At 51.2% G+C, this 140509-nt stretch overlaps 4 protein-coding genes across 6 annotated transcripts; 2 read left to right on the forward strand and 2 right to left on the reverse strand.

Moving 5' to 3' along the window:
- The first annotated feature begins 8186 nt into the window (after positions 1–8186).
- On the forward strand, positions 8187–24522 carry PPP1R9B (protein phosphatase 1 regulatory subunit 9B). Its single transcript, XM_088828982.1, has 10 exons — positions 8187–10154; positions 13925–14057; positions 15268–15388; positions 17240–17344; positions 18352–18487; positions 19067–19219; positions 19329–19382; positions 22076–22305; positions 22639–22735; positions 22911–24522. The coding sequence occupies exons 1-10, from the start codon at positions 8784–8786 to the stop codon at positions 22962–22964; spliced, it is 2454 nt and encodes an 817-aa protein (XP_088685108.1). The 5' UTR covers positions 8187–8783; the 3' UTR covers positions 22965–24522.
- A 135-nt stretch (positions 24523–24657) lies between these two features.
- Positions 24658–43934, forward strand: SAMD14 (sterile alpha motif domain containing 14). Of its 2 annotated transcripts, none has more exons than XM_088828984.1 (10): positions 24658–25530; positions 31833–31887; positions 39000–39166; positions 39580–39868; positions 40687–40774; positions 40856–40930; positions 41036–41195; positions 42568–42687; positions 42775–42930; positions 43779–43934. In XM_088828984.1, exons 1-10 carry the CDS (start codon positions 25468–25470, stop codon positions 43932–43934), a joined length of 1329 nt encoding a protein of 442 aa, XP_088685110.1. In that variant the 5' UTR covers positions 24658–25467. The 2 variants fall into 2 exon arrangements, with proteins under 2 accessions (XP_088685110.1, XP_088685109.1); XM_088828983.1 differs by lacking the exon at positions 24658–25530 and adding an exon at positions 27442–28203.
- Positions 43935–45625: 1691 nt separating this feature from the next.
- On the reverse strand, positions 45626–61495 carry PDK2 (pyruvate dehydrogenase kinase 2). Of its 2 annotated transcripts, none has more exons than XM_055407589.2 (11): positions 61192–61495; positions 59223–59364; positions 51991–52062; positions 51474–51658; positions 50911–51000; positions 50632–50709; positions 48514–48590; positions 48325–48423; positions 48049–48156; positions 47266–47379; positions 45626–46709 (listed from the first exon to the last, which is right to left on the reverse strand). In XM_055407589.2, exons 1-11 carry the CDS (start codon positions 61307–61309, stop codon positions 46569–46571), a joined length of 1224 nt encoding a protein of 407 aa, XP_055263564.1. In that variant the 5' UTR covers positions 61310–61495; the 3' UTR covers positions 45626–46568. The 2 variants fall into 2 exon arrangements, with proteins under 2 accessions (XP_055263564.1, XP_055263565.1); XM_055407590.2 differs by having other exon boundaries at positions 59223–59321; positions 61192–61322.
- Positions 61496–66064: 4569 nt separating this feature from the next.
- Positions 66065–93540, reverse strand: ITGA3 (integrin subunit alpha 3). The gene is made up of 26 exons (XM_055407591.2): positions 92940–93540; positions 85529–85656; positions 85130–85206; positions 83172–83421; positions 81559–81645; positions 80983–81190; positions 80328–80524; positions 78349–78437; positions 78080–78216; positions 77830–77916; positions 76874–76941; positions 76664–76800; positions 75940–76089; positions 75756–75853; positions 75326–75473; positions 75000–75068; positions 74350–74429; positions 74167–74244; positions 73582–73684; positions 73292–73474; positions 73023–73145; positions 72253–72366; positions 71239–71337; positions 68669–68794; positions 68193–68333; positions 66065–67443 (listed from the first exon to the last, which is right to left on the reverse strand). Exons 1-25 carry the CDS (start codon positions 93143–93145, stop codon positions 68223–68225), a joined length of 3153 nt encoding a protein of 1050 aa, XP_055263566.2. The 5' UTR covers positions 93146–93540; the 3' UTR covers positions 66065–67443; positions 68193–68222.
- Between the last annotated feature and the right edge of the window lie 46969 nt (positions 93541–140509).

Below are 140509 nucleotides of genomic sequence, written 5' to 3' on the forward strand. Positions count from 1 at the left end.
CCCAGAAAAAAAACTTAGAAAAGATATTAAAAGATATTTATGAAGAAAAACTAGGCTATAAAACCATAAAAACTACCAGCTAGAAAAGGAATAAATTGAGTGATGGAGAGATATATAAGTTTAGGGATGAGAAACCTCAATGTCACAAAGACAGTTCTCTCCATAAAGATCTGCTGATTCAATCCAAGCCCACTAAATATTGCAACAGGGTTTTTCAGAGAGCTAGGCAAACTGATTCTAAAATTCATATGGGAGAGAAGAGGACCAAGAAGAGATTAGATAATTCTGAAATGAAGACTTATTTGAAAGCAATAGTAATTAACACAATGTGGTATTGTTGCTGGGCTAGACAAAGAGATCAATAGAATAGAGTGCCCAGAAACAGATCCAAGCATATGTGGGAATGTGATTTATGATGGCAGTGGCCTTGCAACTTAGTGAGTGAGAATACACATTTCAATAAAAAGTGTTGTAACAACTGACTTTTCATCAATAAATATTAATTTCAGATGGATTAAAGATCTGAAAGTGAAAGACAAAACTTTTAAAATAATTAGCAGAAAATGTAGGAAATCTCAGGGAGGAAAAGTTTTCTTAGATGAGAGACATAATTTATAAAAGATCAATTTCACTATAGCACCAAAAAAAAAAAAGCTTTCTTCTATGAAAATGACAATATAAACAAAAGACAAGCAAGAGCCTAGATGATAATATTTGTGGTACATACAGCAGATAAAAGGTTAGTGTCTGGGTGGTGATCTCCTACACATCAATAAAGCAAACACAGAACTTTTGAGTGCCACACCAAATGACATTCTTTTCCTTATTCCTAGCTAATAGACTCCTGATTCAAAAGTCAAGGGTCTAGGCTTTGGATGAGGCTGGACTTTCCCCATCCCCAACAGGTGAACAGTGATTGGTCTAAGTAGAGCAAGTTCCTCTGGTCAGTGATTGGTTTAGATATGGACATGTATACAGTTCTGTCCACTGAGACCAGAAGGCAGATCTCCTGTGGGACTCTGGGAAAAAAGACACTGAGAAGAGAGCATCATTTCTTTTGCTTCTGGACATTGTCATCTGTATGAGACACCTAGAGAAAAGGCAGCAATCTTGGACCATAAGGGGGCCAGTCAAGGAAGCAAACCAACATGATAAATATCATATGGAAAGATGGAAAGAACCTCTTCTTTGATGTCACAGTTGAATCTCTGAATGAACCAAACCTAGGACTCCTTGTTATGTGAGATAATATAACTCCCTTTTTTGCTTGAACCACTTCTAACTGGACTTTCTATATCTATATCAATAGTTGTGCTGGGTAGCAAAGGATGTGGATGTAAGCAATTTGCCTGGAAGAAGCCCAGATGGTCAATGAGCATGATAAGATGCTCTGCCTCAGAGGCAAGGAATGCAAATTCAAATGAGATACTACTTCACACCCATCAGATTAGCAAAAATAGAAAGTCTACCAAGAGCAGATGTTGGCAAGGATGTGGTCAGATAGTACATCTTATACAAATGCTGGTGGCAAGAGCATAAACTGGCTACAGAACAGTTCAGCAGGACTAGTCTAGGTGACAGCGTGCCTGCAACCTTGGCTTCCTGCTCCGAGGTGTACACTCCAGAGATGGGTTCAGATGAGCACAAGGATGTTCATCACAGCCCTGTTTATAACAGAAGAACATAGAAACAACTCAAAAGCCCATCAGTAGAGGAACTGATAAATAAGTTGTTCATATGATGAAATAGTAAACAAAAGTTAAAATCAATGAACCAAAGTCACATATATCAATGTGGCTTCATTGTGAAAAGCACCTCAAGTGAAAAAAAGACACAAATTATACATACAGCATGATGGTCTTATATACATTTTAATAATACAGAAAGCATTATTATATGCTGCTTTATGAATACTTAAATGTATAGAGAAAATATGAAATTATGGGCTAGACTTAAAAGGGAAGGAAATTCTGACATATGTTACAACGTGGGTGAATCTTGGGGACATTATGCTATTTGAAATAACCCAGTCACAAAAGGACAAATACCATATGATTCCATCTATAATGTAGATTATATATGATGTACCTAGAGTAGTCAATTCAGAGACAGGAAGCAGAATGGTGGTTGTCAGGGACTTTGGGGTGGGGGCCTGGGGAATTACTGATTAGTGGATAGAGTTTCAGTTGGGAAGAGGAAAATGTTCTGGAGATGGATAATGGTGATGGTTGCATAACAATGCGAGTGTACGCAATGCCAGTGAACGGTACACTTAAAATGGTTAAAATAGTGATCTTTATGTTATGTATATCTGATAATTAAAATGGTAATTAAAAATTTCTGGACCAAAAGGATGCATTCCAAATTTTTGAGAGTGGGTAGGGCTGGCAGTGGGACTGGGAAGCCAGAGAAAGAGGTTTCTCATGTTCTGTTCTTTTATTTGAAAGAACCTGCAGCAAAAATGACACAATAACAGCGGGATTTTTTGTTTTGTTTCCTTTTGGCCACTTCCTGCGACGAGGGATCTTATTTTCCCAACCAGTAGCCCCTACTTTGGGAGTACAGTGTGTGAACCACTGGACCACCAGGGAAGTCTCTGCTGGTACTTATAAATTTTGCTTGTGGACTTCCTGGGGGTTTCCCAAGTGGCACTAGTGGTAAAGAACCCGCCTGCCAATGCAAGAGACAAGACAGATACGGGTTCGATCCCTGGGTCAGGAAGATCCCATGGAGAAGGAAATGGCCACCCATTTCAGTATTCTTGCCTGGAGAATCCCATGGACAGAGGAGCCTGGCGGGCTACAGTCCATGGGACCGCAAAGTCGGACACAACTGAAGTGACTCAGCAGCAGCAGCAGTTGGTGGATCAGTGGATAAGAATCTGCCTGCCGATGCAGGGGACATGGGTTTGATTCCTGGTCCAGGAAGATTCCACATGCCTCAGAGCAACTAAGCCTGAGTGTCACAACTACTGAACCTGCTCTCTAGAGCCCAGGAGCCGCATCTGCCAGGCCCACGTGCTGCAGCGACTGAGGCCCCTGCGCCTAGAGCCTGTCCTCCACAACAAGAGAAGCCACCCCCATGAGAAGCCCGTGGATCGCAATGAAGAGTAACCCTCTCGCCCCTCAACGCCCACACCACTCACCCCAACTAGAGAAAATCCACACAAAAAAGGAACGAAGACCTGCCTCAGCCAAAAAAAATTTTTTTAAATTCTGTTTGTTATGTGATTCTTTTTCTTTGTTGGCCCCTAGCAGGGATCGAATCCAGGCCAGCAGCAGTTGAAAGCACCACATCTTAACCACTGGACTGCCAAGAAATTCCCTGAATTTCTCTTATTTTTAAAGAAACTTTTCAAAATAAAAGTAAAAAAGTAGGTGTGTAAATTCTTTTCTCTCTCAGAACGGAGAGTTCTCTAAAGTAGAACTGCCCTGAAGTGGCAAGATTTGCCACCCCAGTCCTCACTGTCAAGGCCACCCGAAGTGCAAGGGGTTTAGCATGGAGCCTTAGAGCTGAGCTGCTTTTGCAGAGGGTACCTGGGCTAGGCACATGCAGCCCGCTGAGCCTGGTGGAGCCAGTTGGCAGGGAAGCTGGCAGGGCCAGTATCTGCTCTCCCCTGACCCTGGGCAGGTGAGGCAAAGGCTGACGGGAAGATGCCTTTTGAGAGCCAATCTCTTTTCCAGGCACCCACTGCAGATCCAGACAGCACATGAAAAATAGAAACCAACATCAAAACACGGGAATGTGTAATAATAGCACTTGGAGCAGGCAGGGAAAAAGAAAGAGTTCTTCGAATCTGCTGATGACAAAATAACATTGCTCAATCTTTCCTTTTTTTTTTTCCTTTGACTTCCTTGCATATCTCTTGAGTTCCCATAGCTATGGCTGTCTGCTTTACAAAATACATATTTACAAGCCCTCTAAGCCTGGCTAAATATAGCCTTTCTTTTAAAGCAACTGATGATTTGGAGAAATCTTTCCTCTGTCCCATCCTTTCCCTGCCCCCAACACACACACACACACACACACACACACAGTATCTGATGATTTGGAGAAATCTTTCCTCTGTCCCATCCTTTCCCTGCCCCCAACACACACACACACACACACACACACACACACAATCTGAACTTTCCAAGTGACACTGAAACAAAGCCTGGAGGGTGAATGACAGAAAGAGGGGCCTGAGCTGAGGGACCCAGGTAAGGCAGGCTCCCGGCTATGGGAGGACCTCAAAGAATCCCTCTCTCTGCAGGGGCACTGGGGGCCTTGAGACACTAAGAGGCAGGAATGAAAAACCCTTTGGGAGGGAGAGAAGCAAAGTCACCTTCACTCCAGGGATGATCCCAAAAGATTTGGAGACAAGGTGTGCTTGTATTTCAGAATCTCATATAATAGACCTTAAAGGGAAACCAGAGGCCCCATAGTCCAGTGGAGACACAGTTAGAAATGCAAATATTGATGCCTCATTTCAGCCACACTTCCCCACACATGTACACACATACCCTTACATGTTTGGATAGCCATGTAATCAATAACAGCCAACACACCAAGTTCAGACATTCAAATTTGAACAATTTGATGAAACTGAGGCTTAGGGAGTAAAAACAACTAGCCCAACCAACGTCACTCAGCAAGTGGGTGGAAAAGTGTTAGTCAGTCAGTTGTGTTCAATTCTCTGCGACCCCATGGACTATAGCCCACCAGGCTCCCCTGTCCATGGAATTCTCCAGGCAGGAATACTTGAATAGATAGCCATTCCCTTCTCCAGGGGATCTTCCTGACCCAGGGATCAACTCAAGTTTCCTGCACTGCAGGCAGATTTTAAACGGGTGGAGCTCGGGCTCAGTTCAGACCTTATAAACCTCTGTCTCTTTCCTCCAAAACTGGAAAGTCACTTCCCACTTCATGTCTCAGCCTTCTTCATTCCCCCTGGGAAGAGGTCAGCCAAGAGCCACTAAAGCCCCTTCAACACTGACATCCTGGATTTGAGCTCTCCTGTATGTAAAATGTACTCACAGGCAAACCTTTCCAGCATCCTCAAATTAGCCCAAATCTCTGGCAGAGGAGGACAAAAGCAGAGTGGTTGGAACAGGGGCCACTGGCTCACCACAAAATGACCAAAGAGCAGGGTCTAGGCCAGCCTTAGCTCAGGTGACCCTAGCCACGGAAATACCACTTTCCTAGGCTGAATCTCAAGACCTCAGGGCTGGAAAGGGAAGGCAACCTTGGCTTGCCCACCCCAGGAGTCCAGGGCACAAAGAGCTCCAGATTTATTTATCTCAAATCAGTTATCTCTCTGCCTTCCTCACCTGTTTTTGCAGTTAACACCTGGTGTTTAAAACGCAAGCCTCAAGGAACAGTCTCAGAAGGCCCTGGTAGGTGGGAAAATAAGGAGGGGCTTTATCTGGAGGAAGGTTGGGTGCAAATTATCTCCTCCTAAAGAAGCCTCCAAGCTTTTTAGCAACAGCTGGAAAAGGCACACACCCTATCTTCTGTATTCCATCCACTTTCACTTCAGTTTACCCTTACTGAGCACAGAAAAGCGAAATGATTTGTCAGAGGCCACACAGCTAGTAAGTAGTGGATCCAGGATTTGAACTCTGGCAACCTGGCTCCTGGGCCAGCTTTGGGAACCATTCATTCTACTCTATTTCACAACAGAGCTAAGGAAGGGTTAGAAGACCATCAGGCAATGGCACAAAAGATAAAGGAGAGGGAAAGAATGGTTAAATTACTCTGGGAGCTGAGTGAGGATCTCAGCCTGAGGAATGAAAATGAGGTTCAAACCCTTCAGTTTGGGCGTAACCTTTCCCCAAAGTAACCGTCGTCCTCACCCTCCCCTTTCTGCAGGTGTGATTACTGCCTCAGGCTGGCAGGAATGGGTGGAGAAGATAACACCCCAATCCCCACCCTCTCACAGGCTAGCCTGCCTGGCGCCTGACCCCAGGGAAGGACAAGCTAAAGCACTCCTCGCTTCTTAAAAGCTTCTCTGGGAATCCTGGCTGGGGGGGTCACTAAGCTAACTGGGAGCCCAGGAAATAATGATCCCCTCTCCTTAGCCTCAGTCATCTGAGCTCTGGGCTGGCTCCAATCCTCCTGCATCCCAAAGTACTTAAAGGGGTTTTACTCTTGGAAGTCTCAGGACAAGGGAGACCCAAGCACCCCAACAATTAGAGTTCAACCCAAGCTGCTGCTGGAGATGTTGTTGGGGGATGGGGCTGGGGGTGGGGTGTCCGCTGGGCCTGACAGTCGGTTCTTAGCCCCTCCTCCCATCCTTAGAAGCTGGCTTCCCCACCTGGCCAGAAGCGTGGGCACAGACCCCTTGGGCTGGGATCAGTTAGAATGACTCATCAAAGGGTGTGGGAGATTCTGGGCAGAATACCCTGGGGCCTGAACCCTCCCTCAATCCACACAAGAGCTTTTGAGGACACTGCCCAAACCCCCGACTAGTGAGACTTCTGTCTCACCCAACTTCCATAATGAGGTTGGGGGTGGGGCCTGTAGGTGGGGAGGGTCAAGTCCCAGACTTGAGCTTGGAAACCCAAGTCACTGAAGCTCCTGCTCAGAGCCCAAATCTTCCCTCTCCCTTAGCCTCAGGATTGCCAGCCTCAAGATCAGTCCTGTGGCTCCTGGCCCCTCCCTGTCCCAATATTCAGGGTTCCCAGGAGGCTTCCCACACCCCATCCCCCATGAGCTTTAGCACGTGCTACCCAGTTTATATCCCACAAAACCCACATACATCCCGACAGTGGAGGGATGAGAGAATTCCTTTGAACAGCCCTTCTAGGCAAGGGGGGCGGGTAGTGGGAGCTCCGAAAGAAGAGGAAGAGGATGGAAGGGAAGAGGGAGGGGGAGGAGGCAGAGGCTGCAGGAAGGCCGGAGATGCAGGAAGCAGCTGGGAGTGGGGGGAGGCTTTGTGCCTGAGGTGTTCTCTGGGTCCTAGGGTCCACAATGTTCATTATTTTCTGGGATCTGTGGAGAGAGGCTGCGCATCTGGATCTGTCATGGCCAAGGGGGTGGAACTTCACTCTCGGGCCCTGAGCAAGGGTACAGGGCAATCCCAGGCCCCTTGTTATGTATGGGGGGTTGAGGGGAGTATCAAAACAGCTGCCAGGACAGCGGACATAGATGTCACTGCCACCCTTCCCCCACCCTCCCTACGTTCACACTTGCACACAGTGGCCAGATCCTTTAGATGAGAGATAAAAGCTAGAGCTCTCACTGGTGAAACTCGGGCCCCAGGCCTCCAGAAATCCTCCTCCAAAACTCCTTCTTCCTGTTTGAGAGGCAGGAGTGCTCTAGTAAGGCCCTGAAGACAGGGATTCCAGCCCTTATTTCCAACCTGGGCACAGTGCAGGCAGTTGATAGCATACCCTCTTCAGAATTCCAGAGGGCAAAAGCCAGCTTCAGGCGGCCACCTGGGTGATGAGGACCATTCCTTTCTCCCCCTTTCTCCTCCACCATGAGACCAGCAACATTGGGCCACAAAATTTCACACCTTAAAAAGTACAAAGGTTCCCTATTGGTAAAATGCAGATTCCAAGGCCAGCCTCTGAGATTCTGCTTCACAAAGTCTGGGAGGATCCAGAAATCTGAATTTTAAAAAAGTTCAAACTAGGCAGCTCCAAGAATCTTGAAGAAAGTGATCGTTTGTCCCTCCCTCATTATTCCCCCTCCACACCCAGAGTAGAAGAGGGCCACACTGAGACCACTGAGTGGTTGGATTGCCTTCCCCCAATATTTAGTGGAGGGCTTCCCTGGTAGCTCAGACGGAAAAGAATCTCCCTGCAATGCAGGAGCCCGGGGTTCAATCCCTGGGTCAGGAAGATTCCCTGGAGGAGGAAATGGCAAACCACTCCAGTATCCTTGCCTGGAGAATTCCATGGACAGAGGAGCCTGGTGGGCTACAGTCCATGCGGTCGCAGAGTCAGACACGACTGAGCGACTAACACACTTACTTAATATTTAATGGGGGGTGAGGTTATATATGTTGTGAAAAGCTACAGTCAGAGGTTGGGATGGAAGAGGTGAAGAACAGGCCAACCTCCGGGGTCAGTGGAAGGCTATGGCGAGGGCCGGTAGGGGAGGAGTATACATTGGGGTGGAGGGGAAGGGGAGGGCTCACAGGCTCCGGTCCCGGAAATCCGATCCCTTTAGGACCCAGAGATGCCAGTCCCCCAGCGGCGGCGGCGAGAAGGGCAGCCGCTTGGTCTCCGGCAGCCGCGGCTCGGGCAGAGCCAGAGAAAGACCGAGGCTCGGGGCGCGGGGGGGAGGGAGGGAGGGAGGGTGGCGCGGCGGCGGAGCGGCCCGGGCCGGCCGAGCAGCTATGGGCGCCCGGGTGCCGGGCCCCTGGAGAGCCAAGGCCCCCGGCCGGGGTGGGGGGTGCCGGGGCTACCAGCCCCGCTGACACCGCCTCGGACGATGTGAGCGGGCGCCTCCGCTGCTGCAGGGCAGGCGGTCCCACCGGCTCCGAGCGCCGCTTTTCTAATTTGGGTGGGGGCGACCATACCAGGCCGCTCGGGCTTTGGTAGAAGGGCGGGCTGTCTTTGGCAGCTTGATTGGGGGAGGCGATCCACACAGGGCGCTCGGAGATTTTTCTTTTTTCCTTTTTTTAAAGCGAGGTTAACTGTTTTGGGCAGCTTGGTTTTGGGGGGAGGCTTTATAAAGGCCTTTCGGGGTTCCTTTTCTCTGGGGGAGGGGGTGGTGGTCCCGACTTGGCCCGCCGCCTGTTGGAAGGGGGGAGCGGGAAGCGTTGGGATGCGAACCCAGCTCCCCCCACTATGATGAAGACGGAGCCACGGGGGCCTGGGGGTCCCCTCCGGAGCGCCTCCCCGCACCGCAGCGCCTACGAGGCGGGCATCCAGGCTCTGAAACCGCCCGACGCACCCGGGCCCGACGAGGCACCCAAGGCAGCCCACCACAAGAAATATGGCTCCAACGTCCATCGCATCAAAAGTATGTTCCTGCAGATGGGCACGACGGCAGGCGCGCCGGGCGATGCGGGCGGCGGCGCGGGCCCCACCGAGGCCCTGCGGGCGCCCGAGCGCGGCGTGCGCTTGTCGCTGCCGCGGGCCAGCAGCCTGAACGAGAACGTGGACCATAGCGCCCTGTTGAAGCTGGGCACCAGCGTATCGGAGCGCGTGAGCCGCTTCGACTCCAAGCCCGCGCCCTCCGCGCAGCCCGCGCCGCCGCCGCACCCGCCGTCCCGGCTGCAGGAGACGCGGAAGCTGTTCGAACGGAGCGTCCCCGCGGCCGCGGGCGGCGACAAGGAGGCCGCGGCGCGGCGGCTGCTGAGGCAGGAGCGCGCCGGCCTGCAGGACCGGAAGCTGGACGTCGTGGTGCGCTTCAACGGCAGCACCGAGGCGCTGGACAAGCTGGACGCCGACGCCGTGTCGCCGACGGTCAGCCAGCTAAGCGCTGTCTTTGAGAAGGCCGACTCGAGGACCGGCCTCCACCGCGGGCCCGGGCTGCCCAGGGCCGCGGCCGCCGGGATTCCCCAGGTCAACTCGAAGCTGGTCAGTAAGCGGTCCCGGGTGTTTCAGCCGCCCCCGCCGCCGCCCGCCCCGTCGGGGGATGCCCCAGCCGAAAAGGAGCGCGGCCCCGGAGGGCAGCAGCCCCCGCAGCACCGAGTGGCCCCCGCCCGGCCGCCCCCCAAGCCCCGGGAGGTGCGCAAGATTAAGCCGGTGGAGGTGGAGGAGAGCGGGGAGTCGGAGGCCGAGGCAGCGCCCACAGAGGTGATCCAGGCGGAGGTGACAGTCCACGCGGCCCTGGAGAATGGCAGCGCCTTGGCAACCACCGCTAGCCCGGCGCCTGAGGAGCAGAAGGCTCAGGCGGCTCCCGAGGAGGAGGCGGCGACCGTGGCGGTGCCTGAGAAGGGGGTGGGCAATGGCCGGGCCCCGGACGTGGCCCCCGAGGACGTAGACGAGTCCAAAAAGGAGGACTTCTCGGAGGCGGACTTGGTGGACGTGAGCGCCTACAGTGGTCTGGGGGAGGACTCTGGGGGCAGTGCCCTGGAGGAGGACGACGAAGAAGAGGAGGAGGGGGAGCCCCCCTACGAACCCGAGTCGGGGTGCGTGGAGATCCCAGGGCTCTCGGAAGAAGAGGACCCGGCCCCGAGCCGAAAGATCCATTTCAGCACAGCGCCCATCCAAGTAAGTGAACCCCCTCCCCGCCCCCGCGCCGCCCCTGCCCAGTGTGCGCAGGCGCCCCCGCCTCGCCAGCCAGCCGGGTTTGGCAGGCTGAGTCAGCCCTGTCACCCAGCCCCCTTCCCAGAAGTTACCTCCCTGAGGGGGGCGTGGGGGACTTCCAGCTGTTTGTCAGAGGGGGAGGATATTTAGGCCTGAGATGAGGTGGCCTGCCCTGACCTGCCCTCGGGTTCCTCTGCCTGCTGCCCCACCCTGCCCTGCGCCGGTCCTGGGACACCTGCTTTCCCTTCCTTTTCCAGACCTCCTCCCTCCGGAGACTGCCAGAGGCGTGGGTTAAGTGGTGGGAAGGGGTGTGTGTGTGTGTGTCTGTGTGTACCTGTGACCTCAGGAGAGCATCTCCACTTTGGTCCTTATTCCGCTCTGGATTGGAGGGGCATGAGAAGCTTAGAAACACCCCTGCTTTCCTCCTGCACCAGAGCTGCACACGGGGGTGGAGGAGCCAGAAACTTCCCAAAACGAAGGTGCAGCCCTTCTTTCAAACTGGCTGTAGCCCTCACCCCCAACTTTGCAGAAGTGAAAGAGGGAAGCAGGTCTCTGAGGTTGAGCTGAGCTGGGGCCATGTGACTGGGGGCCCTGTTCCCTGGGGTCTTTGCTGGGCCAGCTCCCGAGGTGGGGGTACATGGTTACATAGGCACTTTCTGTGGTTTTTGAGGAGGCTAGGCCTTCAGCAGGGTATGGAGAAGGGGGTGGGGCTGGGAAACTCCCAGGTGCCTGGCAGCAGCCTCCTGCTCTAGCTCTTGGTTTTGGCAGGCACCAAGCTCTCTTGCCTCATTCGCTGGGTACCTTGAAAGGACAGGAGATCCTCCCTTTTGGGGGGCACACACACTATTGGTGATTGGTTTGTGGGTTATGCCAGTGCCCTCAGATCCTCAGGAGAATGCTGGGAGAGATCCCTGGGAGAATGAAGAACCCCAGCCCCCAGTTTCCTGAGGCTTCCCTGGTGGCTCAGATGGTAAAGAATCTGCCTGCAGTGCACTACCCTCTATTCTTGGCTGGCACATTCAGCTTAAAGACTTTTTCTCACCACCCCAAGCTCAGCTGTGCCCAAGTCCAAGTCTGCTTCATGGGGGTGTCAAGGCCAAGGAAAGTTCAGCCTTTACCCCTCCCCAGTCAAACCCCCCTCTGTTTGATTGAAATTTCCATAACTACTCCTGGACACTGAAGCTGCCCATTTCCTCCCACCTGCCCCAGCATCTTAACCTCTGACACTCTTTCACCTCCCACCCCAGGGGGCCTGGGAAGTGCAACTCCCCACTCAGGCCAGCCCCTTCCCCCAGGCTGTGACCTCACTAGCCTTTTTGCCTCTCCTCTCCTTTTCTGAAGTGCTGGGATCCTGGAGGCAGAGAACTGAAGAGTATGGGCTGTTTCTTGGGACACAGAGGATGCAAGTGGGGACCACTGAGGGGGTCAGGACACCCCCACGGCCCCGCCAAGCAGTTCTCTGAGCCGCCTGATCCCCTCAGAGGTCGAGTTTGGTCTTTTAGTCCTGAGCCTCTGACTGTCTATATTTGACACCTTACCCTGATTTTTGGGTAAAAAATAGCACATGATTTGGAGCAGTGCTCCCTGACTCCCTGGTGACAGTTGCTTGCCTGTGGTGTGTGCTGCTGCGTTTATGTGCCTGACTTTTGACCTTGCTGGGGATGTCTTCCTCCCCACCCAGGTTTTCCCTCTCTCTGCCCCCACCCCTGCATTGATACTAAGTCCAGGGTCTTGTGCCCCTCAGATGACCAAGTTGTTGGCCATAATATAGAGGCTTCTGCTGAGGACAGAAACCTCAATTCTAGATAGTTATCTGGAGAGGGGGACTGGATCCAGGGCCCTCGGATAGGCTGGACACATGGAGGTGGGCAGTGTGAATGGTGGTCTGAGGCCTCTGACCCTCTGGCCTGGGTTTCCTGCAGGGGGCAGGATTTAATAATCTGAGAAAAGAGGGGAGGACAAAGCCCAGGACAGGCTATGAGGGTGTTTTGGAGGTCACAGTGTGTGTCTGTGTGTGTGTAATTGCATGTGCTTACTCGTGGTGGGGAGGAGTTTGGTGGACCGCGACTACCACCCTCTCTGCTGGGACAGAGGTGAGGGTCAGGGGACTCGGATGCAGAAGTGGGCCACAGCCAGTTTGCCAGATCTAGGCGCATGGCAGCCCCATCCTGGGGCTTGGGACCTATGTGCAATGGGGACAAAGTCCCAGTGACCTACCCACCAGTCTCATCCCACCCTGCTATGGGCTAGGTCCCATGACCTTGGACAGTGGGCCTAGCATCTTGCAAGGTATGTGGAGTAGGTGGCCATTTCTCCCAGGAGCTTGGGGCTGCTGGCCAGATGTCAAGAGGGCAGTCTGACTGCTGCACTATCGACAAAGAACTCTAAGGGTCTGCACTTTTTCTCTGATGCTGTAAAGTTGAGGGCAGTGAGTTAAGTGACCATGTAGGCCCCTCCCAGCTAGAAGCCCCCTTGTGGGAGCCATGGTACTTGGAGGGGTGACACTAAATCAAGGCTGGGACACAAGAGCTGCTGGCTTGGGTGCCCGTAGCGCCTGCTTCTGGAGGAGAGGGACCCTGGCAGGGGCCTCGGGGGAGACAGTGTCCCACTCCAGCTGCTCAGGCCTCAGGCCCAGCCATCTGATAGAGCTGCTGCTACCCTTCATCGCCCCCGCTTGGCTCCAAGTGGTGCCAACCTGTCGCTGCAGGCAGTGAAGCAGGAACACGTCATGGTGCCCCAAATGGTGCTCATTAACCTCCCACCAGGAGCACCCCACCTGGACCCAGACTTGGGCACTCCTGCAGAGCCCTTGTCCTATCTTCTCGGTTCTTTGGAGGAGGGTCAGGCTGGGGATTCCCCTTTCTGCTGAGCCAGCAGAGGTCAGAGGATAATAAGGCCAGGTTCACTGTGGACAGTGTCGGAGGCTGCCACTTACCTGCTCTCCTTGCTTTCTGCAGGGTATTGGGCCCAGGACCTCTGCCCGGGCTTCCTAGTGCCCTGGGGATAAGGGGGGTACCTCAGAGAGCTGAGGTTCAGAAGGGAGATTGAGGTCTGGCCAGGTGGGCAGGGCCATAGGGGCCCCTCAAGAGGAGGGCCTGCCCCTTCTCCATGGGGGTACCGGTGGCCCTTCTGCCATTCTCCTCCACTCTGGCCGCTTCAAGTCCAGGCTATCTGGGTCCTGGGTGCCCCGCTTCCCCCTTCTGCCCCTCTCTCCTCCCCTCCCCCGCCCTGTGTCTCACACCCGCTCCCCCTCCCCATCTGGCCTCCTCCAGCGTCTCCTCCACGCCTCATCCCTCCTCCTCTTCCCCTGTTCTACTCAGCGTGTTCCTTCCTCTCTCCTGCCGTCTGTGTCCACCCTCGTCTTTGTCTGGGATGGGGACTGTCTGTTGGTCTCTCTCTGACCTGGGAACCTGGGTTCATGAGTATGACAATTTCTCCAGCATTGACCTTCCTTTCCTCCTCTAAACTGGCCGTGCTTGTGTGGTCAGGGCTGCAGGAGTCATGGCGTGGATGTGGCAAGGCTGGGTCCCTTTCTGTCTCGCCCCCTAACTCGGAACTAGAAGGGCCCCACTCTGAGCTGTGATCAGCGCGGGCTGGGGAAGGCCTCACCTCAACCTGTCTGGGGGTGGGGGGGCCTCTGGCAGGAGGGGAGCGCAGTGGCTGGCGCAGCCTGCCCTCACTGGGTTAGCCCTTGCCCTCCTATTGGCGCCTCTGACAAGCAGCCTCTCCCCCAGGTGTTCAGCACCTATTCCAACGAGGACTACGATCGTCGCAACGAGGACGTGGATCCCATGGCAGCCTCTGCTGAGTATGAGCTGGAGAAGCGGGTGGAGAGGTTGGAGCTGTTCCCTGTGGAGCTGGAGAAGGGTGAGCTGGGCCACCTGGGCCTCTGCCTTGTGCCAACTTCCGCCCTGGGTGGACCCTCAGGGCTTCCACTGAGATGTTCTGCTTCCTCTAACTGGGCCTCAGTCAGCACCCTACAGACTCAGCCCCCCTCCCACTACCACCCTGTCCCGCGGCGCTCTGTGCTTCTGCAGCCGTCAGGCCCCGCAGGAGCACTGTGCGCTGGGTCCTGGGCTCTGTGGGCCACGCCACGATGGGAGAGCGATGGAGCGGGAGAGGGCAGGCATGGCTGGAATGGTCACGCCTAAGTGCGTCCTTTGCACAGTGAGGGTGCCGGGAAGAGAAGGAGTGGCCACTATAAAAGCATTTAGCAGGAGACCTGACCAGACCTGGGGGATCCCCAGGGAAAGAGACGCTTGAGTTGAACTCTGAAGAGGAGATGAGGGGAGTCTGCGGAAAAGAGGAGAGAGACCTGGTAGATTCGGAGGGTGGGGGAGAAGGCTGTGCATGCAGCCTTACAAGGTGTGAGAAAGATGTTCTAGAGAGACTGTTCCAAGCTGTGCTGTGGGGAAAAGGGTTGTACGTGGTTGGAGAGGGGCCCCTGTAGTGTGGACACAGTGATGGCCGTGTGGGAAGCGGGGTGGACTTGAGGGATTCTTGGAAGGTGGGATTGACAGGATTCGGGGGTTACTTGGCTTCCATAGAGGCTGCAGGGGGAGGGAGGAATCCAGGTGACTCCCAGGCCCCATGAAGGGGGGCAGGCTGGAAAAGCCTATTTGTGGGGGAAGATCTCGTTCAGATGTCAGAGGCCTGTGAGACCGACAGGGGCAGCTGTGGAGAGAGGAGTGGGTCTTGCGGGAGAGAAAAGCAGGTGGTCCTGAGTCACTGAGGCTGTGAGCAGGGATGAGGCTGTTGAGGGAGGGGGAGGATCAGCCCCCTCGCGGCTCTCCCACCGGCCCCCGTGGCCACCACACTCCTCATCAGCACACCCTGCTGCCCATCAGTTCTTTGGACGGGGCAGAGGGCAGACAGTGACCCTAGAGCATCCTAGTTGGCTTGGCAAAGAGGGAGTGGCAGAACCAGATGTGGGACACCCCCTCAGCATGGAGACTGCATCTTGAGGTGAGGCCATGCCCCACTGTGAGGGTTGGGGATGGGTCTCTCACTCTGGCCCCTGCAAAGCCTCAACCCATCCTGTCCCCCTACTGGCTTCTCATCACCCTCTGCTTCACAGACTCCGAGGGCCTGGGCATCAGCATCATTGGCATGGGGGCCGGGGCGGACATGGGCCTTGAGAAGCTGGGCATCTTCGTCAAGACCGTGACTGAGGGCGGTGCGGCCCATCGGGACGGCAGGTACCGCCTCCCCTCCTTTATCAGCCATCATCTGTGGGGTGGGTGGCTGAGTGGGGCACACGGGGCTCAGACACTCGTGGAGACCACTGTGCCTGTTGCTGGTCCACTCTCCAAGGGAGCAGTGAACAGCACACACAGGGCCCCTGGCTTCATGGCACTTGCATGCTGCGTAGGTGTTGTGTTTCGGGCCATGGTGAGGAGAGCGTGGGTGCGGAGGCTCTGTGCCTAGTAGAGTACACATTGAGCTGTCTTTTTCATTTAGGAAATATCGAGCCTGTGACACTGTTGGCTGGTGCCAGGCCCTGGGGGTCAGTGATGAGGGCCTTGCCCTTAAGAAGCATGTAGTGTAGTAAGGCAGATGGACATTCAAGAGGGCACGCAGAAAATGGGAAAATGGACAAAAGTACAGGGTGGCACTGAAGCCTAAGTCAGGAGGGCTTGACCTCTTTGGGTTTCAGGGAAGTCTTCCTGGAGGAAGTGACACTGGAGTTGAGACCTAAAGCATGAGCAGGAGTGGGGTGTGCAAAGTGTCCCAGGCAGGGCACTGAGAGCAGGCAGGTATGGCTGGAGCTAGAGACCACAGGGGATTCAGGTGTCTTAGGAGGTTAGAAGAGCCCGTCGCGGCAGGCTGGGGAGGAGGCTGCTCCTTGCCTATGTGCTTATGTTTGGCCCCTGAGGCTGGAAGGTGTGAGTTCTGTGGGTCAGAGGGCTCAGGAAAGAGCCCCTGGAGTTCTGGGCAGCCCAGTAAGCCCTCTGGGGCCTCCCCACTGTGTGTAAATTGCAGAGGGAGAGTGGGAATGGCTGTAGGGCACCCCCAGGTTGTAAGTTAAAGGTTGATATCAGGGTGCCTTCAGCTCCCTCTAAGCCCAGACCCCTGCATGTGACAGAGGTGACTGTTTGTTCCTGTGAGGACTGGGGTCATGCTACTAGAGGTGGAGTTGCCTCATTCAGGAAGCTTCTGTCTGCTGCAGCCCAGGTGGCATGGCAGGCAGGGGTGGGAGTGAGCAGAAAAAGGAAGGTGACCACCCCTGCTCTTTTACTTACTCCTTCATTTGAACTTCCCAGAGCCTTTCCCATGGTTGCCTGTTGGCCAGTTGGGGAGTGTGTGTGCATGCGAGGGTGTCCCCATGTGGGATGGGTGGTGGGGGCGAACTGTTTACAGTAGACCATTTCCTCCATTTCTGTGTGGGAGCCCTGCGAGGAGGCCTGGCACTCTGAGGGGAGGTGGGAGTGGAGGATGGAGTGTCCCTCCCATGCTTTCGTCCCCCTTGCGGTCAGGCTGGGCCTCGCCCATCTTTCCTTGTGTGGGGAGCAGGGCTTCCAGCGCCACAGCTGGAGCGTACTGGGGACTTCACGAGTGGTGGGGGGACTAACCCTGTGGGACAGTAGCGAACACAGATCTCGGGCATTTGGAAGAAATCTATGGGCTCCGGTCTGTGCAGGATGGGTGTGTAAGAGAGCTGGCTGCATGTCACGTGTGTGCTAGAGGCCCTAGCTGGTGTGCATGGCCATGATGAACTCTGTGGATGTCACGCTGGTCTGTCGAATGGTAGAGGAAGGGACTAGTGTGTGATTGTCTTGGGAAGTGTGCTTGCCACCTTTCCTGGTTCCGGATGCCTGGTTCCGGATGCCCGTGTCGGCTGTGCTTGCCTGGGTCTCACTGCCCACGGGCCTGGCTGATACCTGATCCTCCGGCCTCATGCATCTTATGCAGGTAGACAAAGTACCAGGTTCCTGTGGGGACTGAGCCTTGAGTTTCTGATGGGAAGGGGGCCATGTCTACCCCAGCTCCAGAGTTCCCCTTGGGATCCGCTAACCAATGTCACCTGCCTCCCCCTCGCCCGTCCCCAGGATCCAGGTGAACGATCTCCTGGTGGAGGTGGATGGAACGAGTCTGGTGGGAGTGACCCAGAGCTTTGCAGCCTCCGTGCTCCGGAATACCAAGGGCCGCGTGCGGTGAGGCCCAGGAGGGTGGGGGCGGTGGGGAGTGGGAGCAGATAGGAGGCTCAGCCCTCATCTGGCCGCTTTGCCCACCTGCCCACACCCAGTTAAGATCCTCTGTGGCCCAACTTACAAAGACGGTTCCACTGTGGAAAGGAATTGCTGTGTGCTTATCCCTTTCCCCGCCTCCCTTCACCTCTCCAGCCCCTGACCACTGCTGGCCACCAGCACTCAGGCTTCAGGCCTGTTGTCCACCGTGCCTCCAGACTGGCCTCTTGGTCATCGTCTGTCCCCCGTCTGTCCTGACTCACTCACTTAAGGATGCCTTCCAGATTGGGGTTTATCCCTCCCTCCCTCTAGCCTGGTATAGTCTGTGAGGACTCCCCTCCTTGGGTCTGCCAACTGAAGAGGTGGGATTAGAGGCTCCCTATGTCCATCTCTGGCATAACGTTCAGGGACCACTCCCTGCCCCCTCCAAAAGGGGCACTGCCCCCAGGAGAGGGTGGTAGAGAGAAACAGGATGTGGGTGGCCATGGAGAGGAGGGGCTGGTGCCTGGAAGTTCCACGATTTCCTTTCCATCCTAATCTCCAGTTGCCATCATCCCGCCCCTTCCTGAAGCTCAAGGACTTGGAGAGTATATAAGACACCCCTCCACAGCTCCAGGCTCAGCTTTGCCAGTCCCCTGCCTCATTTTTTCCCATGTGGTGAGAGAAGAGCTCCTACACTGGCTCCTCCTGACCTCATGTCCCCTACAGCCTAGCCTGAAGTTTGGTTGACGTCTTCCCCATCCGCCAAACTGGCCAGGAGGGCTGATGAGTCTCTGCTACTCCTGGGAAAGAAACCCAATAAGGGCCCTCTGTTCCCCCATTCATTATTAACACTCTGCAGTCTCTGGACTCAGCCCTCTCATTTCACCTCCCCTGGGAGGACTTGGGTATTGAGAGGGGAGTACCAATGGGGAGGATGGTGGCATTTCCAGCTAAGGACAGAGAAAAAGGAGACAATGCTGGTGCCCCTGCAGGTTTATGATTGGCCGGGAGCGGCCCGGTGAGCAGAGTGAGGTGGCCCAGCTAATTCAGCAGACCCTGGAACAGGAGCGATGGCAGCGGGAGATGATGGAGCAGAGATACGCCCAGTACGGCGAGGATGACGAGGAGGTAGGGACTCCGCTTGGCTGGGAGCGTCATCGTCCCCTGGTGGCCTGATGGAGCATTACAGCTGTCCCCTGCCTCTGCCACTTTCCCAGACCTCGTAAAGAACCCCAGAGCACCACTCCTATCCTGGGGGAGCCCCTAATCTGAGAGGAAATGCAGATCCTTCCCTTAAAGAATCTCTAGTCTGATGGAGGAGTCACACCTTCTGTCTTCAGAGAGCCTTCCTGGTCCTACAAAGAAAACATAGTTCCCTCTAAGAGCTGCCACTCTGAGGGGAGCTAGTCTGAGGAAGGAGACACCTCTAGACCTCAGGGGACCTGATGCGTGAGGAGGGGAAAGTAAAGGCTGTTTCTTCAGGGGTCTTAGTCTTTTTGGGGATAACTCCTGCCTTCAGGAGGTTCTCCGGAAGTTGCAAACCACGCCCCTGGTGTGGGCCCCTGGCTGATGGAGGAGATCATGAACCACACCCCTGGGTCCCTCCCAGTCTGCCATGGACCAGCTCCTGCTGGTCTCAGCCCTAGTCTTCAGGGCTGAGGGAGGCTGGCGTGGGCAGGGGACACAGCCGCCCGTTGCCCTTCACAGACGGGAGAGTATGCCACCGATGAGGATGAGGAGCTGAGCCCCACGTTCCCAGGGGGCGAGATGGCCATCGAGGTGTTCGAGCTGGCAGAGAATGAGGACGCCCTGTCCCCTGTGGACATGGAGCCCGAGAAGCTGGTGCACAAGTTCAAGGAGGTGCGCAGCGGGGTCCCTGGGCCGGTGGAGGGCGAGGGCAGGCTAGTACTCAGTGCTGCAGCACTGCCTGCCCCACCAGAGCTGAGGGTCTGTGCCCTTGCCCCCACAGCTCCAGATTAAGCACGCTGTGACTGAGGCAGAGATCCAGCAGCTGAAGAGAAAGGTGAGCGTGGCGGGAAGTGGGAGAGGCTGAGGGCGTGGGCTGGGGGGACAGTCTTCCACCCTCACAGCTGCACATGGTGACCCTTATCCACCACCCACAGGCGCATGGAAAACAAGCTGCTCTGAAGTGAGGGAGGGCAGTGTTGAGAGCTCAAGCTCTAGACCGTCTCTCCACCACTCACTTGCTGCTCCAGGCCTCATTCTCCATAAAATGGTTTGATAATAGTGCCAGGACCATAGGACCATTGTGAGGATAAAATAGAGTAATACATGTAAGGTCTTTAGTACAGTCCTGACACATAATAGTTGCTTAATAAAAAGTTGGGCTATTAGCTGTCAGCCCTCTAATAGCTGAACGTGGATGTCTTCACGTTCACGCAGTCCCACACATGTCCTCTACATACAAGCCTAGCATTTAGCCTAGCCTAAATGCAAACCCCAGAGATCCAAACACCAGCCCAGATCTCAGGTACACGGTACCCACAGACCCAGACACCTAGAGACACCCACTCTGCTTAGACATAACATGAGGACAGTGGACCCATGCTTCACAAGCAAGACTTGTGTCCGTCTGCTTACGTGTCTGTCTACTGTGAGATATAGGACGTTTCATGGAACATGCACATTCTCACAGAGATGTCACATACAGACACCCGCACAAGCATCCTGGGTGCCAGCACCTTTACAGGCATAGATACACAGACTTCTGAAACACAGTCTGTCCTGGGCCCCTACTGGGCCTGGATATTAGCAGTCCCAATGCCCATGGGGCTTCCAGTGTGGCAGGGAGAGGCAGAGGCGCACAGGGGTCTTGCAGACATTGTGTGCCCAGGTACACACAGGTGCATTCCCATATGTGGGCTTAGACCAACGCCTGGAGACAGGAGAGTGCGAAGCTGAGCCCCAGAGGGAAGTCAGGGTTTAGGTGACTGAGGCAGAGGAAGGGCATTCCTGGTAGGGAGACAAACGTGAGCTTGGAGGCTGGCTTTGGAAAGAGACCTGCGGGATATGGCAGCCGTTTCCGGGGTGGGGAGTGGAAGGTAGAACTGGATTGCCAGGATGGGCTGTAGCAGTATCCTGACTCCCCACTGAGGACTCCGGCCTGGATCCTGTGGCCATATGAGAAGGAAGGTCACTATCCCCAAAGTGGGGGGCATGAGGGTGAGCAGGACTTGGAGACTGGTGAACCAGCTAAAGGCCCAAGTGGTGCCCTGGCAGGTATGGGCAGGGCTACCCAGGGCACAGGCAGATGGGATGTATAGGAAGGACGGATTTGAGTTGCATTTCCCAGGTGGAGGTGACCGTTCATGTTCTTAGAGTAGGTGCAGAGCATGAAGGGGAGGAACAAGTCAAAGGTCTTTTAATTTATAAACACCTTTGGGCTTCCCTGGTGGCTTAGATGGTAAAAGAATCTGCCTGCAGTGTGGGAGACCTGGGTTCAATCCCTGGGTTGGGAAGATCCCCTGGAGAAGGGAATGGCTACCACTCTAGTATTCTTGCCTGAGGCTACAGGCAGGCGTAACCTGGCAGGCTACAGTCCATGGGGTCGCAGAGAGTCAGACACGACTGAGCAGCTTTCACTTTCTTTCTAAGTGTGTGGCACCATCAATTCATGTGATGGGCAAAAGCAGACTTGATCCTTGCCCTGTGTGGCTTAGAGTTTGCACACCAACATTTGTACATAGAAGCTGACACAGGCTTTATAGGAGAGGACAGAGTCGCTGAACTAGAGCTGGTGGAACCTGATGAAGCTGGAATGTGGGCGGGGGGCTGTGCTGTCAGAGAGAATCGCAGAAGACTTCTGAGGAAGCGATATACTGAGCTCAGCTGAAGGCTGAGCTAGTGGGAATAGAGGCAGTGGGAGGGTAGATGGGAACATTCCAGGCACAGGGAATAGTGAGACGAAGCCCTGCAGCAAGAGGGAATGTAGCAGGTCCAGGGATGTGCAGGAAGGCCTGTGTGGCTGGGACGCAGAGGGCAAGGGGTGTTTGTAGCCAGCAAGGTTGGAGAGTCAGTCAGGGGCTTGAAGCTCAGCACTGGGGTGGCAGTGAGATGATGGCACCTTTGGAGAGAGGTGGGCTAGTCAGAAAAGGAGGAATAAGTTTGTGTGGGTGGGGCCAAGTTTGGGGCATGGTGCCTCTGAGGAGCCCGAAGTAAAGTTGGGCTGGAGATTTGGGGCTCAGTGCACAGAGGTGGTGAAGAAAGTGAGTACAGAGGGAACAGAGGCCCTGTGACTGGGCTGTGGAGCTAGGAGCTCTGCACTGGGGTGGCAGGGGCACTGGGCGAGCAGCCAGGACATTTAGGAAGCCCCAGAAGCCAGGGCTACAGAGAGGAACAGAGGGCAATGGTGCCCTGTTCTCACCCATATACCATCACACTGTGTAGCCTCTGTGAGCTTGGAAAGGCAGGAATCAGTCCCACTTTACAGATGGGAGGAGTACAGCTTAAGACAGAAGTGGCCTTACTCCAAGTCACGGAGACAGTGATGAACCCGGGCGGCCTACCTGCTGGGAGTGTAGCACGTGTTAGGGCTCCTGGCTGGGACAGATGGGGTCCTCCCTCCCTCCCTCTCCGGTTTCGGTTCTCAGACCCAGCCAAGGAGAGGCAGCTGTTGGGGGGCAGTGGGCTCCATATCTGCAGGAATCATCCAGAGACTGTCATCCCCACCAACCCAGGGCTGTTCCTTCCTCTCAGCTGCAGAGCCTGGAGCAGGAGAAGGGGCGGTGGCGGGTGGAGAAGGCCCAGCTGGAGCAGAGCGTGGAGGAGAACAAGGAACGCATGGAAAAACTGGAGGGCTACTGGGGTGAGGCCCAGAGCCTGTGCCAGGCTGTGGACGAGCACCTGCGGGAGACCCAGGCCCAGTACCAGGCCTTGGAGCGCAAATACAGCAAGGCCAAGCGCCTCATCAAAGACTACCAGCAGAAGTACGTGTGGGGGCTGGGAGCCCTGGACCTCAGGAGAATGGAGAGGCCTGTGGTGGCCTTCCCTCCCCACCCTAGCCAAGTAGGGGGGCCAGGAGCACAGAAGTTGGAGGGTCCTATTGTGGGGGGGGTGCCTGGGTTCATAATGACTGGGTGCCAGAGCCAACAAGCCAGGCCCCAGAGGCTTTGGGAAGGCTGGGGATCTCCAGACCTGAGAACAAGGAGTGAGCAAGAGCTGCCCAGGTGAAGCCAAGGACGGGGCTGAAGACCCTGAGACTCTGAATGGAAGCCAGACCACACACCCTTATCCACTGTCTGTCTCCCGCTGATCCCCAGGGAGATTGAGTTTCTGAAAAAGGAGACAGCACAGCGCCGGGTTCTGGAGGAGTCAGAGCTGGCAAGGAAGGAGGAGATGGACAAGCTCCTGGACAAGGTAGGCCCGGGATGTCCCAGGGACAGGAGGGAGCAGCAGGTCAGTCACCCTGTGGATCCTGGAGGGAGAGGAGTCGTGGCTGGGAGCTCAAGGTCGTGTCCACAGCACGGGGGACAGGTGGGGCAGGGCCCAAGTCCAGTGCTCAGTCCTGACGCCATCTCCCCCTTTTTTTCAGATCTCAGAACTGGAAGGAAACCTGCAAACACTGAGGAATTCCAATTCTACTTAACAGGAATCATTCCTTAACCGGACAATAATTAATCCCCTCCCACTGTCCTCCCTCCCCTGTCCTCAATACTTGACCCCGCCCCCTATCAGCCTGGGGACAGGTGCCCCGACTCCCCTACGCCTCCACCCCACCTCACCCAGCTTCAGGGACCAGAGGGCCCACATCATATAGGCCCCTTAAGGTGGCCCAGGCAGACAGGTGGCTGGAAGGATGGCCTCCTTGCCCATGGGGCTGAGGCACAGAGGCCGTGGAATGCCAAGGGCTGGCCTGGGTGGTGGATGGACACAAGGGCCTGCAGACCAAACTGCCAGACTTTACAACCTCCAGCCTTTGTCTTTGGACTGGAACGGGGCTGGGGGCTCTCCCAGCATCTCACCACCTGGAGGCTGCCTCCTGATCATGGAGCTCCTAGGTGGTCCCTGGGCCTCTTGACTTGAGATTCTACCGTCTTGGCCCTTCCCTCCTCCCCTATCATTGTGCTGTTCTGTTGCATTCTTATCCTCCTGCTGGGAAGGGTTGTCTCCACACCTCCTCCCATCCTTGTCCACCCTCCCAGGAGGGATAGAGTCCACTCAGAGCCTGGAGGCTGGGCCTGACCCTGCACTGATTTCTCATGTATCCTTCATGAAAAGGGGAGAGTACAGGACATGTGGTGTCCAGCTCCCCTTTCTCCTGGGGCAGCAGCCCTCAATTTCTCCTTGTGCCTCCCTTCCCCCAGGTGCCAAATAGCCATAACCTCCTCCTGGAACCGTTCTGCGGCCTCTTTGGGGTCCAGGTGTCCTGGCCAAGCCTGGCAATGCAAGGGAGGTCAGTTAAGAGGGCCTGGTTTTAGGCAAGGGGAACATTTCTTACTGGAGAGCCAAGTCCCGTCCTGCCCTGTGCAGGGCCACACCTGGAAGCCTTGTACTAACATCACAGAGATTCAGCTTCACCCTACCCACACCTACAGTTTTCCAGTGTTTTGACTGGAGGGCAAAATTTTACTACTTTTCTTCTTTTTGGAGACCAGGGCTGCGCTGCTGGCAGCCTGCTTTCTAAGTGAAATTGACTCTGTTTCCCCACTTTAACCCCAAATCGGGGCTTGGACCAAGGGAGGTGAGACCCCTACCCCAGGTCCCCTCCCCTTTCAGAAACCATCTCATTTTTGCCTCTTCCTCATGCCCCTGCCTCAGCCTGGGTTTTTGTTCTTTTTTAAAAAAACAACCCCTGTACCATCCGTTTTGGCTTCCCCTCGTCCCCTGTAAATAGGCCATGCCATCGATCAGTATTTCTCAGCAATCTCTTCCTGCCCCCCAAGATGTGCGCCTACCCCCTGAAAGAGCTGGCTGTCTCAGTGCCTGGGCCCGTGCAATTCACCTCCTCGGCCTCAGCAGACGGAGGGGGCGGGGCCAGGGGCGGGGCTGTTGGGGGGCTTCCGGTTTCTCCAGCCGAGGGCCACCTTAGCTCCGCCTTTTGCAGGACTGCGTCTCTGTATATAATATATATATGTATGTATTGTTCCCGGTTTTGTACGGATCATGCCCTCTGTCAGGTCACCCCCATAAAAGCAGTCCCCAGAGCTTTGCCGCCTGTTTTACTTGATTCGCGGGAGGGGGTGAGGGATGCCAGCCTGAGGTGGTCTGCCAGTGCTACCTCTGACCCTGAGGAGCTTTATGAAAACCCTTGTTCTTGCAAACTCCATTTGCTACCCCGACTCCCAGACCTTCTGGGCAGGGCTAGGATTTCTAGGGCGTTCCTTAGGCTCATCACTTTCAGCTCTTTCTTATAAGGCCTCCAGTGGAATTCAGAGGATGGGTTAGTTACTATAATGGAGATACCCAGCCCCTACTCTCCCACTAGGCACCCTGTAGAAGGTACAGGAAAGATTAAAGGTGGAGGTGGTAGCTGGGAATGGAAAATGATATGTCAGCAGTTTTGTGCCCAGGGTCCTAGAGAATCCTTCTGCGGGTGGCCAGAGAGAACTTAAAGTAGTCCTAGCCGTCTATCCTGCCAGCAGCTCTGATTGCTAACTCACCAGTTCTAATACCAGTGGGTCCGGGAGTCCAGATGCCAGGGTTCCGAAGACAAGTCCCAAAGAGAGATGAGAGCTGGGGGACCACCCCCAACACCAGCCTTTCCTTGCTTTGGGAAGCTGTGTGCCATATGTGAAAAAACCACAAGGCACTTGTGTTGAGTGACCTGGCCCCCAAAAAGATTCTCACAGACCTCTCTGCCCTGCAGAATGGAAGTCCCAAAGTTAGGACCCTTCAGGATCACCTCGGTGGGCCCCTGATAGACCTGAGATGAGTGACCTCAACCAGAACTCCCGGCTGTAGTCCGTTCCAGTGTTGGCCACTCCCTCTGGATGACTCTGTCACACAAGTCCCCATGTCAAGCCAAATTCTGGCTTCTGATAGCCTCCCTTCAAAAGTCCTAGTTCTACACCTCAGGGCCATAGAGAACCAGTCCAGTTTTGCCACTGGAGAATCACCTGGCAACCTGGAGATGGTGGTCATGCATCTTCATGAGAGCCACCTTCTCTTACAAGTGGATCTTCCTTGGAACACTTCAGGGGAGACAATTTCGGGTGGCTGAATTCCAGGATCAGAAACCACCAAACCACAAGGTCACTGGTCATATCTCCCGACTTACAGGTGACTTAGGCCCTGCTCAGGCAACCCACCCAAGTTCCCAGAAGTGAAGTGGCTGGACCTCCCTGGGTGTTGAGGCAGACATGGGAGTTGTGAGGAAGGCTTCTGTTGATCTGATCAGAGTTGAGCATCCAGGGCGGGGTCCCATGCCTGTCTGTCCTGTGTATTAGGTGAGGGGCTTGCACACTGTACATTCCAAAAGGTGGAACCCTTTCAGAAAGTAGTGCCCCCAAATCTAAGTATAGTGTGTGGCTGGGGATGGTGGATATACCTTTGCAAGGTTTTTCAGACCTGAGATATGACTCACCTGTGAGACATGTCAAGTGGCTATGGGCAAGGCTATGTGAGGTATTACCCTAGTCCAGCCCTGCCCCCTTCCCAGTTCCTAAGAGCTTGAACAGGTTTGCCACAGCCCAACACTTGCCACAGAGGAGGGAAATCAGATGAGGGGGATTTCATCTGGGGGTCCTGTGGCCTATAGGAACAGGGGGTCTTATGGCCTATAGGCACCCTCCCACAGAACCTGCACCAGCCCTGACTACATACCCATCATCTCCCCATTCCCTATGGGGGCGATATAATCAACCCCCCACTCCAGCCTACCACCCAGACCTCACCAAATGGCTGGGAATCATGTTCTCTTTAAAGACCCCAGACAGCCCCAGTAGGACCTCCCCAGATCTCCACAATCTAGCCAGCAACCCACAGCTGCCAGCAGATTCTTAAGACACTCAGAGATACCCAAACTCCCATAGATCTCCTTGGATCTTACCCCTAAAATTTATCATCCTCACCTATAGTCCCAAGACCATCTGGGCCCAACATGCCACCTCCCACAGCTCCTCAGAGACCTGGGACTGCAGCGATTCTGGCAGACCATCGGGCAACTCTACCCCTCCAGACTGAGGAACAGAGGTGTGCAACCTCTCCCCTGAGCTCTGGACCCACTTGTCCGACCTTACCACCTGCTCTTTAACAAACAAAGGGGGCAATAGAAACACCCACCTCATGGGTTTATCATGAGGGTGATGTTGATAATCTGAGAAAAGTGCTCAGTACAGTGCCTAGAGCATGCATGTGTGTGTGTACACACACACACCCGGCCAAGCAGTCTCAGTACAGTAGCTAGTTGATTTTTGTCTCCCCTGGCTGGCCTACCACCACCTCCAGCTCACCAGGTCCAAGTCTGATCTCATCCACTCCCATCCCCCTCTATGTCCAGGGCCTCAAGCCAAGACCTGCGATCATCTAGACCCACCTTCTCCCTCAGTGGCCAGCCAGTCCCCAAACCCTGTCAGTTTCTTCAGTTCTATATCCTTAATAGTTCTCATCGTGATCTTTGATCTTCGTGCCCACCACCATCAACTCAACAGCTTCATGAGGTGTGCCACAGCCTTCAGGCTGCCTTGTGTTCTTCCTAAAATGAAGATCGGAGCCCCTTGCTCCTCTTACTTTTCCCACTATGGCTGGTAGGATAAGGTGCAGTCTCCCCACCCCATGCATCCTTCGTCTTCCTCCCCTTTCCTCCCTGCCCACCCCCAGCCACTGGCGCTTCTGCCCTAGCCTGGCCTGCAGAAGTAGCCAACGCGTCACCTCCTCAGCAGTCCTTCTTCCACACACAGCCCCTGCGCCACCTCCTCAGCCACCCACAGACAAGGAGGGGCTCCCTGGGTGGGCTCGCCCCACCCTGAAGTGTCCTCTGTGAACCCAGGCTCACGGCCCGCTCTCCTGAGGGCCTCTCTGCTCGTCTGTCCCCCTGACAGTGCTGTGAGCCACGATGGCCAGGGCCAGGTCGATTCTGCTCCTCACGGTCCCCTCCCGCTTCAGCGCGCCTAGTTGCTCTGTGGTCGGCCGTTGAATGGATCAGGAGCCCTCACAGGCCTGGCAAGGAGTCAGAAGCCCCGGGCGTCCTGGGATGGGCCGCCTCTCTGGCCGCTCACACCCGCCCGACTCCCCCTGGCCGCGGAGTATCGGCAATTAGAACCCCGTCACCGGGGCCGCCTCCTGGCCCCTGCTCGCGCTGCCTCCGCCCCTCCCTTCCACTCTCCCTCCCTCCACCCGTTCTTTGTCTCCCGCCTCGCCGCCACGCGCCCCCCGCGTTGCCTCTTCCCTGGGGACCCCCGCGGATCCCCGCAGAAGCGACGCTACGAGTATCTGCCTGCCGGGCGGGGGACCCCCGCGTCCAGCCGGGCCCTGCAGGGCGGGAGGCGATTCCTCTCCTTCTCTCTCTCCCTCCCCCACCTCCACTCTCTCTCTCTCTCAGACACACACACACACACACACACACACACACACACACGCACGCACACACGTACGGAGCATCCTCCCCGTCAGGTCTCCTGGTCCTGCCCCGCCCGCCTCGCCTCCTGCTTCCTGCAAACCTCTCTCCGAAATACCCACGCCGCCACGTTTCCTCCGGTTCCAGGACCCCCTTCGCTGACCGCTACCCCTATTCCTGGGATGGAGCGGATGGAGCCAGCCCGGAGCCCCCCGCGGCCGGGGTGACGGTCCCCCACCCCCCTGCCTCTCTCCACCTGGTCCCCGCCCCAAGCACCATGGGCCTGAGGGGTTTCCGAGGCGGCAGATGCTGAAGATGACAGATGCTAGAGGTAAGGGATTGGGACCCCAAGATCCTTAACGTGGACGAGGACGCGGGGTCACTCGGGCTCGTGGTGGGAACCCTAGTGGGGTTGGATGGGGCCAAGAGACAAGGACCTTTCTTCCCTCATCCCTAGGGGGGCTGCGGCGAGGTAGGGTGCTGGGCTGCCAGGGGAGCGGGTGGAGATAGGATCTGTGTCCCTAATCCTCTCCCTCAGCCCGCTGCCTGGAGAAATTAATTTAAAAAAACAAACTGGTGTTGGGGGAGGGGTGAAGCTTAACTCCTTCTTGCCTGGTGAGGAGTTGGACTGATGGATTGAACAGAAGTAGCCACTTGGCTCTGATTGGGGCATAAGGTCCCTGGGATGCAGAAGATGCCCTGTTCTCCATCACACCCCATCTCCAGTGGTGCTTGTGAGGGGACAGATGGACTCTTGCCAGATGCCCCCAGCCTGGGCCTTGTGGGAGGGGGTCACCACTTTCTCTAGCTCTACACTGCCACCTGAGCCCTAGCCTCCTCTCCCAAACACCCCTCTTCAGGCTTTTCCAGTTGCACTTCTCTCTTGGGTTCCTTCTCCTCTTCCAGAGCCCCTTTCCTCCTCCCTGCTCCACTGGGGGTTGCCCCTCCCCTGGCAGCTTTCTGCACCCCTCCCCAGGGCCTCACTCAGGGCTGCTGGAGCCCGTCTCTCCTGCTTCCCCTACCCCTGCCGCCGCCGCCGCTGCTGCTCCCTGGCTCATTTCTTTCTTGCTCTTTCTTCCTCCTCCCTGCAGCTCTGTGGGCGAACACTCCACCAACCTGTCCGTCTCTGTCCTACACTCCATTCCCTCTTCAGGACTTGTGGACACTTTATTTCTCCTTCTCCTTCCTCTGGGTCCCAGGGAAGTCAGAGTTCACCTGCCTCCCTTTCTCCTAGGGAAGGGATAAATGCTACTGGTGTTCTTCCTCTGGGAACTGGGAAGTTTGGGAAGGAAGGAGTGGCCTGCAAGAGTTAGAGCCCACAGTGTGTCCAGAGAACAAGTTCATCTCCACTTTGTAGTGCTTACCTGGTTTGAATGTAAGTGAGTATGGTGTGTGTGTGTAGGAGTATAGACTTGCAGGAGTGTAAATGGGGGGTTCTCTAATTTTGCAAGGTTCAGTTTTGAAAGGTGGTGTAGGAGGGGCCTGGAGACATCCTTATGTCATGCTTCCCAGAGTTCCCCATGGGACAGAACAAGGAAGGTCTCCCATACACACCTCAGGGATTTATTTGTTAAAGAAAGCAGTTTGTGCTGAATCAGAATGTATTGGGTGCTGGTGTGAGTTGGAAGCCCCAGCTCACCCCAGAGGGTATCTAAAAGAGTGTGGCGTCCACAATAGGGTCTCATTCCTAGACTGGGATCTTGAATAAAGAGCACTTGGGCTTTGCATTGGCTTCCTAGGTGACAGTAGTGGTAAAGAACCTACCTGCCAATGCAGGAGACATAAGAGACATGGGTTTGACCCCTGGGTCGGGCAGATCCCCTGGAGGAGGGCATGGCAACCCACTCCAGTATTCTTGCCTGGAGAATCCCATGGAGAGGAGCCTGGCAGGCTACAGTCCTTAGGGTTGCAAAGAGTCAGCTATGACTGAAGTGACTGAGCACACACACGCAGGCTTTCCACTCTCAAGTTGTCTAAAAGAAGCAGCAGCACTGCTGCCCTCAGGAAGCCTCCATTCTGATGGGAGAGGCAGTTTTTCTCTTCAGAGAGTCCCCGCTGATGGGAATACTGGCCCCTCTCCTCAGGAGCTCCTGTCTGATGTGGGGGAGATGTGACCTAGTTAGGGAATCAATGAAGTATGAAAAATTACTCATTTCCTAGTGGCAGGGAAGGGTGGATTTAGAAATTATATAAACGAATGAGGGGAGTAATGGCTCTCTAGGACAGCTTTCTGGTGGAGGTGGCAGCTGGGTCCTGGTCAGATGAGATTTTGCGACTGAATGAGGGAGTCTGGTTCCTTCTTTGGTGCAGCCTCCTTTCCCATCTGCCTTGAGGACAGGAAGAGGAGGTCTAGAACTTCTTTGTTACTAGCACCCAGAATTCAAAAATGGAAGAGAGTTCTTGGAGACTCCATATCCCTGGCCCCTTCTTACACCTCACTTCCTGCTGGTAGCCCCAGTGTCCGCGGAGCCTGGGGTGGACACCATTTTGACGTACCCAGTTTTAGTGAGTATGGGTCAGTTCCCCTACTCTGCCCATCCTGTGCCTTCTCCCAGCAGTGTTCCTTCCTTATAAGTAGGCTTCAAGGCTGCAGATCACCACCCAGGATAGAGCTGAGGGGATCAAGGTTGCGTTCGGCCTCTTACCTCTTGCATCTCAGTTTTCCCATCTGTAAAGTGGGGATACTAAGAATCCCAAGCCTGGCCAGCACGCAGTGAGATGATATCTATGTGATAACAGAAGAGGAGAGTTGGAAAAGAACTCAGCAGGCATGTGTTCTAGCTTTCCTAAATGTGTCAAATGTATGCTCCAATCCAGGGCTCTGCCCTTCTCATGGGGACTTGAGAGTTAGAAATAATTGGAGATCATGTCCCAGCCATGTAGTGTGCTCCTGACCCTGAGCTTCTTCCTTCTCCCCTCATCTGCTATCCATACCTGCCTCTCCAACACCCAGGCCTTGGTTTAGGGAATCCTACATCTGCTAGGAAGCCTGCCCAAACTGTTTCAACTACATGTATCCTGCTTCCCCACCTGCCCTTCCTTTCCTACATCCTATAAACAAAACAAAACCCCTATCCACCCAACTTCTTGCCAGAACATGCATGATGCATCATAGCGATTTGGCCATCCACTGTTCTGCTGTGGGTACTCTTTATACCCTTCTGCGTCTGTGAGTCTGTCGAGAACTGTGAGAACTGTGAGTTTGGTAAGAACAGAGGCCCTGCTGATGATGCCAGCTTCCTGAACAGCTCATGTTCAGGAAGACAGGTGGTGACTGCACCAGTGATGACAGTGCAGGGAGACAGGACTGGGTGATGGGTGGGACGATGGCTGAGTGGATGGTATAAACTGATGGATGTAGAAATGGGTAGACGGTTGAATAGGGTGGATGGTGGATGACCGGCGGAATGAATGGGTGAATAGGCAAGTGGATGCACAGATAAGTAGGGAGGGAGGTAGATGAGCAGATGGAAGAACCTGGGTTCTGGTTCTGATTTTGCCACAACTTATTATGTGATCTTAGGTCAATCATTCTTCCATCTGTTTCTTTATTTGTAAAAGGAGAGGATTGGATTTAATAGTCTTCAAGATTTCTCCCAGATTTGATGTCGGACAGTTTATGATAATTAAATGTTTTAAGAAAATGCTAATGATGGAAAGGCCCAGGATGGTGAAGGGGAGATGTTCGGTGACCTGTGTGGAGGCAAATCAGCTCAGACTGGGGCCACGGGAGAGCCTGTTGTCTGCACCTTGGACTTGCTCTGTCTCCTGCCCAAGCCCAGAATCTGGGGTATGGTTCAGATGGTTTCTCTTCAAGGGGCTGGAGGAAGAGTTGTAAAGGAAGGTGAGGGACTAGAAGGCCAGGAACAGGTAGCCATTGGCAGCTCCCTTACCTCCACCAACCGTGGTCTATTTCCTTCTTATCCATGGTTCTTTTTCCTCTCTCTCTTATCCTCCCAGCTCTCTCGAGTCATGGCTTCTTCAAAACTCCGAGAACCTGTGGATGAGGTTTTTGGTAAGTACTGTTTGACTCTATCTCTAGCCAAGGCTAAGAGGTTTTGAGGGAGGGGCAGTCCTGGGGACTTCAGCGTATGTGTATTTTGGCCTTAAAGTCTGAGTCTTTGTCACCACTATCTGAGTAGATATCCAGTTACAACAACAATAATGGTAATAAGGGTCCCCGTTTATTAAGTGCTTGTCTCATGCCAGGGACTAGGCTAGCGCCGCCATTTCACATGCCCGCTATCCCATTTGTTATTCAATCACTACCTCCTGTCCGACACTTTGTAACCCCATGAACTGCAGTACACCAGGCTTTCCTGTCCTTTACTATCTCCCTGAGTTTGTTCAGATTCATGTTCATTAAGTTGGTGATACAATCTAACCATCTCATCCTCTGCCACCTGCTTCTCATTTTGCCTTACATCTTTCCCAGCATCAGGGTCTTTTCCAATGAGTCAGCTCGTCACATCAGGTGTCCAAAGTATTGTAGCTTCAGCTTCAGCATCAGCCCTTCAAATAAATATTCAGGGTTGATTTCCTTTAGGATTGACTAGTTTGATCTCCTTGCAGTCCAAGGGACTCTCAAAAGTCTTCTCCAATATCACAATTCAAAAGCATCAGTTCTTTGGCACTCAGCCTTCTTTATGGTCCAGCTCTCACATCTGTACATGACTACTGGATAAGCCATAGCTTTGGCTATGCAGATCTTTGTAGGCAAAGTGGTATCTCTGCTTTTTAATATGCTGTCTAGTTTTGTCAAAGCTTTCCTTCCAAGAAGCAAGTATCTTTTAATTTCATGGCTGCAGTCATTGTCTGCAATGATTTTGGAGCCCAAGAAAATAAAATCTGTCACTGTTTCCACTTTTTCTCCTTTTATTTGCCATGAAGTGATAGGACCAGGTGCCATGATCTTAGTTTTTTCAATGTTGAGTTTCAAGCCAGCTTTTTCACTCTCTTCTTTCACCCTCACCGAGAGACTCTTTAGTTCCTCTTGACTTTCTGCCATCAGAGTGGTAACATCTGCATATCTGAGGTTGTTGATATATTTCTCCGCAATCTTGACTCCAGCTTGTGATTCATCCAGCCTGGATTTCACATGATGTACTCTGCACAGAAGTTAAACAAGCAGGGTGATAATATACAGTTTTGTCGTACTCCTTTCCTAATTTTGAACCAGTTGGTTGTTTCATGTCTGGTTCTAACTGTTGTTTCTTGACCCACATACAGGTTTCTCAGGAGGCAGGTGAGGTGGTCTGATATTCCCATCTCTTTAAGAATTTTTCACAGTTTGTTGTGATCCACACAAAGGCTTTAGTCTAGTCAGTGAAGCCAAAGTAGATGTTTTTCTGGAATTCCCTTGCTTTCTTCATGATCCAAAGAAAGTTGGTAATTTGACCTCTGGTTCCTCTGCCTTTTCTAAACCCAGCTTGTACATCTGAAAGTTCTTAGTTCATGTAGTACTGAAGGATTTTTAGTATAACCTTGCTAGCATGTGAATTGAGCACAATTTTACTGTAGTTTGAACATTCTTTGGCATTGTGCTTCTTTGGGCTTAGAATGAAAACACCTTTTCCAGACCTGTGACCACTGCTGAGTTTTCCAAATTTGCTGACATATTGAGTGCAGCACTTTAATAGCATCATCTGTAGGATTTTAAACAGCTCAGCTGGCATTCCATCACTTCCACTAGCTTTGTTCATAGTAATGCTTCCTAAGGCCCATTTAACTTCACACTCCAGGATGTCTGGCTCTATGTGAATGACCACACCATTGTGGTTATCTAGGTCATTAAGACCTTTTTTTGTGTAGTTCTTCAGTGTGTTCTTGCCACCTCTTCTTAATCTCTTCTGCTTCTGTTAGGTCCATACCATTTCTGGACCATGTTTTGTCAGAACTCTTCATGATTACCTGTCCATCTTGGGTAGCCCTGCATGGCATGGCTCATAGCATCACTGAGTTACACAAGCCCGTTTGTCATGATAAGGCTGTGATCCATGAAGGGGGTGTATCACTTTAACCCCACAATAATCCTAAGAAGTATACCCATAGAGCAGACATTGAGCCTAGGACACAGAGCGCTGCAGTGACTGGCTTTAAAGATCACATGGCAGTTTAGTGGCAGAGCTGGGACAAGAACTCCAGACTGCCCAACTCCCTGCTGGCAGTCACTGTGCTGTATACCAGGATCCCCCAGCACAGGCAACACAGGTTACCTCTGAGTCCCATAAATAGGGACCTCATCTACATGATGTGCAGGAAAATAAAAAATGCATAACGCACTTAGCATCTACACTCCCAAGGCACCCAGGATCGACCCCCTCTGTTCTGAGATGCGTGGACTCCCCCACACACACCCTATGATTTGCCTCCTGCAGTCTTTTTATTGTGTGGATTAGAGATAGACCACTGGGGGGACTGAGTTCCCAGCATGCACCAGGGTGGACAGGCCGTTTCCCAGGTGGATTCAGTGGAGGAGTCAGTGAGCAAAAGAAGGTGGAGGAACGTGGTGGGAGAGGTGGAAGCAGAAAGCTCTATCATGTATGCATCCATCAGGGCTCTCAAGCCGGGAAAGGCTTCTAGGTGTGGAATGCCATAGGGCCTCCAGCGTCTCCTCCCCCGCCTCTCCTCATCTCTACCTTTCTTGGCTTTCCTTCTCCTCCATCCCTGCTCAACTGACTCTCCCCTGCGGATGCCTGGCAATGCCTGGAACTGCTGCCTCCCGGCTTCTGAGGAACTGCTTCCCGCCCCAGCCTCCCTGGGGCCTGTGCGTGAAAGCTTTGCCTTGGGGACTCCCCTAGCCTCAAACAGTCTCTGGGCCTCAGACTCTGAATCTGTCCATCCTCACCCAGGTCCAGCCTGACTCACGACCCGTCACAGGTGAACTCCCCCTTCCTTAGGATTTTCAGCCACCAACCCCAGCCCAACCCTTCCTGTTTTCCTTCTCCCCAACCTGCTGAGGTAGCTGCCAGCCTGGCCAGCTTCCTGAAGAGAAAGGTGATGAAATATTTACGACTTCCTACAGCCCAGGGCTGGCTAACTCCCAGGGGGAGAGGGAGAGGGAGAGAGAGATGGAAGGAGGGATGGAAGGAGGTGAGAGGGGCCTGGTAGATCAAGGCACCAGGAGAGAAGCTGGCCCCATCTTGCCTCGGAAATCCTCAAGCCCCTTAGGAGTGCCTTTGCTCCCTAGACCCTCCACAGTAAGATGACCATGATTTGACGTGGCCCAGATTCAGGTACAGAGGGCCGTTCTACTTGGCCCAGGGCAGCTGGACACTAGCTAACGCTGGACTGGTTGAGGATGCTCATCAGCTGCCTACCAGCCATCCTGCCTACTGTCTTTCGCTCCCTCTGCACTCTGGGCCAAACTTTGCTCTCTGAGGAGAGTAAGTGCCTGTAAACTAAGGGATTGAATTCACAAGTCTCTCCATCTCTGCCTCAGAGGAGGTAGGGAGGGCTTGGTAATTACTCGCTGAGCCTTTGGAGCCAGGCTGCCTATAACCCTGGCTTGCTCTTCACCAGCCCTATCAGTTCAGTTCAGTTACTCAGTCATGTCCAACTTTTTGTGACCCCATGGACTGCAGCATGCCAGGCTTCCCTGACCTTCACCAACTCCCGGAGCCTGCTCAAACTCATGTCCATCGAGTCAGTGATGCCATCTAGCCATCTCATCCTCTGTCGTCCCCTTTTCCTCCTTCCTTCAATCTTTCCCTGCATCAGGATCTTTTCAAATGAGTCAGTTCTTCGCATCAGGTGGCCAAAGTATTGGAGCTTCAGCTTCAGCATCAGTCCTTCCAACGAATATTCAGGATTGATTTCCTTTAGGATAGACTGGTTAGATCTCCTTGTATTCCAAGGGACTCTCAAGAGTCTTCTGCAATACCACAGTTCAAAAGCATCAATTCCTCGGCACTCAGCTTTCTTTATGGTCCAACTCTAACATCCATACATGACTACTGGAAAAATCATAGCTTTGACTAGATGGACCTTTGTCAGCAAAGTAATGTCTCTCCTTTTTAATAAGCTGTCTAGATTTGTCATAGCTTTTCCAGCCCTATACCCTCAGGCAGATTAAGGCTGCCCTGAGAATTCCTGGAGTCTCCTTGGGTTGTGGCGAGGTTTAAATGAGCTAGTAGTTATAAAACAGTTAGGACACTTGCGCGCGCGCACACACACACACACACACACTGTCGCACACACAATGTTCTATGCCTGTTAGTGTAATGAACAAAATAGAGAAACATCTGCCTTCATGTAGCTGACATTTTAATGACATTTAGACAATAAACTAAATAACAATAACATATATGGTATGCCAGAGAATGATAAATGATATAGGAAAAAATTTAGCTGTAGGTTTTGGGGATATTCTAAATTGAGTGGTCTCAGCGGGAGAAAGCATTTAAGCAGAGACCTGAAGGAGCTGAAAGAAGGAACTGTGCAGAAATCTATGGCAAGAGCCCTGCAGGAAAGGGAAGGGGAAGTGCAAAGATCCCTGAGGTGCAGGATAGCTTATACAAGGAAGAGCCAGGGTGGCTGGAGCAGAGGGACGGAGAGGGAGAACGTTTCTGAACAGCCTGAGTCTAAAGGCCATGCTGAGAACTCAGCTTCTTCCTGTGTGAGATGGAAGTCAGTGGAGGTTCTGAGTGGAGGGAGGAAGGAGTAACACGAGCTGACACGTTGTATCAGGATCCCTCTGGCTGCTGGGTTGGAAATAGACTGTACATGGGAAAGGAAGGCATAGGGAAGACTAGCTGGGAGGATCTGTAATAATGGAGTCAAGAGGTGATGGTGACCTACACCAGGGATGCTGTGTGTTCTCCTACTCCTTTCCTCTCCCCTCCTTTCTCCCCACATGTAGGCATGTATGTAAGTGTGTGTATACGAAGACACATATACACAATATTTTATTGTGGAAAATCAAAAGTAGAGACGAGCACAAAGTCCCCCATCATACACTTATGTACTCATCACTCAGCCTCAAGTATCATCAACTCATGGACAGTCTTGTTTCATCTACATCCCCTTCTTCCTCTCTTCCCTCCTGATTTCCTGGATTATTTTCAACCTAATCCAAAACATCATGTCATTTCACCATAAATATCTCGGCATGTTATATATATTTCCAAAGTAGAGCTAACAGGAATTGTGGTTGGATCAGTTTGTAGGGTAGGAGGGAGAGGGAGGAATCAAGGGTGACTCCACGGTTTGACCTTAGCAGCTGGAAGAATGGAGCTGTCATTCATCGAGATGGGTAGACTGGCAGCTTGTGGGGTGAGGATGTCAGGAGTCCAGCTGTAACATGTACATTGAAGATGTCCATTGGACATCCAAGTGGAGGTGTCAAGTAGGGAGCTGGACCCATGAATTACCAACTGGGTCTAGGTCTGAGAGGACTTCCCTTGTGACTCAGCCGGTAAAGAATTAGCCTGCAGTGTGGGAGACATGGGTTCAATCCCTGGGTTGGGAAGATCCCCTGGAGAAGGGAAGGGCTACCCACTCCAGTATTCTGGCATAGAGAATTCCATGGACTGTATAGTCCAGGGGGTCGCAGAGAGTCGGACTCGACTGAGTGACTTTCACTCACTTCACCAAGTCTGAGAAGGCGCCTGGGTAGACAGTGGGGTCTTTCACAGAGCCAGGGACAGAGTCTGAGGCAAGATGGTGCATTCGTTCAATGGACTGAGTTTGAGGTGCCTGGGTGCTTTAGATGTGGCAGGTGCTCAGACTTGGAATTCAGGGGAGGAATCAGAGCTGGAAATAGATCCAGGTGGTAGTTCAGCCACTGGGGTGATTTAAGGGGTGTCTGCAGACAAGAGAAAGAGGAGCAGGCAAAGCAGGGCAGGCATGAGTGATGGGATGGGGTCCCTGAGATCACAGAGGGTGGAGTGGTGAAGAAAGGTCTTAAGCCATGATGGTCTGGGAAGAACGCTTTCTGCCTGGAGAAACTCAGGGACACTGCAGAGAAAAGTCTGTATTCTAGGGTGGAACAAATGGAAAGTGACACTCGGAGCTGGGGGGTTTATGCGTAATCTGTTGGGTTTGCCTTCTCTTCCACCATGTCCTCATCCAGGACCTAGCCCTGGGCCATGTACCCCAGGACAGGAGAGAGAGGCTTCAGGGGTCTGTGGGCTTTCCTCTTTGCCACTGGCTTAGAGGGGTCCCTCTAGTTAACTGCGAGTCATCTAGCTGCTCTGCAGTACTGTCTGTGAGTTTGGTCCTGATCATGGCACAGAAAGCCGGCATCCCCAGCAGGGTCAGTCTCGGGAGCAGGACTGTGTGAGCGTGCTCAGTCGCTCGGTCATGTCCAACTCTTTGCGATCCCATGGACTGTAGCCCACCAGGCTCTTCTGTCCACGGAATTTTCCAGGCAAGAATACTGGAGTGGGTTGCCAGTCCTTCCCCCAGAGGATCTTCCCAACCCAGGGACTGAAACTGTCTTTTGTGTCTCCTACATTGGTAGGTGAATACTTTATCACTGCACCACCTGGAGCCAGAGCTAGACTAGCCAGGCTCAAATCCCAGACTGTTGCTAGCTGCGGGCCTCAGGCATGAGACTTGACCTCTCTGATCCTCAGTTTGCTTAGCTGTGAAATGGGAATAAAAGCTATCCCTAGCCTGGGGGTTGTTCTGAGTAGACAAGGTGATGAATGTACATTCTGACACGTAGTTGGCGCTTCTTCAGTGATGGCCATTACAGCTGTGCTCTCTCCAGCCTCATCGTCCAGTCCCTCCCTCCACAAACCTGCCCTCTCATTGCTCTGGAGATGTCCTGCCCCTAGCTTCCCTTCCTCTCAGCATAGCATATTCCAGTTTTGCCAGCCTCCTCTCTTGTAAACTCCCAGACAGACCTAAAGACCCAGCTTTGGTGTTTCCTCCTCCAAACAGGACAGTCCTGTCCTCTGTGCCTGGGAGAGGGTCTATCACACACTGTATGTACAAGCTGACATCTCCAGCTCCCTAGGAGACTGTGAGAGACTCGGTTTTCCATCTCATTGGACTACCAGTGCCCAATACTCAGAGACATTGTTGAATGCCCTGGTGTGCCTGCAGGTGGCCACTTGAGGTGGGCCTCTGGGCGTGTTGTCCTTATGTATCTCGTCTCTGTCCCTCTTCCCTGGTTTGCAGACCTGGACTTGGCAGTGCCAGAAACCGTCAGACTGGACAGCAGTTTACACAAGGCCCGGGCCCAACTACTGGCCAAGGGCCGGAGACACCGGCCCTCTCGCTCCAGGCTTCGGGACAGTGCCAGCTCTGCAGAGGATGGTGAAGGCTCCGATGGGCCTGGAGGCAAGGTTGGGGCAATCCCCTCAATCACCATACCCTACCCACCCTTCTTGCCCCTTCTTGCCCCTGGATAATCCCTCCAAACCACTCTTCCAGGGAAACCACACCCCTAGACTTCTCATATAACAAGGCTGACAAATATTAGCTGCAGCTCAATTCTGGCTCATTTCATCCTTTCAAGGAAGGTATTACCCCATTTTCCAGACGAGGAAACTGAAGCTCTAAGAGGTTCACTAACAAAGTCACACAGTTAGTAAGTGAAGGAGGCCCGATGCAGCCCCTGCCTCTGTGACCAGAAGATCCATCTCTCACTGCTCGCTGCCCAGCCACCCCTCGGCCCAAGGCACGAGGAAGCCCTTCCTCCAGGCCGGGCCGGGAAGAGGGGAAGAGGGTAGGCGGTGAGCAGCTGCCCCTCCTCCAGGGAACCGACAGCTGCGGGAGCCCCCTGCACCGGCTGCGCTCGCCTCTGCACTCGGGCCCGGGGTCCCCAGCGGGGGGCTCCTTCTGCCTGGAGCCCCCGGGATTGCGGCGCAGCCTGGACGAGGACGAGCCGCCGCCCTCACCGCTCGCACGCTACCGGCCCCTGCACAACGCCGCCTCGCACGAGGGTCTGGCGGCCGCCTCCTGCTCGCCGCCCCGCTCCGCTGCCTCCTCCGACAGCTCGCCCAGCTTCGTGCGCCGCCACCCTCGCGCCGAGCCGCACAGCGAAGGTGAGCAGCGGCCGGCGCGGCGCCCCCTGCCGGCAAGCACGCCTTCGGGCGCCGAAGCACTTGACCGGACCTCGGGTTTGGCACCGGGTGGCTCAGGGGAGATGGGGAAAAAAGACCACGGTTCATTCATTTATTTCCAGAGAGTCTTAATGTGTACCAGACACTGGCTGGGCACTGGGACACACAAAAGAGCAAGCAGATGCTGTCCTCGTCCTCGCGAGGCTTATAGGTTCTAGGGGAAGCAGTCAAATAATTCCTTATAGTTTGAGGGGAAGCAATCCCTTAATTAAATGTATAGGTAGGTACAAGGTGTATTGAGTGCTATTCAAGAAAGGGCGGGAGGACATTTATCAGGTTGAAAACATCCTGGGAGCAGTTTGGAGCCTCCTGCAAGGCTTCTTGAGGAAGTGACATGTGAGCCAAGATTAGAAGGTTGGTTACAATTTGGTCAAGATAAAATTAACAGTAAAGAGTAGTGATCCCTACTTTTCCAGAGTGGTTTATGGTTTGTATAAGGCTTTCATAAACATCTTATTCAGTTCAGTTCAGTCGCTCAGTCATGTCCCACTCTGCAATCCCATGGACTGCAGCATGCCAGGCTGTTAGGTCTCATGAAATAAGCAGTGTTATTAGTCCCATATTTGAGATGCAGGAAGCTCAGAGAGGTAGTGACTTGTCCTAGGTAACACAGCTAGTGAAGGGCATCAGAGTAAGGTTGCCTGATTCTAAGTCCAGAGAATTTCTATCAGCTTATTGGAAGTTGGAAGAGGCAGACAAGCCACCACATAGGCTATTTCCTTCCTTTTCTTCCTCGAAAGATGACAGCCGGGATGCCAGCCCACCTGAGCCTGCCAGCCCTACCATTGGCCTGGATAAGAAGACTCGCCGAAAGTTCCTGGACCTGGGGTGAGTGACCAGAAACAAAGGCTTGGGAACTGGGTAGCACAGTGGGCAGCACTGTTCCACTCCCCATTGCCCTCCCCACAGGGTCACCTTACGCCGAGCATCCACTAGCAAGAGCCGGAAGGAGAAGGGCAGCAACCGTCTGTCCATGGGCAGCAGGTGAGAGGTACCCACAGCCCCTCAGGCACAGCTTCTGCCCGTAACTCCCTGGGGTTCCAGTCCTCTCCTCAGTGCCCACACCCATGCAGCGTGCTCTCTCTGCAGGGAGTCGGTGGAGGGGTCCGGCAGGTCAGGGGGCTCCCCGTTCCTGCCCTTTTCCTGGTTCACAGACAGTGGCAAGGGCTCTGCATCTTCTGGCAGCACCACCTCCCCGTCCTGCTCCCCTAAACGCGAGGGTTTCAGCCCTAAGAAGTCAGCTTCTCAGGTGAGTCCATGGCCTTCTGGCCTCCATATGGGCCCCCAGACTCAGGTGACATGAGGACATATTTCACCCTGGCTTGGGCATTCCTGGAGTCCGTTTGTCCATCCAAGGAGCCATTCGATGATCATTCACTCATCCAGTCTCTCGAGTTCAGGCATTCACTTGTTCACTTGTTTGTATGCTGAGTGGTTCCTTTGTTGATTCATTTATTCATTGCTGTCTCCATTCAACACACGTAACTGAGCACTATGATCCCTGGTTCACACCCAGTCTGAGGGCTCCTCTCTTCCTGCTAACTCTTCTGCCCGGCTCAGTTCTGACTCCACATCCTGTATTAGGAGCTGGACTACGTGTGGTACAGTGAGGCTGGGGGAACAGAGATGAACAGATGCAACCTCGCTAGTGCTTGGAAAGTTCACAACCCTGTGGATGAAGTGAGCCCGAGGAACAGAAGCAACGAGCACCTATTTATGTTCACTAGGATTCTGCGGCCTCCAAAGCTCCAAAAGCATTTTTGTTTGCCCTCACAAGGGTTCAGTGAAGTAGGGAGGGCAGGCACACTCATCCCTATCGTGAAGTGAAGTGAAAGTCACTCAGTCGTGTCTGACTCATGCAACCACATGGACTGTACAGTTCATGGAATTCTCCAGGCCAGAATACTGGAGTGGGTAGCCATTCCCTTCTCCAGGGGATCTTCCCAACCCAGGGATTGAACCCAGGTCTCCCGCATGGCAGGCAGATTCTTTACCAGCTGAGCCACCAGGGAAGCTCATATTGTACAGATGGGCAAATGCAGGCTCAGACTGAAGGGAATTGCCTACAGACAACTGGATTTAGATGCCAGGCTCTAATGACCCCCGGCCCTGTGCTTGTTCTATGATTCTGTTCCTGTGTGCAGCCAGGTCCGAGAAGATCAGAAAACTGTAAATCCAGGGGAGAGAGGGTCCCTCTCCCACACCCTCCCTCCATCCCTCCCTTTCTTCGATTGTGCTGGGCCCTGGGGAACAGACACAGCCCAGGCCCTCGTAGAGCTCAGAGTCCAGTGAAGACACATCTAACCAGGCTTTTATAAGCCAGGGTGCTGGAGGCCATGCTGGAGAGGCTCGAGGCAGGAACACCTGACCCAGCCCGGGGGAATCCCAGTCGGCTGTCAAGGAAGCGACACCAGTCTGACCTCCATTCCTGCTCACTGCTCAGTTCTAGCCCTGCAGCCTTGCTCTGTGTGCCTGCCCAGCTCCTGGTTCACATCCAAGGGCCCTGAGGAACTCCTGGTGCCTGGCCCTGGACTTCAGCTCCATCTGAATGGGGATGGTGGGTTGCTGCTTTGGGCTAGAGGTGAGCTCTCTCCTCAGCGGTATGCCCCCTTTCCATCCAGGAATCCACCCTGAGTGATGATTCCACACCCCCCAGCAGCAGCCCCAAGATCCCCAGTGGTCCCCGGCAGGCGGCCAAGTGTTCCTACCCCTACCATACTCTGTCCCAGTCTTCCGATGAGGTAAGCCGGCCCTGACCTCCGACACAGCCAGGTGTGTGGGCCACAGGGCACACCTTGTCCCCTCACTCTCCTTGGTCTCCACCCCAGTTCCTGGATGAGCCTCTTCCCACTGTCTACCACTGGACCAGTCAGCAGGTGGGCCAGTGGCTGCAGAGCCTCCACCTGGAGCAGTATGCTGCTGAGTTTGCCGCGCGGCAGGTAGACGGACCACAGTTACTGCAGCTGGATGGAAGCAAACTGAAGGTGGGTTGGGGTGGGGGAGCTACCACCCAGCTGGATCCCTGAGGCAGCCTTCAAGGATTGGGATCCCCTCATCCTGACCTTTCCACTCCCTTAAGACCACTGCCCTGACCCCTGACCTCTAGCAAGATCCTTGACCTTTGCTCTCCAGCATGGATTCCCTCCCAGTCTTGACTCCAGCCCAATACCTCAGTCTGACCTTTGAGCTCCAGCCAAAGTCTTCAGGTTGACCTCTGACCTTGAGGACTAGCCTATCATCTGACTCTTGACTCTAATGAGCCTCCCCTGGTCATCTCATCTGAACTTTGGAGTCTTCATCTCTAAAAGTCTTGGAGGCTGGTGGGTTGTGGGAGGAAACTAGGGGGAGGCAGGGAGGGTGTCAGAGGTGGTGCTCTGAACTCTGTTCTGGGGGTTTCTGGCCTGTTGCATCTACTTAGTTGCTTGGGGAAGCAGTGGTGAGGAGAGTCCCCCAGAAGTCTTTGGAACAGGGAGGGGCCTCAGCTACTGACAGGCTGTGTGACCTCGGACAAACTTGCTTCCCATCTCTGGCCTCATGGACTCAGGCAGGGTTATTCCAAGGCTGAAATCCTGAGCTGAGGGATGGGAGCCAAGGATCAGGGTGGGGAAGGGGCAAAGGGCCTGGAACCCTGCACCATTTACCCTCATCTCTCCCACTCACTCCAAGTTTTTTGCCCTGAGGGTCCTGACCCATCAGCAAGCCTGGGAGGTGGAGGCTGAGGGCTGGCAGAGCTCCAGCGAGAATACACCTGGGGCACAGATAACCCCAGGCTTGGGTTGGCCAGGTGTGGGGCTCTGGGGCTCTTCACTTCACCCTTGGATCCCTCCCCCAGAGTCTGGGGCTCAGCAACTCGCATGATCGGGCGCTGGTGAAGCGGAAGTTGAAGGAGCTGGCGTCGGCTGCTGAGAAGGAGCGCAAGGCCCAGGAGAAGGCTGCACGGCAGCGGGAGAAGCTCCGGCGCAGGGAGCAGGAGGCCAAGAAGAGCTAGGGAGATGGGTGGGCAGGCACTGGCACCTGGCGCGGGAAGCTGCTGGGCTCTGCGGGTACAGGCCGCCTTAGGAGGCGGGGCCTGGGCACCAGGCTTGGGTTGGCCTGGCTCCATGCTCTCAGGAGGAACAGCCCTCTCACCTTGTCATCTGTCTGGACCCAGATCCCTCAGAAAGAGAGACCCAGGGGAGAGGACCCAGTAATAAATCCCCTTGCAAGGACTTTTTGGCACAAAGTTCCTGGGGGAAGTGGCAGATTATGGGCAGAGAGGCCAGGGCTGAAGCAAATCAGGGAGCCCAGAGGTGCCTGAGTGATTCTGACCCTGTTCCCTCAGGCCATGGGGGTCCTGGGGCTGCCAGTGAACTAGGAGGCCTGTGTACCTTCCAGAGGCCCTGGGCTCAGAGAGATGGGCTGAGCCTCTCTGAAGCAGCAGGTGGATAGAGTAGTTCCTTTCCAGCTCTCCCAGGTGACTGTGTTGGGAGAGCTCTGCAGGAGGTTGGTGGGCCTGCAGCACGTTGCACTCCGAGCAGACTCCCAGTCTGCAGTCCTCAACAGGAGAGCAGAGGAGCAGCACGATTATCCTTTGTCGTCTTTGCAAGGGCTTTAGGAGAAGGCAGGCAGGGGTCTCAGCGGTAAGATGATGCCCCTGCGGGTCTGCCCCTCCTGAGACCCACACAAAGGCTGGGTTTTGACCGACTCTCCAAGTTGGGCCCATTTCTGCTGCTCCTGCAGAGGCTACCTGGACCCTCCCTGAAGATGGCAAACTCGGGAACTGGTGGGGACAAATGACACCCCCATCAATGCCTGGATGGCCCTTAACTGGTGAATCCTCACCCCAGCCAGGCAGAGAGGCAAAAATCTGGGAGGCCCCCTGAAAGCTGCTAAATTGAAAAGGTTCATCAGCCCTCCCCAACCTGTCCTGGTTCTTATCAGGGCCTCCATGGGCTCCAGAACTGGCAGACAGGAGGGGTGGGGCCTGCTCCCTGGGTAGGGGTGGAAGCCATCCCAGCAGCCCAGGGAAGGTCTCTGTCCTTCTAGGGTGAGTGTGTCCAGGCATGGTGCTGGCCAGCAGCTAGCCCAGCCTTTGCAGCACTGGCCAGAGTTAGCAGTAAGGTCAGAGGCCTTAGACTAGAAACCTCCCTTCACCTCCTCCCACCAGCCTGGAGCAGCAGACAGGCCCCCATACACACCCACTCCTCTCGCTCCAGCCCAAGGGCTGTGGCTGTGACCCCTGTTCTCTGGGTCTCAGTTCTTTTTTCCTTTCTGCTGTCTGTGCTGGGAGAGGGGCTTCAGAGGGGGGACTGGACGCGGGGCACTAATACCACCTGGGCCCCAGAGGGGCTGGTGGGGAGGACGGAAAGCTCCCAAGTCCTTGAAGCCATCAGGAGCTGTCTGCGTGCCCACCTGCATGTGAAGGGGGAGATTCTTTCAATAAAAACTTATGATGTGCCAGTGACCTTCCTGTCAGTTGCCCCAGCTGGGGGCTGGGCTGGGCTCCGCGCGTGGCAGGGCCGCAGGGCTGTCGCTGGGTGTGGCACTGTCGGGTGTCCGGAACGGCCGGCTGTGGCCGCTGCTGTACTTGGCACACGCTGCGTCTTGTCCTGAGCAAGTCACGCGCTGGTCACAGGGACTGCAGTCTGCATATGTTTGTACAAGAGGCTCTCCCTCGCCCAGGAAAGCAGATGGGCCGCGTCTCATTCCATCCCCTCTTTACTGTAGGTGCCACTGTCACCATCACAGCCACTGGGGGGCGCACACAACTTTAACCCCCTGTGCGCTGAGGGGAAGGGTAGGGGCATTCGGGGCTATAAAACTAGCTGTATCCACACAACATTCTAGGGAGAAAGCCACCCCAAGCACACGCATGTCCAGGCACAGTGGGGGTTGGGGTCTGGAGCTCAGGGCGGACCGTGGGTGGTGGGTAGGTGTATGCACGTGAGGACATGCAGGGGAAGGGCTTGGGAGGTGGCAGAAACATTGCTGGGGTTACCTACAGGGAGGAGAGGTTGGGTGGCTGACCTCTGTGTCCTCCCAGATTATTCGGCTTTAGGGGTGAGCCCCAGGTGAGAAACCCCTCCCTCCTACCTTTGACCTTAGAGAGGAGGAAGAGACTATAGGACCAGATCCCCAATCAGGGGTCCCCTCCCACTACCCCAGATGTGGCAGGCACCTGGCCCCTTCCCAACACTGACACCAGACCAGCGCCAGGGTAACAGCATGGGCCAGGACAGTAAGGCAAGCAGGGACGTCCACTTGGAAGGCCAGGGCTGTGGTGGGCAGTGAGGGGGACCTAGGGCCCCTGGCAGAGAAGTGGCAGCTCTGGGCTCAGAGAGGAAGACTGCCATGGAAACGGATCTCTGGAACACCCCATCAGGATGGAGATATCCTCCAATCCTCAGGCGCTGCCCACAGAGACTGGACCCAGGGAGACCACCAAGGGGTCTCCATGGAGACAGAGATTGGCACTTAGGGGCCACCACAGACTGGTCACTGCAGTGATTTCCAAAGAGACAGAAGCTGGTCAACAGGGAGAGCCACCTGCACCTGGGGGGGCGGGGAATGGGGAGGGTCACCACGGTGGCTGGACCCAGAGACAGCAGTCCATTCTCCTGGGTGTAGATGAGTGGGGTAGCTCCTAGCTGACACGGTACGTGGATGTGTTCTTGGGCTCCGTGCTGGGCACACACCAATCGCCGGCCTCCTGGATGGTCTGGTAGTGGCGCCAGGCTGACTTGTTGTAGACAGGCAGGCGCTCCACTGAGTCCGTGGACAGGGCCTGAGGGGCATCAGGGTCAGCCTCTCCTGCTGTCCTGCACCTTGCCCACTCCCTGGCAGACCACCCTTGCCCAACGGTGGGCTCCGGTGGCCACTAGCTGTGGCCCACACGTCAGCCCAGCCAGGTGCCACACTGGCTGAGATGGCTGAACCAGAAAGACCCATGACAGCGCCTGTCCCTTCTGTGGCTTGCTCCTGCCCGTTTAAAAAGGCTGCTCACTTAAAGGTCAGGGAGGGAGAGGGAGGAGGCAGGCTGTGTGACCTTGAACAAGGTCACCAGCTTCAGGCCTCAGGTGCCCCCTGAGCTGAATGAGTTCTCCATGCTTCCTCACAAGTCAAGGGTTCCCAGAAAAGGGTCTTACTCATGCACCACAGACTCCCTGAAACTGCCTGCCAACTTAGGAGTGCCTGGTGGCTGGGGAACTATAGCTCTGCTCTGATCCTCAGTCTGAAATCAGGAAAAGATTGGAGGGATGGAAAGAAACCTAAGAACAGGCCCGACGTGTCGGCAACCCACCCTCGCCCCTTGGGCGGGCTTTGCAGGCAGGGGCGCTCACCTTGAGATAGATGACAGCGTCGGTCCCAAAGCCCTCCATGGAGAAGAGCTGCAGGTCTCCCTGGAAGTACTTGGCATAGAGGCGGGAAATGGGGAGCCCATACCCGAAGCCAGCCTGCAAGAAGGTGAGAAGGGAGCGCACTGAGACACTGGGCCTGGGCTCCCTGGAGCTGCAGAGACCTATATGCTGAGTGAGGATGGCTAAGCTGGGGTCGTACAGGGGGCTCCCAGCACCAGGGTAAGGAGGGGACAGGAGAGAGGGACAGCTCGGAGACAAGATGGGGGCTGTGGGGAGAGGGAAATCAGTCCAGTGGAGGGAGGAAGGCTGCAGGGCATGTTGGGGGTGGGGAGCAGCAAGCAGGGCGGGAGAGGAGGCTGGCCCTGGCAGTCAGGGGTCTGCGCAGGTCACTGGGCACCTCTGTGTCTCTATTTCCCACACTTAGCCCCGCCTGTTCCACTGGGAATGGACACGGACGTGCTGGTGAGCTGAATAATGCCAAGACAGAGGTAGTTACTTGTGGAGAGAGAGGGAGGACAGGGAGACCTGAGGAGAGGGGACAGACACCCACACATAGGTAGGGAGGTGCAGGCTGGGGAGAGGGAGGAGGAACAAGGAGGGCCAGACTCAGAAGAGGTGACTGGGATCACACACAGCCTACAGAATGCAGGGACCGCGGGAGGCAGGGAAGCGAGTGATGGGCACGAGAGACAATCTGATAAGAAGAGACAAGACTGACAGGCATTCTTCAGGAGGTCGGGGGCAACTGGAGTGAAGCCAGCTCACCAGTGGGGTTCCCCCGGTGCCGGGCTGGGGCATGGGGGCTGTAGAGTACATGTAACTGAAGAGTCGCTCAATCTTCCTCAAGGGAACACCGCCACCTCGGTCACTCATCTGGGGGAGACAGGACATGTCAGCGTCTCTAGACCTGTTTCCTCCACACCCCATCCCTGATCTTCTCAGGTCCTCCTCACCCCCAGCGTCTTCCCTAAGCCCATCTCCTGGCAGGAGGGAGGTCTCCATACCACTGCTCTCGGGCCCTCAAAGTCAAGGGTCACATACTTTGATGGAAAGATCTTCCTCGCCCAAGGCCACCATGACCTTGATAGGTGGAAGAGTGACGCTGGATTCATGGCTTTCCACAGTGGCCCGCATGGCATTCTGCAGTGGAAAAGGTAACAAGAATCAGTGACAGCAGCCTAGACCTAACCACCCCCCACCCTCACAAAGCACATCCCCCAGTCTCCTCACCTTGAAGAGTTCAAAAAGCATGTGGTAGAGGTGGGAGGGGACATAAACCATGTGAATTGGCTGTCTGGAGTTGGATGCTGTCAGGGAAGTCCAGACCAAAGATCAGGAGACTGTCAAGAGGTTACCATGCAGCATTCATGCACCAGCATCTAACACCCAGCACTCAACCACCATCCATTGTCCATCCATCTGCTCATTTGTTTGTCCATCTATTCACTCATTCAGGGTCCGTTCATCCATTGACCTCTCCATGTAATATCCACCCACCATACACTGTCCGTCCATCCATCCATCCAGTATCCACCCATTCATCGATCATATCCATTCAGCATCCATTCATTCCTCTGTCTACCCATCCAACCATCCAACTGTCTTTCAGTCTGTTCATCTGTTCAAACGTCTATCTTTTCCATCTATCCGTTCATTCAGAGTACAGATCCATCTTCCATTCATCCACTGTTTATCTATCCATCTATCCATCATTTATCCACTCAGACAGTATCTATCTATCTATGCTATACCTAGCCTACTAGCATTCCCCTTGATACCAGAATCCCTGGAGAGCTTTTTCACCCAGGGGAGAGGGGAGGGGGCTACTTAGTGATCCTGACACCAACATCCTATTCCTAAGAATCACTCTAACCTGGAGAGTTTCTTGGTTTTAGGGACTGAGTATCTTCCTGGTGCCTGGCACAGAGCTCCATATGAAGCAGGAGCTCAATAAATGTGCAATGGATCAATGAATGAGGGAATCTGAGGCCCTGTGCTGGGCAAGTGGAGACAAAAAGTTGAATAAAATTCAGCCCTACCCTCAGAAATTCATGTCTAGACAGAGAAATGCACAACTCACTTTTACGTCAGGTGTTGTACCCAGAGCTGTGTGCAAGGCTCTGGGCTTGACCCTGGGGATCCGAAAGTAAAGTGGCCTGTTTCTACCCTTTGGTTTCTGCCCCCAAGTAGTGCAATTTAGAGGTTCAGTTGGGTCAGGCAGGGCCTAACTCCTCTCTGGGAGGTCTGGGGAGGCTTTTCAGAGGAGTTGGACTTGAACGGGCTGGACCAGGATATGGGCAGTGCTACTTCCAGGCATACAGGCATGAACGCCTCAGGTTTCTGGTGCGCAGGCCAGAGTGGCTGAGGAGCAGGGGAGTGGTGGGGAGGGGAGAGGTAACTTCCAGGTCTCTGGTCCTCCTCACCCCTCCACCTCCAAGGTGTTTATCCAGTTCACCCCCTTCTTTTCCTCTCTGCTGCCTTCCCCTCCCCTCGCCTAAACCTGCAGTGACCCCCTAACTGGTCTTCCTGGGTCCTCTCCTGCCTCCTCCAGCCTCTAAATTAATCTTTAGAATGTTACTCAGATACTGTCATCACTGTGCCTCAAACCTCCAGTGGTTTCTCAGAATTCCAGCTCCCGTCTGTAGCCCACAGGCCCTGCATGCCCAGCCTCTCTCTCCCGCCCCTCACCCCTTCAATCTCCTAACCCCACCACACTGGTCCTCCTGGTTCTCAGCTACTCCATCCAAAGCAGGACCCTTGTAGCCATCCTTTCTTCTTTTAGTAGTAAGACACCTGCCTCCCTCAAAGTTTTAACTAGCATGTAACTGCCCAGCTAGAGGCTAAACTCTCGGCCTCCTCTGCAGCTGGGAGACTTAGGGAAGTGCTGGGATCAACTCCCAGGCCCTGCCTTCCACATCCTCTTTCCCAAAACTTCGCCAGGTTTTGACCATTCTAGCCCCAGGGGCTAGCGAGAGGAAAACCTCTCTCTCAAATTAAGCGTTTTTGGATTCCGGGAAGACAGCCAGACTGATCTAATACACTGCTGCTACCCATGACTGTCAGGTTATCCACATTTTGTTTCCTTCCTGTCACACATCATGACCTGAAATTAGCTTGTTTACTATTCACTCACTGGTTAAATGCCCCGTTCCCCAACTGCCCCAACAGCAAGAATGTGAGCTCCATGGGAACAGGGACCTTGCCTGTTGTGTTTACTGCTTAATAAATATTAACTAGATAAATTAACAATATAATAATAGCTCTGCTTCTCCCTCGTTTCCCGACTCCTACATCACTTCCCTCCCCCATGTCCCCAGCCCTTAGACACACACAGCCTCATTTGCTCACCGTTGATCTCCTGGATCTCCAGGTCAGGAGAGGCCATGTAATACTTGTCACACAGGAGCTTGGCCATGTCATAGGCATCTGAAAGCAGCAGGGGTCATCAGGAAATGGGGTGGCCTCCCCCAGCAGGCAATTCTCTTGGGATCAACAGTGGGTGTCTCCAACATTAAGCCCATGGGGATGTGGCCCCCACCCACTGGGGAATGGGTCACCCTCTGGCCAGGTAAACTTGGGGGTTCACTGGGGCTCCTCTGTGGGCCAGGCACGGTGAGGACAACTCACCCTTCACCACCTCAGAGACATTGCAGTTGGGGTCGATGCTGCCGATGTGTTTGGGGTGGGCAGGGTTGGTTCTGCCATCAAAGAGCAGGGCTACGGGCAGAAACGGGGGGCTCAGTTGGCAGGGCCATGTGCCTCAGCGTTCCCTCCCTCCTTCCCGGGCTCTCCAGGACTCCACCCCTATTTCTAACCCTTCTGACCCTAACACCCTCTCCCCACCCTCCTACCCTCTCTCCTCTGACCAGACCCTGCAGCCTCGAATCAGGCCAGTTTTGGACCTTTGCAGGCCTGAAACATTCTTCTTCTCAGAAGTCTTGCTCCCACACATCCTACATTATATTTAATTCTTCTCTTTTGCTATATGTTAAAATAATTTTTACCATCTTGTGTATTTAGTGATTGGCTATGATTTCGCAACACTCACAGTTAATTCTCCTAGAATAAGAAATGCTAGAAAACCACCTGATTCCAAGTGTAACGAGATTGTTATGGATCCCACAGACAGAAGCGACATGGTTTTGCTTTCTGTGACCCTCTGAGCACTGAACGGCCCTGCGCCCGCTCACTGTGCTGATTGATGAGCATGCGGATGGAGATGCGGCTGAGGTAGAAGCGGTCCAGGAAGTACTGGATGTTCTGGTTGGAGACGGGGTCATCACCATAGGTGTCCTTGTACTCCAGCACGCCCTGAGCCATTGTGGGCACCACGTCATTGTGGCGGTTCCGGATGGTGACCAGGGCGTCGGTGAACCTGCGGGGGGGCGGCTGGATGTTGGCTCTGGGACACCCTCAGACTGTCCCTGCTCTGCCCTTCTCTGCACAGTGCCTTCACCCACTCGACTCTTCCCAGCCCCCTCCTCCAGAAGGCTGCCCCAGACCTCCCACTGCCCGCCTGGCAGTCTGGGAGCTCCACAGGGTGGGTCCTGGGTAACCCCCACCAGACACACCAGGACTGAGGGCTGTCTCCCCGCTCACCCTGGATATCCCCAAGGATAGGGGCATTTCCGTCATCCTACAGGCATTTCTGCCCCCGGGGCTGCGGCTCACACCTGCCCTCCCGCCCCTAGCCAGGGCCTCACTCACTGGCTCAAGGTCCGATGGTCCTCAGGGTCCTTGTCCAGGAACTCCATGATGTCCAGGAGACTCTGGACATACCTGTGCAGGAGGGGTGGGGGCATCACCTTAGCTCAGGGGCAGGCCCCTGCCCACCCGACTCTGCTGACCCAACATTTGCTCTGTGCCTCCAGTGGGCAGCGCACAGTGGGCAGCATGCAGTGGGCTGCATGGGTTGACAAGCTGAATCACAAATTTCCTTACTCTGCTCCACCTGTATGTGACTCTCCCCGACAACACAGGAAACTTACTGTGCAAGAAAACCTCTAATTTGTTGGTTCTCAGAGGGCCTTTGCTTTGCTATTCTAGAATAGCGGTCTTCAAAGGGGCTTGGTGGCTACCCTACTCACAGGGCTCCTGGTGAGAAGACTGAGGCCCAGACTGGGGAGGGGGCCTTGCCCAAAACCAGCAGTGACAGCAAGGCACTCAGCCTCCCCAGCCGTCAGGGAAACAGACCTAGTGTCTGCCTGCAGGGTCTCTGCTGTATCCCATGGGCCAGCCCAGCGCTCTCACAGAGCAGGGGTTCAAGGACACAACCTCACACGCTGACTCTGGACACCAGGAGCTGTCATTCTAGTCCCAATTCCTAGGGAACTAGATTTTAAATGGTGGGTGGGAAAAACAAGGTGGGGAGGAGTTGGTGGGGACTGGGCATGCCCAGCTCTGACACGAGGTGGGATTGGAGCCCACGGAGAGCCTGAAGGGGCCCAGATGCCTAGATGCTGCCAAACTGGAGCCACTGCTTTTCTACCAACACCTCAGTCTGCAGCAGCTCACTCTCTTGGGGAAGGCAGAGGTCTGAGCCTCTCTCTGGCAGAAACACTTTGGCTGGCAGGAAAGAGGGGCCACTGAGAGTCTGACCAGGGAGGGCCGTGCGGGCCTAACAGTCCCACTAGAAGAGGTCCCACCATAGTCCAAAGTCCCACGTAGGCAGGGCTTTGACCTTAACAGTAAGAACAGCAGGAATCAGCCCTATTTCACAGTCTCCTCAATTGAGGCCTGAGGCAGCTCCACAGCTGGAAGGTGAAATAGTGAAGAAAGGCCTCCAGCGCTCCTGCCACTACACAGTGTTGGCTGCTCAAAAAGGCTCAGCCCCTTGGTCCTGTGGTTCTCTCTGCCTGGAATGCCCTGCTCCCTTCACCTACTGCCACTCTCCCCTCTTGCTTAACCCAGTAGAGAAGACAGTGAAAGAGCTAGCTTTGAAGCTGGCTCTGCCAAGTCCCAGGCTGGGCTTTTCCACTTTGAGCTGTGTGGCTCTGGGAAGTCATGGAACCTCTCTGGGCCTGAGTTTCCTTATCAGAGAAAGGGAGGGTTTTATACCTACCGCTATCACTGCTTTTTGGTGAGAATGCAATGTGGTAATTAACACAGTGCCTAGCAAATAGCGAGCACTCTAAATGCTTGCTCTTGTTATGAACAGTGGTTCAGACACTGTCAACAGCTGAGTGCACCCTCTCAGTCCCCAGGTGGAACGTGACACACTCCTCCCGGTTACACTGGGCACAGGCTCTGAATCATACCATGTTTGAATCTGTCATGCTCTGGACAGCCGCAGATAACAGATGGGGCTTTCCCAGCCCTGCTGCTGCCTGCCCTCTCCACACAGGGCCCAGGAGAGCGCCTGGAAGGAGGTGGCAGAGTCACTTGTAGCAGAGGTGATCAGCTCTCCCTGGAACTCCCTCACTATCCTCAGAGCCCCAGCAGACAGAGCGGCTCTCCTACGGCCTCACCTCAGAATTCCTGGAGAATAACAATAGCCGATGCTTACCCAGTGACCATTAGTGACCTGTGCTCAGAGTCTATGCAGGGGCTTTCATCTCCCAGGAGCCTTCATGAGCATGTGCTATTTCCCCCTTTTGCAGATAAGGAAATCAGCTCAGAGAGGGCAGATAGTATGTTTCAGGTCACACAGTAAGCATTCACATTGGGATTGAAACCCAGGTCTGTCTGACGCCAAGTCTACACCACATGACCAAGTGCCCACTGTCTATACTGGTTCTAACAGTGAAGCTGCTGATGTCCATGTTTGAGGGCGGCTAGTATCTACTGGTGCTGGGTTTGTGCTAGGGCTCTGCTCTGTGCTCCCCTAGTTTAACCTCCACAATGACCCTGTGGGGGGTGCTACTGCTGGACCCATTTTACAGATGAGGAAGTCAACATGCAGAGCTGGAATGCTCTCTCACAGGCCTGTGTTATTCCAGATCCCTGGATTACTCCAGTATTACTCCAGATACCCAAGAGAAAGCTTCATGCTCATGTGATTCTTAGAGGGAGAGGGGATTTGAGAGGAGGACCTGCAAATATGCAATGGTGGGAACAGAGAGAGACAGGAGAGACCAGAGACCAGCTGGGGGTAGGTGCCTTGGAACCCCTTCCCAAGACCCAGGGGGCAAACAGAGAGGGAGGAGGTTGGAACTACGGGGCTCTGACCAGCCAGGCCAGGACTGGGGGTTGGTGACAGGCTGAGCGCTCTCGCTGCTGGCCCCATCCCCTGTGGCTGCCTAATGAACCACCAAGGGGGGTGACATGAAGTAAAACATAGGGCACCAGGATGGACTGGCAGTGGGAGTGCCAGCTGGCAGGGCTCTGGGGAGAGCTGCAGCCTCATTCAGGCCTCAGTCTCCTGGACTGTGAAGCAGGGATTAGAATCTCTGCCCGCCTTCCTCTGGGGGACATTCCATCAAGGGAGTGGTCCTGGGTGTACTCCCTGAAGGAAGAGAAGAGGATAACGAGAATTCTCCCAGGGAAACTGTGACTGGACCTGAAACCCCTCAAGAGTCTGGCAGACCAGACCTCACCCATGGTCCTGAAAAGGGAAAGATGCTAGTTCCAGGGTTGCCCACCCTGAAGGGTCAGAGAAAGAGCTGGGCTTAGACATGGATAGTCTGGATATGTGATGCAACGATAGATGTGTCACCTGCCCTGGGCCTGGGAGGACAGGCAGTGGGGCCAAGGTGAAGCACTGGGGAAGGCCTGGCCTGCCGCCCACAGCAGTAAGCAAGGCCCCACAGCAGTAAGCAAGGCCACCCAGGACTTCCTGGGTGATATCTGGAGTGTCCTCCTCCACCCCCCACCAAGTCACGTGGAGACCCCAAACCCTGCCTTCTGGGGCTTTCCAGCCAACCCAGAGCCCTGGATTTGGCAGGTGGGAGGGGTGGAATTTGGTGAGAGGAGGGAGCACGTGTATGCCTGTGTGAGTGTGTGTGGGTGAGCCTGGGTGTAGGGATGCCGGAATGAACACCTGCAGCGGGGAAGGAGGCACACACAGGCTTGTGTGGGCAGAGGAGTGGGGAGCCTGTGTGACTCTGGACGCCTGTGGATGTGTGTCCACAGCCGCTGGGGCCCAGGGTGTGAACAGGACAAAGGCCCTGTGCGGAGGGGAGAGGTGGAGACGTGTTGGTATCTGGAAGCTGCCTGTGCAGGGGCGCTGGGCACGGCCCTGAGCCAGGCCGACCTGGGTCCCATTTCTGACGGTGCTGCTCGCCAGTCCCAGTGTGTGAAGTGGGCTTCGCAGCAGCAGGAGCAGATTAGAGGAGGCAATGCTGGTGGCCGGTCTCCACTCTGATTACATAAGTGATGGCTGAGGGATTCAATGGCAGGTTTTGGCTACAGCCCCGGGCCTGGCGCAGAGCAGGCCTTGGGTGCCCGGAACCAGTGAGGCGGTCATTGTTTTCAAGGGCAAAGACTACTGGGATTGGTGTCCACACACCTTGCTGAGGCAAGGGAGGTTCATGAGAAGGTGCCGTGGCACCCACTCTTACCCCCTTCCCGTATTACATCCCTGCAAAGGCACTATTAGCCACAGGAGCGACTCACTGTCATTTGATTCTACTCTGCAACTTTCGCTCAACCCTGCATTTTCCAGATACATCCCCAACTCCACACCCTTTGTCAGCCTGTCACTCTCCCCAGCGAGATGTCAAGGTTACCCCTCTGGGCCCCCGCAACACTGGACATCAAACAATCTCTGTAAAGAAAATCTACTTTCCCACTGACTTGCTTTGCTTAGACATCTCTGACTCCTCCAGAACACGGCTCTCTCCCTTTCCTTTGCGGGCACAGCTCCCAGATCACGCAGCCTGGGTTGGAACCCCAGCTCTACCACTTACTACCTGATGAGCTCAGACTAGTTTCTTAATCTCTCTGAACTTCAGTTTCCTCATCTACAAAACAGGGGTGATAAAAAGGCCTACTTCACAAGGTTGCTGTGAAGGGTAAATGAGTAAGGACAGCTCCTGATGGCCAGCAGGCCTTCCAGGTGTGTCTGCCTCTGTCATTGTTGTCCACCACCATGACTATACTCTTAAGGGAACCTCTGCCACAACACATCATCTTTGACCAGAAGGTGTTGCTGCCAGAAGATCACAGACATCGCTTGTGAATAGAGTTCCCTGTGCTTCCACATCCAGCAGTGGCATCTCACCCATTTTACGGATGAGGAAGCCGAGACTCAGAGTGGCCATGTGGTCGGCCAAACGTTAAGTGTCCAGCAGGCACACAAGCCAAGCCTCAAAGTCAGACATGCCTGTGCCACACCCAGGGCTTTCCTTCAACTTCCAGTCACCTCCAAAGCAGGATCTCATGACCCCAAGTCAGGCCAGTTGAAATAATACATCAGGTTTGCTTAGCAATAGGAATTCTCCACTTGCCCACAGTGATTCCTGCCTAGAACCTCTCCCCAGCTGAGTAGAAACTCCATTAGCTGTTGTCACATGTTAAATACTGCCACATGTTAAATATTGCCACCACTATTACCGCTAGCATGTGCATAGGTCTTGTCCATTTCCAAAGGAAAGGTTTTACTGCTCACTCATCAGTCTCTGAGGCTAGTAGCCCTCTTGCCAAGTTCTCTGGTAGGTTGTCCCCTTCATCTTGTGAAACTGCCTACCTCCACCACCTTCATCATCCAAGCTGGCAAGGGGGTTCCCATGGAGAGGGAGGTCTATCTCAGGAAGTCCTTCCTTCCCTCAGACCACAATCTCTCTTGCTGCAACTGATGCCCATTCTCTGGAAACAGTCTCAGCAAGCTGTCTCTTCAGTGTGTCAGCACACTCTAGCAATACCTTGGTCTGCCCTCCTCTCAATGAATCATCCACTGGGAAGCATTCCCTCTTGTCTCACTTCACTCTCTCCTGCTGGTCATTACTTCCTAGCTTTGAGAGAAGAATTAAGTCAGGCCAAGCCCCGACATATGTAACTGATTTTCAAGAAGGGACTCTGGGACTTCCCTGATGGTCCAGTGGTTAAGAATCTGCTGTGCAATGCAAAGGACATGGGACTGATCCCTGGTCAGGGAACTAAGATCCCACATGCCACAGAGCAACTCAGCCTGTGTGCTACAACTACTGAGCCCTTGCACCGCAAGTAGAGAATCCCTGTGCCATAGTGAAAGATCCCCCATGACACAAGGAAGATCCCACGTGCCACAGCTCAGGCCCAACACAGCACATAATATTTTTTAAAAAAGAAGGGGCTCTATGGGCCTTGGGGGCATCATGGGCAATCAGCACCTCCCTGCCCTCCCTCCCCACACCTCCTGACTCTTCAAGGAAACAAGTGTCCAAGGAGGGGCCCGAGAAGTCCTGTCCTGGAGTTAAGGACCAGCTGGAAAGGCAGCCAGGTCACTCAGCTGGACAGAGCTGGAGGAGGACTGGAGAGAACAGATGGCACCTTCTGTCTCCTCCCCATGCTTTCCACGCTGCCCCATGGCAGGAAATGCCAGTTGGCTCAGAGATCCTGGACCTCTAAGGGATAGGCCCCAGTGAGGGGTGACCTCATTGTGCCACAGGGAAGTCAGGCTCTGCCCTCTGTCCCCCCACCCACCTTCATCACTTGCAGTAACAGTGCTCTGTCCATAAAGTGAGTGCTCGGATGCCCTAGCCAGGCTCTCTCCTGCCTCCACACCTTTGCATGAGCAGTTCCTTTGGTATGAATGCTTTTCCCTCCTTTCTAGGTCAAAGTTCACTTAGATAAGGCCCAGTGACACCTCCTCTCTGCCTCCATTTCAACTTCCCCACAATGTTCTGATTCAACTGAAATTCGCTGTGCACAGACCATGTGCCTGCTCTTTACTTACTTTATTCTCATTCATGCACAGCAAAAAGCTGGAAGGGCACCAATAAAGGGCACTTACAAAACCTGAATGTTTGGTTAAAGGGTGGAGGAAAGTGGTTGACATTTTCTTTTATCTACTTTTCTGTGTTCTCCAAATGTCAAAGTGGGCATGTCATACTTCTGCAATGAGGGGAAGAAACCAATGTTATTTTAAAATAATATTATTTTGCTTTTAATTTAAGCAAAACAAACTCTTCAGTAGCTTACTGCTCCTGCCACTATGGAGCTCTTAAGTTCGCCCTTTTTATTCTCCCTATGAGATCATGGGCTCCTGAGGAGCAGCTGCTGCTGCTGATTCCCTAACCTAACACAGCACTGAGCTCCAAGTAGGTGTGGATGCCCCGAATTGAAAAGGAGACCAGAGTAGTACCAGACCTGCCACAGCCAGAATAACAAGCAAAAGATTTCTGCACACATGCCACTGAAGATTAACCAGGATTAGCTACTCACACACCCAGTTACAGAGCAAATTTTTGTTTATTCTTCATGTGATGTGATTGGCCTCTGGTTAATGTCATTCAGTTTATAATTCTTATCCCTGGACAAAGTTTTTGAGTAAACTTTACTGAGAATTTCTCTCTGCTACTGCTGCTCTGTGCAATAAACTTTTGGTCTTTGCCCGTCTAAAGCTCTTTGGGGTTGGTACTGTGCCATCCTTGTGTCTATTTGAGTGTTTTGCAACATCTAAAACACGCTGATGTATTTGGATTATACAATTTGAAGATTCACTTCTTCCTGTTTCCCACAAAGTTGCCCCAGCTAGATGTTATCCAACAGGTGCTAGATGTTCAGGGTCAGGGCTGTGGCAAATGCTGACATGAGCCTGATTTGGGTTTTGGTGTGAAAATGATGATTCCCTTTTCCAGAGAATGGAGGGTGGTGGGTACAGCGCTGTCTCAGAGACATGGAGGCTGGAAGCTTGATTTGAGTCCCTGCTATGGCCTAGGATTCCCACTCAACTGTGAGAACTCCCCTACCCCTCAAAGTCCCTGTGCCTTTCCTCTTTCCCCACTTTCTGCAAGGCTGCTGGGAGCATTGGGAATCTGACAACTGAGTGGGGGGCATGGGGATCTAGCCAAGGGTCTCACCAGCTCTGTACCAGCTGCACCGAGGGTGTGCTCAGCACCCGGTCAGGAAGCAGGTTGATCTCCTTCATGATGTTGGCCAGGCGCACAGGCAGCTCCTGCCTGAGGAAAGTGAACGAGGTTTTCTCACAGGCATTGCTAGACCCTGGTGGGAGAGGGAAAGGTGAGCCTAAGAGTTACAAAGCACTGGAGCCAGAAGACCTCTTAGTGGTGGGGAAGGGGGTCAGGTCACTAAATACTTCATTTCCTGAAGGTTTAGAAGAGACAAGACGACAAGGAGGCACAGGGCAAGGGGCCCCTGCTGACCCACGCAGTGACCGCCACACTACCCAGCCTAACCCTTAGGGAGGTTGTGTTTTTTCCCCACCTCCAGCTGAATCCTGCTTGCCTTCAACCACAGAGGATAGAGCCACCCTGGGCCCACTGGGTGCTGACTCCAGCCCAAGTTATCTCACTTCTTCTCTTTCTTTCCCTCCTAGTAGACACTCACTTTGGGGGGCTTGATCCAGGTGGGCAGAGTAGCCTGGGAAACCCATCCTACCTTGAGATGAGCTCCCCTGGCTGAGGGAAGCTATGCTCAGACCACTGCAGCCATAGGGTCCCGGCATCATCTTGGCTCAGGTGGTCTTTATGTCCACAGTAGACTTGCCCCTACATTCATGCCCACCCACCTGAGAGGTTACAGGGTCAGGGAACTAGGGCCCAAATACTTAGATTCTTGGTCTGGCCTGAAGATGAAGAGCGGGTAGAGGACTGAATGAGGTCATGGCCCAGAGTCAGGAGACCTGGGTCCTAAGTCCAGGTTCTGCTTTTAACTCTGCTTTTAACCCAGGGCATGTCACTATCCCTCTGAAGATCTGTTTTACCCACTGAACTCCAAGTGGACCACTCTACCGTGAGTCCCTCCCTGCTAGGACAGTTCTGTTAACTGGGGTCCAGTCTGGACTAGACAACTGCTGGAGGCTGGGGGTGGGCTCAGGAAGCTTTCCAAAACGGCGGGAGCTCAAATATGGAGGGAAGCAGGTGAACAAGCATCAGGCAACAGATGCCCTGTGTCCTGGCTGCCACCTCCCCGCCCCCTCCCATCAGTGACGCAGCTGTAACCTGAGCCAGGCAGTGTCTCCTCAACTCTTGAGAGACCTGGGCAACCCCTTCTAATCCCGAGCTGGCACCATAGAAATTCCGTATGAACAGACACTGTCCACACAATGCCTGTTTCAGTCACCGTGATGGCACAGCCTTGCCACTCCCAGATCACTGGTGGTAGGTGACCCTGGCCCAGGAACCCAGGGGCAGCCAAGGATGGGTACAAGCTGTCTGACTCCATTTCATGGTGCCCTGGACCCCTACCCAGCTGGGGACAGACGGCCAGGCCACAGTAGATTTGTTCTTCAAGTGTCCTTGTCTTCCAGGACAGCTGGGGGCCAGCTCTTTCGGTGTACCAGTCAGGGCCTCTCTTCTGTTGACTCATTTGAAAGAATCCCTCCCACTAACAGACCCCCAGGGCAGGTCTCCTTCCCGATGGCTGCGCCTCGCAATGCCCCCTAGTCACTCCCACAACACCCCCCATTTCCTCCCTGACCTTTAGTCTTATTGGAGTCGCCAGGACAATCCCCAGTAACCCTTCAGTGCCTGGATACACCCTCCTGCTCCAATGGCACTGCCTCACTGCCCCTTCCTCTCCAAGACGCCTCACAAAACCCAAGAAGACACCGTGGACCCCCTCCTTCTCAGTGCCCCCACTTCCCCCTAACAGCCCAGTCTCTTCAGCCGGGGTGCCCTTAACCCTTACAAGCCCAACCGGCCCCTGCCTCCCCGTTAACTCTTTCCTGTCTGGACTCCTGCAAGCAAACCTTCCCTGTCACTAGGCCTCCCTTACCCTCCGAGTTAACCCTTCATGACCACGACTCCTCCACCCCCACTCCCGCCCCTGGCAGACCCCCGCGGCCAGCCGCCTCCCGCTCTCTCCTACCGAAGTCCAGAAACTGCTTCATGGACAGCGGGGATGGGGAGAACTTGCTGAAGTGCTCGATGTATTTGGGTGCCCCTGCCAGGGACGCATTCTTCAGCAGCGCGCGGACCCAGCGCATGGCGGTGGCGACCCCTTCTCGGGCTCGGGCTCTGGACCCTACGCGGGCAGCGCTGGCGCTCGGCTCAGCCCAGCCCGGCCCGGCGCCGCGGCGGCCGCCTCCTCCCAACCTCGACCCCGACCGAGTCCCGGCCAATTGGCTGGTTGCGTTGCCCCGACGTCGCTAATGGCGTCTCACAAACAAGTCCAGGAGAGCCAATCGCCTCCCGCCCCGGCACGTGGCTACGCCGTGGGCCCGCCCCCTTCACCCAGCGTCCGCCCCGAGCGGCCCGCTGTTTTCCAGAGGCGGCGCCGGGAGCCCGCCTCCCCGGCGTCCCCGCGCGCGTCCCTCCTCCCTGCCCAGCCCGGATTAACCCTCCCCTCCCCAAAGGCCCGTTATCCCCTTCCCCTTACACTCCGTTTCCCGGTTCCCTCCCCGAATCGCCTTCGCTTGCCAGCCCCGAGGTTGTCCGGTAGCTTTCCACGCGTCCTCTTCCGCCCACCAGGGCCCGATTCACCGGTCCTGATTTCCACTCACCTGCTCTCCCTCAGGGCGTCTGGTGGGTTCCCAGTCTGGACGACAGTGACTCGGACTGTGGATGGATCGGGATGCGAGCCCCTGCTAAGCCCTCACATGGACGGGTAACACACCGACTTCCACAAAGATCAGAGCAGCTCAGGACAAGGCAGCATTTTGCTTTTCCAGTTAAAAAACATCGAGTCAAACCCCTCACTAACGCCTAGCGGCGGCTACAATGAACTTTAAAAACCACCTTTATTTCATTATTCTCTACTCATTTGACCTGAGAAGGCAACCTTTTTCGCACTTGGCTTTCTTAGATAAAGGTCCTGGAAGGTGATCTGTGCTGGAGGCCAAAAGCCGGCACTTCACAGCAACCGGGATTTCTCGTGGGAACATAGCTCGTCCTCTTGTGGTCCAACGCCGGATATGTCCTGTTCCCGCATCCCACTCACTTGCCCCTATGAGGTGTTTTTCGCTTCAGTCCTTGGCCCACACTCACCAAGTGCCAAATTGTTGCTAGGCTTATATGCTGGGAACGGGGAAACACAGACAGGACTGGGACATGGTCTTTTGCCTTGATTATTTCATTGCTCAGTTTGAGAGAGCTGCATGAGCAAATAATTAAATAGTTACAACAGACTGCAGTTATAACCAATGCAGAACTATGTGCAAGGCTTCACAATGGAGGGGACTCTCTTAGCTGAATGAATAATATCCCTTATGCCAGGCACTCTTTGCATGCCTCATCTCATTGAATTCTCCAGATAGCTCTACCGTGCACTGTTACCACCATTTTACAGTTGAGGAAACAGGTTCAGGTACCATTTTCCACTGCAAATCTGAAGGCGTTACTTCCCTTGCTCACAACCTTGGCTTTCACTTCATACTGAGGCCTTTCCAGTTCTCACATGATCTGCTTTGGTTTAACTCTCTAGCGTCATCTCTTCCACACTCCCCTGCTCAAGTCCCACCCATACTTATCTAGTGCCTTGAACCAGACTTCAGTCTCCCCACTGTTCAAATGCTGTCTCCTACCCATGGATCATTCTTTTCACTTTCACCTACCCATTCTTTTGCACTCACCAAAATCGTCAATGACCTAATTGCTAGCTGAATGGAGTGCAGGTAACAAAATGCACAAATCCCCAAATTTTCCACTATATGTTCAACTTGGGATGGTGGGGCGTTCTCAGGGACTCAGACTGACAGAAACTTTATCTCAACACAGGCTTCCACAGCATCAGAGCCGGGAGAAGCAGAACTGGGAGAGTCTCACCCAGCAATTAACTGTCTCAGCCCAGAATTGATCCCCTTCCCTCCGGCTGACAACTCATTGGCCTGGCTGGGTTATGGGCTTCCTCCAGTGGTTCCTCAGGCCTTCTGATTTAGCACTATTTTAGCTCCTAACACACCGCATGGTAATCATCTGCTGACTCATCTGTCTCTAGGCTTTAAGCTCTGTGAGGGCAGGCCTGTGTTGGCCTTATTCACTGCTCTGTCTCCAGCACCAGATACAGCACATTGAAGGGAAAAGAAGGTGAAACAAGAAGTTGGAGTCACTGGGAAGACATGCCACAGAGATATCAAAGACCACCAAAATCCATCCAGCTAGCAATTAGATCATTGATGATATTGGTGAATGCTGTCTTCAAGTTGCCCAGAAGAGAATATTAAATCCCATATGTAAAAAAGTTGAGCCCTGTGGCTGGCACACAGTAAATAATAAATAGCAACTATTACTACTACTGTCAAAACTAAAGTAACAAGGAAAAGGCCGTAACCTCTGAGGCTACCTGTAAAAGATAGAGATTTCCCATGATCTTCCCCTTAGAGCTGGACTTCCTAATGGGGACTCTGCTGCTGCTGCTGCTGCTAAGTCACCTCAGTCGTGTCTGACTCTGTGTGACCCCATAGACGGCAGCCCACCAGGCTCCCCCGTCCCTGGGATTCTCCAGGCAAGAACACTGGAGTGGGTTGCCATTTCCTTCTCCAATGTGTGAAAGTGAAAAGGGAAAGTGAAGTCGCTCAGTCATGTCTGACTCGTAGCGACCCCATGGACTGCAGCCTACCAGGCTCCTCCGTCCATGGGATTTTCTAGGCAAGAGTACTGGAGTGGCTTGCCATTTCCTTCTCCGATGGGGGCTCTGAGCTTGGATCAAATTCCTCCTGCAGAAATTGCTGCAGAGTGGTAAAGGGAGTGATGTGGAGTGCTGTATCAATCAAGCTAGGTTAGGTGATGGGAAGTAACAAAACCCGCAAATCCCCAAATTTTCCACTGTATGTACAACTTGGGTTGGTGGGGTGTTCTCAGGGACTCAGACTGACAGAAGCTTTATTTCAACACAGGCATCCACAGCATCAGAGCCAGGAGAAGAACTGAGAGAGTCTCACCCAGCAATTAACAGTCTCAGCCCACAACTGATCCCCTTTCCTCTGGCTAACAACTCACTGGTCAGAATGGCATCATCCAACCAGGAGGACCTAGGAAGTGCAATCCAGCCCTGTGCCCAGGAGAGGGAGAATCATCTGATTTTTTTTTTTTTTAAACTAAGAGCCAAGATACTTCTTTTAAAGTGTTTGGAGGTACTGCAGCTCCAAGGAACTCAATAAACTTGGCATAATACAGGGTTCTTTTCTATAAAGTGGGCATTGATGGATCTCTGCCAGTATGTTTCTTTCCTGAAAGTGTAGCTGAAACAGTTCTGAAAATGTCTACTTACTTTCGCAAGTGTGTGTGAGACAGATGGTATGTTTTCATCCAAACAAGTGCTCACAGGAGATGGGGGCTGGGCCTGTGCACTGGTCAGAACGATATATAGATCCCACTTCATTCTTCAGTGGTGGCAAAGGATTGGAGCAAGCTGGACTGAACTCTGATCAACTTGAGCTGGGCTTTGACTACCTACATGTGTGTTTTTTCTGACCTAGTGAATAACCCAGATTTGGAGAACTGAGGTCTCTGGTTACTGGTCCTGGAAGTTCTGGGTAGGGGCTGGGGTTTTCTTGGAGGAACTAGACATTTCACTGTCAATCAGTGACAAATTCCAGCACAGAAAGTGAGGCAGTGGGCTCTCATAGAGAGGGTAGAGAGCAGTTGCCACAGGGGGGCCGTCTGAGGCAGCTGAAGCTGAATTGAAGATCTGCCTCTAGGCTTTTCTGAGTAGTAATTTCCAGTTTGTCAAAAGGGCTTCCCTGGTGACTCAGACGGTAAAGAGTCTGCCTGCAATGCAGAAGACCCAGGTTCAATCCCTGGGTCGGGAAGATCTCCTGGAGAAGGAAATGGCAACCCATTCCCGTATTCTTGCCTGGGAAATCCCATGGACAGAGGAGCCTGGGAGGCTACAGTCCAAGGGGTCGCAAAGAGTTGGACATGACTAAGCAACTAATACTTCTTGTCAAAGGTCCTTGGGAACAATTAACAGAAGGACTTGTGACACGATTTAGGACAGAGAAGTCACAGGGTAAGCAGCCTTGCTCCATCTCCCAGGTCTGTGAGGCTTGGTTTTGGCACTAGCACAGGCTGGGGCACGCATGTCCACGCACCATTCAGGGCGCACAAGCACAGTCCACAGCCTTAGCACAGAGGCGGCGGCAGAGAGCTTGACCCAGCTCCGCGTCTGTGAGCTCAGGTCAGAAGTGTGTCTGGAAGAGCTGCTGCAGGCTAGGGCTCCCGGTTCTCCCTCCCAGAGCCAGGGAATGTATACTTGGACTTTTCAGTTTTTCCACCCTTGGGTCACTGGTTCACCATCTGATCTACTCATCATGGTATCTAGGGCTGGTTGTGGGGAAACTGAGGCAGTAACCAGGTTCTTCTCTGAAGGTAGCCACCAGATGAGGGCTCTCAGCTCTCCACCTGGGCACACAGCCTCACTCTATCATTACCCAGGACGACCTGCTTCTACAGCAGAGTAGCTTCCTGCCTCTTCCAGACCCTGCACACCACCACCTCTACTCCTACTCCTTCCCCAGGCTGGCACAGTATCCACCAAGAAGCTGTTTTGGATTCCATACAGTCTACTCAGGGCTTTTCCTCATCTGAGGTTTTGAATCTCAGTTATGGGACGGTGACCATTCCTTAAGTCTGGGGCACCCGTGAGAACAGGAGCTGTTATCTCTGCCATAGAGCTTCACCCTCCCAACCTCTCAGAGCCCTGCACCTGGCTCTGTCCACATGTGGATCAGCTAGGTATCATGATCCATCAGACTGAATGGTGTTGGTAAGACGTGGGGGTAGATGGAGGCAGATGCAGTGTGTACAAACAGGGGGCTGTTTACTGGTTGCCGTGAGAAGCCTATATACAAAGAAGGCACAAGGAGGGGGAGGGAGCTCCCCTGCTACAGTACCACGAAAGGGGGGAGGGGCTGAGGAGGGGACCTGCCAACAGGCTGGGGTCAGGAGAGGTTTTCTGGAAATAGCTCAACTTCTAGAATGGGCCACAGGTGAAAAGGCAAAGCTAAACTGGCTCCAAAAGCCAAGGAGAGCCAAGAGCTCCACTTCTAGGTCTCCAACCCATGGTCAGTGAGGGCAGAGTAGGGTCTGGCCGATGGGGCATGATGGGGCTTCCTCCCTGTTCTACATTCAAGTGTCGCTCCCTCTGTGATCACGTGGAGATCCCTCCAGGCCTTCAAGGTCAAGATGGTAATGCGGGTGAGAAGTGGTATCTGCTCTGTATCTGTCCATCATCTCCTTGGCCCAGGACCGGTCCCCACTCTATTGAGGATTCCATCATTCTCCCAGAGCGGTCCCAGCACAGCATATCCTGGCTGCCGAGCAGCATGTCCACCTCTGTTTCCTCAGGCTGCATTTCCTACTAGTGCGCGGAATGGCCATGGCTGAGTTCAGAGGTTTTCTCAGCAATTCATGAAAGAAAGCCACCCTAGGGACCTTCTTTCTAGTTCATTCTGCTCTTTGTCTGAGCATGCCAGGTTCTATGAACATCTCCTTGAATGACCTCAGGCAGGCTCCCTACTCTCTACCATGGGTGCTGAGAGCTGCACTGGGGGTCTGGTGGTCTGCTCCTTGTCAGTAGTTTTCATCTTGAGGTCAGGGTCAATCCAGTGCCTATGGCTCATGATGGGTCCAGTGTGACTAGAGGAAGGGTCACCACATTGGGGGCCTCTTCCTCCTGGCTCTGGCAGAAGGCCTTTGGCTTGGTTTTGGCACTGGTAGAGGCTGGGACACGCATGGCCGTGCACCATTCGGGGTGCACAAGCACAGTCTACAAGCAGTGGGACCCCCACGTGCTCATATGTGTCCAGGGCACAGGGCTGCAGTGCTCAGCAATGCATGGGCCACAGCCCCCGCCTTCCTTCAGGGAGAAGGCCATGGCCACACAGCACGTGCATGCACTTGAAAGGTGTGTGTGCCCGAACCTGCTGGTGCCAGCCAAAGGCAGCGGCCCCTGTGGTCTGTAGGGGTGTTACTTATGATAAATAGAAGGGGACACTGGGGGAGCACGGTGCGATCGGGGAGGATGTCAGTAGTATGGGCCCCGAGTCTGCCAGCTGGTCACCCAGTGCTTCTTGGTGGGCAGGGTGCTCCCCGGAGGTGGGTAGCGCTCCTCCTCCCGGATCCTCACCGCGTGGTACTTGGGCATGATCCGGTAATAGCGGGTCCGCTTAAAGAAGTCACACTGGAGGAGGGGGAGAGGAGGGAGGCGCTCAGAAGCCAGCGTTTACACCAGCGGGAAGATGTGCCCAGTCCCCTCCTTCCTCACCAGGAGGTCCTCAAAGCCAGGACCCCTTCCCAAACACAGTGCCATCTCCCTGCCCTGAGACGAAGAGGACAAGGTTCCCCACCCCAGACCCCAGAGGAAGGAGGAGCTGAGCAAGGCAGAGAGGAGAGGGGGAGGCAGGTGGAGTCAGAGGGGCAGTCGCCTAGACTGCAGATGGAATGGCTAGGAGGGGTAGTGATCCACAGTGACCACAAGGTCGGGAGGGGTCAGTTTGTCAGACCAAGAGGGTCCCAAGAGGAAAAGTGCTGGTTCCCAGGAAGAAGGGCTCTACTAGTCCCCTCCTTCTCTGGAGGTGGGCATGGGGGTATGGAATCACTCTGAAGTCTGTCTTGTGGCCTACAAACATGGGGCCTAGCCTTGACCCTTGCCAATCCCCAGAAAGCATAAGGGGCACAGGGAGGGTTTATGGCTCCCTCTTGAGGTCCCAAGTCCTTGAAGGACTCAGTGGGGAGGCTGGTGAGAGCAGACACCCCGGGCTCTCCCAGGATGTGAAAGGGAGACCGACACAGTGACCTACTCTTTGGGGGTGGTGCTGGGGACAGAGTGACGTGCAGAGAAGGCCCATAAAGGAAGAGGAGCAGATAGGAGAGAGTCAGAGGCCCCAGCCAGGTGGGGGCTTGGGGGAGGGGGCCCGGAGGCCGCGTTACCCAGCTGGGCCGGGGTGGGGGCTGCCCCCCTCAGTAGTCTTCTGTCAGCCTCTCTGTCTCTGACGGCTGGCTCTTCATCTCCGCCTTCTGCCTCTTAGCTTCATACAGGGCGCGAGTGCGGGCTCGCTTGAAGAAGCCGCACTGCGGAGGGGAGGAGGTGGGGAGGGGCCATCAGGGGGCGCTGGGGGTCCTTGCCAGCAGCGCTCATGAGCTGGGGCTTAGGGCTGGGGAGCCTGGATGCCTGGTTCCCAGCCCCAGCTTGGTGATGTGGCAGGAGCTGGAGCTCCTGGTTCCCCTTTCCGGCTTGCAAGTCCCCCCATGAACCCAGGACTGGGAGCTGGAGAGAAAGTGGGGAGGACTTGGGTGATGGGTGGGGTGAGATGGAAGTGAAGAATGAGATGAAGGGAGAGTTGGTGAGGGTCTGCTGGCAGGGGGTCCCAGAGCGGGAGTCCCAGTGGCGGGCGGGGTGTTCTAACCTTCCACAGCAAGAGGATGATCAGCCCCAGCAGCAGCAGCCCGGCACTCACAGCCACAAGCACCAGCCACAGCTCGATCTCAGCCGGCAGCTCCTCCACCAGGTCAGAGTCAATGTCCACGGAAAACTGGAAGGGGTGAGAAGGGTCTCAGCCATGTGTCCACCCCCTTAGGCCCTCCTGAGCTCATCCTTCCTGTTTCAGCTGGACCCAGAACCCTGTTGTTTGATTTACTGCCTGTAGGGGGCACACAGGGACTGGAAAAGCCCCTGCCAGCCCATTGACAGGAGCAGATTCCTCCGTCCTCCCCTTTCTCCTAGAGGCAGAAACCAAGATCTCAGATCTGGGAGGCAGCCTGGAGTCTGGTTTGTGACCCACACATCTGGGCTTGGGTACCAGCTCCATCCTTCACAAGCTGTGGGACCTTGGACAAGTAATTTCACCTCTCTGAATCTCCATTTCATGCTCTCTGATAAGAGGATTGTAATGCCTACCTCATAGTATAGCAGAGTGGCCAAAAGTATGGGTTCTGGAGCCAGACTATCTCCGTTCAAGTCCTAACTATGTTGTTCACTAGCTGTGTGACCTTGGGCAAGTCACTTAACCTTTCTGTTGTTCATCTGTGAAATAGGGAATATGCTAATAATATCTGTATCATAGGTTGCTGGGAGGATTAAATGTGTTTAATATGAGTAAACCGCTTTGAGAAATACCTGGTACACAGCAACACTTCCACAAATATTTACAAAAGAATAGAATGCATAGCATACAGTAGCATTTTTCCTTCCCCTACAATGAAGATATATATATATATAATATTATTACATTATATTACAAGTTTTATAATATAGTTATTAAACATATTTTGTATATATATATACAAACATATATTTTAAAGTTACTTTGTGTGTGTTTAATATTTACTTATTTGGCTGTGCTGGGTCTTAATTGCTGCATGTGGGATCTCGTTCCCTGACCAAGGATCAAATCCGGGCCCCCTGCATTGGGAGTGCAGAGGCCTAGCCACTGGACCACCAGGGAAGCCCCTACATATATATTTATATATAGAAAAATATTTTCTGACTGTACATGATTATTTCTTAAAAAGTTACTTTTATTATTTCATATTTTAAAATGTATACATTAAACATATATATTTTTTCTTTCACATAAATGGGATCTGTGTGTACTATACACACTCTTCTGAGACCTTTTTCATCGTCCTTCGATGTCAGTTAATAAAGATCAACCTAATTTCTTCTGACGACTGCACGTCATTGTAGGAAATGTGCCAAAATTTATTGAACCAATCTCATACTGAAAGACATTTAGATTGTTTCCAATTTTCTGCCATTATAAACAATGCTTTAAAATATCCCCATATATTTGTTTGCAAATTTGTCCTATTAGCTCCTTGATATATTATCATGTGCAAGATCAAAGGAAACGTACAATTAAAAATTTAATAGATATTGACAAATTCATCTTTAAAAAGAATCCATCAATTTATATTCCAATCAATAGCATTTCCTTCTACCTTATCAGAACAAGACAGTATTCTTCTTTTTAATATTTTCTCATATGATATGAAAAAAATCTTACTGCTGTTATATTCACCGTAAGCACAGTGCCTATGTATGCTACCCTTTCTCTTTACATATTAAAATATGTCTATCAATATTTTGTCATATATGCTATAAACTTTTAAAAAAGCAGTAAGTATTTTTCCCTCTTAGTTTCTTTACCATCTCTTTTGCTGTATACAGATTTAAAATTTCAGAGTTGAATTTTTCAAAATTTTTTTGTGATTTCTGGATTTAATAAAATAACTCCCTCTCCCCATAATTAAAGATTATTATTAAATTATTTCCTGAATTTATTCTGGTATATTAGATTTTATTTCCTACATTTAAATATTTAATCTAACTCAAATGTGTTTTTGTTTATGGTGTGAGGCAAGGGTTTGTCTTTACTTTCCAAATATGTTCTCCCAATACTACTTAATCATCTATATTTTTCTCCTGATTAAAATGCTACCTGTATAATAAAAGTAAATTCCTATTCTGTTCCATTGATCTTTCTGGCCATTCCTCTGCTACCTTAGTTTATTTTAGGAAATGAATGATAATGTATTTAACCAACCCATCATTCACCTCCTATACATATCCCTTCTAACCTTTTCATAACAGATTATTAGCAATTTTGTGGTATTTATTTTTCCATATATATCTTAGAATCTTAGAATAGTTTTGGGAACTATTTTTTTAGGTTTTCACAGAAATGCAACATCTTTACATGCAGATCAAATGAGCTCAAGTAGAGGTTCTCAACCCTGGCTGCACAGTAGAATCTTTGGCGTACTTTTAAACATACCAGTACTGGGATCCCACTTCCACAGACTCAGATTTCATCACTTAGGGGTATAGTCCAGACACTAGAAGTCCTCCAGGGGATTCCAATGTGCTGCCAAGACTGAGCCCAAATAGCTAAAGTATGTGGAAGTGCTCTGAAAAGATGCCCCGCACTCCCATGCCCTGGCCAGGTTCTGCTGTCTCCTTAACACGCTCACTCACCCGCACTGTCTTATTCTCCATGTTGATGGTGGGGACGCTGGTTCGGAGGAACAGGGTGGCCCAGCTGGCTACCCTGACTCGGTCAAAGTCTCTGTAATCCTGGAGGGGGGAAACGATGAGTCAAAAGAAGCAGCTGAAGTCCCTCTGAGCCTCCTTCCTGACCAGCCCCCGGGACACTCTCCCTCCACAGAGCATCTTCAAGCAGCACTCCAAAGGACCTGGCTCCAGGCCTCTCCTCTACACACGAATGCACATCATTCATCTGTGTCAGGTCCTACGCTGGATGCTGGGGACAGCAGGGACAGTGACCGTCACAGTCTAGGTCTGGCCTGCGGGCTAAGTCTGCCCCAAGAGCTGCTTTTGCAAATAAAGTATTTCTGGCACACAGACACGTCCATTCACCAGTGTATTGTCTGGAGTAGCTTTATGTTACAATGCAGAATTGAGTACCTACAATAGAAAGCGCGTGACCCACAGAGCTGAAAAGAGATGTTTAATCTAGTCATTCACAGAAAAAGTTTGGTCTAGGTCGGCTGGCCCTGCAACCCAGAGCAGTGTGTGCTAAGTGGCATGTGTGGCTTCTGAGAAAGTTCTGTGAGTGTCTAGACGGGAGAGGTCATTGTTAGCTAAAAAATCAGAAGAGATCTTGCTGGTGGTCTCTGAAGGAGACTGTGAAGGCTGAACCGGAGTTTACATGCAGAGGTAACAGATGGGAGCTGGCATCCAGGGGAAAGGAGCAGCATGGGCTAACGCAGAGAGGTGAGAAAATAATGGATACGCAACAGAATAAAGGACACGGGAGATGTTACTTTATGGAGACAAAATGATGTCATGTCTACACATGGATGCACAGACTAACTCTGACGGGGCACACAGTAACAGGTGCATAAACCAGCATGCATCCAGCCCCATGCAGTCACCGACAACACTCAGGTACACACGTGTAGTCTGGCCTCACCCTCTCCCTGATGCTCTCCCAGCCCGGGGTGGGTGGCAGTTGAGACCGGCACTGACCTCGATGAAGGTGCTGTTCCACACTCGTGCCTGGATGGTCACGTTGGTGATGACGGGGGCATCAGGAATGGGGCACTCCAGCCACACGCAGTGGGTGTGGTCACTGCCACAGCTCTGAGATGGGCAGGGAACACAGACCCAGGCAGTTTGGGTCTCTAGATTCTCCAGACTTCGCCCCAGGCTGTGTCCCAACTATGGCTGAAACTGAAGGGGCCTGTCCTCATCCCTTCACTCAAGCACATTCCCCGCCAACCCTGCATTTACATGTTTAAGGCACATTCTTTGGACCACGCATATATAGATGCCAGCGACATGGAGAACAGGAAATCTGGTCCCTGTTCATGAACATGGGGCCCAATCCTGAACACCACCTTCCCACACTGGGCCTTTGTTCCGGCTAGCTTCCTCCCCTGGGAGGCTACTCGCCCCTCTCCACCCAGCTAGCCTTCAACTTGCTGCACAGGCCTGCTCTCCCCTCCCTTCCGACAGAGGGCACCCTGCACCCTGTCTTCATCTTGTGTCTCCCCATCCCTGGTTCTAATGTCCAAAGCTTTGAACAGCTGTATCACCCCCAGCAGGTTGGGGTTCCTGGGAATAGAATCACTGTCTGTGCTTTTGGTTCACCGTATTGGCTGCTCCCCAGCACAAAGCAAGGGCCACGTCACCACATCAGACTGGGGTCTCCTGGAGAGTAGCACTATCTCTCTTGCTTCGTATGTCTCGAGGTGCCCACTCACCCTATGATGGCCAACCCTGCCCTGGCCACTCACCAACTGGATCTCAGACTTAGCCTTTTTGGCAGCAGCCAGAGTGACAGGCGGGGGGCCTTGGCCTCCTCCTGGGTCCAGTTGTCGCCGCCTGCGCTGTGGAGATGGCGGCCTGTCCCCAGGAACCTGAAGAGGGTAGAAGCAATTTACTGGCGGAAGGAGCAGAGGTGAGAAGAGGAGGAAAGAGCAGGGAGAGGAAAATGTTGGCCTTTCTGCCCTGCAGCTAGCAAAGGAAATGGGCCACAACTGAATGCTCCCTCTAGTGTCCTTACAGAGTGAGTGAGGTTGAGAGGGTTGATAAGGTCTCCAGGTGGCCAGCAGTGCCAGGATCCATTGCCACGGACAGTGATCTCCGTGGGATACAGCAGCCACTTGCCATTGCTGACTTCATAGGGCCACTCCAGCCCCAGGACCAGGGTCCCCAGGGCTGCCAGCCCTTCACCCATTGGGCCCACCTGTGAGGACAAGGGATGTCACGGCTACTTTCTCCTGGGAAACCACCTCTGTCTCACCAACCCCCAATCCTCACACCCTCTGACCCTGGACCCAGAGGTCCCTTTACCTGGAATTCGTACTTGAGAGGGCTTCCCACATCCTCCACAGTTTTCATGCCAGACTCACCCATCACTGTCCCCCCAAAGAAGCTTTGTAGCCGGTGATTCACCCTGGGGGTGAGAAAGATGCTGGAGTGATAGGGGACAGTAGGGGCCCTTGCAGGGGGTGGGTACCAAGGTTAACTACAGCTCCTCTGACATCAAGCAGACCTGAGACAAACCCCAGCTCTAGCATTTCCTGGCTGCACAGTCTCGAGCAAATAATGTATCCTCTCTAGCCTGTTTCTTCAACTGTGAAGTAAGGTTAATCTCTTAAGTGGGGTCACTGTATCATGGAGCCATTGTGAAAACACAATGAGATGATGTATATAGAATCATTAGCACAATGGGCTCTCATGCAATGGGAGGGCCACACCAACACCTTCGCCCCAAAGTTGCTGATTTCTCCACTGCTAGCTGCTCTGCAAGGAGAACAATAATAGTAACAATAATGACAGTGATGTTGAGGATACCAGGCCCAGAGAGATGTGTCAGAGGAGCTTGAGGGACACCTTAGGGAAGGGAGGCCCAGGCTCCTTCAGGGCAGTACCCACATGCTGAGTGAGGCCTGGAGTGTGTAGTCCACCAGCAGAGGCAGGGTCATGGGCCGTAGGTCATCCTGGTGACTTGACCTGAGGAAGGAATGCAGGGGGTAAGGGAGGATTATGTCAGCTGAGGCTAGGGGGCACCCAGGACACCCGAATCCCCACATAGACTGGCTTCCCGAGGTCACTCACGTGGAGAGCTGCAGCTGCGCCTGGAGTTCCCTTGTGTGTAGTGTCACTCCGGTGACCTCGAAAGCAATAAGTAGCTCCATCTGCCATAAGGGCAAGAGAGGTAGAGCGGACTGTTTGAGGCCAGGCAGGGGTGATGCCATGGGGAAGAGAGGGGCTGAGTGCTGTGCTAAGGAGTTGGCTCTCTGGTCTCCACTTCCCACCTGTCTCTACTCTTCTACCTTCCTCGCCTCATCTGCCTCCCTCTTCCCATTCTTTTCTGTTAGTAATAGCTCATGTAACTCAATACATGACCTTGAGCAATCACTCAAGCTTTCGAAGCCTATATTTCCTTTCTGCAAATCAGCACCAACTTCCTCAGAAGGTTGTGAGAAATATATAAAAGAATTGGGCTCAGGGTCTGGTACATAGCAGGTGCTCAGCAGAATCAGTTTCCTCGCCTCCACCTGCTCTAGCTTTGTGCATAGCTCCCTAGTGGCTCCATCTTTCTGTCTCTGGGTCTCTAACCACCCCCTACTGCATCCCTTCTCCCCAGCTCTAGCTCTTTGATTCAAGGAAGCCTGGGAAGCAGGCAGGCAGAGGGAGGATAAGGAATTCACCAGAGGAGGAACCTTGGACCCCACATCCCTGGGAGAGTACAGTTGGGCACTCACCCTCTGGTTCCGTTTAAAGGGGTTCCCCAGCTCACAAACGATGGTCTCATTGGCTTGGCAGGCTCCAGGCTGAAGAAAGAAGACAAATCAGATCTAGGTGGTCAGACTAAGGCTTGTCCCATCCCTCTCCTGTGGCAGAGGGCCTGAAGCCCTCGAGGCTTGAGAACTGGGTTCCCCTAGCAACAGAGATGCTGGAGGCACCTGAGGAAGCCCAGCCCAGAGGACTAGGGTGGGGGGACACGTGGCAAATGACAACACATGTACATGAAATGTAGGAAGGGTGCACTGGGCCATGGTTGGGCTCTGCGGAGGCAGAGGGCACTCACGGGGCGCACTGAGGACAGCAGCAGGGAGGGAGGCACTTCCAGGGTGAGGAGCGCCTCGTGGGCATCCTCCCCAGCCCGCTTCCGGCTTGGGGTGTTGGTCACGTTGATGCTCAGGAGCAGTTTTCGGAGGTCTCTCCTGTACTGGAGCCTGAGAGGGGAGGAGCAGTCCCAGATTGAGTCCAAAGCCCCGCCCCAATCTGTTAGGCTCCACCCCTCAGAAGAAAGCCACTTCTCTGGCCAGCGAAGGCCAATCCTATAGTTCTTGGCTAATTAAGGTCCCTCCCCTCCGACTTGCCTCTCTGTGAGACCCCTCCCCTTAGGTCTCAACAGTTCTCTCCACTCTTTCCGACCAATAGGGCCCCGCCCCTCAATTCCTGATAGCCAATGAAGTCCGGCCCACCTTGGCCAACCAGCCCCGCCCAGAGCGCACCTGCTCAGCCGCTGCCCCAGCTCAGACACGAAGGCCGCACGCATCTGTAAATTGCTGTCGCACCTGTTGTCCTGCCCGCATTCCTTCTGGAACTGTACCTGGGGATGGTGGGAGGTGTGAAGGGCCCACCATCCAAAGCTCTCCAGGCCCTTGCCCTTCCGGCCCCGGCCCTGGCCCCACCCACCTCCGTGTGGTTCTCCAGCGCCTGTGCTTGGTTGAGGACCGGGTAGGCGTCCAGGGACCCAAGCCCCAGTTGGGGGCGATCAGGCAACCGCAAAGGTAAAGAGTAGTTCATGGAGATGGTGATGGGTCTGAGTTTGTCGCGGATGTTGTCCTGGGAAAGGAAGGTGAACTGAACCCAGGCCTGCGCTGCCCTCCAAACCAAGCTGTATCCTCATATAAACCTAAACCCCTAGGGAGGAGCTGCGCCCCTCTCCCTCAACCCTAAAAAACCCCTGTAAGGCTGAATCCCCTCTGGTCTGCTCACCAAACTGACCCGCTTCCGTAAGATTTGGCTCCTCCTTTCCAGAGATTCCTCTGGAGGAAGATTGAGACTCCCATTTTTCCTGGGGTCCCCAGGCTGAGTTTTCCCTTTTCACTCTGACGTCCCAGAGACAGCCTGAGCTTGTCCTTGCTTCTGGATGCCTTTTCCCCAGAGACGAGCTAAGAATCTCACATACTTCTCTTTGGCCCCCATCCCTGCTCCAAAGGTCTCTGTTCTCTACAGTGGGCTGGATGCTGTGCTCTGTAACCTCCACTTACGTATGACCTTCCAGGCCAATCCATCACCTCTGTTTCTGGAGAGAACTCATTCCCTCACCCTTGACCTTGAGAACTCTCCTGGGTCCATGGAGTTACCTCCTCCTGGGACCATGGAGTCCATGTACTGCCTCTCACCCCTCCCTCACCATCAGGAGCAGCTCCAGCGTCTGGCAGCGCATCTCAGGCATGGAGAAGAAGCCATGGAAGACAGCTGACTGGCTGCGTGCAAAGTGGAGTCGGGGTGGGCGGCGGTCCCGGTCAGCCTCCAGCGTGTAGGCCAGGGCTGTGGGTGCACAGGGTGGTCAGCAAGTGACCAGGTGAGCGTGCCCCACCTCGCCCTACAGCCCAGCACTCACTGATGTTCCGCCTGTAGTTGGGGTTCCCTGCACTCTGGTTGTAAGCAAAGCACAGCTCCACCTGCACACTGTTGAGGGTGGGGGACATACAGGAGGGTCAGGTCACAGTGGAACCCAGATACGCAGGTCCCAGCTCTCACCCCTTTACTGGGCAAGAGGAAACAGGGTCTTTGGGGGACAGGCAGGGACAAAACTGAGGAGTCCACAGAGCTGGGCTGGGGTGTCCCTGGTCTCTTCAAGCCATAGAAAATAGGGTTAGAGGGCACCAATGGGGAAACTGAGGTTCTGAGACTTAAGGAGTTGCCTGAAGCCAGGTGTTGGCCCAGCCTAGTCTTGGGCAGGATCCCCAGTCCAGATCTCTTTCCCCACCACCTGCTACTTCCCTACTCCATTTCCCTCAGCTTTCTGATACATTATCCTCATTCACTAATAGACCTTGGGGTCATCACCGTCATGATTTTAACTATCTTAGCAACTACGCTTTTTGAGCACTTAGGATTTACAAAGCACCATGCTAAGGGCTTTTTGTACATTATCTCATTTGACTATCACAATGACCCTGTAAATTGTTTATTTTTTTAAATTAAAAAAACTTTTTACTGGAGTATAGTTGCTTTACAGTGTTGTGTTAGTTTCTGTGAATTGCTTATTAATATTACCACTCACTAGAGTCCATCCCTACCATTGCAGTGGGCAAAACTGGAATCTGAACCAAGCAGACCAGAGCTCCAACCACCATGCCCTACTTGCCCTCCCCCCGCCCCAGCTCACCCATTAGCAAGGAATTTTGTTATTTAATGAGGTTGAGTGGGGAGGGAAGTGCTTTCCCAAGAATCACCCCTTTAATGGTGGGGTATCAGGAGTTGCCAGGGAAGGGTTTTGAAAGCCAGGGTCCCTCCTGGGCTTCCCAAACATGAGGAGGAATGAATGGGCAGACTGGGGCCAGAGGGTCTCACCAGGAGGTGGCCGTGCAGAACGCAGGGTCCAGTATGGATGGCCTGGCTACCAAGGTCTTGTGGAGGATGTTGATGACAGGCCGGGCCCTGCATAGAAAAAACAGACATCAGTGCCTCAGGCCTGTCTCAGGCCAGGCCAAGGTCAGGGCTCAGGCTTTTATGGACCTGATTCTGCAGGTGGACAGAGCTGGGGCTCCATGCTGACAGGGATGGAAGAGAGAGGCCCCCATCCACCGTTGCCCTGGCTCACCTCAGCAGCACAATGCGGTCTGACAGGCTCCCCACCAGCAGGTCTGGGTAGAAGTTCTCATCCACGTCCATCTTCCCACTCAGGGAGTAGCCAAAGGTGGCCAAGCCAGGCAGTCCCAGCTGCTCTCCGTGGATTACCTGGGGGCAGGGGGAGGCGGTGGGGACAGGCTCTGGGGAAGGTTCCAGAGAGTGGGGCCCATGGGGAATAGGCAGGAGTACGTGAGGAAAAGGAAGAAGATGCCTCTGTCCCTGGCCTCTCTCCCTCTGTACCTGCTGGGGCTGTCTGAGGAGCCCCCTGGAGCTGCCATGGTAGATGTATACTTTGCCCAAGCCCTCGAATGGGGCTCCCACAGCAATGTCTGGGAAAGAGAGAAAGTTCAGGGTCACCCCAGGTACTATGGGCCCCACAGTTTTCCAGTCCTATGCTCCGGGCCACAGAGCCCAGCATGGCATGACCTCCCTGTCAAGCAGTGCTCAGAGCATCAGGGAACAGAGTTCTGTGACTTAGGATTAAAACTGGGACTATTAGGCACCCAATTGCCTACTTTTATATATGGGAAATTAGGCCCAGGAGAAGGTAGTGACTTACCAAAGTCACACAGCAAGTTGATGTCTCAGGCAGGTCTAGACCCCAGATTCCTGACCAATGGCTATTTGTTTTCTCTTATTACTGTGCCTTCCTTCTCCCCTGTCAACCACCCCTCCAGACACCTGGTTCTTCTCATGACATTTACCAGCAAGGTCACAAAAGCAGGTGTTCCCCATTTGTGACTGCCAGATAGTTCTCAAACACTCATCTCATCCAGTCCTTACGAGAGTGCTGGCAGTAGGTAATACTGTCCCCACTTCACAGATGAGGAAATAGGCTCGGAAAACTCAAAGTCGGACAGCTGATGAGAAGAGAAGAGGTTATTTGAGCCTATGTCTGTCTAACAGTGGGGGCTGGGATTTTCATCACAACACTATAACTTTTCTTGTTAAATTCTAACCATTATTTCCACAAAATAACTCCAAAATGTTTTGTCTTCTTAAACTTTCTAGTTTGCTGCTTTTGATCTGATATGGCCTAGGTAATTAGAAAGTTAAGCTTGTAGGAAAAGTAGGCAAAGGAAGAATAAGTAAGTCTTGAGTGACAGCTGGGCAACTCTTCGATCAGGAAGTACTTGGGCTTCATTAACTGAACTTTCTAGCACCTATTTTGGCTCTTGAGAGGTTCCTCTGCCTTCCTTTTGGTTTTCAGATATATTCTGGGAAATTGAGGTTGTCAGAGAAATGACTTCCAGATAAGCCAGGTATTCCCATGGCAACCAGGTTAAACCCCTTGATTTATCCCTCTCCTTGACATGCAAGGTCTGATTGGTCTCCAAGTCCTGCAGAATAGTAATCGGCATCCCCTATATCCAGAACTTCTACCGTGTCCCTGTGCTTAACATCCACACCTGGTATACTATATATATATATATTTTAATATTTCTTTATTTGGCTGCATCGGGTCTTAGTTGTAGAATGCAGGTTCTCTAGTTGTGACATGCGGGCTTAGTTGCCCCTCAGCATGATCTTAGTTCTCCAACCAGGGACTGAATCCATGTTCCCTGCATTGCAAGATGGATTCTTAACCACTGAACCACCAGGGAAGTTCCACACCTGATATAGTAATACTATATTCTGTTTTAAATGTTTAATTGGAGGATAATTGAGTTTTAATATTGTATTGGTTTCTACCATACATCAACATGAATCAGCCATAGGTAACACTATATTCTTGATCTTAATATCCCGAGACTTGCTCCCCACCTCCATCCACCCCACATCTCCTTCCAGAATCATCTTGCAGGGTACCAAGCTATCATGTCACACCTCTGCCCTCAAATCTTTTTGGACACCCCTCTGCCATAACGCAAGCATAAAGCCCTAGTTTTGCTGCCTGGTTTTCAGTGTGTCCACCCCTACTCTCCAGCCACATCTCCGATATGAACACCTCATACCCACTATACATCAGCCAAATGTACCACACTCACATTTTGCCCCTTCTGTTCCCGCCATTGTGTACACTCAGCCTGGCCTTTGATGCCCAGTGGTATGTCCATTGTTCCAGGAGATCTACTGAGCTCACCCCTGGGGGCTCCCTCTGCACTGCTGTGAGTTCCCCAGACCTGGGCCTGAGTCTGTCTCCTTTTTGGGCCCTACCAAGCCTGGTATGCAGCTGGCTCTCAGTCAGTGGGTGCTGGGGCGGGAGTGCTGGCTCATACCCTGGAATCCGTCTTGGTTGATGTCACCAATGCTTGCCACAGAGAAGCCAAAGGCGGAGCGACTGGGGCCGTGAAGAAGGAGGGAGGGATGGTCAGGGAAGGAGGTGCCTGCCTGGTTCATGAAGATATAAATCGCACCCCCTACTTCCTCTTTCCGCTCAAAGTAATAGGGGGCACCCACCAGGAGGTCCTGCCACCTGCAAAGGAAAGAAGGAGGGGGAAATGGAACACGCAGCATAACTGTTATTTAGCAGACACAACTGTGCCAGGCAGGGCACACAACTCTACAAGTGATGCCTCTGGCCATAGGTTGTGGGAAGGACATGGAAGTATCAATGTGACTGATCTAATAGAAAACACAGGTTGTGGAGAAGCCATGTACACACAGATCACACCCAAACAGCTCATATCCACTTGGGCCATACGAATGACAGGCACAGCCAGTGAGATGCAGGCATCATGAAATTGACATGCAAACGTCCCGAATCCCATGAAGTCTGATCGCAAATCAACATGCAAAACTGATTTGTAAATCCCTGCAAACAACATGCAAAAAAATGCACAGTTGCAAACCTCTATTTCTCTGCCCTCACTCGTGCAAGCCCACCCCTTCATCATTCTCCCTGGCCCCAGAGAAATGTCCCTGGATTCTCACCCATCATTGTTCAGGTCTGCCAGGGCAATGGCACTGCCAAAATAGGCTCCCACCTGCGTGCCCTCCAGCACCTGCCTCCTCCGCAAGTCTCCACCTGCTTCCTGGCTCAGCAAAAAGACAGCGCCCACATGTTGGTGCCGCGGGGCACCTGTCACAATGGTGATGTTTGTGGGGTGCAGGATGGCACTGCCCACCTGCATCGTGTAGCCTGGGATGGGAGGAAGGTGGTCAATTGAGACTCCAGTAAGCTTGGTCCCTTGTACTCTGGTCATCTCCCAGTATCCCCCATTACCTTCTATTTCTCTATTCTAAGTTGGGCAAGAAAGTGGACCTTGGATGCCCAGCCCCAAGTCCTGACTGTACCCTGACCATGAACTCCATGAGGGTCGTGACTTTGCCTCTGGGTGGAGTATACAGCTGGTGCTCAGTAAGTGTGTGCTAGCTGAACTGAATGGTACTGGTCTCAGTGCAGCCTGGCCTCTCTACTCCAGAGACACTGAAGGGGAGAGGACCAGTGTGCCAGGGACTGAGCCCCCTTTCTCCTCCCCACAAAAGGGCCACTACAACTGGACTCACCAATATAGAGGTTTCCTTGGTCCTCTGGGTCCTTGTAACTATATTCAGACAAATCCCAGTCCTTCCGCTGAATCATGTAGCTGTTTCCTTCACAAAGATTTGAGGAGGGGCGTATAAGTCACCACTCCTTTTCTCCACTATGTCCAGCCCCCCCTCCAGATAAGGATAATAATAACCCCTTTTATCTGTGAGAACTTTTCCATTTGAAAATCACTTACACTGTAACAATTCTGAGCTAGAATGATGACCCCATTTTGTAGATGAGAAGGGTGAGGCTCAGGGATGGAGAGCTAGGGATGGAGGCTCAGGGATGTCCAGTCATGTCTGGAATCCAGTCATCTGGGTACCAGCATACTATCAATAGATGATATTTCCCCCACCCTGGACAACGAAGCCAGACTCACACCATTATCTCCTCCTAATCCTGTCCCCAGACTCGGGCTACCTACTTTCCCCTGTCCCCCAGGCTGCTGCTGGAGAGTACCTTGGCCCTGCCAAGGAGTGGGAGGTAAGACTAGCAGAGTGAGCAGAGGCCTCAGCCTCAGGTGAGCCCAAAGCTATGACTATGCCCTGGGCAACCTGTTGGTCAAGAGGACAAAATAAATAAATCACTGGGATGTAACATACCACGTAAGAAATATAGTCAATAATAATGTAATCACTTTGAAGGGTGACAGATGGTTTCTTGGCTTATAGGGGTGATCATTTTACAATGTACTTAAATGCCGATCGCTATGTTATACACCTGAAACTAACATAATATTGTACATCAACTATACTGCAATTAAAGAAAAAGAACAAGATTCCGGGCTCCCTCTGCTTGTTGATTCTGCAGTAGTAGGTGAGGCAAGGGAAAAGAGGTCGCTGTTGCTATAGCCTGTGGTGGAGAGAGGCAGGTGGAGGGTGTGTGAGCCTTCAGACGCCTGAAAGGCAGTATGTGGTGTGGCAGAATCAAGCATGAGTTTTGATACAAAAACATACTCTGTAGTCCTCTCAAAAGATTGCCTTGTATGTACTGACATGAAAACACGTCCACAATTTATTGATACATGAAGAGGAAGCAGCAGAACAATACATTTAAAGTGATTTTCTGTGTGGGTATGTGTGTTTCTTAACTTACCTATATATTCTAAAACAGGTCTGGAAGGACCCCCAAGACACTTAGCAGTATACACTGGGAAATGGGACAAGGGAGACGTGGGAGAAGAAGGGCGCCCTTCCTGTTTATTTTACTGAAACATTTAGTAGTTGTACGAGGAATGGGTTTTATTTTTTAATAAACTTTTAAATGGTGAACCTGGGATCAGATGGACCTACATTTCAATATACATTTCAGGACTTATTACTGGCCTTGGGCAACTTATTTTACTTCTCCAAGGCTCAGTTTTCTGTCAAATGGGTATAATAATACTTTCATTTTAAGATTAATTAAGATAATAGGTGTACCTCTAGTACCTAGAAAGCGCTTTAAAATAGCAGAGGTCGAGGTGGTTGCTGATGTTGGCAAAGGCATGCTCTCCTCTGCCCTCTTGTGTGGAAGCTCTGGCAGACTGCCTCAGGGCCTAACAGGGGTGGTGGTCTCTGCTCCTCTTCCCCTCCCCCATGGCCCCCACCTTTCCAGTTGTAGGCACCAGGAGCGCCAAAGTACACGGTGTTTTGGGTGAAGCCGCCGCTGGTGCCCAGCTGGCACATGCCCGTCTCCAGGTAGTCAGTGTTGCTGTTGCACATCTCGTTGTGGTAGGTCTGCCAGTCGTCCCTGGCATCCAGCTCCAAGTCGTTGCCCCTCACATAGCACTTGCCCACCATGCGCCGCTGGTCCTCCGACCCCGACCACAGCACCTGGGTGTAGCGGTGGGCACAGACCTGGGGACCACCCCCCCAACACACACAGCTAAGCCCGCAGCAGGGACTCAGGAACGGAGTCTCCATGACCCCGTGCACCCCTCCCTGCCTTTGCAGGAGAGGAGTGGAAAGAGGTCTCCCGGCTGTTCTCTCTTCCCACAGAGATGCCTGGACCCGCATTGCCTTTCCAGAATTCCGAAACCTGCTCTGAGGGTTAGAAACACTTTTTGGAAGACCAGAAGGTACTGGATTTGAGAGTGGCTTAGAGATCTCGGCAAAATAAAAAGGGAAAAGGATGAGGGATGTGGGGCTCAGGTTCTTGGGTCTAAAAGGAACTAGACACAGAGCAGGTTAGGAAGTTGCTTCTCTGTTGTCCCTTCAGATCCTGTCCTCTTAATAAACGGATCAAAATTAGAATAACAACCACCACCACAGCAGCAGCAGCTAATACTTACTGAGTGCTTACTTACTTAGTAACTATAAGCCAGACACAAGTCTGAGCTTTTTGCATATTAATTATCTTAAGCCTCCTACCAGCTCTATAGGCTAGGGATAATTACTTCCTCATTTTAGATAAGGACACTGAGGCACAGAGAAATAAGCAACCTCGCATCTAGAGGCAGGGGATAGTCCATCCAAGGCTGTCGGTTTCCAGGGTCAAGCTCTTGAGTACCAGACTGTGCTGCCTCTCTCGAAGCTTCTCCCGGCATATGAAAGGTGCTCCGTCAAAGTTTATTGGGCAAATCAGTAAGAACAGGTTATTTGTAAAACAGCCAGGGGCCAGAGGAAACCCAGAACCGGACCTAGTTCTTGCTGCCGAGTCACTGGGAAGTTTCTAGTGTTGGCATGCAGGACATGCTCACTAAAAACGAACTGAATGAATGGATGGGCAAGTAGAAGTGTGGAAGGACCCAAGATCTGCACTGACTCAGGTGGAGCTCTGGACCCACCATCCTTATAAGAGACTAGAAATGGTGTTTCAGTGAGCTGGTCAAACCCAGAGCTTACGACAGTGTTCAAAGGTGACAGAAATCACAACAGTGATGCCGATGGGGGTGACAAGTGGCTGAAAAGGAGTGCACTGTCCGAAGTGATGTAAGGATGCTATTTCTTTAATGGGTGTTGATTACTTGGGTTTACAATTTGCCAAAACTCAACTGAAACTTAAAATCTGTATATTCACTGTATGTAAACGTTACATGAATTTAAAAATGAAAAATAAATTGTCTATCTGGGACTCAAAATTTGAGATCCCAGGGGCCAGCACTGATGAATGCAGGCTGGAGGTGACAAGTGACAGCAGGGAGTGGCCCCCAACCCAAGCCGGATGAGCTGAGGCAGAAGGGCTGTGCTTCTTCCGTCAGCTGGCCTCCCCGGAAGGAGTGCGTCCAGGCCACATTGCCCGAGGCTCTCTCTGCCCTTTCCATCTCATAGTCCCCTCAACTCGTTCCCACAAAGGGTGAGCACCGCCCCCACCCCGGGGTGGGGGGAATGGGTGATTCAGAAAGGATCCAGGCTGGCCCTTGGGAGAGCGCCAGACACCCTCCCCATCTGCCTGCCACAAGTGCAGGATGAAGGGATGCACATGCCCATGGAGACATACAGCTGCAGAAATGGACATTTGCAAGCTCATGCACCAAGGTCCCTTCTCCTGCTCTCTGCTTCCCTCCGAAGCTACTGGGAGATGAAAGGAGACAGGAGAGGGATCCGACAGTGAGCCCAGACTTACCAGGACTCTGCCCGCAGGGCCCTGGCTGGCCACAGTCACACCGAGCCACATGTCCTCGATGATGTGGTTAGGGTTACCTGGGGGCATGAGAAGGCTCGTGAGCCAGGGCACCTCATCCCATCCTCTAGGCATCCACAGCCTCCAGAGGGCAGGAGTTGGTCCCTCCCAGATCTCCCACTCCAGCGGGGCCACTCTCCCTCCCTGCCTTCCCCAGCCCATCACAGTCTGACCTCCACAAACCCCATCTGGTCCCACTCTCCCCTAGGGCTCCCTCTTCCCAGCTGGACAAAGCACTTGAAACTGCGCAGCTGAGCCTTCTGTCTCTCCTAGTCATTCTCTCTGTGCTACCTCCTCCACCAGGCTCCCGACGCAGCACCAGTTCCTAGGCCCTCTTCTCACTTTTCTCCTTGATGTCCATCCGCTCACAGTCATTCTTGTGGGCAGTGAGTGGGCACAGGTACACAGCACCAGTCCGGTTGGTATAGCCATCAGGCACAGCGAGGTCCCGGGGGGCCCCAGCCAGGAGCCTGGGGGCAAGAAGGTAGTAGACTCAGGCTCATACTTGCCAAAGCCTGCTTCAAACAACTCACTGCTTGATGTGTATGTACTGAGCATCTGCTCTGTGCCAGGCTCTGAGGGAAGGAGATGAATGGCTCCATGCCCCTCCCTCAAGGAGTGCCCAGGGTGGGGAAGGCAGGCAAGCAGACAGATACCTGTGGTCAGTGCCTCATGAGAGGAAAGCAGGGAGCAAACCAGCCCCGACTCTGCATGGGGGGCAATCAGGGAGGCCCATAGAAGAGTGCCTTGGCCTGAGTCTGAGGATGCTGCCCAGGGCTCATCAGGTGAAGAAGGGGAGGAGGGGCGTTGCAGGCTGAGGTCTGGCATGTGCAAGAGCCAGAAATCGTGAGCAAGAGGGTGACTCAGAGATCTGCAAGGGCCTCGGTACAGCTGGAGGCCAGAAACATGGGGAGGAGCAAGTCGGCAGGGTGAGAAGGGAAGCCGTGGAGGGATTTTAAGCAAGGCAGAAACATAGTAAGATCTGGGTTTTGGAAGGACTGTTTTGGTATCTGACTGACATAAGCAGATCTGGTTTGGGGAAAGAACACTTGGCTTCTGAGATGAAGGTAGATGGGAAAAGAAGGCGGCGGCGTTGTCCTGGCACAAGATTCAAACTTCCAGAGATCCAAGAAAGGATGTGTCAGGTGATGGGGAGGGGTGCAGAGTTGGAGGCCTGGGTCCTACCTCTTTTAAGCCATTGGAGGACTTAGATCTTGGGGTGGTCTGAAGAATGTGGGCAGGAAAGGACAACTGACCCCAAACCACAACTGCGTGAGCTGAATCAGCAGGGTCCTTAAGTGACCCTGGAGTGTCTTCTCACTCCCTTTTTACATGTTGAGACAGATTTACGAGGTGTGGGGGTGATGGCAGGAGAGCTGGGTACCTGACACTTTGGGCAGAATGGTGAGCACGAGAGTGGGGATGGATGAGGACTCTCAGTCACCTGGAGCCCACCTTTAGGGACACCACCTGCAAGTCCCTACAAGGGTTCTTAGGGCTCTAGCAGCCCATCCCCTACCAGACAGGTGATTAGAGGAGAGGAAGGCCAGTGATCAGCCTTGACATATTCTCTCAAAAGGTAGTTCTTGGACCACTAGAATAAAAAAATCCCTGCAATATTTGTTCAACAGGCAAATTCCTCAGCTCATCACAGACAGCCTGAGTTGAATCTGAGGGTGGAGCCCTGGAATCTGCGTATTTAACATACACCACAAACAGTCACATTGTGGTTTGAGAACCCAGCTCTACCACCCCTTGCTCTCCCAGCATCATCTGTCAGCAGCCTTTGGACATTCTGCCAAGACCACCTCCTCAATCCTGCTGAACCCCGCCTCCTTGGTGGCAGACATCTCCCAGGTACTCTTCCATCTGCCCCGGCAATGCTGGTTCCTGAGGCTCCCAGCTCAGAACTGGGACGCCAGGCCTCCTGTCAGAGCCTGGATATGCAAAACAACAGCCCTGCCCACAGCTCCTGCCTGGGACCTGAGAGTGAGGGTGGCGGGGATTGGGCAGGGCCAGGCCTGGGCATGCTGGGGCCTGGGTGCCTCCGCACACCTGGGTGTCAGGAATGCGCTGCCTGGGGGTGCCGTGAAGGGACTGCTGCCTGCACCTCACACCTCAGCTCAGACCTCACCTTGGAGAACAGTTCCTGAGGGCAGGGGTGCAGCTTCTCTAAGCAGAGCAGGGCGGGCAACTCCAACAGAAGGGCTGGCAGGGGACCAGTGTGGCAGCCAGGCCCTGTTAGTCATCCTCAGTCTGGGCTGAGGCAGGTATCTAGTGAGCCCATGGCCTCACCACCTGTAGACTTCTGCCCCCAGTGTGTCTGACAGGTGAGAGCAGGGAGCCACTGCCCGTGGAACAGGACTATTTCAGCCTTGGAGCTGAGGGGTCTGGTTCTAGGTGTGTTCTGCCTCAATGAATGATTTCTTTTCCTTATCTGAGCTGTGAGTGCCTTATCTGTAAAATGGGACAGTAGCTGCCCCACCACCCTTCAGGATTGTTGGGGGAACAGTGGGTTCATTCTTTAGAAGGGCCTTCTGATTATGAAGCCGAGACCCATGTGAGCACTGTGGTTCTGCTTTCTTGTGGCACCAGGATGGCTCCAGCACACCCCCAGGCCTTGCTCTGGGGACCCGGGAATTTCTGCCCTACCAGATGAGGGGATCTAAAGCAGAGCGCACTGAGCAGAAAACTGCTCAGAAACTGCAGAAACACTGAGTTGAAGTGTTTGGATGGGGCAGAGGGTGACGTGGAAGTAACACTTCTGGGGCCGAAGGATACCAGGCTATCAGTCAGGTCAGTGGGCTACTGGCAGCTAGTCATTTGAGGGTGGGAGCACAGATTTGGCTGGAGGTAGCAGCTGGGGGTTGGCTACAACGACTCTGAAGGGGTGGGTCCAGGCCTCAGTGGGCGAGGGGTCCCTGGAGAACCCAGATTGCATTCCAGGGCGAGCAGTGCAAGGGAAGTGTTGCTGTGCCTGCTGCTTTCCAGGTCCAAGTTTAAGTGCTGGAATGGCTGAGGAGCAGGTGGCCACACCCTCCCAGCTGCCTCATCTTGGAGTGGCCTGAGGGACCCCCTCCTCTTAGCTTCCTGTGGTACAGAGAAGGCAGAGCTGGGTATGAAGAGCAATCAGATTGACATAAAACCCCTTACTACCTGTACCCTTTCCACTCTCACCCTGCACCAGCCTGTGCCCACTGAGGGGCAATGGGGCAAGACCCTAACCCCAGCCCTGCATCCCAGGCCCCTCCCTCCCCAGAGATTCCACAAGGTGCTCCCCCCACCTCCCTGGAGTATTTTTAGCTCCTACTTGGCCCACTTAGAGGCCCTTTAAGGCCCTCTGGCTCCCAGCCCAGGATCCAATAGATCCACAGCCAGAGGACTGGGAATAGAAGGGGGAAGGAGGGTGTGCAGAGGGCTGGGTCCAGATTCCTCCAGCCACAGTCAGGTGTGGGAAAATCCAGAGGGTGGGAAAGATCTTTTCGTTGCTGTTGTAAATGAATGTAAGTTACTAAGCAAATGAGCACACTGCTCCTGCTGTTGGATCTGGTCCAGATCAGATCAGCTCAGAAGCTGAGCCCTCCCAGACCACCACTGAGGTCACCCTCCTGGCAGCAGTCAGAAGCGGGATGCGAGGCAGGACACTGTTCAGCTCTTGCAGCAAGGGGGAAAGGAGACTGGACGGCCTCTCTCCTAGAGTCAGGCTGGGCTGGGTGGGAGCTGGTGCCCCTGCAGGTGGTAGGGAGATTAATAAAATGACCTCTCAAGGGCTTTCAAACAGCTGCCTCTTCACCCTACTTTTTGGCTTCATCCAGACAGCCCCTCCCAGCTTTTGTAGAGGCCCCTGAGCTCCAAGTCCAGAGAAGCCCTTTCTCACTCCTGCCACTACCCCCAACCCCATCACTCTTCCTGGGGCAGATCAAAGCTAACGCAACAGCCAAGTAGAAAGCAACAGAATCAGAGGAGGCTGGGGAACAGGGCCCAGGGGTGTCAGGGCACCAGTCAGTTCACCCCAGAGAAGTCTCCCTGGGGCATACTGGGGCGGGATGACGTTCAGAGAAACAGCCCATAAGATTCAACTTCCCAGACTTTATCACCTCAGGCAGGCAATGGGGTGGCCCCAGCGGAAAGACTTCAGTTAACACTGAGGGGCCAGCGAGTCTAACACGCAGGCCATGGGCCCCCATGCCTTACTCCTTTGGCCAGAAAGCCAGTTAGGGAGGGTCCCACTCCAGCTCTGAGTGCTTGGGTGGGGTGAGGGGCGGTGGGGTAGGGGGCAGCTCTCTAATGCCTGAATCCCAGCTCTGTGCCAACCCTCTGCCTGAATTAGCCATGTCCCCAGAGGCCACTCCTGTGTTAGCTGAAACTACAGCCTCTTCGTCCTCCCCAACTGCCTCCAGTCACCTTTTCCCTCTGGTGACTCAGCCTAGAATCCCAGCGCCAAGCTGGGGAAATGAGAGAATGAGAGAGGACAGGAGAAAGAGGCCTTGCTCAAGCCTCCAATAATAAAGAACAAGACTGTTTTTCTCATTTCTTCTCCCTTTCTCTTCCTCCTTAGTATTTTTTTCCCCACATCTGATCCCTTAGGGCATTTTTCATGTCATCTAACCTCAATCCCTCTTGCTGTTAGTTCTGACCAAGCCCTTTTCACTTCATTTCCTACAATATCGGGCTGTCCCTACCTCCCATCCAGTTTTAAACGCCTTGGCCTGGCCTGGCCATTGGAGAAAGCCAGAGAGAAAGGACACTACGGATCCAGGCCTTCTGCTTGCAGCCACAGCTGCTCTGCCCATTTCCTCTGGCACAAGCCTTGCAGGCTGCCAGGTGCCTGCCCTACCCAGGGAAGCATGTTTTAGGAGACAAGTAAGCCTGGTTACCGTCTACTTCAGGTACGACCTCATCCTCCAGAAGCTGTGGCCACCCCCGCCCCAGGCTTTCCAAACACCCTCATTTCCAGGCAAAGGCCCCAGAGGTATCTCCCATATTCTACAAGGTCAGGTCAGACCAGGACACCTGGATTCCCAGGAGGGAATGACAGAACAGGTACCGGGGGAATGCAGGGGAGGTCTGTGACCTTCTCCCAGAAGAATAGTCCCTCTGCTTCCCCAGGGGTCCTCACATATCTTACTAAGAAGCCCAAAGCACCCTGGTCCTCTCCCCTTCCCTGCCCTGCTCCTGATTACCAGGAAACTGGAGATTCCAGAGACTGGGAAATTGGGGCCAGGGTTAGAGCAAGCCTCTGATATTGTGGGCACGGAACCTCAGTCTAGAGATGAAGGTGATGGGAAACAAAGACACACCTTCATTCTTAACCATTACTACAATAAGGCCTTCTTTGAGAATATAATGAAAGCTATGCTTTTCCCCCCCTCGTGGCTCCAGAACAATGCACAGACATGCATGACTTAGGAACACACTTTCCAGGGTCCCTGTATCTCCTGAAAATCTGCAGGGAACTCCAGGCTCAGACTTTGTTCAGGATCATGAACCCTCCCCCATTTTCCAAAGGGACTTTGAAGCTAACGGAATATAAGACTGTCACTTGACTTGCTGGTTCCCCTGAGCTGTGTACTCAGGCAGCTGTTCACATGTGGCTACACAGCTGGCTGCAGCTAAGCCCAGCTGGCCCAGCTGGTTCTCCCTAAGGGTCATGGGGCAGAATTCAGTGAGATGAGGAGATGAGCCAAGATGTAGAATCACCCCTGGAAAGACTGAAGATGCCCAAATGAGTCACCCAGAACACTATCTGGAACTACCTGTCACTCTGAGATTCATCAGGTTTAGAAACTTCTGGGCTCCTGAAAGGCCTCATGCCGTCTCTAGCTGCCCAGGAAGAAAAGTAGGACTCCTCCACTAAGTCACCTTGAGTGAGGACCTTGGTTAGCACAAGAGCCCTCAGCTGAGGCAGTGTTTACCCCAAGTCATCTCCTTAAAACCTCACTATTACCCCTATGAAGAAAGTGCCCTAATACGTGAAGAGTCAGGTATTAGTGACAGATTCTAGATGGGAAACTGGTAATGGGATTGGGAGCCTCTTCTTTCTCCACAATGCCAAATTGCCTTTTATAGACCAACAGAGGCAGGAAGGCATATATAGATCCAGGTTGAACCCCTTTCTCGGGAAAATGGGCCCAGAAAAGGGAAATATCCTGCTTAAGGTCACATAGCAGAAAATAAAAATAAAAAAAGGCGGGGGAGGAGGGTATTGCATATTACAGAATCTATTATTTCCTCCAGTTTTCCATTACCTACCCTTGCCTTTCTGATGTTCTCTTTACACTACATTGCCTTATATCATGTTGATTCAGCAATGAAAATCTGAAAATCTTTTTCTGGGCTGGGGCAGAAAGAGCACTAATATAGAAACTTAAGCTGACGGTCACATAGGGTCTCCAAAAGATGGAGGATTGGCTAAGGCCAGACTGCAGCCGCTGGGGCCAGGTTGGGAAGGGTGTGGTGGCCCTAACCTCTGCAGAAGCCGGATGGAATTGAGGTCAAGTAGGCAGGTGGACTGGACAAGGGCTGGGCCAGCAGGGCAGGGGCCAAGGCTGAGGCAGAGTCTGGACTTTGGACATTCCAACTTCCTCAAGTTTCTGCAGGTTCCGGCCAGAATTGGGAAAGGTTTCAACACACCCTTTATCTGACCCTGTCCTCTTGCTCGGCAGGGTTTGACATCTCAGTAAGTCAAACAGAAGAGCCCAAAGAAGACCTGCCTGTGCTGTCCTAACAGCCTTCCCCCTTGGACAGCTTCACCTTCCCCAGCTGCCCTTTTCCTCCACTTGCCAATCTCAGCACACTGAGCCCGCACAGAGAAACTTCTCAAACTTGGACATGCCCCTCTGGGCATGATATAGGGTGGCGGGACAACATAAGCAGCTGGATGTGTCGCCTTCCCGGCTCTCTTCTCTGTCTAGCTCTTTCCCCTCCTTCTTGCAGCTGTTGGGGAAGGAGACCAGAAGAGAAAAACACTATTTCCCTCCTGAAACCAAAACAAACACACTCAGGGTTGAAGATTCAACATGAATCCGTGGAATGCGAGGAGACAGAGACGTCTAGTGGGAGGGCATCATTGCTGGGGGTGGGGGTGGGGTGCAAGAAACCAAGGGGGAGTTGGGACAGCTCCTCTCACTGCTACTTCTGCACCCTCAAGGGGTCTGAAGGAGCGCCTGGACAGCTCCAACCACCCAGACTCGCCCGTCACCTCTCTCTCCAGCCACCAAGCACTTGAGAAGGCTCTCCAGTCTGGTTCTGCGCAGGGTGTGGCTGGCGGGGCCACACACTTAAGTGTGAGGTGGGGGCGGGCTTAAATGCATATGCCCGTAGGTAGGTTCTTCCCGGGAAAGGGGAAAGGCGTTTATCTTGCAGTTTTCCCCCGTTCCCAGCCCTGGAGAGAAGAGGCAATCGGTACACTAAATTCCCGGTTCATTGAATGGAAGGGGTCTCAGGAAACGGGGACTCCACTTCTATTCTCAACAGAGGTTTAAAAAAGGCTGAGGGGCTGAGTCTAGACAGGTTCTGGCCAAGTCAGCACTTGCAAATGATTACTGCCCCCATCCCACTTCCAATCCATTTCCCGCCAAGCTTCAGCTGCCTAGGAGAGCGGCCTAGGTCCCCGCCCTCTCAATCTTCGCTCTCCAAAGCCGACGGCCTGCGAGACTGGAAGCCACCGGGCCCTAGGGCTCGGACTCAGCTCGAGATCTGCATCCTGTGCGCACACCCTCCCTCCCACCCCACTCCGGCCAGTTTCACTTACAGGTAGCGCTGCTGTCGCTCTGTCTGCCGATGGAGGGCGACCGAGTAACCGAAGAGGCTGCCCGGGTTCCCGGCCTCCTTCACCACCAGGAATCGGGTGTCCAGGTTGAAGGCGGAGGCGGCGCGGTTGCTCGCGGCCACCATCAAGGCGAGCGTGCCGAGCAACGGGCGTAGGACGCCGGCGGCGCGGCTGGGGCCGGGGCCCATGGCTGCCGGCGGGAACCTGGCCCCTGGCGAGAGCGCGTGAGGGCGTGGAGCTGGGAGTGAGGACCTGCTCACCTGCTCCCCTGCGCCACCGGAGAACGCTCCCGCCGGCCGCGTAGTTAAGCCCCGCAGCGTGGATCAGTTTCTGGCCCCCAGACTTGGTCAGTTCTACATCCGCTCACGGTCTGAACGCTCAGATTTCCCTCGGAGGTCCGCGGGTCTATTCTCCCGCCTGCGCTGTCCCGGGTCACCGCCCCCCTGCCCTGGGCACCCTGCCCCTCAGCTCGCACCGGCCGCGCCCACTTGGCCGCACAGCCGCCTCCGATCGGGCTTCGGCGGCGGATCTGAGCAGGGAGACCGGTGCACCGCAAGGAAGACAGGAAGGAGGGGTGTCCCCCCGCGCGCGCCCCGCCTCCCCACGCCCAGCCCCGCACCTCCCCACCTTGCGCGCCCAGCCAGGGCTAAGCTTTCCTTCCGGGGAAAGAGAAAAGGTCCCGGCTCGGCCGCCGCCTCTTAAAGGGGCAGCACCGCCCCTCCCCCATCCTTCCTGAGCCGGCTCCGCCCTCTCCCCCAAACACCTGTCGGGAGACCCCGAAAGCTGGGATTTCCCCTCCCCTCCGCTTGCTTCTCCAGAGAAGCGTCGCTTCCCGAGCAAGATGGAATGGACGGGCGGGGCCGGGGGTGGAATCTGTCCCGCTGCTTTGCTGCGGCTGCTGGAAAGGCCGTTCCGGGCGCGGCCACCTCTGTGGGTCCGGCTGGCGAGCCCTGGCGTTGGCGCATCTGGGAACCAATATCCACAAGCCACTGGCTGGAAGGCTCTGCTCTCCTCCGCCGCGCTGTGAGTCCCTGAGGGAAGGTTAGCGGTCTCTGAGCGTTCTTCCTGGTACCCAGCCCCTTCGCTTTCCTTGTCAACATTTTTATTTTTTACCCACTTGTTCCCACCCACTTTGACCCGGGCGGGGAATGGTCTCGCAAAATCAGACAGATATTTAGCAGTGGTAATAACCAAGCATCGCTAATTATAATTAGCAACGACAGCGTTTTCCCCGGCGGGCTACGCCTTCTGACATCTACTGTATCATGAATATCCAGTCGATGTGGAAAGAAGTCCCTTCTTTTTAGAGTGCCTCCGTAACCAGGGAGCTAAGCCCAGATTGTACCCATGTCTGATCCACCCTTGCCTTCAGGGCCCAGCCCAGCAGAATCCCAAAGGTCCCTTCCTCCCACCCCGGCTCTAACTTGAGTGTTTGGAGACTGGGCAGGGACTTCAGCCCCGACAGGTATGTCGTGGGTGGCACCAGGTTCAGTTAGGCAGGCGGAGTCCAAAGATCTGGTTATCCGCGTAAGAATCTGACTAAATGGGAACTTGAAGAGATCACTGTTTTCTTGAGTCTAACTCAGATTTCTTTTGTTGCAGCACGAAGACACACTTCCCCTGAGCTTTCTTTTTTCTAGGCTTTAGGAGCTTTCTTACTGTGGTACAGCAGTTCATTCTTCAGAGCTTACTTCTCAAAGTTCATTTTAGAGCCTCTATCTCTGAGAGTTTATGGTAGTAAGATCACCATATTGTAGTGCTTGGGCAGCGTAAACGATGCTACCTGCTTTACAAATATTAGTAAATTAAATCCTCACAACAATCTTTCAGGTGTTATTTCTGTTGTAAGGTGAGAAAACTGAGGCTCAGTGAGGTTAAGCAATTTGAAGGCTACGCAACTTGGATTTTAATCCTATGCTTTCTGACCCTAGAGCCCTTCGTGACCACTTGCGCTAATAATTAACATTCAAACCATACAGAGGGCACATCTAGGTTTGGTGGAGCCTGAAGCTTGTACAACTTGAAGCCCTCTTTAAGGAAAAGGATAAAGAATTAAGAGTACAAAATTAGATTCAGAGCATGGGAAGGGACTCAAGCTGAACTTCTTTTTATGAATCCTTTTACCTACAGACTCTCTTTTCATTGTCATTTGGCCTCATTCAACTTAAGGAGGAAACTAGATGTCCAAGGTCACACAACTCATGGGAGGCCAGAGCTAGAACTGGAGGCCATTGGCCACAGCTGTGTCTTTAAGAGACAAATTTCAGGCAGATGTTGGTTGGAAAGCCAGACATGCCTGAACAAAAGCAGCTGTGATAGCAGCGTTTCTCTAAAGTGTTTGGGGAGAGGACACTTGTCCCTGTCTGCCCTTGGAGCAGCATTTGTTACCAAGCTGTGACTCTCAGAGCTGCCCAGCCTCTCTCCACAGGCTGCTTTGTGGCCCAGAGCCTCCAGGGGTTAGGAGATGTGGGACTAAGGAATAGGAAGCTGACCTGATTCCTATTGAACAATTACCTTGCTCTCCTTCCAGTCGGCTGCTGGGTCCTCCACCTCATTCTTGGAGAAGGGAGGACAGCCAGTACCAGGAACCCAGGGGCCAGGGTGGACACTCAACGTGGAGAGGGGTCCCGCCTGAAACAGCTTTGAGAGTTCTGTCATGACAGATGGGCTCCATGCCAGGTGTTATCTATTTGGCCATCCCAAACAGGAATGACCAGCATGTCCGATCCCAGGCTTGGGAGCAGGAAAGGGATGAGGGATGGTTTTTCCACTGTGGGGGAGTTTCCAGAGGGAATGTGGAAGTGGGAGCAGGGGGCATCTGGTAGGGGGAGGGTGCAAGCTAAGGAATCTGGAGGCTTCCCTGGTAGCTCAGCTGGTAAAGAATCCACCTGCAATGCAGGAGACCCTGGTTCGGTTCCTGGGTCGGGAAGATACCCTGGAGGAGGGCATGGCAACTCACTCCAGTATTCTTGCCTGGAGAATCCCCACGGACAGAGAATCCTGGCAGGCAACAGTCCATGGGGTTGCAAAGAGTCGGACACAACTGAGCACAGCACAGCAGACAGATCTGGAGGAGATGCAACGGAGGTGGAGAGATGAAGGGACTGGAAGGGCTCTGGGCTGGAGAGATGCGGAAAGAGAAATCCACAGCTCAGTGACATTATCACCCGCGGCCTCATCTCATCCCTCAGTTGACTTTATCAGGCCAACTCTTCCCTGTAGAGAAGGGAGCCCCTAGAAATGTTGAGAAGAGCATGTGTAATGAGGAGTTTGAGGCCGTATTCTGATGTCTGACTGCTGACATCTCTTCAGCTGTCCCTTCTCCCTCTCCAGCCTGAGTGCTGTGCTGCCTCCTTTGGTGTCCGTGGGAGATTTGAACCATGCAAGCCCCTTTCCTCACAAATGCTCCCCCAGCCTCACTCCCTCACCACAGTCAAAACCCCAACCAGTCTCCTTTCCTCCCTCTCTCAAGCCATTTTGGACCTGCTTGAGAAGCCGGCCCTGCTCCTCCAGAGACCTCAATTACATAAATAATAAAACTTTTCACTCCGTCTTGGCATGCATGTGACATCATTAGTCTTGACATCGAACCAAATCTTGGATGGGGGTCCATCTTTCTCTGTGGGTGACCGCGACAACATACGAACTGTGGGTTCTGCTGTAGAGTGAGGAATGCTTCCTGGAGGAGGAATATCTGGACAAGTGAGAAGGAAAGGACTAGCAAGAGGGAGCCTCAAGAGAGAGGAAAGCAGAAGAGTCAGGGCTTAGCTTGGGTTACAGTTTTCCCAGTTGTAACATGAAAACATCAGATGGTGTAAAGGACCTTCCATTTATTCCATTTATGTGTTTATACCAGCTTCCCTCTGTACCACACCACTTGCTCACTCACTTCTCACAGGAAGGTCAGCACGTAGATGGAGATATATAGATGGAGTAGAACTGCGGTGCCAAAAAGGCTGAATGCAGGCTATCTTCTGCCCTCTCACCTTGTACATGTTACATGTTGCCCATGTGACTATTTATTTCTGAATGTTTTATGTACATTTGAATTCAGAAAGGGAGCTAATGTTTGTTGAGCACCTACTGTGTAGCCAGCCCTTTTTGTGTATCTTCTAATAGCCTTATGAGGTGGAGATGTCACCCACTTTACAGCTGAAAATACTGAGATGCCCAAGGTACCTCCATCAGGCACCCTGCTTCTCCCATGCCCCAATCATCTTGGCTACCTTCTGTTCTTCCAGGACACTACAGCTTAGAAGTCATATCCTCCAAGCCTCAGTTTCCCCATCTATGAAATGAAAGAGCTGGAAGAAATCCCTTATTATTTCTCACCTGGCATCCCTGTGTCCCAAGGCTCCTCGTATTTGTTGAACTAAGTGGATCAAATCTCAGCTATTGAACCAAGACTCGGGTCTCTGTCTCTGACTTGAATTGAAAATGCAAATTAATGGGGAGGGAGAAGGGAGCAGTGAAGCATGAATGTATTTATCAGATTTCCTTTCTCCTATTACCCAGATATGGGGGCAGAACGGGCACCCAGGCCAAGCAACTTCTCTGGCTCCCAATCTGTCAGTCTCAAGCATTCACTGACAACCTGCCATGTAGTGGCACAGAGCTGAGAACCCCCAGGGGCTCAAAAATGAATGAGAGCATCTTCAGGAGGCCAGGGTTTGATCCTGGCCTCACATTCTGAAAGCTCTCAGATTTTAAGAGGCTAAATCCACATTGCATTATATTTTAGTGCTGGTGATTCTGGAACAATGTGGGGTTGTTAGAAAGAATGTTCTGGCTATAGCATGAAGTTGGCATTGCCAGGAGGAACTGGGCTGGGAGGGCAACTGTAATAATTTGGGCAGTGGGTGAAGTGGGATGAAAGGGGGCAGAAGGAGGGAGGGAGACAGTGAGTGAGAAGGCCCCAAGGCCCTGAGCTGACTTGGACTTAGGTAAAGGTGTGTGTGTGGCGGGGGGATGTGCAGGGGGTAGGGAAAGGAAAGAACAGAGTGACCCCCACAGGGGCCTGGTGAGTAGGCCCCAGACATCAGGAAAATTCTGTGCTGGCCAACCGCTTTGCCTTTCTAGTTCCTCTGACCCTCTCCATGGTTTCCTTGCTGTCCCCCATGGCCTAGGCCTTGCTGCACATGCCTTGACCTTCTGACTGGGAGTTTGGGACTTGGGTGGGCTCTACAGCATCTCTACTTCATGCCAAGGTGGCCCCTTCAAGTTTGAGAGGCCACTTGGTAGCCCCAGCTGAGCTGAGTCACCAGCCCCCTTGGCGAGGTGCCTTCTTAGTGGCAGAGTCCTGTGCTCAGGTGTGAAATCTGGACGGGTGCCAGACTTCATCTACACCCCCCTTCCACTCCTACTAACATCCTAGAGATTCTGCCAGGGGTGGAGGGCCATGTGTGTGTGCTTGTCTATGGAGCGTTCCTACACACGTTTTGGTTGGAATGTGTCTGTGCATGTCATCCCTTACATATTTATACATGTTTGCCTATGTGACTGTTTGTCTCTGAATGTTTTATGTACATTTGAATTCAGAAAGGGAGCTAATGTTTACTGAGCACCTACTGTGTAGCCAGCCCTTTATGTATATCTTCTAATAGCCTCATGAGGTGGAGATGTCACCCACTTTACAGCTGAAAATACTGAGATGCCCAAGGTACCAGGCACCCTGCTTCCCCCATCCCGCAATCATCTTGGCTGCTTTCTGTTCTTCTAAGTCTCTAGAGCTTAGAAGTCACATCCCTGAAGTAGGGACTCTGCCCTCCCTGGAACCTCATCTCCTCGGGCACCAGGCTCCTCTGAAGGGCACTCCCAGTAGTGGTCTTTGGTTCTGTGCCCCTGAGCCCTCTGGGGTGGCAGCAGGACCTCCCTCTTGGCCCTGCCTTGATCCTCCTTCCTCTCTGTCTTCTCCTAGCACCTCACTCCCTGGCGAGACTCTCCAGCCCACCCTGGGCTTCCGTTCTTGCTCCTCCCTCTGCCTCCCCAAATAGCGTTCACCTCCCTGCTGGTGACCCCCACCCAGGTGCCTCCAGGCCCCAGCCTTGATGTTCAGCTCTTGTCAGCCACCTCCAGCCGGCCACCCGCAGGTTTCCCAGATTCTGAGTGTCCAGATCTGGCTCAGCACCTTCCCCTTGTCCCCACTGCCTGCTCCTCTATAACAACCTCTATCTCACTGCCTCTCCCCCAGCAGGATTCCACGGACGCTTCAAGGCTGGTCCGTGCCACTTGATCTTCGCACAAGCTGAGCCCTCTGCCTGGAATACCCCGTACCCTCTTTACTTGGAAAATCTCCACTTGTTCTTCAAAGTCTTTCATGAGTTTTCACTTTATTCCTTCACTCCTGCCCCCTTGCACCCTGAGTACACACACACAAACACACACACACACACACACACAGAGATAATCACTTTTGCATCTTCCAGGCCTTGTACTGACTTGTAGGCTGGGCTCATAGTGTGGTTACAGACTGATAGGACTATCAGTTCAGTTCAGTTGCTCAGTTGTGTCCGACTCTTTGTGACCCCATGGACTGCAGCACACCAGGTTTCCCTGTCCATCACCAACTCCCAGAGCTCGCTCAAACTCAGGTCCATTGAGTTGGTGATGCCATCCAACCATCTCATCCTCTGTCGTCCCCTTCTCCTCCTGCCCTCAATCTTTCCCAGCATCAGGGTCTTTTCCAATGAATCAGTTCTTTGCATCTGGTGGCCAAAGTATTGGAGCTTCAGTTTCAGCATCAGTCCTTCCAATGAATATTCAGGACTGATTTCCTTTCGGATGGACTGGTTGGATCTCCTTGCAGTCCAAGGGACTCTCAAGAGTCTTCTCCAACACCACAGTTCAAAAGCATCAATTCTTCGGCGCTCAACTTTCTTTATAGTCCAACTCTCACATCCATACATGACCACTGGAAAAACCATAGCTCTGACTAGATGGACTTTTGTTGGCAAAGTAATGTCTCTGCTTTTTAATATGCTGTCTAGGTTGGGCATAACTTTTCTTCCAAGGAGCAAGCGTCTTTTAATTTCATGGCTGCAGTCAGCATCTGCAGTGATTTTGGAGTCCAATTAAATAAAGTCTGTCACTGTTTCCATTTTTCCCTCATCTATTTGCCATGGAGTGATGGGACCAGATGCCATGATCCTAGTTTTCTGAATGTTGAGTTTTAAGCCAACTTGTCACTCTCCTCTTTCACTTTCATCAAGAGGATCTGTGATGGATAGGACTATGACCCTGGACAGGTCTCTTCACCTCTTAGTCTCCTCACTGTAAGTTAAACATAAGGATACCAGCCTCACCAGCAGAACTGGAACCCAGAAGTGTCTCACTGATAGTTGTGCTCATTGTCAATCACACCTGTATTTCCAGCACCCATGATAGTCCCTCACACTCAGTAGATCTTCAACCACAGCATGTCTGAGTTCAGTTGGCCACATATTCTTTATGACCCTAAAAAAGGGAACCTAGTAGCAGTGAGTGAGAGGCCAGCTCTGTCTCATAAATACCCTCTTGCTCCCTGCCCCTCCCCCACCATGGGATCATGTTGGGACAAATGTCTTGGCTCAGTGGGTTGAAAAGGAAAGTCAAAACTCTGAGGCATGAATGGCTATGCCCACTGACTCACTTCCTCCTCCCTGCCGCTCTGGACGTGTAGGCTGGGCTTCTAGTGTGATTATACTCAGGCCAGACCCTGAGTAACACAGGTTGCAGCCTCCTCCCAGCTCTCGCCCCTCATTCTAGCGCTCCCCCCCTCCACACCCTCCAAGCCCCTCACTTCTAACCTCACCCTGGAGCAGCCAGCAGAGACAAGAAGGTCTGTGGGGCTGGTGAGTGCTGATTTGAAATCTGCTTGCAAGTTTCAGCGAGCTCAAGAGTAGATTACAGGGTAGACTGAGGGGGGGAAACACCAGCCTGCTCTCAGGACCCAGAGTCTGATGTGCAAGGCAGGGTACCTGTCTGGAGTCTGACCTGAGAAGCAGCAGAATTTCCTCCTCCTCCTCATGGCCCTCTCCAGGATCACAGAAATTCTCACCTTTGGGCAACCCTCCTGTGGCTTAAGGCCTATCTCCTAAAGGTTCCTGTTGAAATACAGGGAGCCGTACCTGGCAGGGGAGCAGGCAGACTCTCTGGCAGGGATAAGGCAGGATATTACAGCATCACCCACAAAAACCAGGGTCCTGGGTTATAAATGACTCAGGCAGCCAGGAGGGTGGGGGGAGGGAGGCAAGAGTGCTGAGGGAAGAGTTGGGACAAAGAATGATTTAGTGGGGGCGGGCGGGGCAGGCAGAGGTTCCAGACGGGCCCTGATGCTGCCCTCTTCAGTTAAGTGTTGGCATGGTGAGGTCAACGATGAAGGAGATTTTACTTTCCTGTAAAACACTCCCCGGGAGGCATAGCCTTCTGCCTCTGGAGGATTGTCCTGGATGTCAGGGGCTCAGCTGAGGGAAGGAAACTGATGGGGTTTGGGGGATGTCAAGGCCACTCCCTCAGTGACAGACCTGCCCTGGGCCTCGCCGCTGACAGGGGTAGCTCTGAGGTAGGGTGTCAACACAGCCCACTACAGGAAGGGAGACGGGAACTTGAGGGTGGGGGTGGGGAGGGAAGAGCCAGAAGTGTGGCGGGGAAGGGGCATAGAGATGCAGTAGGTAGGGCAGTGGCAGCAATCACAAGCACAGCTGGCTGTAAGGGACACGCCCAGGAAAGCACTAGAGCCTGGAGTTTGGGCTTCAGCTTACCCGCCTTGGAACTGAAGGGGAAATGACAGGTTCATGCTTTGGAGTAAGCTGACAGGCTTTGTGGATTCAAAAGCTTCCTCTGGTTTGGAGTCAGGGAGACCCATCTGTGGGCGGATGTGGGGTTGGAAATGATAAGGGGTGAGGAGCTGCCTTACTGGAGATTTGTGAGATGTGTGGGCAAGGAGTGTGGGCAGGAAGGCTGTTGGAGGCAGGGGTCATGGGTGAGATCTGCAACAAGGACAACCAGTGAGTCTGGGGGACCTCTAGGGCCTCTTAAGTGGAGATGCAGGTCTGGCTGGCAATCTGCCCAAGGCCCCAGGGCAGAGCTAGAGATAGACAAGAAGGCCAGAGTCCAGAAGTGACACCAAGGTTAGCAGAGGAAAATTCTCCGGCGCCTTTCCTCAAGAGCACCAGCCTGAGCTTTGCTTTTGATCAGGCCATGTCAGCCTGGTTCTACATGGTCAGCCTGGGCCCATAGCAAACTCACTGAAGGTAGTCCCTGGGGTCCCAACCCACTAGGTCTCTCATCAGCTGCACCCTGGGCTCCAGCCCCTCAGCTCTGTCCTTCCTTCCTTCCAGCCCCCTGGATTCTAGCTCTTGGTGACCCCAGTCATAATCCCAGGGGCCCTACCTCATTCATTCCATAATCACCCTCCTCTCTGTACCCACTGACACCCTGAGAAGACCTCAGAGCACTGCACACCCACCCTTGCCACTAGTGGGGAAACATGGTTTGGACCCTGGCCCCAACATAGGGAGAGGGCCCCTACCCCTACCCCAATGTTATTCACCTCTAACCCACCTCTGGACAAGCTCTGAGCCTCAGTTTATTTGCAGAGAGGTGATGATCATGCCCAACTCCAGGGACTGTTGGAAGGGTAACTGATCATACATGGGGAGCAGCTGACAGTGGGTCACCCACCATGCCTTTCCCCTCTCTCTTCCTAGAAACCATCACCTAGCCCCAGGAAGCCCTCCACCTCTCCTCTGATCTGACCCACTCAAAACCCTACCTTAGATGCCTTGCAGAACCAAACCCAAAGCCCAGGTCCTCAGCGGGGTCTTGAGATCCCCCATGACTGTCCTGCTTACCTTCTGACCTTGTCCTCCACACTCCTGTCTTTCCCACACAGCCCCAGCTGCCAGGCAGATCTGCATCTCCTAAATGCTTGCTCACCCCCTTCTTGAGGCCTTTCCCTATAGGCAATGCTCCAGCCTTGACCTGCCCATGGACAGTTCCCCTTCCTTCGAAACTGTCTGAAACCCATTGTCTTCCCGAGCTCCCTGGATCTCACTGGATGCTTTCTGCGGCAGCATAACCCTGTTTCTGCCTCTGATCCAGTGTTTGTCACATTTGGCCAGATGCCACTTACTTACTTGAGTAAAGTTGCTTAAGCTCTTTGTGCCTCGATTTCTGTATTTGTAAGATTGAATTACAAATTGCACCCTAACCATAGCGTCATTATGGAGAGTAAAAGAGAACTTGTACAGTGCCTATCACATAGTAATAGCTCAATAAATATTATTTTTTTATTGGGATGGGAGTGGGGAGGCAGTGGCTATCTCTCCCTCTACAGCTCAGTCCTCCAGGAAAAGTCAAGCTCAGACCCTCTCTCTTTCCACCCTGCCAAAAGCTCTTACCACAATGTTCTGCTTGGAGTAGAAATCAATAATGTGCATTGAATTAAACGGGTCCATTGAAAAACTCATGAAATTCCCTGTGGGTTCCCTTCAGCCAAATTCCTTACGGTACATGGACACATCAGTGTGAGTGGAATGGACACTTGAGAGCTTGTGGAGGTATCAGCATCTGGGGAACACCATCATAGCACCTCCATCATGGAGGAGCCCAGTTGGCTTTCCCCAGGGTTCAGACTGGTACCCCAACACAGGGATGAGGAGACAGGGGGAAGAGGGTATCCTGGAAGCCTTCCTGGAGGAGAAAACGGGACAGCTAGGCTGAGAAGAGGGACAATATTTTGTACTGGAAGTCTCACTGTGCCAGGCCCCTTATGTATAGGACATCCTTTATTCTTCATGACAGTCCTGTGAGGTCAGTCTTATCATCCCCTTTTCCAGAAGAGGAAGCAAAGGCCCAGCCTAGCAAAGTGACAGGTCCAAGTTCATGCAGCTGGAGGAGAGAGCAGGATTCTCATCTGGCTCTATTGGGCTTTGGGGGACTGCCCAGCTGAGAGACAGCTCAAACTGAGGATGGCGGGAGAATTCCAGTTCCAGGCCAGCTGCCCACTCAGCCAGGGAGGCTGTGGGCGGGGCGGAAACAGCCACCGGAAGTCAAGGGCACACGGCAAACAAAGGTGCCAGGAAATGAACTGGCCCTGGGGCCCTTCCTCCCAGCCAGCCCTGTGCCTTTGACGGCCTGTCACCTCCCATCCTCAATGCTTCCTCCAAAGGAGCAGGGCAAGCTGAGTCGGAGCACAGGGGATGGCCCTTGAAACCCGGGAGGAGCCCCATCCGGCCTAAGCCCCACTGTGTCCAGGGAAAGAGGCAGGACCAGGTCCCAGGGGTCTTGTTCTCTTTGCTTCAGATGGAGCTCAGACTAGGGCCTGGCACAGAGAAGGAACTCAGTAAGTGTGTGTTGATTGGAGACACAGCAGGCATGGTGTCAGAGCTACTGGCGGGAGGGGAAGAGACCTGGTCCTCACCTGGTTTCTGCCCTACCTTGTGACCTTGGGTATGTCACAGAGCTTCCCTGTCCATCAGATCAGGTTGTTATCCTCAAGTGTACCACACATTCCAGGAAGCCTGAGACCCTTCCAACTCTGTCAGCGCAGTTCTATTAATTCTTTTACCCATTAGATAACTTGATATTTCAACAAAATGCATTGTTGTTGTTTTTCAGTTGCTGAGTCGTGTCCCACTCTTTGGACCCATGGACTGCAGCATACCAGGCTCCTCTCTCCTCCACTGTTCTCTCAAAGTTTGCTCAGATTCACGTCCATCAAGTCAGTGGTGCTATCCAACCATCTCATCCTCTGCCGCCCCCTTCTTCTTTTGTCTTCAATCTTTCCCAGAATCAGGATCTTTTCCAATGAGTCAGTTCTTTGCATCAGTGGCCAAAGGAGCTTTAGCATCAGTCCTGCCAATGAATATTCAGCACTGATTTCCTCTAAAGGAAATTGACTGGTTTGATCTCCTTGCAGTCCAAGGGTCTCTCAAGAGTCTTCTCCAACACCACAGTTCAAGAGCATCAATTCCTTGGCACTCAGCCTTCATTATGGTCCAACTCTCACATCCATACATGACTACTGGAAAAACCATAACTTTGACTATACGGACTTCTGTCAGCAAAATGATGTCTCTGCTTTTCAATACACTGTCTAGGTTTGTCATTCTCTACGTACTGTCCCTGGTGGCTCAGAAGATAAAGAATCTGCCTGCAATGCAGGAGACCCAGGTTTGATCCCTGGGTTGGGAAGATCCCCTGGAGAAAGGAATGGCAACCCACTCCAGTATTCTTACCTGGAGAATTCCATGGACAGAGGAGCATGGTGGTCTGCAGTCCATGGGGTCACAAAGAGTTGGACACAACTGAGCGACTAACACAGGCTTGTCATAGCTTTTCTTCCGAGGAGCAAGCATCTTTTAATTTAGTGGCTACAGTCACCATCCACAGTGATTTTGGAGCCCAAGAAAATGAAATCTGTCACTGCTTCCTCTTTTTCCCCTTCCATTTGTCATGAAGTGATAGAACCAGATGCCATGATCTTAGTTTTTTGAATGTTGAGTTTCAAGCCAGCTTTTTCACTCCTCTCTTTCACCCTCAGCAAGAGACTCTTTAGTTCCTCTTGACTTACTGCTGTTAGAGTAGTATCATCTGCATATCTGAGGTTGTTGCCATTTCTCCCACCAATCTTGATTCTAGCTTGTGATTTATCCAGCCCAGCATTTTGCATGATGTACTCTGCATGGAAGTTAAATAAGCAAAATGCCAATATGCCGCTTTGTCATACCTCTTTCCCAATTTTGAACCAGTCTGTTGTTCCATGTCTGGTTCTAACTGTTGCTTCTTGACCTGCATACAGGTTTCTCAGAAGACATATTCCCATCTCTTTAAGAATTTTCCATAGTTTGTTGCCATCTACACAGTCAAAAGCTTTAGTGTAGTCAATGAAACAGAAGTAGATGTTTTTCTGGAATTCCCTTGCTTTCTCTATGATCCAGTGAATGTTGGCAAATTGATCTCTGGTTCCTTTGCCTTTTCTAAACTCAGCTTGTACATCTGGAAGTTCTTGGTTCACATACTGCTGAAGTCTAGCTTGAAGGATTTTGAGCATAACCTTACTATCATGTGAAATGAACACAATTCTACATTAGTCTGAACATTTTTTGCTTTGTGCTTCTTTGGGATTGGAATGAAAACTGACCTTTTCCAGTCCTATGACCATTGCTGACTTTTCTAAATTTGCTGACACATTGAGTGCAGCACTTTAACAACATCATCTTTTAAGATTTTAAATAGCTAAGCTGGAATTCCATCAGTTCTGCTAGCTTTGTTTATAATGATGCTTCCTAAGGCCCACTTGACTTCACACTCCAGGATGTCTGGCTCTATGTGAGTGACCACACCATCATGGTTATCAAGTCATTAAGACCTTTCTTATACAGTTCTTCAGCATAGTCTTACCACCTTTTCTTAATCTCTTCTGCTTCCATTAGGTCCTTAACATTTCTGTCCTTAATTGTGCCCATCCTTGCATGAAATGTTCCCTTGATATCTCCAATTTTCTTGAGAGATCTCTAGTCTTTCCCACTCTATGTTTTCCTCTATTTCGTTGCGTTGTTCTATTAAGAAGGCCTTCTCTCTCCTAGCTGTTCTGTGGAACTCTACATTCAGTTACATTTATTTTTCCCTTTCTCCGTTGCTTTTCGCTTCTCTTCTTTCCGCAGCAATTTGTAAAGCCTCCTCAGACGACCACTTTGCCTTCTTAGGTTTCTTTCTCTGATGCACTGCCTCCTGTACAGTGTTATGAACTTCCTTCCATAGTTCTTCAGGCACTCTGTCTATCAGATATAATCCCTTGGGTCTATTCATCACCTCCACTGTATAATCATAGGAATTTGGTTTAAGTTATACCTGAATGGTCTAGTGATTTTTCTCTATTTTCTTCAACTGAAGCCTGAACTTTGCAATAGGACTCATGATCTGTGCCACAGTCAGCTCCAGGTCTTGTTTTTGCTGACTGCTAGAGCTTCTCCATCTTTGGCTGCAAAGAATATCAATCTGATTTTGGTATTAACCATCTGGTGATGTCCATGTGTAGAGTCATCTGTTGTGTGATTGGAAGAGGGTGTCTGCTATGTCCAGCATGTTCTCTTGACAAAACTCTGTTCGCCTTTGCCCTTCTTCATTTTGCACTCCAAGGCCAAGCTTACCTGTTACTCCAGGTATCTCTTGACTTTCTTATTTTTCATTTCGATCCCCTATGATGAAAAGGAGATCTTTTTTTGGTGTTAGCTCTAGAAGGTGTTGTAGGTCTTCATAGAACTGTTCAGCTTCATCTTCTTCAGCATCAGTGGTTGGGGCATAGACTTGGATTACTGTGATGTTGAATGGTTTGCCTTGGAAACAAACCGAGATCATTCTGTTGTTTTTTGAGGTTGCACCCAAGTACTGCATTTCAGACTCTTTTCTTGACTATGCGGGCTACTCCATTTCTTCTGAGGGATTCTTGCCCACAGTAGTAGATATAATGGTCATCTGAATCGATGATCAGATAAGTGGTCATCTTGCCCATTCCTGTCCCTTTTAGTTCATTGATTCCTAGGATGTTGATATTCACTCTTGCCATCTCCTGCTTGACCACTTCCAATTTACCTTGATTCATGGGCCTAACATTCCAGGTTCCCGTGCAATATTATTCTTTACAGCATCAGACTACTCTCACCACCAGACACATCCACAACTGAGTCTCGTTTCCACTTGAGTCCAGCCGCTTCATTCTTTCTGGAGCTGTTAGTAATTGCCCTCTGCTCGTCCCCAGTAGTGGATTGGACACCTTCTGATCTGTGAGGCTCATCTTCCAGTGACACATCTTTTTTGCTTTATACTGTCCATGGAGTTCTCACAGCAAGAATACTGTTGTTGCCATTTCCTCCTCCAGTGGATTGTATTTTGTCAGAACTCTACAATGACCCATCTGTCTTGGGTAGCCCTGCACGGCATGGCTCGTAGCTTCATTGAGTTATGCAAGCCCCTTCACCTCGACAAGGCCGTGATCCATAAAGGGGAAAACACATAGTGGAGTTCAATAAATATATTTTGGTACCAGTGAGGTAGTTGGCAGAGCGGTGGTGATAAGCGAAGGTTGATGGGAGGACAGTGATTTACAAGAACTCTAGAGGCAGATGGTCTGGATTTAAATTTCCCCTCCATCACTTGCTAACTGTGTAACCTTGGGCAGTTTACTACCCATGTTGAATTTCAATTCCCTCATCTGTAAAATGGGAACAATAGGCATACATATGTCTTAGGGTTATTATAAGAATTGGGTTATTGTAAGGATTAAATAAGATACTATTACAAATAAAGCACTTAGGAACATGGTACATAACAAGTCCTCAATAAATGTTAAGTATTATTATTTCTTAGAGGATGAGTGGATTTTAATAGAAAAAGATGAGTGGTACACGTGAATGTAATAGTGTTAGTGTGGGGGGAAGTGTTAAAACAGCATATACTAAGCTGTGGAGGCAGAAATACCCAGTGCAAGTCTAAGGAACAGCAAGAGGCCAGTTGAGGGCAGATGGTGAGAGGCTTTGACTAGGCTAAGAAACTTGGACCTGATCATTTTGGTTGGCAGTTCCCAACTGGTGTTCCCTGAAGCACCAGGTTTCCATGAGATGCTGCTGGATGTTTTGTAAATATACAAGGGAGGCACAGGGGAGGACTGGATATTCATATGCAGTTGAAGTTGGATCGCTACCTCAGACCATGTGCAAAACTTATCTCAAAATGGATCAAAGACCTAAATATAAGAGGTAAACCTATACAAGTCTTGGAAGGAAACATAGGGGTTAGTCCTTGTGGTCTTCTACTTGGCAATGGATTCTTATATAGAACACCAAAAGCACAAAAACAACAACAAAAATAGATGAATTGAATGCTCTGATCTAGATGTCTGTGTCCCCCTCCCCGCAATTCATATGTTGAAATCCTAATTCCCAAGATAACGATTTTAGGAAGTGGGGCCTCTGAGAGGTTATAAGGTCATGAAGGATTTGCCCTCATGACTCGGATTAGTATCCTTATAAAAGAGGCCCACAGAGCTGCCTAGCCCCTTCTGTCATGTGAGGTTGTAACAAGAAGTCTGCGACCCAAAAGAGGCCCTCACCTGACCATGCTGACACCCTGGTCTTGGACTTCCAGCCTCTAGAACTGTAAGATGGAAACTTCTGTTGCTTAGAGGCTGCCTGCTGCTGCCGCCAAGTCGCTTCAGTCGTGTCTGACTCTGTGCGACCCCATAGACAGCAGCCCAACAGGCTCTGCCGTCCCTGGGATTCTCCAGGCAAGAACACTGGAGTGGGTTGCCATTTCCTTCTCCAATGCATGAAAGTGAAAAGTCAAAGTGAAGTCGCTCAGTTGTGTCCGACTCTTAGTGACCCCATAGACTGCAGCCTACTAGGCTCCTCCGTCCATGGGATTTTCCAGGCAAGAGGCTGCCTAGCCTGAGGTATTTCATTATAGCAGACTGAATAGATTGTGTTTTAAAGGACGCGTTTCAGGACTTCCCTAGTGGTACAGTGGTTAAGAACCCATGCCTCCACTGCAGGGGGCATGCATTCAATCCCTGGTCAGGAAACTAGCATTCTGCATGCCACATGGGATGGCCAAAATAAATAAAGTAAAAATAAATAAAAAGATACTTTTAAGAAAGCAAGAAGGTAACACACAGAATGAAATAAAATATTTATAAATCATATATCTGATGAAGGATTTGTATCTGATATATATAAATAAAATTTACAAGTAATAAAAAGACAAGTAACCCGGTTTGAAAATGAACAAAGGAACTGAATAGACATTTCTCCAAAGAGGATATCCAAATAGCCAACAAGCACAGGAAAAATGTTCAACATCTCTAATTATTAGGGAAACACAAGTCAAACCGCAATGAGATATCACTTCACACCTATAGGGATTTTCTGTTTTGTTTTGGTTTTAGTCTCTGAGTGGTGTCCAACTCTTGAAACCCCATGGAATGTAGCTTGCCAGGCTCCTCTGTCAGTGAGATTTCCCAGGCAAGAATATTGGAGTGTGTTGCCATTCCCTTCTACAGGAGATCTTTCCAATCCAGGGATCAACCCACGTCTCCTGCATTGCAAGTGGATTCTTTACCACTGAGTTACCAGGGAAACTGCTGGGATGGCTAGATCCAAAAAGTCGAATAAGTGTTGGCAAAGTTGTGGAGAAACTGGAGCCCTCATACACTGCTGGTAAGAATGTAAAATGATGCAATTGCTTCAAAATAGTCTGGAATTTCCTCAAATAGTTAAACAGAGAGTTACCGTTTGACCCAGCAATTCCACTCCCAAGTATGTACTCCAAGAGAAATGAAAACACATGTTCCCACAGAAACTTGTGCGTGAATGTTCATAGCAGCATTATTCAAAATAGCTCCAAAGTAAAAACAACACTGATGTCCATCAACTGATGAGGGAATAAACAAAATGTAGCTTATCCGCACTATGGACGGTTATTTGGCCACAAAAAGGAATGAAGTGCTGATACACATTACAATGCGGGTGAACCAGGAAAACATTTTGCTGAGTGAAAAGAAGTCAGTCACAAAAGGCTGCATCCAGTATGAGTCCATGGCTGTGAAATGTCCAAAACAGGCAAATATTGAAATAGAAAGTAGATTAGTAGTTTTCCAGGGCTGAGAGGAAGGAACGAGGAAGGCAGGTTGGTGTATGGGATTTCTTTGGGGGATGATGAAAATGTTCCAAAATTGATACTAGTGATGGCTGCACATCGGGTGGTGCTAGTGGTAAAGAACCCTGCCTGCCAGTGCAAGAGACCTCAGAGTTTAATCCCTGGGTTGGGAAGATCCCCTGGAGGGGGCACAGCAACCCCCACCAGTATTCTTGCCTGGAGAATCTCAAGGACAGAGGAGCCTGGTGGGCTACAGTCCATAGGATCGGAAAGAGTGAGCAACCTTCAGCGACGCCTGAAGCGACCTAGCAGCAGCAGCACGTCTCTGTGACGGAGCTAAAACCTTCCACTTGCGCCCTTTTAGTGAGCTGGCTGTATGATATGTGAGTTATATCTTAATAAATCTGTCAAAAAGAAAATAAAAGGTGAGCGGAGTGTGAATTTATCATCAAATTCATTTGGGAAATGTTGGATTAAGGAGGGGAGTGTGTGCTTTGGGACTTCTCTGGGCCAACATAGGTTGGCAAAACTCCTGGAGTGGGTGATAGAAGATAACATTTCCCAAAACTATGACCATAACTTGACCGTGGAACTATCTTCAAAGGAACCTCTCCTGACCTCTCCCAAAACACTTTTCACAGAACACAGTTTGGCAAGTTCAGCAGCAAGCAAAGGGGAGCCATTAAGGATTTAAGCAAGGAAGAGCCTGGTGAGAGCTTCACTTAGCAGAGGCCAGGCTGCTGTGGGGAGAATGGGCGTAGGCAGGATAAACCAGTGACTTGCTGCCAGCAAGGTGGTTAAAAAGCATTTGAATAGACATTTCCTCAAAGAAAATAAACAAATGACCAATAAGCACTAAGCTCAACGTCATTAGTCATCAGGGAAATGCAAATGAAACCCACAAGGAGATACCACTTCATACCCACTGTGTATGCAGGCCGAGGTGGCAAGGGTCTGAACATCACCTTTAGTGGGGACCACCTTGCTCCCTCTCTCCTAAGCTCCTGAAATGGTGCTTCCTCCGCCCCCTTCCCTGGGCTCCCTAGCCCTAGGGATTCCCAGACCTCCCTGGAGCCCCAACCATCCTGGTGCTTCCGGAGAGGATGCTGGGAGCTCTAATCCATCCTGGTAGTGTTTATGTCCTTCTTCCTGGATATGGGGTGGGCACCAGGCTGGCAAGGTGGGAGGAGTGTGGGGGAAGGTAGCAGATCTGGGGTCCCACAAGAACCCAGTGGGGAGGGCAACCGTGGACGGGAGCAGGTCGGCCTGCTCAGGGCAGGCAGGTTGGGGCAGGGGTCCATCCAGTTCCCAAATACATTATTTCTTTCACAGCCTTCCTTCCCCCAGGCCATGAGAAGCACATCCAGAGCTCAGGGCTGAAGGAAGTGGAAAACTTGGCCTTTGAGTCTTAAAAGCCTTAGTTATAATGGTTAACATTTATTGAATATTTATTGTATTCTCTATCCCATGCTAAGTGCCCTGCATGCATTATTCCATCTGATACTTACAACAATCCTCTGGAGTAGGTACTGTTATGAACCTCATTTCACACACACGGAGACTAAGCCCTGGGGGCTTATGGTCACTTGCCCAACATTACGTGACAAGATAGTGGACCAAGGGAGTGTCACGAAGTGAGGGTAGACCAACAGAGCAAAGTTGGAAAAGCTCACACGAGCACCCTCTTCCCTGACTCCAGCTTTCCTGCTTCACAGCCTGTCCCAAGGCCCTAGATGTGCACGCAGGGTGCAGCCTGAGACTGCTTCAGTCATCCCCCTGTGGGTGGCCGGTGGTTCTCTCCAGTTCCCAGCTGCCTGGCACAGGAACTGTCCAGAGACTTCCTTCAAAAGACATTTCTGTTGTCTTGATCTAAGGCCATGGGAGAGGGGGAGCTGAAGGCTGCATGTTCCCCTCCAGGGTCACAGTAGGACAATGAAGGGGACCCCCAAGGAGTTTGGGGGCATCCACCCAGGGCTGAGCCCTTCCAGACAGGGTGATGGCAAGCAGACAACTCTCCAGGAAAGGCATACTAGAGAAGGCTGAGGACCTCAGTTAACTTTCCAAAGGTCAGACTGGGTTCATGTCCACCCCAATACCAAGTAAAGGGGCCTCTGAAGGGCAGAAGCTGGATTTCTGAAAAGCATCCATTCGCAATTCATTCTGTACCCAGGAGAAAAGGCTTTGGATCTCCAGGCTGCACTTGACCCTATGGCCAACCTAGAAGTGGGGCATGGCTGACAGGACATAGCCCTTCATAATGAATGAAGAAGATGCTTTCTGCTTATGAGCAGACCTGGTCGAAGGCCCAGCAGGCTGAACCCCAAGATATTTGATGCTGCTCCCAGATCAGAGGCAGGCCTTCTGTGGCTGCAGGAGTCGGCTGTGTGGGGAGGGGCAGGCACCATTCACTCCCCAAATATTTACGGACTGTGTTCCTAGCACTGGGCCCAGAGCCAGGGCCCTTGGGTCAGGCCCTGACTGCCTCCATTTCTCTTGTCTCACTCTGACAAGCAGGCCTTGGACACAGGGAGGGGAAGCTGGAGGAGGCAGGAGCCTGGCTCACCCTGCAAGGGGGATGGGAGATGCAGAGAACAGTAGCCTGCCTGCTGATCCTCCCACAGCCCACCCGCCAGCAGGAATCTGGCTGCATCCCAAAGGCTCATGGCCTGCTCTCTGAGGAGAGGTTAGAGAGCTGGGGCAGGGAGGGGGCCCTCCCTGGCTCCCAGAATGGTGGTGGGAAGAGTCTCTCTTGTCTCACTCCCTCAGATTATTCAGCCCCCTAAGAGAAGGGGCTCCCCAGGGCCAGGCTGAATCAGACAAGCTGCTGCCTGCCTTACATCCTGGGCGGGAGGCCGTCCCTGCAGGCAGAGCTGACAGGAAAAAATAATCAAGGAGCTTGACAGGAGTGGGGGGTGGGGGGACGGGGAGGATTGCTGACAAGCGGTCCCCTCCCAGAGCACACCATCCCATCAGGCACCACAGCCCTCAGACACACCCTTAGAACTAGAGGCACGCGTGGGCCCCCAGAAGGCTAGGATGCCGCTTCTGGGTAGAGTACAGGGGCCAGCCCTGTGTGGCTCCTTCCCTCTGGTCCAGGAAAATGGCCAGCCCTGCCCCACTCCCTGGGCTTCTGCCCAAGTGCTTTCTGGAGCCTTCTCCCTTGCCCCTTCTTTTGCCCTTATCACCCTACTGCTGCCCTGAGTCCTTCCTGTCTCCCTCTGTCTCTCTGTCCCCTCTCTCCTCATCTCTCATCTCTACCAGACATGCTGGGACAAGTATCTGCCCACCCAAGAGAGGTCTGGTGGGAGGAGGGGCCACGCCAGGAGAAGTGGCTGTGGATCTCCATGGCGGCGACCCAGACACTCAGCTTCTCTGTCCCATCCAGCCCCACCTTTCCCTGGGAGGTTTAGGGCAGCAACACTGGAGCAAACAACATATCCTTCCCCCAGGATGTGGTAAAGTAGCTAAACTTGAACTTCAGCCAAGCCTCTCCCAGCCAGGTAAACACCTGCTCCTCTTCCCTGAAGGCCACCCTTTCCCTGCAAATACCCCTGAGCACAGCGAGGGGAGTCACCCTGCCTCCTGGGGAGCCTCATTCTGCCCTGGCCCATGTGGGGAGGGGCTGTTGGCCTGAAAGACTCCAAACCCTGTGGGGCCAAGGCTGCAGGAAAGGACAGGCCCTCTGCCCAGTTACAGCCTCTCCTCCCCAGACCTGGGCTTCCACAGCTGGGACTGATTATGGGGGTGGGCTGGTCCTTCCATGCCTTTTGGGGGTCCCAGCCAGGGCAGCAAGGGCATGTCTGCCCTAGAATCAGGGTTCAGTGGGCAGTGGCTATCCCAGGATATCTGAGCCCCACTCTTCTCCCCTAAACTCTGGAAGGTCCTCCTGGGCTCCCTCCTTCGATCCCTCCCTCGGTAAATCTTCCAGGTGGCATGGACCCCCCTCTGGTTGACTCAGGAAGTGCTGGTGAACACCTGCCGTGTGCAAAGCACACCTTGGCAGCCTGGGGGAGACCCAGAGGAGCCCTAGCCCTAGCCCCGGCTGTTCAGAACTCAGTCAGCAGTGGTGGGGGGATAGCCAGAGCAGACCCCCACTGGAGTGGGAAGCTGGCATGCCTGTGTTCTGAGAGGTGGGAGTGGGGGATGAGGGTTGGGACAGCTTCTTTAATGAGGACATTTGGGAAGGTCTGCTGGAGGAGGTGACCTTCAGAGTCAGGCCTTAATGAGGAGGTTTTGTCTCTCTTGGAGGCGGCGCTCACCCTTGCTAACCCCTCACTCCCATCTGACCTGCAGCCTCCTTTACCCCCAGGAGTAAAGCATGCTTCTTGCCCTTCTGCACCTCACCCAGGGTGATGGGTGACAGGTCTGCGAGAGGTGAGGCCCTGCACCTACCACAGAGGACTGGGGTTTCCCAATTGTGAGAGGCAATGGTGGTGCTGTGGCAAGTGTCTCCCTACTCATCCTCCTGCTCACCCTGGGAGGAGATGAAGGCACCCCCCACCCCACCCCATCCTTCAGTCTCAGCTCCTCAGGGCTGCTGACTCTTCCCTTCGGAGTGTCAGGGTCCTTCCAGCCAAGGACAGGTCTGGACAGGACAGGGTGGCGATGGGTTGGGAAGGGGGCTACTTCAAGCTCTTGGATGTGATGTCAGCAGGGTGCATCTCCATGGCTTCCTCCAGCCATCTTGGCCTTTGGCCACTGACATTCTGCACAGTGTCTGTGTGTCTGTGTAACATCTGGCTGAAAGGGTCTGACCTTCTGCAGCCCTGTACCAGTGCAGGGAGGGGCTTGGGGGAAGTTAGCTGAGTGCAATGGGCCCTAAACCATATCCAATCTCCCGGCCTGGATCACATGGGAACCAAGGGTCAGTCACCCAAGGAACTCGGGTGCTCCAAACTTCCAGGTTCACCTTTCCCCTCTCACATTAAAAAATCATACTGGAGCAACATGAGCCCCTACCCTGAGGGTCCCAGGGCTGAGTTCTCCACTTCTCTGCCTCTCACCTGTGGGCTCTTGGCTCTGCACTATGTCAGCACGGGTGTGGAATGCAGCCCCCCCTTCCTTAATTCCTCCCTGAATTCTAGTCACTCAAGGCAGTGAGGGTGGGGAATAATTCCTTCAGGGTGAGGGTGCTGGAGCAGGAGGGGAGTGAATAATATCAGATACCACTGGTCTTTAAGCCCCACAGCCGTCCTCTCCTTTCAAGGCCAGTTTTCACCTCACCCTGGCCGCCGCCATCTTGTTACCTTGTTGGTTCTCAGCCTCTGTCTCCTCCCCACTCGCCCACATCTCTCCTCGAGACCTCTCCCCTGAAACCCAGAGAGCTCAAGGCTATTAGCTGGGACCTCATCACTCTTTCTTTCATGCCCAGGGAGAGTCTAGCAAGTTATTTCCCAGGCAGAGTCTCCTCTCAGGGGAATTCTGCCAGCTTTTATAATAGCAACCGTGGTTTTGTTTTCTTCCCACTCCATATAGATGGGGAAACTGAGCCCCAGAATAGAAAGCAAATTGTCCAGGACCTTCCAGGTCAGAGAACAAAGCAGGAGTAAAAACCTAGAACTTCTAACTGGCCGACTCAGAGCTGTGTGATCCTGAGCAAGTTCACAGGTCTCGCTGAGCCACCATTTAATTGTGTTGTAACGTGAATGTTTTACTGAAGTGTAACACACAGATCGAAAAGGGCTTCTTTTTGTGAAACAGATTTTCACAAAGTGAACACAATATGTAATCAGAATGAAGATTAAAAAATACATTAATTCCAGCATCCCCCAAAACTCCTCTTGTTTCCTGCTAATTTCTACTTCCCCAAAGATAATCATCACCTTGACTTCTACTGCCCCAGAATAGTTTTACCTGGTTTTGGACTTTCTATCAACAGCATCCAAGGAAGCAGAAATAAAATTGCCAACATCTGCTGGATCATTGAAAAAGCAAGAGTTCCAGAAAAACATCTATTTCTGCTTCATTGGCTATGCCAAGGCCTTTGACTGTGTGGATCACAATAAACTGGAAAATTCTGAAAGAGATGGGAATACCAGACCACCTGACCTGCCTCTTGAGAAACCTGTATGCAGGTCAGGAAGCAACAGTCAGAACTGTACATGGAACAACAGACTGGTTCCAAATAGGAAAAAGAGTACATCAAAGCTGTATATTGTCACTCTGCTTATTTAACTTATATGCAGAGTACATGATGAGAAACGCTGGGCTGGAGGAAGCACAAGCTGGAATCAAGATTTCTGGGAGAAATATCAATAAACTCAGATAAGCAGATGACACCACCCTTATGGCAGAAAGTGAAGAAGAACTAAAAAGCCTCTTGATGAAAGTGAAAGAGGGGAGTGAAAAAGTTGACTTAAAACTCAACATTCAGAAAACTAAGATCATGGCATCCGGTCCCATCGCTTCATGGCAAATAGATGGGGAAACAGTGGGAACAGTGGCTGACTTTATTCTTGGGGGTTCCAAAATCACTGCAAACGGTGATTGCAGCCATGAAATTAAAAGACGCTTACTCCTTGGAAGAAAAGTTGTGACCAACCTAGACAGCATATTAAAAAGCAAAGACATTGCTTTGTCAACAAAGGTCTGTCTAGTCAAAGCTATGGTTTTTCCAGTGGTCATGTATGGATGTGAGAGTTGGACTATAAAGAAAGCTGAGTGCCGAAGAATTGATGCTTTTGAACTGTGGTGTTGGAGAAGACTCTTGAGTCCCTTAGACTTCAAGGAGATCCAACCAGTCCATCCTAAGGGAGATCAGTCCTGGGTGTTCATTGGAAGGACTGATGTTGGAAGCTGAAACTCCAATACTTTGGCCACCTGATGCAAAGAGCTGACTCATTGGAAAAGACCCTGATGCCGGGAAAGTTTGAGGACAGGAGGAGAAGGGGACGACAGAGGATGAGATGGTTGGATGGCATCACCGGCTCAATGGACATGAGTTTGGGTAAACTCCAGGAGTTGGTGATGGACAGGGAGGCCTGGTGTGCTGTAGTTCATGGGGTCGCAAAGAGTCGGACATGACTGAGCGATTGAACTGAGCTGAACTGATCAACAGCATCAAACAAAGCATGTTCTTCTGTGTCTGGCTTTTTTTTGTTGTTGTTCAACATTAAGCTTGTGAGATCCTCCACGTTGTTTCTTGTAGCTGTAGTTTGTTCCTTTGCTTTGCTGTAAAATAAATACACCATCATGTGAACACATCACCTTTTATTTGTCTATTCTGCTCCTGATGGACATCCAACTTCTAAAATTTGTGGCTGCTGACAATAGTGGTGCAGTGAATATTCTTGCACCTACCTTTTGGGGCATAATGTATGCTTTTTTGTTGGATACACACTCAGATGGGAAATTGTTAGGCCATAGGGGTTGGGCTTCCCTCGTGGCTCAGTCGGTAAAGAATCTACCTGCAATGCAGGAGATACAAGAGAACTGGCTTCGATCCCTGGGTCAGGAAGTTTCCCTGGAGAAGGAAATGGCAACCCACTCCAGTATTCTTGCCTGGAAAATTCCATGGACAGAGGAGTCTGGTGGGCCCCAGTCCATGGGGTCACAAGAGTCAGAAATGACGGACTGAGTGACTAAACCACCTCAACCACCACCAGGGGCTGGACAAGTTCGTCCTTAGTTGACGCTGCTATAAATTTTCCAAAGTGGTTGCACCAACTTGCGCCCACCAGCTGGGTACAAGAGTGCTATCTTCTTCACATCCCACCAATACTTAATAGTGTCAGTCTTTTTCATTTTAGCTCTGTTTGGTATCTATGTTTCCCTGGTGACTGATAATATTGAGCATCTTCCCATGTGTCGACAGGCCATTTCCAAAGCCTTGTTTGTGAAGTTCCTATTCAAGCCTCTTGCCCATTTTCTATTGAATTGTCTATCTTCTTCCTATTAATCTGTAAGAGTTCTTTCTATTTTCTGGATGGAATCCCTTTGCATTACAAATACCTTCTCCAACTCTGTAGCTTGTGTTTTCACTTTCTCAATGGTGAAGTGAAGTCGCTCAGTCATGTTCGACTCTTTGTGACCCCATGGACTGTAGCCTACCAGGTTTCTCCGTCCATGGGATTTTCCAGGCAAGAGTACTGGAGTGGGTTGCCATTTCCTTCACTTTCTTAATGGTGACTTGTGATAAATAGAAGTTCTTAATTTTAATGAAGAATAACTTATAAATTTTATCCTTTATGGTTAGCACTTTGTGCCCTGTTTAAGAAATCTTTCCCTACCCCAAAGACGAAGATATTCCATGCTTTCTTCTAGTTGCCTTACCTTTTATATCTAGATCTAAACTTATCCTGAATCAATTTTTGATGTGGTGTGAAATAAGGGTCAAAATATATTTTTTCCAGATAATAAACAGACGTTGTGGAGATCATTTTGCAATGTATACAAAAGTAGAAGTATTACGTTGTACACCTGAGACTAATATAATGTTGTATATCAATTCTACTCCAATTTTAAAAAGATACTTTTTTCCCAAATGGATATCCAATTGACCCAGCACCAGTTTGAAAAGACCTTTCTTTTCCCAGTATAGCATAGCAGTATCATCTGTGTCAAAAATTAAGTGGCCATATGTGTATGGATCTGTTTTGGGGCTCTCTATTTTGTTCTATCTGGCCTGTTCTTGCACTAATACCAAACTGTCTTAATATATGTGGTATTGGAATTCTTTTGCTTTACTCTTCTACTAATGTGTCTTGGCATTTCTTGGTCTTTCGCATTTCTACACAAATTTTAGAATCAGCTTGTCAATATACACACACAAACTCACACACATACACATTCCCACTAGGATTTTGATTGAGATTTCATTGAATTTGTTTGCATTGAGTTTGCATTGAGTTTGATTTGTGGAGGATGAACACCTTTACACTATCCAGTCTTCCAATTCATAAACATAGTATAGCCCTCTGTTCATTAAGGTATTTTAGAGTATTTCTCAGTTACATTTTGTGATTTTCTGTGTATTGATTATTCTTGCACTGTTTTGGTTAGATTTATTTCTTGGGCTTCCCCAGTGGCTCAGCTGGTAATCTGCCTGCAGTGCAGGAGAACTGGGTTTGATCCCTGGGTTGGGAAGATCCCCTGGAGAAGGGAAGATCCCCTGCAGAAGGGAACAGCTACCCACTCCAGTATTCTGGCCTGGAGAATTCCATGGACTGTATAGCCCATGGGGTGGCAAAGAAAGAGTCGAACACAACTGAGCGACTTTCACTTTCATTTCTGAGTAGGTATTTGATGTGTTGACCCACTGGCCTAATGGATAAGGCATTAGCCCCCAGAGCTGGGGACTGTGGGTTCAAGTCCTATCTGGGTTGCACTGAGACTAGTTTGTGGCTTCCTAGGTGGTGCTAAGTGGTAAAGAACCCGCCTGCCAATGCCAGGGGTGTAAGAGATCCAGGTTAGATCCCTGGGTCCAAAAAATCCCCTGGAGGAGGAAATGGCAACTCGTTTCATTATTCTTGCCTGGAGAATCCCATGGACAGAGGAGCCTGGCAGGCTACAGTCCATGGGGTCACAAAGAGTTGAACATGACTGAAGTGACTTAGCACACAGGTATTTGATAGTTTTATGGTGTATAAATTGTGTTTGCAAAGAAATTCCTTTCCCTAATTGTACATTGGTAATATATTGGAAAACATTTAATTTCTTATACTGATTTTGTATCCAATGACATTGCTAAATCCACTATTTATTCTAGTAGTTTATATATTTTTTGGATTTTCTCTGTGCACCATATGTATCTAAATATTGGTGTGTGCGTGCTAAATCATTTCAGTCATGCCCAACACTTTGTGACCTTAGGGACTGTAGCCCACCAGTCTCTTCTATGGTATTCTCCATAGCAAAAGATACTGGAGTGAGTTGCTATTTCCTCCTCCAGGGGATCTTCCCGACCCAGAGATCGAAACTGCGTTTCTTATGTGTCCTGCCTTGGCAAGCGGGTTCTTTACCACTAGCACCACCAGTTTTTCCAACATTTGTAGAAGCATTATTTACAATTGCCAAGGCATGAAAGCAACCTAAGCGTTCATCAATGGATGAATGGATAAAGAAGATGTGGTATACACAACACACACACACACACAAAACTACTCTGTCATAAAAAAGAATGAAATTTTGCTATTTGTAGCAAAGGTTGGACTTGGAGGGCTTTATGCTAAATGAAATGTCAGACAAAGACAAATACTACATGATAGTACTTACATGGGAAGTCTAAAAAAGACCACAAACTAACGAATAAAACAAAAGGGAAGCAAACTCACAGAAATAGAGGACAAACTAGTGGTTACCGATGGGGAGAGGGAAATGGGAAGAAGCAATATAGGGGTGGGGGAAAAGTTACTATGGGACTGTGTGAAATCATGCATGCGAAACTTTTGAAAATTGTAAAGCACTATAGAATTTAAAGAATTTTTCCTACAGTGAAACAAATAAGATATATGATTCACTCTTCCCCCCAAAATGCTGATAGTTTTATTTTTTCCTTTTCAGTTCTTATAGCTTTTATGTTTTGCTTCGTTGCCCTGTCTGGGACTTCCAAGTATAGTTCTGGTCAGAGTGTTGATAGTGAGTGAGAACCTTGTCTGGTTCCTAACCTCAGTAGAAAAGTTTTCAGTAATTCACCATGAAGCTTGATGTTGGCTGTGTGTGTGTATGTGAGCGTGTGCCTGGTGATACTCTTCATGGTACTTCATTGGAAACATTTTTCTGATGAGGGAAGAGGACCTGGGGTGGGGAACACTTGGAGGAGGGGCACCCCTAGGAATGGCCTGCTCCTCACCAGAAAACTAAAATGGAGTTGTCTCCAGAGAGGGAGCACCTCCCTGATGACTCCCTTCCATATCCTCCACCAAAACTTTAGTCTAAGGGATCACCAAGTGTTCCCCTTAGACTCAACAACCTGAGACCACAAGTCCACCCCTGTCATTCCTCAGGGAAACTGAGGCTCAGGGCAGGGTGGTAACAAGCCTCATGTCAGTAAGTCAGTGGCAGGAGCCAGAATTAGAACTTGAGCTTCCTGGCTCTCAGCTCCCTCTTCAGTCACTGCTCTCCGGTTAGGAGTTAGGAGGTGGCCAGAGGGCAGAGGGGTGTGTGTTTAAGTGTTTAGGAAAAGGACAACTGTGTCCGAATATCCACAGATGCTGTGTAAAAAATGTGGGCAGGCAGCCCCTCCTCCAGCAAGAGAGGAGGGAGGCCCAAGGCTGGTGCGTGTTGGAGGCGGGTGGAGGAGCAGGCCTTCACTTCTGGACCCGCACAGTTTGGAAGGGGGCTTTGGGGGAACTCTCAGAAGAGACTAGAAAGGGATGAGGAACCATACATGGGGTCCAAGGAGGGCTTGTGAGGCACACGAAGGGGACTTGGGGCTTGGGCTAGGGTGGGGGTGGGGGTAGAAACTGGAGCAAACAGAGACACAGGATGTTGCAGTCCAGCAGCACTCTCCTCTCCTGGCCTCCCTCCTCCCCTGCCCACAGGGAATGTTCGGAATGTGATGAGCTGATAAGATCGGGACTCCCACTCCACCTGGCACTGAGTACAGGGGCTGGGGTGCTTTCCCCATCCCCACTTATCAGAGAGGGTTTCTTGGGAGTGGGGAAGTTTTCAATGGACGTAATTCTAATGGAGGAAGCACATGGAGGATGTGAGGGAGGGTGTTCCTCATGTAGGGCGATGCGCTAGATGCCAGGGCCACGGGCATGGCCAGATGCTTTCTAGCTGAGCTGTGCCATGAGTCAGAAGGCACAGAGCTGGGTTGAGCAAGGGGGTTCCCAGTTGCCAGGGAAGCTGGGGCAGGAAGAGAGGGAGAAGGAAACAAGGCAGAACAGCGGCTGGCACTCTTCCAGAGGACAGGGTTCTGTGGCTGCTGGCCAAGAAAGCCATCTGGGGGCCTTGTTTAAAGAGTGACCCCAGGGGATGCTACCCCAACTCTGCTGGGTCTGGAGTTCGGGTGCATAAGAAGCAGACAGGGGTCCAGTGGTCCTCACTGAGGTTGGTCCAGGGGGTCCTCTGATTCAATTTAAGGTGGTTACTTGGGAAGTCTCAGGTGTGTTCTTAGCATCCAAGCTTGCCCTTGTCCACCTTGCCTTCCTGTGGATCCATGGGACCTCCCCTGAAGACCTCGAAGCTTTCGCATAGCTGCATTCCCTCACCTCCATTGAGTGATTCAGCCCACATTTGTTGTCAGACACTGTGCAAGGTCCTGGGGCATCTGTGGGGAGCAAAGTCAAGATCCTTGGCCTTCGGAGACTGTATCTCAGGTGGGAATGGAGTGAGGAGTCAAGACACGACGCTTCCAGCACATGTGAGAGCAGTGCTCTGGAGGTGAACACTGGCCCTGGGTGCCCAGAGCAAGGGTGGCTTAGGAATCGGGCTTGAGGAAGGCAGAAGTGACCCCAGGGCATCCAGGACCTGGATCAGCTCCAGGGGCCCACTCTTTGCTCTCTGGATGGACATTTCTAAGGAAAGCTGCCAGAACAGAGCGGTTGAAGGGAGGAAGGGCGGGGGAAGAGGCTGGTGGTTTGAGGTTGGTCCTGGCTGGAGGAGGAACAGAGTTGGAGGAAACCTCAGCCCCAGGGACCACTGTGTGGCTACACCTGAGACCTGCTGTGGGAGATTTGACACCGGGATGGGAGGCCATCCAAACCTCACTCAGGGCCCACGGCCCGTTGGCTCTCTCTGCAGAACATAGGCAAGGGGCACCATCCCATGCACCAACCTAGGCAGCAGACATGACCCACAGACACCTGGCCGCCCCATGGACCCTCCTCCGCGTGTAGGACCGGCTGCTAAGCAGAGAGGAGCTGAGCAAAGTGCCTAGAACACAGCCCTTGTCTTGGCCACTTTTGTTTCCTCCTTACACCTAACACAATGCCCGCTGGCATAAATGAGGAGTCCCAAGTGCTTGGGGAATAAAAACCATGAATAAATGACGGATGAGTGAACAAATTCGGCAACCCATTTGAGTTTCCAGCAGCCAGAGTCCGCATCTGTTAGAAATAGGCAGGCCTGCCACCTGGTGGCGATTTCGCTTACTGCAGCCGGCGATCAGGGCCCGGCATCCCCCTTCTCCAAATCTCTGAGGCCTGGGTTGCGACCATTAAGACTCATCCAAGGGTGACCTTGACCCTCCTGCCTCCAGGTCACAACTCTCCTCTTTTCCAGCACGCTTAGGCAGCGGTATTTTTTAAAATCTCCAAGGAAAGAGATTTCTCCCTCACCTTTGCTCCTGTGGTCTGACCTCTTATTTTCAAGACAGAGAAAGACTCAGGATGAGAGGGCTCTTGTCCCCTCGCCCAGGCAGGATAGTCAGCCTGAGGAGAGGCCAGGCCAAGGGCTGGCAGGAATTCTGTCTGTCTGCCTGTTTCTCCTTCTACTTCTAAACATATTGAGCTGGCTGCTTTGTGCCAGGAGGAGTTGTTGGCTCCTCCCTCTCCATTCATGTGAGAACACTTGGCCTCTTTCTCCTTAGAAGAAGGAAGGCAGATTCCAGGTTGCTCTGGGTGGGGGGTCTGGAAATCCCTGGTGGACACCCAAGCCCAGAGACACACTGCCTGTCCACCTCACCGAGCAGGACACTGTGAAGACCCACCAGGTCTGTGATGGACTTGACAGCTCTCACCTGGAGAAATGCCCAGCCTGGAGGTGGGAGACATCGCTGTGTAACCGTGCGCAGGTCATGGGCCCTCTCTGGGCCTTTGCTTCCCCATCTTTATAATTGGGGTGCCTCTGCCTCTCCGCACCTGGCTGATGTCCACATCTTCCCTCCTTCCATTGGTCCAGTTTCCATAGCTGCCTTCACCCTCTCCATCCCCTGTCCTGCTCTTCATCCTCAGGGCAAGTTGTAGAACAAACATGACTTCTCAGATGTCCCCTTCTTTTCTGTCCTTGTAAGGAAGCATCCCAGAGTGGTGAGATCATTGGTTGCCCACCCCTGACACCCACTCTTTTCTTCCTCCTTGGTCAGAGACCCCACTTTTACTGGGGACACCAGGGATCTCTGGAGCCCCTGAAGGGGAAGCCCAGGGATGAGTGCAAACCTGTCCCCAAGCAGTGGTTCCTGCTGCACCCATGCTGGCCCTCCTCCGCCACTCCAGTCCCCCAGTTGAACTATTTTGCCGACAAAACCACTCCAAAGGGACTTGATAGCACTCTGGGAAAAATACCAGGGTGCTTTCTTCCAGTGCTCCCCAAACTTCTAGCCCTTGGGTGCCAGGGTGCTGCTCAGCTCAGACACATGGGCCCCACAGCAGCTGTGCTGGGTCTTAGAGGCTCCAAGTCTCTCATCCTTCTGCCACCTGCCTAACCAGGAGTGCAGCTGAGGCCAAGGGGCTGGGCAAGGGCGGATGCCTTGGCTATCATCTTCTCCTTGCCTCCTGTACTATCAGAAAACAAAATGGCTCTTGCTTTTTCTATACCTGCTCCTCCTTAGTTTTCCAAGGAGGAAAATAACCCTCTCCATATGCTCATCTTCCTGGGGACCAACGCTGCTGATTGACACACAGCACATCTGCCAGGGCAGGGGCCAGGAGGGCTGAGCCTTTAGGGGAAAGTCCTCAGGGAAACCAGCTAAAGGTAAGAGAAGCAGGGGCTGACAAGAGTGGAAAACCACAGGTAAACTGCTTTGCGAAGGAAAGTGCTTCTGATCAGCTAAGGAAATGCTGCTGCTGCTGCTAAGTTGCTTCAGTTGTATCCAACTCTGTGCAACCCCATAGATGGCAGCCCACCAGGCTCCCCCGTCCCTGGGATTCTCCAGGCAAGAATACTGGAGTGGGTTGCCAAGGAAATGCTATTCATGGTAAATATCTGCTTGTCATTCCTTTGTCCAAAAGGCCAGTCATTGTGTCAAGGTGGGAATGATGGGGAGTCCGTGTGGCTGGGCAGGAGGAGCCCCAGGGGAAGAAAGCTGAACTCTGAGTCACAGGTAGCTAGGAACCTGAAGGGGGTGAGAGGCGCAGAGTGGAATGGGGTGGGACGGTGAGAGAAGGGGATGGGGGAAGGGAGACTGGTCAGAACAGCAAGCAGGCACAGGTCTCACTGGGTATGAAAGTTGGGGGCAAGTTGTCCCCAAGCACTGGGGGAGTTCATCCACGAAGTTCAGGAGCTGGCAAACTGCAGTCCACAGACTAAATCCAGCCTGATTTTGCAAATACAGTGTTACTGTTGACTGTGGCTGCTTTCTTGTAACAGAGAACACAGGACCTACAAAGGCTGAAATGTTTCCTATCTGGCCCTTTACAAAGTTTGCCAAACCCTGCCGTTGCTGGTCGATGGATCACCCATGTCACGACTGATGAACACTTACTTTGTGATAAATTCTGACTGAGGTCCAAGGTTAAGGGTGTCATCCTGCCCCCTTGGCACTCACAGTCTAGAAGGAGAGACTGGTAGAAGAGAGACCACCTGTCTAACCACAGAGGTTGTACCGCAGGAAGCCAGATTGCTGTCTAGTACAATAGTAGAAACACAAGGTAGAGAAGGGAAAAGCCAGAGGTCCTAGGAGCCCAGGGGTGGGGCTTTGAGCTGAGGGACTGGGCTGTGGATCATGGGGGGCTTCGTGGAGGTAAGCTTGGTCTCCAAGGACAAGAAGGAGTTAGCACCTAAAGAAGGAGGACGGACTCGGGGAGGGGCACATGCTCCCAGCTGGCCCCTAGGGAATGCAGGGCTCTTGGCAGGGCTGGAGTCTGCAGGGCTGCAGTGCTGCTGGTGTGGGCCTGAAGGTGACAATGATGCATCCAAGGGCTTTGAGCTGCACTTCCTGTTACAGAGGAGGGCCGGGTGGAGGGAGGCCTGGGGTAGGACGTCAGGGGAGGGAGGCCTGGGCTGGGTGGGGGAGGCAGGGCCGCGGGGTGAACATGGCGGGGAAAATGACAGGTATTTTGGAGACTGGATCAGTAACCCTTGGGGAGTGACTGTGGCAGGTGGGAGCGTAGAACACTGAGCGACATGGTGCTGTTGCTGAGAAGGGAGCAGTGAAGGGGAAGGTTTAGGGTGATATTGGAAGATTCAGTTTCCAACAGATGGTGTTTGAGCTGCATTGGGATGCCCCAGTTAGAGTGTCCAGAAGAGAGTACATGCCCAGTTCTGGACCTGGGGGGAGGGCCTGTGCCGGAGCTGCAGACTGAAAGGCCAGAGAAGTGGAAGAGATTGTGCAAGGTCTGTGTGAAGTGACAGCTGAGAACAGATGCAAGAGCAGGATCCCAGGGACATTACTGAGCACCTGCGACCTGAGCCACTGGCTGAGTGTTAGGCATTGAGGACAGAGCAAGAATCAGACGTGGTCCCTGACCTTGGGGAACTCACTGTCCCGTCGGTAAGAGAGACACATCGATAGATCATCTCAATAAATATGGTAAGTGATAAAATAGATGTGTGTGTGTTTGGCTCCAGGGATCTGGACAAAAACGATTTAGCGGAAAGCACTCTGGCTCCTGGCCGGCCGGGTAATGGACAGCTGAGGATGCTTTTGCCTGCACAGCATCTATTCCCCCTTCTGGTAAGAGCCCCTCAATTTCCCTTTAGGGAAGCACTTCTCCACTCTTGTAACCTGTGTGTGTGGGAGCTGGCAACTCCCTTTGGAGGCCATGCAAGGGCTTCAGGGCACCCGATGAAACCCAAGCCCAAGACTGCATCTGGGGAAGTGCTTTCCTGGCTTGGACTGTCAGGGATAATGTAAAAGCAGGCTGGGAGGGGGGACCCGGAAAGCAAACAGAGAGACAGAGTGGGTCTGATGACATCCTTTGAGCTCTGTTAACTGAGTTCTGCCTGGGCCCTGCCTTTCAAAGGCAGCGAATCACTTCATACATGCATGACCAATTTTTTAAAGTCAACCTGGGACACAGTCATACCAGAAAAACATATAAGAGCATAATAATACCATATATGGAAAATCCATGCTCTATGACTTTAATATTAATATGAAAATAGTTATCTATTTGAAATTATCTGTTATTCTCTATTATTTACTTTTCTGGTCCATAAATGCTGTTATGTAAACAAAACAATAGGACTCGTTAAAGAGGAGATTAGCACTCATTGATAGAAGGACCAAACAAATATAACAATATTTTTATAACATCGTTTTTTGTCCTCATATAATTTTATAAATTTATTTTAATTCTTGGAAACTCTTTATTGAAATTAAAATTCTGTGGGCTATATTACTGTGCATTAAGATACATAAATATGAGTCTTTTAAAAGGAGAACAGAAATATAATAGGACAAATGAAATAGATATTATCCATATTTAATTTTAAAAAGAGCAATGACATCTTTCTTCCTGTCCTGTGGCATGGTAGGGCAATTTGACTCTTTCTGTTTTCTTTTCCGGTAACTGAACTGCCTGAGGTCTTTATTTAGGATGGCCTTCTTGCCTTTTATGTAATAGTGCAACTCCAGACAGGCAAATGTAAATTTCACTTGGACCTACAGTTCTGCTCATATCAAGCCCACATTATACTGATTCCTTGTGTCAGTCCAACATTATGACATCGAACTAGAAATTCTCTCAACAAAAACATTTCAGCATTTTTAGATTGTGGAAATCAGTTCACAGCTCCTGAGAAATGTCCATCACTTTTATCTATAGACCTGTTTGGTCGACCAGCTGTTTATCAATCCAGTCTTTTGCATCTATGAATTCATCATATAGACTGTCCGTATCTAAAATGTCCATAATTTTTAAATACTCAGATGTCATCAGAAGTTTAACTTCTTTCTTTGGGAAAACGGTTTAGAGCACAGAGGTAATTTGAATTTCTGAAATCAAAGTTGATTTCTGCAAAGGTTCCTTTTATGTGTCAGCTGGATTAGGTCACTGGGGTGCCCAGATATTTGGTTAAACATTTTTCTGGATGTTTCTGTGAGGGTGTTTCTGAATGAGATTAGCTTTGGAATCAGTAGACTGAATACACTGAGTCTGTAGGTTGCTCTCTCCTACATGGGGGACCTCGTCCACTCCTTTGAAAGCCTGAATGTCAGATTGAGGCTAGAACTTACACCATTGGCTCTCCTGGGTCTCAGGTCTTGGGACACAGATTGGAACCACACTGTCAGCTCCCTTGGGTCTTCAGCTTGTTGACCATAGATACAGAAGTCTTCTCAATCAGCAAAACCACATGAGCCAATTCTTAAAATGAATACGTGTGTATCTATATACATATAGATATAGATAGACAGATCTGGTCACCCATATCTATCTCTATCTTTCTACGCGGTACATTCATGGTCAGTTGTATTTGACTCTCTGCGACCTCATGAACTATAGCCTGCCAGGCTCCTCTGTCCATGGAACTTTCCAGGCAAGAATACTGGAGTGCGTTGCCATTTCCTTCTCCAGGGGATCTTCCCGACCCAGGGATTGAACCCGTGTCTCCTGCACTTGCTGGTGGATTCTTTACCACTAGCGCCACCTGGGAAGCCCAATATCTATCTAATGTCCTATTGTGTTCCTCTGCAGAACCCAGACTAACAGATTTCAAGTCGGTTCAAGTTTTAGTAGAGAAATTAAGAAAGTCTTGAAGCAGCCTTATTTCCAAAGTATGAGATTTTTTTTCTGTATGAGTTTTTGTCACAAGCTACAAATACCATTGAACAACTCAGATGCGGTTGGTTCATTCTTTTCTAGGCTCCTCATGGCCTCTATAAAGGTCATCAAGCAGTTTTGGAGAAATAGCATAAACATTTGTTTTACTCTAATCCCTTTCTCCATTCTCATCTTTAATGTGCTTCCAAATTCACTCTTTAAAAATATGACTTTACAACAGGTCAACACTCTAACATCTCTACCATGGACAGCAATCTTGATAGCTGTCCTGTGGGCACATGTCCAAGGGAGTGATCTCCTTCCATTTATACAAGGTCAATACACTTATTAAGAGCTTCTGCACGTTTTGAGGAAACTAAAAAGTGACTGAAAGAATTCATTGTCAATATCAATAGGTAAGTAAATATCACAGGTAAGTAAATCACACCCTTTTAGCAGCACTGTGCACAGGATGTGCAGGGCATTTGGCAGATTCAGCTCAGTTCAGTTGCTCAGTTGTGTCCGACTCTTTGCCACCCCATGGACTGCAGCACTCCAGACCTCTGTGTCCATCACCAACTCCCAGAGTTTACCCAAACTCATGTCCATTGAGTCGGTGATGCCATCCGACCACCTCATCCTCTGTCATCCCCTTCTCCTCCTGCCTTCAATCTTTCCCAGTATCAGGATCTTTTCCAGTAAGAGTCAGTTCTTTGCATCAGGTGGCCAAAGTATTGGAGTTTCAGTTTCAACATCAGTCCTTCCAATGAACATTCAGGACTGATTTCCTTTAGGATGGACTGGTTGGATCTCCTTGCAGTCCAAGGGACTCTCCAGAGTGTTCTCCAAAACCACAGTTCAAAAGCATCAATTCTTCTGTGCTTAGCTTTCTTTATAGTCCAACTCTCACATTCATACACGACTACTGGAAAAACCATAGCCTTGACTAGACGGACCTTTGTTGGCAAAGTAATGTCTCTGCTTTTTAACATGCTATCTAGATTGGTCATAACTTTTCTTCCAAGGAGTAAGTGTCTTTTAATTTCATGGCTTCAGTCACCATCTGCAGTGATTTTGGAGCCCAAAAAAGTAAAGTCTGTCACTGTTTCCCCATCTATTTGCCATGAAGTGATGAGACCAGATGCCATGATCTTAGTTTTCTGAATGCTGAGCTTCAGGCCAACTTTTTCACTCTCCTCTTTCACTTTCATCAAGAGGGTCTTTAGTTCTTTACTTTCTGCCATAAAGGTGGTGTCATCTGCATATCTGAGGTTATTGATATTTCTCCTGGCAATCTTGATTCCATCTTGTGCTTCCTCCAGCCCAGTGTTTTTCATCATGTACTCTGCATATAAGTTAAATAAGCAAAATAAATAAATAAGCAGGGTGACAATATACAGCCTTGAAATATTCCTTTCCCAATTTGGAACCAGTCTGCTGTTCCATGTCCAATACTAATTGTTGCTTCTTGACAGGTATACAGGTTCCTCAGGAGACAGGTGAGGTGCCTGGTATTCCCATCTCTTTAAGAATTTTCTACAGTTTGTTGTGATCCACACAGTCAAAGGCTTTAGTGTAGTTAATGAAGCAGAAGTAGATGTTTTTCTGGAATTCTGCTTTTTCCATGATCCAACGGATGTTGACAATTTGATCTCTGGTTTCTCTGCCTTTTCTAAATCATCCAGATTGAATATCTGGAGTTACTATATGATCCAGCAATCCCACTCCTGGGCACAGATCCAGACAAAACTATAATTCAAAAAGATACATGAACCCCTATGTTCATAGCAGCACTATTCACAATAGCCAAGGCATGGAATCAACCTAAACATCCACTGACAGACGGATGGACAAAGAAGATGTGTATAAAGAAAAATAAACTCAAAATGTATTAAAGATCTAAATGAAAGACCAGAAACTATAAAACTCCTATAGGAAAATATAAGCAGAACACTCTGATATAAATCATAGCAAGATCCTTTATGACCCACCTCCCAGAGTAATGGAAATAAAAGGAAAAATAAACAAATGGGACCTAATTAAACTTAAAAGTTTTTGCACAACAAGGGAAACTATAAGTAAGGTGAAAAGACAGCCTTCAGAATGGGAGAAAATAATGGTAAATGAAGCAACTGACAAAGAATTAATCTCCAAAATATACAAGCAGCTCATGCACCTCAATAACAGAAAAATAAATGACCCAATCAAAAAATGGGCCAAAGAGTTAAACAGACATTTCTCCAAAGAAGACACACAGATGGCTAACAAATACATGAAAAGATGCTCAGTATCACTCATTATCAAAGAAATGCAAATCAAAACCACAATGAGGTACCATCTCACACTGGTCAGAATGGCTGCTATCAAAAAGTCTACAAACAATTAATGCTGGAGAGGGTGTGGAGAAAAGGGAACCCTCTTACACTGTTGGTGGGAATGCAAACTAGTGCAGCCACTACGGAGAACAGTGTGGAGATTCCTTAAAAAACTGGAAATAGAACTGCCATATGACCCGGCAATCCCACTGCTGGGCATACACACCAAGGAAACCAGAATTGAAAGAGACACTTATACCCCAATGTTCATCGCAGCACTGTTTACAAAAGATAGGACATGGAAGCAACCTAGATGTCCATCAGCAGATGAATGGATGAGAAAGTTGTGGTACATATACACAATGGAATATTACTCAGCGTTTGAGTCCGTTCTAATGAGATAGATGAAACTGGAGCCTATTATACAGAGAGAAGTAAGTCAGAAAGAAAAACACCAATACAGTATATTAACGCATATGTATGGAATTTAGAAAGATGGTAACGATGACCCTATATGCAAGACAGCAAAAGAGACACAGATATGAAGAACAGACTTTTGGACTCTGTGAGAGAAGGCGAGGGTGGGATGATTTGAGAGAATAGCATTGAAACATGTATATTAACATATGTGAAATAGATGACCAATCTAAGTTTGATGCATGAAACAGGGCACTCAAAGCTGGTGCACCGGAACAACCCAGAAGGATGGGATGGGGAGGGAGGTGGGAGGGGGGTTCAGGACTGGGGGACACATGTATACCCGTGGCTGATTCATGTCAATGTATGGCAAAAACCACCACGATATTGTAAAGTAATTAGCCTCCAATTATAATAAATAAATTAATTTTTAAAAAAGAAGATGTGCATAAGGATATATAATGAACTTGTATAAAGGTATACAATGGAATACTTCTCCACTGAAAAAAAAGAACGAAATAGTGCCATTTACAGCACCCTGGATGGGCCTAGAGATTATCGTACTAAGTGAAGTAAGTCAGAACAGAAGACAAATGCCATATGATATCACTGATACGTGGCATCTAAAATATGATACAAGTGAATGTATCTGTGAAACAGAAACAGAATCAGGGACATAGAGAACAGACAGGTGGTTGCCAAGGGGGAAGGAGATGGGAGAGGGCTGGACTGGGAGTTTGGATTAGCGGATGCAAACTAGTATATACAGAATGAATAAACAAGGTCTGCTGTATATGGAGCTACATTCAGTATCCTGTGAAAGCCTTAACGGGAAAGAATATGCAAAAGATTGTATAGATATGTATAAATGAACCACTTTGCGGTACGATAGTAATTAACACAACGTTGTAATTCAATTATTATTCAGTAAAAATGAATTTTAAAAAAGAAAACAAACTTATGGCTACCAAAGGGGAAGGGGTGGGGAGGGATAAATTAGGATTAACAGACACAAACTACTGTACATAGAATACATAAGCAAAAAGAGTTATTGTATAGCACTATTGTATATAGTCATATATTCAATATCTTGTGATAATCTATAATGAAAAAGAATTTTTAAAATAACATAGATGTATACACATGTATGGGCTTTCCTGGTGGCCCAGCAGTAAAGAACCCGCCTGCAATGCAGGAGCTGAAGGAGACTCGGGTTCGATCCTTGGGTCAGGAAGATCCCCTGGAGAAGGACACGGCTACCCACTTCAGTATTCTTGCCTGGAGAATCCCATGGACGGAGGAGCCTAGCGGCATACAGTCCACAGAATCACAAAGATTCAGACATGACTGAAGCAACTTAGCACACACGCATGCACACATATATATGTATAACCAAATCTGCTATACACCTGAAATTATCATAATGTTGTAAGTTAACTATACTTCAATTGAAAAGATAATTAGAATAAAACACGGTCCTTTAGCCTTTTTCCCCTGGTGATGTCATTGGTATTGTATTGTAATTATTTTCATTATCTGAACTCTTAAAATACATGGTCACAATATTCACAATGTTAAAAATTAGACTATCACTATGGGAGTTGGTGATGGACAGGGTGGCCTGGCGTGCTGTGATTCATGAGGTCACAAAGAGTCGGGCACGACTGAGTGACTGAACTGAACTGAACTGAATCTCACCTCAATCCACAGGTCAAGTCAAAGGCAAACTGTTAAAGTCACTTAAGTTATACATTTCCGTGCCATCATTCACAGTGATGTAATGACGATGATGCTTTAGCATGAACCACAAATCACAGGTGACAACACAACATTAGCTAAATTTATATCTAATTTTTTCTGGGTTAAATTTACACCTATTACATTTCTTTTTTTAGCAATTGTAAATGGTATTGTATTTTTACTTTCAGCTTTTATATTTTCATTCCTATTCTATAGAAGTACAATTGATGTGTATGTATTCATCTGTGACCTTGCTGAACTCACTCACTAGTTCTAGGAGTTTTTTTAATAGATTGCTTGGGATTTTCTTTGTAACACATTATGTTACCTGCAAAAATGAGCAACTCTATTTCTTACTTTCTGATCTGTATGTATATATGTATCTATTTAATTGAAGTATAATTGATTTATAATAAATAGTGAGTTTAAGTGCACATCAAAGTGGTTCAGATATATATTATATATGTGCATATCTATATACATATATATTTCAGATTATTTTCCACTCTAAATTATTATAAGATATTGAATATACTTCTCTGTGTTATATAGTAAATCTTTGTTGTTAATCTACTTTTTATGTAGTGATGTGTGTCTGTTTATCCCATACTTCTAATTTATCCCTCCCACTCCTGTATTCCCCTTTGGTAACCACAAGTTCATTTTCTATGTCTGTGAGTCTGTTTTGTAAATATCAATAGATTCATTTGCACTATTTTTTAGATTTCACATATAAAAGATACTATATAATATTTGTCTTTGTCTTATTTACTTAATATGGTAATATCTAGGTCCATCCATGTTGCTTCAAATGGCAATATTTTGTTCTTTTTTATGGCTTAGTGACATTCCATTATATATATATCTTCTTTATCCATTCATCTGTTGATAGACTCTTTGATTGCTTCCAGGTCTTAACTATTGTAAATAGTGCTGCTATGAGCATTGAAGAGCATATATCTTTTAGAATTAGAGTTTTTGTCTCTTTGGGGTATATACCCAGGTGTGGGGTTGCTGGATCATATGGTAGCTCCATTTTTAGTGTTTTAAGGAACCTCCATACTATTTTCCTTAGTAGTTGCATAAAGGTACATTCCCACCAACAATGTAGTAGAGTTCCCTTTTCTCCTCACCCTCTCCAGCATTTATAATTTGTAGGCTTTTTGATGATAGCTAGGCACCCCACTCCAGTACTCTTGGCTGGAAAATCCCATGGATGGAGGAGCCTGGTGGGCTGCAGTCCATGGGGTCGCTAAGAGTCGGACACGACTGACCGACTTCACTTTCACTTTTCACTTTCATGCATTGGAGAAGGCAATGGCAACCCACTCCAGTGTTCTTGCCTGGAGAATCCCACAGGGATGGGGGAGCCTGGTGGGCTGCCGTCTATGGGGTTGCACAGAGTCGGACATGACTGAAGTGACTTAGCAGCAGCAGCAGCAGCAGCATTCTTACTGAATATGAGGTAAGATACCTCACTGTGGTTTTGTTTTGCATTTCTCTAATAATCAGTGATATTGAGTATCTTTTTATGTGTCTTTGGCCACTGTGTGCTCTCTTTGGAGAAATGTCTACGTAGGTTTTGTGCCAATTTTTTATTTTTATATTGAGCTCTCTGAGCTTTTTGTATATTTTGGAAATTAACCCCTTGTTGGTTACAATGTTTTGAAATATTTTCTCTCAATCTTTGGTTGTCTTTTCATTTTGTTGACTGTTTTCTTTGCTGTGCTAAAGGTTTTGGTTTGATTAGATTATTTTTGTTTATCTTTGCCTTTATTTCTTTTATCTTAGGAAGGGGAGACGTACCTAAGAAATATTGCTATGATTTATGTCAGAGAATATGTCAGAGATGTATGTTAGATAGCGTGACCAGCTCAAGGGACAAGAATTTGCGCAAACTCTGGGAGACAGTGAAGGACAGAGGAGCCTGGCAGGTTGCAGTCCACAGAGTCACAAAAAGCCAGCTGTGGCTTAGCGACTGAACAATAGCAACAACGTCAGAATATTTTGCCTACATTCTCTTCTAAAAGTTTTATGGTGTCATGTCTTATATTTAGGTCTTTAAACCATTTTGAGCTTGTTATGGTGTCAGGGAGTGTTCTAATTCCATTGATTTATATAAGGCTGTCCAGCTTTCCAAATGCCACTTGCTGAAGTGAGTGTCTTTTCTCCATTGTATATTCTTGCCTTCTTTGTTGAAAAATAACTGACCATAGGTGTATGGGTTTATTTCTGTATTTTGTTCCATTGGTCTATATGTCTGTTTTTGTGCCAGTATCATGCTGTTTGATTACTGTAGCTTTGTTTTATTGTCTGAAGTCTGGAAGGGTTATACCTCCAGCTTCTTTTTTTTTTCCTTCCTCAGAATTACTTTGGCAACTCTGGGTCTTTTGTGGTTCCATATAAACTTTTATTATTCTAGCTCCGTGCAAAATGTCATGGGTCGTTTGATAGGGATTGCATTAAATTTGCAGCTTTCTTTGAGTAGTATGACCATTTTTAAAAAATAATTTTTTAACGCTTTCTTTCCACACGAAGGCATTTTCTTTCATTTACTTATTTTTGGCTCTGTTGGGTCTTCACTGTTGCACACAGGCTTTTCTCTAGCTGCTGTGGTGAGTGGGGGCTACTCTTCATTGTGGTATGCTGGCTTCTTTTATTGTGGAGCATAGGCTCCAGAGCATGCAGGCATGTGGGATCTTCCTGGATCAGGGATCAAAACCATGTCTCCTGCATTGGCAGGCAGATTCTTTACCAGGGAAGCCCTGATCTGTATTTATTTTAAATCCTTTTTCTGGTCTTACTGAGGTGGCTAGAACTTCTACAGATACCAGAGGAGTGCATGAAAAAGAAAGGAGCTGCTGATGTTTGTATTTAAGATCAAGTCACTGACCAATCACTGAGCTATTAGAACAGAAACTTCAGTGACCACATGAGTAATCTTTGCAAAAATAGTTTGGAAAAGTCACTAAGCAAATGGATGATTATATTCCTCAACAAGCAATAACAGCAAACTCTGGGGAGGAGAAAAAATCTGATTTCTAAAGTTACCACATTATAAAATTAAAAATGTTTACTTTTCAACAACACAGTATACAAAGAAACAGAAAATATGACCCACTCACAGGAAAAGAAACTGATAGGAACTGAAGGGAAAGGCTACCCACTCCATTATTCTGGCCTAGAGAATTCCATGGACTGTATAGTCCATGAGGTTGCAAAGAGTCAGACACGACTGAGAGACTTTCACTTAAACTTACTTATCCTTAAGGAAGTAGATATTAGACTTACTGGACAAAGACCTTAAATCAACTGTTTTAAAATACACCCGAAGAGCTAAAGAAAAGCATGAATAAAGAACTAAAGGAAACCGAGAGAATGGAGTATGAACAAACAGAGAATATCAATAAAGAGAAAAATTATAAAATGGAACCAAATAGAAAATCTGGAGCTGAAAAATACAATACCTGAAATGAAAAACTGACTAGAGGGGCTCAAGGGTATTTCTGAGCAAGCAGAAGAGTCAAGGAATGAAAGTCAACTGAAATTATCCAGGCTGAAGAACAGAAAGAAAAAATGAAGAAAAATGAACAGAGCCTAAGAGACATTGAGACACCATCAAGTATACCAACATTATGGAAGTTCTAGGAATAGAAAGGGTACAGAAAGCATGTTTGAAGAAACAACATCCAAAAATATCCCAAATTTTATGAAAGACATGAATCTACACATCCAAGAAGCTCAAAGAATTCCAAGTACGATAAACTTGAAAAGATCCAAACTGAGACACATTGTAACTGAAAACAAGTCAAACTGTTTCACTCATCTGCTCAAAATTCTGCAATGGCCCATCATCTCACCTAGAGTAAAATTCAATATCCTGTGATGTCTTTCATAATCCCACCACCTCTGCTACATCACCTCTCTGACTTCATCTGCTAGCATTTTCCCTCATTCTTTCTCCTGTCACACTGGCCTCTCTGTTGTTCTTCAAAAGAAAAGTGAAAGTGTTAGTCACTCGGTCATGTCTGACTCTTGGTGACCCCATGGACTGTAACCCGCCAGGCTTCTCTGTCCATAGAATTCTCCAGGCAGGAATGCTGGAGTGGGTAGCCACTGCCTTCTCCAGGGGATTGTCCCAAACCAGGATTGAGCCAAGGTCTCTTGCATTGCAGGCAGATTCTTTACCATCTAAGCCACCAGGGCCTGCTGTTCTTCAAACCCATTAGTAATTCAATCTCAGCTACTAATATAGGTGTGTTGAAGTCTTCAACCATCAATATAATGGTGAATTTGACTATTTCTCCTCACAGCCTCAAATATTTTGATACCTGTTAGGTGCAAACACATCAAAGATTGTTATGTCTTCTTAGAAAATTAACTCTTTTATCACTATATAATACTCCTCTTTATCCCTGATAACTTTTCTTGTTCTAAAGTCTGCTTTGTCTAAAATTAATATAGCTGCTGTGGTTTTCTTTTGATTAATATTGTCATGGTTACCTTTCTCCATTCTATTTTTTATTTTTTAATTGAAGGATAAATGCTTTACAGAATTATGTTGGTTTCTGCCAAACATCACTTGAATCAGCCATGGGAATACATATGTTCCCTCCCTCTTGAGCCTCTCTCCCACATCCCTCCCCATCCCACTGCTCTGTGTTGTTACAGAACCTGGTTTGGGTTCCCTGAGTCATACAGCAAATTCTCATTGGCTATCTGCTTCTTGGAAGAAAAGCTATGACCAACCTAGACAGCATATTAAAAAGCCCAGACATTATTTTGCCGACAAGGGTCTGTCTAGTCAGAGCTATGGCTTTTCCAGTAGTTGTGTATGGATATGAGAACTGAACTATAAACAAAGCTGAGTGCAGAAGAATGGATGCTTTTGAACTGTGGCACTGGAGAAGACTCTTGAGAGTCCCTTGGATTGCAAGGAGATCCAACCAGCAAATCCTAATGGAAATCAGCCCTGAATATTCATTGGAAGGACTGAGCTAAAGCTCCAGTACTTTGGTTACCAGATGCAAAGAGCCGGCTTATTAGACCCTGATGCTGGGAAAGATTGAAGGCAGGAGGAGAAGGGGATGACAGAGGATGAGGTGGTCGGATGGCATCACCGACTCAATGGACATGAGTTTGAGCAAGCTCTGACAGTTGGTGATGGACAGGGAAGCCTGACATGCTGCAGTCCATGGGGTCGCAAAGAGTTGGACACGAATAAGCAACTGAACTGAACTGAATCTCTATTTTACAGATGGTGGGGTAAGTTTCCATGTTACTCTAACCATGCATCCCATTTTCTCCTTCCTCCCCTGCATTCCTTTATTTTTAATTTACTGTATCGTTATATTTAAATAAGCAGGGTGACAATATACAACCTTGATGAACTCCTTTTCCTATTTGGAACCAGTCTGTTGTTCCACGTCCAGTTCTAACTGTTGCTTCCTGACCTGCATGTGGAATCAAGATTGCCGGGAGAAATATCAATAACCTCAGATATGCAGATGACACCACCCTTATGGCAGAAAGTGGAGAGGAACTCAAAGGCCTCTTGATGAAAGTGAAAGAAGAGAGTGAAAAGTTTGGCTTGAAGCTCAACATTCAGAAAATGAAGATCATGGCATCTGGTCCCATCACTTCATGGCAAATAGATGGGGAAACAGTGGAAACAGTGTCAGACTTTATTTTTTTGGGCTCCAAAATCACTGCGGATGCTGATTGCAGCCATGAAATTAAAAGACGCTTACTCCTTGGAAGGAAAGTTATGACCAACCTAGATAGTATATTAAAAAGCAGAGACATTACTTTGCCAACCAAGGTCCGTCTAGTCAAGACTATGGTTTTTCCCGTGGTCATGTATGGATGTGAGAGTTGGACTGTGAAGAAGGCTGATCGCCGAAGAATCGATGCTTTTGAACTGTGGTGCTGGAGAAGACTCTTGAGAGTCCCTTGGACTGCAAGGAGATCCAACCAGTCCATTCTAAAGGAGATCAATTCTGGGTGTTCATTGGAAGGACTGATGCTAAAGCTGAAACTCTAATACTTTGGCCACCTCATGCGATGAGTTGACTCACTGGAAAAGACTCTGATGCTGGGAGGGATTGGGGGTAGGAGGAGACGAGACGACAGAGAATGAGATGGCTGGATGGCATCACTGACTTGATGGACATGAGTTTGAGTGAACTCCGGGAGTTGGTGATGGACAGGGAGGCCTGGCGTGCTGTGATTCATGGGGTCACAAAGAGTCGGACACGACTGAGCGACTGAACTGAACTGAACTGAATCGTTATATTTAAAGTCTTTTTTAAAATAAACAACATATATTGGGTGTCTTTTTAATTCACTCATCAGTTACTCTTTATTGGTGTATTTATACCATCTCATATTTAAATGATTATTGATATAGTTGGACTAATATCTGCCATATCTGTGGCTGTTTGCTTTTATTGCACTTGTTCTCTGTTTCTTTCTTTTTTTAATCTGTCCCCTCTTTGTCTACTTTCTCTGGCTTTAATGGAACATTTTATAGGATACCATTTTCTCTTCTCTCTTACCGTACCAATTATATTTCTCTTAAATATGTTTTTAATGGTTGCCCTAGGGTTTGTGATGTATATTTTAAGTGACCTGAGTCCATTTTCAAATAACACTATCTTGCTTCACAGCGAGGACAGGTACTTCATCACAGAATATTCCCTATTCCTCCCTCTTGTCTCTTATAACTTTGTTGTGATTCATTTCATTTATCCATAATCTGTAATCAGCCAGTATGCAGTTGCTATTACTATGTAAACAGTTTTCTATTAGATCAATTAAGAATAATAAAAATAAAATATTTATTTTACCTTCATTTATTCTTTCTCTGGGCTTCCCTGGTCTCAGATGGTAAAGAATCTGTCTTTAATGCAAGATTAAAGGC

This window comes from Moschus berezovskii, chromosome 20 (assembly GCF_049115385.1).
Source record: "Moschus berezovskii isolate FMDL1 chromosome 20, NW_MosBer_1.0, whole genome shotgun sequence".
NCBI classification, from domain to species: Eukaryota; Metazoa; Chordata; class Mammalia; order Artiodactyla; family Moschidae; genus Moschus; species Moschus berezovskii.

Bases quoted from the DNA above. Each gene is read 5' to 3' on its own strand.
- PPP1R9B (XM_088828982.1), top strand. From the start codon at position 8,784: ATGATGAAGACGGAGCCACGGGGGCCTGGGGGTCCCCTCCGGAGCGCC. The intron at 10,155-13,924 runs GTAAGTGAACCC...CCTCTCCCCCAG, and splicing joins TCAGCACAGCGCCCATCCAA to GTGTTCAGCACCTATTCCAA. The intron at 22,306-22,638 runs GTACGTGTGGGG...GCTGATCCCCAG, and splicing joins ATCAAAGACTACCAGCAGAA to GGAGATTGAGTTTCTGAAAA.
- SAMD14 (XM_088828984.1), top strand. From the start codon at position 25,468: ATGAGAGCCACCTTCTCTTACAAGTGGATCTTCCTTGGAACACTTCAG. The intron at 25,531-31,832 runs GTGGCTGAATTC...TTATCCTCCCAG, and splicing joins TTCAGGGGAGACAATTTCGG to CTCTCTCGAGTCATGGCTTC. The intron at 42,688-42,774 runs GTAAGCCGGCCC...TCTCCACCCCAG, and splicing joins TGTCCCAGTCTTCCGATGAG to TTCCTGGATGAGCCTCTTCC.
- PDK2 (XM_055407589.2), bottom strand. From the start codon at position 61,309: ATGCGCTGGGTCCGCGCGCTGCTGAAGAATGCGTCCCTGGCAGGGGCA. The intron at 52,063-59,222 runs GTGAGACCCTTG...CCTCCTGCACAG, and splicing joins GTGCAGCTGGTACAGAGCTG to GTATGTCCAGAGTCTCCTGG. The intron at 46,710-47,265 runs GTGAGCGCCCCT...GATGCCCCTCAG, and splicing joins ACGCTGTCATCTATCTCAAG to GCCCTGTCCACGGACTCAGT.
- ITGA3 (XM_055407591.2), bottom strand. From the start codon at position 93,145: ATGGGCCCCGGCCCCAGCCGCGCCGCCGGCGTCCTACGCCCGTTGCTC. The intron at 74,430-74,999 runs GTGAGTGCCCAA...CCCTTATGGCAG, and splicing joins CCTTTAAACGGAACCAGAGG to ATGGAGCTACTTATTGCTTT. The intron at 71,338-72,252 runs GTCAGTGCCGGT...TCCCCCCTCCAG, and splicing joins GGAACAGCACCTTCATCGAG to GATTACAGAGACTTTGACCG.